This window comes from Clarias gariepinus, chromosome 23 (genome assembly GCF_024256425.1).
Source record: "Clarias gariepinus isolate MV-2021 ecotype Netherlands chromosome 23, CGAR_prim_01v2, whole genome shotgun sequence".
Classification (NCBI taxonomy): Eukaryota; Metazoa; Chordata; class Actinopteri; order Siluriformes; family Clariidae; genus Clarias; species Clarias gariepinus.
This window is the reverse complement of record NC_071122.1, coordinates 14,067,021-14,211,199: the sequence shown is the minus strand read 5'-3', so window position 1 is coordinate 14,211,199 and position 144,179 is coordinate 14,067,021. Positions and strand designations below refer to the sequence as shown.

Genomic DNA, 144,179 nt, shown 5'->3' with positions numbered 1-144,179 from the left:
TCATAGGTGCTTTCAGTTGACTGGACAACTACAGCTAAGGTGATCAGGGAGACAGGTAGGAGGGTACTTGGTGTATTATGAGGACAGGGAAAAGTGGACAAGGAGACTTGGTGGTGGAACGAGTAAGTCCAGGAGTGTATACAGGAAAAAAGGCTAGCTAAGAAGAAGTGGGACACTGAGGGGACTAAAGGGAATAGACAGGAGTACAGGGAGATGCAGCGTAAGGTGAAGGTAGAGGTGGCAAAGGCCAAACAAAGAGCTTATGAGGACTTGTATGCTAGGCTAGACAGTAAGGAGGGAGAGGGGGATCTGTACAGGTTGGCGAGGCAGGGAAACAGTACAGCATGTTCGAGTGATTAAAGATAGAGATGGAAATGTACTGACAGTTGCCATGAGGGTGATGGGAAGATGAAAGGAGTACTTTGAAGGGTTAATGAATGACGAAAATGAAAGAGAACAAAGTGTAGAAGACATGATTGTTGTGAAGCAGGAAGTAGTAAAAAACAGTAAGAGTGAGGTGAGAAGGGCATTAAAGAGGATAAAGAGTGGAAAGGCAGTTGGTCCAGATGACATACCTATGGAGGAATGGAAGTGCTTAGAAGAGGTTGCAGTAGAGTTTCTGACTAGTCTGTTTAACAAGATTTTGGAGAGTGAGAAAATCCCAGAGGAATGGAGGAGAAGTGTATTGGTGCCAAACTTTAAGAACAAGGGGGATGTGCAGAGCTGTGGCAACTACAGAGGAATAAAAATAATAAGCCATACAATGAAGCTTTGGAAAAAAGTAGTGGAAGCTAGGTTAAGGGCAAAGGTGCGGATTTGTGAGCAGCAATATGGTTTTATGCCTAGAAAGAGCACAACGGATGCAGTAGAGTGGAACCTTGGATTACGAACATAATTCATTCCGAAAGGGGGTTTGTATTCCAAAACACTTGAAAACCAAATTTAATTTTCCTATAAGAAACAATGGAAATTTAAATTATTCTTTCTACAGCCCCCAAAAAATAAATACATAAAAATAATTAATAGAAAATATAAAGTAAAAATAAAACAAATTAATCTGCACTTTACCTTAAAAAAAGTAAAAATAAATCCTGACAGATAAGTGTTAACGTTTGTGCACGCAGGCGCTGTGTGTGTGTGTGAGTGTGTGTGTAGAATAGAATAGAATCTTTATTGTCATTGTAGCAATGAGACATTGTACAACGAAATTAAAGTGCAATTTTCCAGTGCAAAAATAAAAAACAGTCACTCTGATTAAAAAAAGATATAGGTAAAAATATAAACGTAAAATATGAGATAAAACACTAATTGTCATTCATTCATACATACAACATATTGCACTTGTCCCCTTAGCCAGTACTGGCATGAAACTGAAAAGCTGTAATGTAAACATAACACTGTGTTGTACTGTAAATATGAATATTAATGGTGCACAAGCTCAAATTGACCACTTAGCAGTGTTCAGCATAGTAACAACTGAAGTATAAAAACTGTTTTTTAGTCTGTTTGTTTTAGTTTTTATGGATCTGAAACGTCTGCCTGAGGGCAGGCGTTGAAACCGTACAAGTCCTGGGTGTGATGGGTCCTGAAGAATTTTCTTTGTATTCCTGAGACAACTGGAGCTGTGGAGTTCTTCAAGTGGGGGGAGAGGACAGCCAACTATCCTCTGAGCAACCTTAATAACCCTGTGGAGCTCTTTTCTTTGTGCCACTGTGCAGCTGGAGAACCATGCACAGAGACAGTATACCATGACACTCTCTACTGTGCAGCGGTAGGAGGACACCAGCAGTTTCTCTGGTATGTAGTTCTACCTGAGAACCCTCAGGAAGTAGAGTCTCTTTAGGTAGAGGTAGTTAGGTAGAGGCCTACCTAACTACCTCTGCAGTATGTGTCCCCCAGTTCGGGTTCTCGCTGATGGTGACTCCCAGAAAACGGAAGTCTGTGACCCTCTCCACACAGTCCCCATTGATGATAAGTGGCTGGATGTTGTCTGCCTTTTTCCTAAAGTCCACACTGAGCTCCTTAGTCTTTGCTGTGTTGAGAAGCAAGTTGTTATTCCTACACCATGCTGTCAGTTTTTCCACCTCATCCCTGTAAGCAGACTCATCTCCCCCCGAGATAAGCCCTACGACAGTGGTATCGCCAGCAAACTTGACTATGTTGTTACTGTGGTGAACAGGAATGCAATCGTGGGTGTAGAGTAGTAGAGTATAGAGCAGGGGGCTCAGCACACAGCCCTGTGGAGAGCCAGTGCTCAGACTGATGGGTGTGGAGTAGTAGGAGCCCACTCTAACCCTCTGAGTGCGGTCACTCAGGAAGTCCTTCATCCAACAACAGGTGGAGTGTGGAAGTCCTATGTCTGACAGTTTGGTCACCAGTGTGCTGGGGAGGATAGTATTGAATGCAGAGCTGAAGTCTATAAAGAGCAGCCATGCATAGTTTTCCTGCTGCTCCAGGTGGGACAAAACAGTATGGAGAACAGTGGTCAATGACATGCGAGAACATTCTCCATTCTACCATTGGGGAGAAGATCTGAATCTGGTTCCAGAGGTTAATCAAAGGTTGTGGTGTGTGTGTGTGATGTGCGTGCACACAGACACACATTAACAAAGAGACTGTTCGCTAGTCACACTCGCGTGAGCGCATACTAACGAGATCACTGCTGTAAAGTGAAAAAAACAAAAACAAATGAACCGGCACTTTACCTTTGAAAAGAATTGTGACAGAGTGGAGTTTCTGTGTAAGGCAGAGAATGTGCGTCTGTATGTGTGTGGGAAGCCGAGAGGAGGAGAGGGTGGGAGGGGGTATGTAAAGGCGAGATTGTGTGTGTGTGTTGATGTGAGTGCAGGAGCACGGTGTCAAATTACTCGCACGCACACACACACACACACACACACACTCTTGCCTTTACAACCCCCTACCCCCCCTCCTCCTCTCGGCTTACCACACACACACACACACAAACATACACACACACACACACACACACACACACTCTCTGCCTTACACAGAAACTCTGCTCTGTCACGATTCTTTTTTAAAGGTAAAGTGAAACATGATGGGCTGATACAGAAAGGTAAAGAAAAAATGGATCTTTACCCTCTAATGAGACTTGCTTTTGCTTTATGTGCACACACATGCTCGCTGTACAAACATGCTTACAAACACAAAATAAAATATGTTAAACACACACATGTGGTCACAGTGTTATATTAAACAGTACATGCATGCATGTACTGTTTAACACTCGTAAACCACGTTACTTGTAATCCGAGGTTCCACTGTATTTGCTTTCAGGATGTTGATGGAGAAGTACAGAGAAGATAACAGGAAGTTGCATTGTGTCTTTGTAGATTTAGAGAAAGCGTATGACAGGGTGCCTAGAGAGGAGTTGTGGTATTGTATGAGGAAATCTGGAAAGGCAGAGAAGTATGTTAGAGTGGTGTAGGACATGTATGAGAGCTATGGTGCAGGACTTTAGGTACTTAGGGTCAACAGTCCAGAGTAACAAAGAGTGTGGAAAGGAGGTAAAGAGGCGGGTACTGGCAGGTTGGAACAGGTGGAGAAAAGTGTCAGGGGAGTTATGTGTCAAAAGAGTATCAGCGAGAGTGAAAGTAAAGGTGTTGAAGACAGTGGTGAGACCAGCGATGCTCTACGGCTTAGAGTCAGTGGCACTGAAGAAAAGACCGGAGGAAGAATTGGGGGTAGCAGAGATGAAGATGTTGAGGTTCTCTTTGGGAGTGACAAGAATAGATTGAATCAAGAATGACTTCATCAGAGGGACAACCCATGTTAGATCTTTTGGAGATTAAGTCAGAGAGGCCAGATTGAGGTGGTTTAGACATGTTCAGAGGAGAGATTGTGAGCATATTGGTAGATGGATGCTGAGGTTGGAACTGCCAGGCAGGAGGTTTAAAGGAAGACCAGAGAGGAGATTTATGGATGCAGTGAGAGAGGACATGAAGTTAGTTGGGATGAGAGAAGAGGAAGCAGAGGATAAGGCTAGGTGGAGGCAGATGATTCGCTGTGGCGACCCCTGAAAGGGATTAGCCAAAGAAGACTGTATACTGCTCTACAACCGCCAACCATAGCAAATGTACTAACACTGAAACTGGCTGCAAAATGCCTTTGAGTGTCCTACCACATGTGTTTCTAATGCATGCATGACAAAATCTTTTTACTGGTTCACAATAAAAAATAAATAAAATAAAAATAACGCCTGGTGATTAACAATCATAACTTTTACAGTCACAGACATCTAATTTCTTTTTTATCCTTAGCTGGATTATTCTGGTATTTCTGTCTGGTTGTGTTTTGACTACAGAGCTTTTAGTCCTACCACTACTTTTCCACATCCATGTTACACGTAAGACTCTGTGAAAATCTCCCCCGCAGTTTGTGTGTATTACACATACAGTATTTGGTCAATGTATCATAATAATGTCATAATAATTTGGGCAACCTGTGTTTGAACTGTGGGAAAATTTTGCTCATGGAGTTTGGGGATGTATGAAATTACTCATATGGTGGGACTTGATGACTTTGCGCAGGAAATTATACTTCTGACTGCAGATTTATAGCTCATCTTATCTAGATGGTGAACTTTAGACCCAAAACCCAATGCAATAATTAAAAATAGACAGTTGCATATTTGCTTTGTTTGACCACTCATAGACATGCCAGCAGGGGGATTGGCTACACTAAATTGCCCTAAGTGTAAATGCTTAGGGATTTAATTCAGGGAGTGTCTTGTGTCCAGAGTTTGCACTATAGGCTCCAGATCTACTATGATTCTGCCAAGAAAAGGTGTTTACTAAAGATTATTAAATGCATGTCCATCTGATTTTATTAAAATAATTCATTACATATACTTTTTAGATTAACTGGTCAATCACATGATGTGCATTTCAAGTGTGTGAACTCACATGCTCCTCAAATGGGTTTATGTATGAGAGAAGGGGTGCGCATGTGAGCGTAAATGTGTGTTACAGTGTGTGTCGGAGTGCGTGAGTGGGGTTGATCAGGTGGCTTACAGGGTGAATGGAAAGGGCAAGGCAAACTGTCTCGATGCTTAGCACATGAGCAGTCACATGTGCGGCTAATGACTCTTTGAAATAAGTGTGTGTGTGTGTGTGTGTGTGAGTGTGTCTTAGTGTGTTTTAATCTCTTTTCCTAACATGCTATTTTTGTTTCATTGTATTGATTATAGGTTAGTTGCATTATTACGTGGTGATGAGCCAAATAATTATATAAAGGAATATGGTTATATATAAAGTACCATGAATACATTTTTGAAAATTTTTAAAATAGGGTTATTATGGAATATGTGCTTATGCCATGCATGCTATGCAAACTAATCACTTAAATAATAATTTACCAAAATCATTTATCTACTAATCCTGCTAAAGTCCAGAAATAACATTTTCCAAACTACAAGATGTCTACAAGATTATCGGAAAGCTTTGATTAAGATTAACCCTTCACCAAATTATGCTGGGCAGCACAGGTCTCCTGGGATAGGCCTCAGGTCCCTGCAATCCTGTATACTGGATAAAGTGGTATAGATCAGTAAGTAAGTGAATAAAGCGGGATAAGAATAAGCAGCCTTTACTGTAAAAATGTATACTGTTTTTTTACTTGGTGGGTTTCCTCTGGGTTCTCCGGTTTCCTCTCACAGTTTCTCCACAATTAGATTCAGCTAATTGGTGTTCCCAAATTCCTAGATGGATGGGAATATGCACAAACTTAATTCTTTTGATTGTGTAAAGCTGCTTTGTGACAATATACAGTAAATTGTTAAAAGCGCTATACAAATAAAACAAAATTGAATTGAATTGAATAAAGCCTGTATGAATAAGTTATATATTATCTTACCCATGTGAACAATGAACCTAACTTCATTCCACACAAAAATGACATAAATCTATTCCTACTTTGTACAGCTGTTCTTATTGTTCTATATTTCTTCATATATTCTATATACATTTTCTAGATTGTGTATTTTTGTTGTACAGTTATTTTATTTTAACTTTAATTTTATATTTAATTTTATTCTTTCCTAGTTAAATTTACCTTTCATTTTATCTTTCATATTTATTTCCTATTCATAGTCTTTTATTTTAAGGTCACGAGCAATTGTCTAAGCATTTCACTGCATATCATACTGTGTACTGTTGTAGGCTAACAGTATACTCGCTGGACCCTCTACAATTTGCATACATCTTTGTAGTCCTTTTGCACACGCGCAGGTGCGTTATAATAATAATAATAATAATAATAATAGAAAATAAATTCTGAGAACTACTACAACTAATAATAATAATTCTGAATGAAAATGAAGAATAAATACATATCAGTTTGAGCTTGACACGTTTATGAGCTCTGTCGCTTGCTGTCAATGGGCGCCTAAGAGACATAACATTTTTCGGTTTCAGTAGACACACAATACTTTAGACTAAATCACGACTGCCCCCTACAGGTAATGAAGGGCATTTTCACAGCTTGCCGTGCGAAGCCGCGGCAAGTCGTGGGATCCCTTTTCCGAAAACGTGCATTTTTAAAGGCCAGATCTGTATGTGACAAATAAAAATAAAATTTGAATTTTAATAACCAAACTGTGACCACTGTTGCATACAGTTTTACAGAATGTTTTTCTATAGTATAGCTTAAATAATTCCACTTTACTGAAAGCAATGGCCCCAAATCTGGGGGCCAAAATCTGTGACAACATGATGTATAAAGACATGGTTCACTGAGGTTGTAGGCGAAGAACTTCAGGAAGCGGAGGTGAAGAAGTGGCTTGCACATCTCTGTCCTCAACCTCACTAATCATCTTTGACATGAACTGAAACACTGATTACATTCAGTGCCCGATCTCTTGTGACTGAGAGTATAAAATCAAAATGACCATGCTTCATAGCCAGCAGAAAACCTTTCCAGAAGAGTGTATAACAAGAGACTATATCTAAAATGGGCTAAATCTATAATGAGATATTGAACAAGCACATATGGATGTGAATCTCAGGTGTCCACACACATTTGGCCATATAGTTTATGCAAGATATGATACAGAAATCTTAAAATTCAAACTGCTGTATTTTTCTAATATGATGATTATGTGAAATGTTAAAGGATATGAAAAATTAGGCACTATACCAAACGAAAAGAAATGTGATGCATGCACAAGACACAAACCAAAATGTGAAATGATGAAAGGAGATCATTCATGGACTTCCACATACTCTTATCCCGTGACCTGCATCTTTTCAAATCCTCAAGCGTTTTCCAGTATGCCTCCTCAAAGCAGCATGACTCAGAGATATTTTCCCACATTCCTCACTCTCCATAATTACTTTCTTCACTTGAAAACCACACAGACGCACGGAGTGATCAGCATCATAACTCCCCAACATTATTTACTCAATATTTAGTTTTATTAGTATGGACAGAATATATGAAATGAGGCATGTGTTACTGAACTTAATTCTTCTGAATACATTATAAAAGAACATCAGTGGTTAGTAATCAGTAGTCAGCTGTAGAGGCTTATTTTTAGGCTTATCTGAATAAAATCGAATGCCCAAACCCCAACCACTGGACACAGTGAGGGCTCAAGCCCATATCAGATGGAAGAGTTGCATCAAGAATGATATCCCGCGTAAAACTGTGCCAATTTGTGTGTGGATCAGATGGTTTATTGTGGTGAACCCTGGACGGGAGCAGCCGAAAGACTAACACATGGGTGTAGGTAGGCTGGTATGGTCCAAAACCAGTCATGACAGCACTTAACATATCTAATAATGTCATTCTAAACAATACTTTGTCACGTTAGTAATTGCTGCTAAGTCATTTTAAATTGCCCCTGAACTGTATGTGTTGTGTTTCGATCTTTTATTACTGCTAGTTAACATGAGCGTAAGAACTGTCCACCTCATCATTAAAATCTGGTAGGATAGTATTGAATTGTCAACTTCATTAAAGGAATGAGCTAGCTTCAAGGTACTTAATAAAAAAGGTGACATTAACCACTTAGGAATTACAGCCATTTTCATACACACACTCTATTAAAGGTGCTTAAAAATCCTGTGTTATGTCATAGGCATGCATGCTTGGCAATAAAACCAGGTCAATGGTGTTTATTAAAGATTTCACTCATGACTAAAGTAGCAGGACGAGTTCTGAAGTGTATATTGTGTGGCAAATGCTGCAAAACTGATAGGACATTGGCCATAAACAGTAAAACTAAAATTATTCCATATGCATAAGTTTAAGAAGAAGAGTAAATATTAAAGTGCATAAAGCATGGTACCTATCATGCATGGGATGGTACACTGGTTACCCTAATGTGACCAGGATTCATCCTTATAAATCTCCCTACTGAATATATTTGGGTTTTTATAGTGGTTTACAATAATTTTGATGACATGTCAATAAACTGTAAAAAACATTTTACTCATAGAGACTGTATGAAATCATGCATAGGAACGTCATGCATTGGGTACTTTCAGCTTCTTAACTGACATAGAGCAATAGTTTCCATGAAACAGTATTACATGAAGATCTATTTTAATAGTTTATGATTATGCATGGGTCCACTCATTCTTGAGTCAATATATATTTTTATATCTATTGTATATAAAATATAAAATACTCGTATATATTTAGCTTGCTATTACCACATATTGGTTTTACAGTTGCTGACAAGATTTTCTTTAAAAAAAAACACCCTCCTCACACATTTCACGGAACAAACTTATAGCACAAACTATTTGGTAATTATATGTTCAGCTATTACAATATCAATAAACATTTTAAAAGAAACTCTTTAATGATAACACCAGCCTGCCTGACTGCAACCCACTTACTGCTCCATTATCTTAGTGTACTGTAGCATTGATACAATACAGTACAGTGAAACCTTGAATTACGAGCATAATTCGTTACATAAGCGGGCTTGTATTAAAAAACACAAAGTCAAATGTAATTTTCCCATAAGAAATAATGGATACTCAAATTATTAGTTCCACAGCCCAAAAAAATAAATACATAAAAATAATTAACAAATTTTTTTTAGTAAAAAGAAAACAAATTAACCTGCACATTACCTTTAAAAAAAAAGGTAAAAATAAATCCAGACAGATAAGTGTTTCCGTTGATTTGCGCAGGCGCTGTGTGTGTGTGTATGTGTGTGCGCCCCTCCCCACTCCCCCTTATTATCCTACACAGTAAACTTTTCTCACAAACACACACACACACACATTGACGGAAAGACTGTTTTGTCGGAAAAAAATAGGCTAATGACACTCGTTTGAGTGCATATTAACGGAATCACTGCTGTAAAGTAAAACAAACAAACGAACCAGCACTTTACCTTTGAAAAGATTCGCAACAGAGCAGTGTTTCTGTGTAGGGCAGAGTGTGTGTTTGTGTGAAGCAGAGGGGGGGTGCTTCACACACACACACTAAAGATGAGAGAGAGAGAGAGAGTGTGTGTGTGAAGTGGCATGGTGTCGAATTACGTGCGCGCACACATAAGCTCACACAGGCTGAAACAGTGAGAGAGAAAATGGATCTTTAACCTCTGTAATGAGACTTTCTTTCTTTAAACGCGCACTGAACACACGTGTGTTATAAGGAACAGTACATGCGCACTGTACACACGTGCTTACAAACACAAAATAAATTTTTTTTTACATGCACACACATGGTCACAATGTTATAGTAAACACATGCACAGATGTTGATTATACCAGTAAGAGACGCGCACTTAGACTCAGCGGGGGAGACAATTACCCACAATTCCGAAGCGCAACAGAGAGAAAAAACATGAATGTGTATGAATCAAAATGATAAGATTGTTCCTGATAAGCAAGCCGAGGACGACGGTAACATTGGCAAGGAAAAACTCCCTGAGAACCCATCCTTGTTTAGGTGATAACAGATGGCCGAGAAGAGATTGTTGTGAAGTGATACTGTGTGTTGGGCAGCTGAAAGTTTAATATGTATTTTGATGTCTTTAGGTTAATATGGTGTTTATTTGTTATTGGCGGTTCAGGTAGAATGTAGGAAATTGCAGTTACAAGTTTTCAAAGAACAGCTGTCTGCAGGCCAGGACCGTCTTTATGGTAAAGTGGAAATGTCAACAAACCTGAGTGACCAATGAGAGTGGGGAAGATAGCTTCTAAACATACCAGTTCACCATAATACTCTACATCCATGAGTCCCCCAGATCAAGGGCAAATCAGTTTACAAAAATGCTTGGCTAAATAAATAGGTTTTTAGCCTAGACTTAGACACTGAGTCTGAATCCCGAACACTATTTGGAAGACTATTCCATAACTTTGGGGCTTTGTAAGAAAAAGCTCTGCCTCCAGCTGTAGTTTTCATAATACATGGTACTGACAAGCAGCCTGCATCCTTTGATCGAAGTAGGTGTGACAGATCGTAAGACACTAGCAGTTCACTCAAATACTGCGGCGCAAAACCATTTAATGATTTATAAGTCAATAGTAGTATTTTAAAATTGATGCGAAATTTCACAGGAAGCCAATACAATGTGGATAAGATAGGGGTGATGTGGTCGTATCTTCTAGTTCGAGTGAGGACTCTCGCTGCTGCATTCTGGACTAACTGAAGCTTGTTTATGCACCTTGTTGAACAACCAGTATATTCACTTTAAATGTTCACACACTATGTCTTTTGACAAACTTTGAAATATGTACCCTATCTACCTCCAAAGGCTTGTACAGTGTCCACTATGACTGATGTTATGTTTGATTGTTTCATGCGCTTCCCTTCATACACTGACACACCCATCGCTCAAGAATAGGGTCATTCTGAACTCATCAGACCACATGATCTTTGTCTTTTGCTCCAAGACCAATCTTTATACTCTATAGCAAACTGAAGCCTTTTTTCTGATTAGCCTCACTAACAAGTGGCAGTTTAGTCTGTTTCATGCCAATACTGTGAGTTCTCATCACATTGTGCATGTGGAAATACTCATACTTTCACTATTGAAAACAACTGTGATTTTTACAGTCATGTGTAAAGTTAGTGCCCCCTATGTTATAAAAAAAATTGTGTAAAAAACATAAAAATCATCTGATCATAGCAATTTTTAGTATAAGGGAAATACAACCTCAGACATACAACAAATAGTTTTTTTTTTACCGTGCTATTATTTATTTTACAAAAATGAAGGCAAAAAAATAATAAATCATGTGGGCAATACTAAGTACATCCCATTATTCAGTAGCTTGTTGATTCGCCTTTAGCAGCAATAACTTTTTGGTCCATTCTTCTTTTTGCTTAAGTCCATTGAGACATTCACTTATGCACAGCTCTGTTAAAGTCCTGCCACAGGATTTCATCTCTGTTCAGGTCTGGTGTAAATGTAACTTTTACACAGTAAGTGATTTCCTATAACAGTTATTCATAATTCTTTTGTGACCACATTTATTTTGCTACTGTAAGTTGACAGTTCACCAATATCCCATGATATTTCCAACAATTTCACCAATCTCCTTTGTTGTTTTCTTTGCCTTTTGCCTTTGCAACTTCTAAAATGGTAGAGTATGAATAAAGTGTATTTATTTATCGGAAGATGAAATATGTTTGCAAAGTTATTATTGGCAATTATTGGCAAAAATTATCCATTTGAGGCATCTAAGGTAAAAAAAACGACGTGCTTTTTTTTGTAGCAGTTTATATATTTTTTTTTTTTTTAAATCATTCATACATTTTCAATGCAGGAGCTTGGCTAGGCCATGAAGGGCCTTCTTGGGTGATTTTAGTTGTATTTTTTTTATAGTATTTTTTTTCTTAAAATGTATGTATCTTCTTCCCTGATTCACTTTTTTGGCCAAAAAAACTAAAGTCTTCTTCCAATATGTGCCATCTTTCTTCATGACATGCTAAATTATATATTTTTGTCTAAAAAGAGCATACAATTTTAAAATAGTACTTTTAGACATGTTTTGACAGCGATATATATATTTGCTATGACTTTATGTTTTTTATGTACAGTGGATGCTTTTATGCAATTTAAGTGTTTTATATGTACAACTTAATTATTTTAATATTGTGCCTAAAGACTTTTTCCTATACATTGTTTTTAAACATATGTTTACGTATGCATATTTTTGTTTATAGTTTTTCTTATTTTAGTTAAAAGTCAAAACATATTATGTAATATTTGTATTCAAATTAAGATAGTTTAATAGTAGTATTATGTATATTATGTAATATAAGTAAGTGGATACATATATGCCCCACAATTATATAAAAAAAACATCCAAAAAGGAGCTAAATACTTATTTCCATCAGGCCAGGCAGCCAAATTACACTATTCCTGCTAGATCCTTTCATTCTTATTTTTACTGCCTATTTAATTCCTTGGTCAAACTTGATCCAATCCGGTCTTAACACCTCCTGCTATTGATTTAGAGGCTTTTCTGATATCAAATTTGCGATTAGCTGGATCCTACCACAATTAGTGCTTGGGCCTTGGGAGGAGCCTCCTTTTATAATGCAGGGCATGATGTCAGAGTCAGGAGTTTGGACTGATTAAAAAGGCTCAGGCTCATTTAAAAAAGGTTTGGCACTCCTTAAAGTTCTTGACTTGGGCTAAGTTTCAGGAACCGTTAAGAACTGAACCTGTTTGGTGGGGGAAGATGAGAACAGCTTTTATAGTCCTGGGTTTGACCCTCTCTTTGGCTGCAATTACAAGTAAGTATCCAAATTTATATACAATTTATTTGTTATTTTGAGGTGATTAAATCTCTATTTTTATATTATGGAACTGCATGTAAACAAATAAACAGATTAGGCAATTGACAAGAGCTACAACAATGACCAAAATATGTGAAATAACATTTCAGTCTTTTTATAATATTTCTTATTAATCCAAACATCTGCTAATCAGCTATTATATGCAGCATTTAAACAAAGTCTCAAGACAATGACATTAACAATTACCTTAATTATTTAATATTTATTTTTTGTCAGTTGCAGTACTATAAACTTCTGCACTAACATAGATAGATAGATAGATAGATAGATAGATAGATAGATAGATAGATAGATAGAGGATAGTGATTATATAAAACTGCAGCAGAATTTAGTAAAACAACAGTTTCTTGTCCTGCAAGGTACACACACACACACACAACATATTTCAGCTTTAAGGCTTTTCCATATTCCTAAAGTTAGGATTATGAAAATAATCCCTCAGCTGAGAATCACATGAGAAGGATGGAAAAGGATTGGACAAGACTTGTGACTCTCACTGCCTGGAACACAGTGTTACCCCTTTAGCTACTGCAGCTCTTTCATCCCTCTCTCACTTTTCAACTCTTTACTGTCTGAATAATCTCCTTTTCTCATAAGAATGCTTTATTTCTGCGACAACGAATATGCGCTCATGTACAGTATTTTTAAGCAAATTACTTGAGATCCAGATTTTTTAATACTAAAAATAAAGGTGAGTAAAAGTTAGCAAAAAATATAGACATTAAAAACCACATTCATCTTTCATCCACTTCCTTAGATAATCAGGTACAACATATAATTTCTTTAAATCAATCTGTCATGCTTGCATTTGAAAAAAAGTGGTTCTGGAACCAAAGAAATATGCAGCGGCTACATTTATCATTGATTTAAAATCATATGCATTAAACAAGTTAATAAATATTATTTATTATGTTTTTTTTATAGATAATAGATATTTACTATTCATTTATAATCATTAATGATGCCCCCCCCCTCCCCAATAGCTGGGTAGAGCTTATTTGCACTGATCAGCCATAACATAATTACCATTAAAATTAAAACCTCCTAGGTTTTGGGTTTCCCTTCTGCCACGGGGGCAGCTTTGGCCTCTGAGAGCTGCCTTCTCTGGGAGTGCGTTGTGGTGTCTGGCACCAGAATATTGAATATAGTATATACAAAGTGTATCCTTTGTGTGATGTGAGTTGCAGGATGGGGCTTCGATGGATTAGATTTGTTTGTCCAGCAGTCTGGGGTCTTTGCCCCAATCGTGGTGTGCTGTGGTGTACTGGGTTCTCTCACTGGGTTCTCTAGTGCTTTTATATACAGTAGTGGCTTTTCTTTGGAATTTGAACCGGATGTGCCAACCTTTTGGTCTGCACCGGCATGGATAAGCCTTGGGTATTCATGTTCCTACCAGCAGTTGTTAGTGTTGAAGTTATGGCTGAATGGTGTATGCTCACTCCAAGCATGTGGAACTATACTGCAGCATCGTCTGCATCAACTACCGCAACTGAATTTTACTGAATGAGATATTACAACTGCCTTTTCCTGTATGCATTCATGATTTACTAGTGTCAATCTAATTAACAGGGGAAGAAAAAACTAAATTATTTTTTAAACAGGCAAAAGGAGCACTTAATTAGGCTCTAGACCCCCAAGATTGGATGGATTTGAAAAGGTGATGATGAAAACACAATAAAAAAATGGACAGGGACATTTTTGTTTCACCCCATCTTACATTTCCATAGCTCTATTCAAAAGTAGTAATGTAAAGCATGAATATGTACCAATTTTGTCTTTTTTATAACCATAAACAAATCTGCAGTGATTAAGGTAGCTATGGTCACTATTCAAGCATAAATACCTTACCTGGATGTTTGTTAATGTAAGCACTATGCTATAAAAACTTATATACACAAATAACACATTCTAGCATTGGATTAAAATGCATTTTAAGGATAAAATCTCATCCCAATTTTGCTGCAACAAAATGTCACATTATTATTTTTCCTTCAGGGGCCAGAAGCCATTTTATCCAATACCGTTCATGGAATTCACGAATGTACCCAAAGTGGAGGGATGGAGACCCCAGATTCAGGGACTGCTGGAAAGGTACAGGATCCAACACATTATATTTATTGTATATGATATATTAGAATAATACTCCATAATTCTTTTTTTTCTATTTTATAAAACGTTCTGCAAATTCATATTTAAATATACACATACAGTATGTTCTCATAGATATAATCTATATTTGGTTGCAAATACAAAATATAGATCAGATCATTGAGAACATTTGCAACGTACTGCTGGTGATATCTTGATTTGTCACACATACAGAATCTACGCTATATATATATATATATATATATATATATATATATATATATATATATATATATATACACAATATATATATATGTGTATATATACACGTATATATATATACACACTACCGTTCAAAAGTTTTAGTTAGTTTAAGTTAAGCCAAAAATAATCACACAAATATTTCTTACAGGTGGACAGGTAACATTTGACATCAAGAATGATGGCCCAACCCTAAATGGAGCAAAAATAACATTTAATGTTAACGTTCTTCCACCCGGGAATCAGACGGTGCTGCCAAACGGGACAGTGGTGTGGAGCCAGAACTGCACTGTTAATGGTTAGCATTCACAACAAATACAGTCTTTTTCTAATCCATTTTAATAAATGATTTCTTTTTTATGTGTTTCTATTATTTTAGGCATTCCATTCAAATCTCCATTCAGATACTTGCCACTCAACTGACAAACAGCATTCTACGTTGCTGAATTTGATCCCAAACTGAAACAATATTAAAATCCTAGAAGATTTAGGAAGTTAGGAAGTTTCCCAGAGTTTAATATGACTTATGGTGTTCACATTGTAGCAATTTTTAAGTTATTTCAAGGCAAACTGTAGCCATATATAGGTGGTTTAAAGACTTTTATATATTATTTTTGCCTCTATGTACTGGGACATAGAGACCGAATACTGTATGTGACTCTTTGTTTAGTGTTGAGGACAGCTGTCACTATTAGGGTGCTGATAAAAAAAATATAAAAATAAATAAACCTCTCTCACATAGCGTGGAGCAAATATACCAGCAAGGCCTGGGTTCAATTCTCACCCACCACAGGGGATGCAGTGCCGACCCCAAGCCCGGATAACATGGGATGGCCTGCTGTGGCAACCCCTCGATGAAAGCAGCCGAAAGACCAACAACATTTAATTCAATATAAAATATATTGTTTAGGGAAATTGTATTCATAGTACAGTACACAGTTACTGTATGCAAATTAATCCATTTATATCACCAGAAAGATATTATTGCAATATCTTTCCTGCTTCAGTGACTAAAATATTAACCTCAAGATATAGCCATAACAATCTCTATTACCCTATTACATCTGCTTTCAGGAACCCAGTACACAAAGGGTGAACATGTTTACCCAGAATTCAACACTTCCCAGCAATGGACAGGGTTTTTTCCTGATGGTACACCATTCACTACAACATCGGCTAGAAAACCTCGCTTCATCTTTGTGTGGAAGACTTGGGGTAAGACGAGCATAATTCAGTTGATTTTTAAATATTTTATATTTATGAAATTAAATGATTTGTTCTATCAGTTTATATAGTTTAATCATAAAACTTGCATGATTAAAATGCAGGATTATATTAAACAAACTGTGCTTTCGAAAGGTCGATATTGGCAAGTGGCTGGTGGTCCTTCCTCTGCACTCATTATTGGAACAGACAATGTAAAATTGGGGTCTTATACCATGGAGGTGGTTATTTATCATTGTCGGGGAAAGAACAGGTTCATTCCTCTTGGATATGCATCCTCACAGTTCTCTATCACAGGTGTGTGAGTATACGTGTTTGTGTGATAAAATAAACAACCATTTTTTACAAATATATTTAGGCAATTTAAAATCTAAGCTTTCTATTGTTTTATTCTTTAGATCAGATTCCATTCACAGTGACTCTGTCCCAGACTGGTGATGTCAACCAGGAAGACCAGAGCCTTATCCAGAACCGACCTGTAACCTTCACTGTTGATGTCCATGACCCCAGCCAGTACCTTAGTGGGTCTGACATCACCTTTACTTGGGACTTCGGGGACAACACTGGGACACTTATCTCCCGTCAGCCTTCAGTTACACATACTTACCTTTCAATCGGCTCATTTAGACCACAGCTTATACTGATGGCTGCCATCCCAATTGTCTGTGTTCCAAATCCAACCGCTGGTGTGCCCGTAACTACTGGTAAGTTTTATAAAGCAATACTGGTATTGTTGCAGGACGAGTGGCCTTATTGCCCGAAGGCTTGACATACTGTAAGGCTTGTATTGTTAAAACATAACAGTAAAATTCACTTTCTAGTTAAAAAAGAGATCTCAAAATGGCACCATTCATACTAATACTTACCATATGCTGTAAGTAGTTAAAGTAGGAACACTTTTTTGTTTCACACCTTGGACGTATGGGTGCAAAGTGTAGGCTATCTAGCTTGTTGCTTGTAGAGACTTTATTTCTTTCATGTGGACAATCTAAATGCATATTTGCAAATTAAGCCCATCAACTTTTTTTTCTCAAATATGTAAGGAAATTATGACAAAGAACTTATGACTAATATTACACATTAATATTAAAACCTTTTCCACAGACCAAGCAGTGATAATAGCATCAGATGCTCCAGCTGCACAAAACACCAATATGGCCGCCTCTCCTCAGCCTGTACTCGAACAAGAAAGCGTAGCTTCTGCTGTTCCGGCAGCAATTAATGACTTAGCAGCAGATACGACTGATGATCAAGAGGACATAATTGCTGCTGAAAATGAAGTTTCTGATATTTCAGCCACTGATGAAACAGTTACAGATGGTGTTGTAGAGACAGAGGACATTACAGTTGGTGATGGTGCAGCATCTGTTACCCCACTTGAAGAGGGTGGAATCACCGATGCCACAGATCTGGAAGCTGCAGTTGCTGCCGATGGAGAGACACAGACCGTAGCACCTGCTGGTGATGTAATTGTTACTATTGTGGCCACAGATGCTACAGTTGCTCAGCCAGTGCCATCTATATTACCAGTTGCTGAGGGTGAGATTGTGGAAACTGTAAATGAAGCTGCTGTCTCTGTGACTGACTCTGCTACAGGTGAGGATGTCTTATTGATTGTTCTTTAAAGGAATATGTCAAGACTTTGCTATTTATTTGCCTGTGCTGTTATACCCACCACATCTCCAGTAACCCAGAATGAGATAGTTTCCGAAGGAACAGAACAAACACCAGCTGCTCTGATTATTGCAAAAAGACAAGCTCCAGAAATCCCAGCGGACGGAAACTGTATGATTTACCGCCTCGGCTCTTTCTCCTCCACTTTGGATATTGTCCGTAAGTATAAACGTTTGCATGTACAGGGTACCAATAAAATTACAACATTTTGCCAATATGCAAAAATATCATATGCTATGTTATCTAAGTGTTATCTGTGTTAAGTTTGACATGTTCTGCTATTTGTTATTTTTTGTCTTGACCAAGGATAGAAATGCTACTGATGCTAAATTAAAAAAGAAAAATAAATTTAATGAATGTAATTGTAAGCACTGTACCAGCAAAGCACAATGACTATATTATTCATTTTTCTTCACAGATAATATGTGTTACTCTTACATAGTTTAAGTCCTAGGAATTATTTAATCTTTTAGGCAATTCTGAGTTCTGTCAAATGATTCTAAGAAAATAATTAACATATTGTACTATCTTACATATTGTACAATGTAATAAATATGTGTTTGTCTTTCCACAGAGGGAATTGAGAGTGTGGAGATTGTGGAGATGAGTAATGTTGAAGTTTTGGCGACCAACATTGAGCAGAATGCCGTGGATCTCACCGTCACCTGCCAAGGAAGGTCAGGAAGAAATTTTATGTGTACTGCAGTATTGGCTCATATGTTAAGACAACATATTATAATTCTCCCTGTGCACAAAACAGGTCTTTTCACTAATTAGTTCTCGCCTATCTGGCTGAAGAGTTGTGCTTTAGAATTAGCCGGCTCAGCCAATGGATGGAACAAGTATCTAAAAGTTAGTAACCCTTCTTTTAATTCTATATTGTTTTTTTGTAAGTTTTAGGATTAGGCAGAGACAACCTCAGAATAACTTTTTTTTCACTGTAAAGCCAAAATAATAATAAAAAAAAACATGTGGATAATAATTATTGCTACCACAGGATTTAAAGGGGGTAATTTGCAGCTAGATGCTGCTAATCATAAGCCCTTGATTAACTCATCAGCAGCAGGTGTTCAGACCTCTATAAAAGCAGATAGTTTGGCACGTGTTCTGGAGCATTTAGGTGTGTGTTAACACAATGGCAAAAAGAAAAGCCATAAGCAATGGTCTTAGACCATTCTTTTTCTTCTTAGAGAAGAATTTTTTTCTGCACATTAATCTGGAAATGGTTATAAACCCATTTCTAAACAATTTGGAGCTTAGTGTTCTACAGTGAAAAAGGTTACTCATAAACTAATGGCCAAAAGCCTCAATAGGCTGGAGCTATTGTAAGGCCAAATGGTCCGAAACCATGTGAAAGACTGATAAAGCCTTACGGGAAATGATTTCCGATTTTTCTTTTTGGCTTCATTTTTGTTAAATAAATAATACTGATAAGGGTATACAGTATGTTGCCATTCATTTAAGGTTGTACAGTATTCGTCTAATACTAAAATCCGCTAAGATCAGATGGCTTATGATTTTACACAAAAAACATTTTTAAATAAAAAGATGGGGTACTAACTTTAAAACGTGACTATGTGACAAGGCTTTTATTTTTCTAAACCAAAGGTGTGCACTTCGGCAGAAAAATCACAAAAACGAGGGAGTTCTTAGGTTAATTGAAAACTTCTGTAGTAAATTCTGTGACTGTACATCATCTTTTTGACTATATGCCAAGTTGGATTCAGCAGGTTTTGAAGAATGAATTTGACTTCAGACTAAATACTGATTGTTGTATAACAATTCCATTACATAAAATAACAAATTATACTTATCTTTATTGTCATTATTTAAACATTTGAGTGTCATTAAAACAGTAAATTTCACTTTTTTTCTCAATACATTTGTCCTATATCCTTTCACCAAAAATTTTCAATTTGTACAACAAAACCAGAGCATTTATTTTAACCACCCAGTGGCTAGTGGGAGAGGAAATAAAACTGTGAGGGAATGAGAAGCTATTAGTTCAGTATAAACTTTTGCGAACTTTAGGACAAGAATGTTTAATTAATAAAATTTACAAAAAAGCCAAATCTAAACCTAGGAACTTTGACTGCAAACCTCAGGATGATCAGCCTAGTAAAACCTAAAAAAAAAAAAATGTATTAACTTCACCAAACAGCTTTAAAAAAATTAAAGCTTTTTTTTTTTTTTATTAGGCTTAAGGCATGAATTTGAGGGCCAAGAATAATTATCCAGGATCTTCAGGCTAGAAATTTTCTCTAGCTTTTTAGTTGCTACTTTTTAAACACAGTATACATTTTTCGGCATTTGTTATTAGAAAGAAACAAATTTATCAGAATGACAAAATTTACAGCCTAAAATTGATAAAAGCATTTAAAAACAAGCTGAACAACCTTATATTTCTTTGAAAATTGTCTGACAATGAGAAATATTCAATAAAAATGACCTACAGTCAGCATACTTTTACTGATTAATTTCACTTCCTAGTTAAGGTTTTGTGTAAGCCCTGTGGAAGGAGACCAGAAACCCAGAATTTAATTATAGTGTGCTAAATGTTTGTGTCCTGTGTGGTTTCAGCTTGCCAAGTGAAGTTTGTACCATGGTGATGGACTCAGACTGCATCAATCCTGTGCAGACAGAGTGTAACACTGTGACCCCGACTGAGTGCCAGATGGTCCTCCGTCGTTTCTTTAATGATTCTGGAACCTTCTGCATTAACGTGTCTCTGACTAATGATGTCAGTTTTGCTGTAGCCAGTGCAAGGCTCAGTCTCACTGTGGGTAAGGATCAGTAAAATATACTGTACATCATCTTTTAACTAAACATGTACTGGATGTATTTATTGCATTTTGTGAAAAAAAAGTTAGACATCAGATAAAGGTATAGGACACTTTCTTTGTCATAAAACCTTTCCTGTACAGTTTGTAACTCCATAAGACAAAATTGCATCTCCACGAATGATTTTCATTCGTAGTGTTTTTTTATTTTTTATTAAAAGTACATTTGACCTTCCATAACACATACAATAAATTTGTTTTGTACGAGTTTAGTTAGGCCCCAAGCACTATGGGGTGCGCAGGACCCTCTTGTTTTCCTAAGGATTTTTTTCCCACCCTTTTGGACTTTTTAGGGGTCTTAACATGCTCAAAAACTCATGAAAATTGGACCTCTCAACAGGAGGCCGGTTATTTTGGGTTGTTCGCAAAAACACACCCGATAGATTTTTATATACTCCTCCTAGGGAATTACGGTCGTCACCAAACCAGGCTGATGTTATCAAAAAACATTAAGGATGCAAAATTGCAGGGGAATTTTTAATATCTCAAACAGGTCAGCCGTGATAATGTCTTAAACTTGCACTGAAAAATCATTAAGAACTTTCTGTGTGGCATTATATTGCTTGCCATTATATTTAGTGACATCACATTAAGTGACATCACATTGATTAACATCATAGTGTAATGCTTTTCTTTCAGCATCTGCAGCTTATTCTACACACATACACATCACAAATGTTAACACACACAAACAAGTCACATGTCTCACAAACACATACTAACACACACATCACAAATGTTAACACATGGACATACACCACAACACACAAACATGCACGAACACATTAACTCGTCACACACACACAAATATGACAGCATTTTTCGAGGTTTTAACACACTCAAATAAGACAGGTTGTGGAGTGCCCCGGGGTGGCGATGGCGCAGGGTACTTGGGCCCATCATCATTGCCTGCAACTATATTTTAAAAAGATTTAGCTAACTTCTTGTAATAAATCTGGCAATAAATATCAATATTGTTCTCAACATTTATAAATGTAGGTTCAGGCTCCTCCACAGCAGGTGCTGCCACTGCGGTTCTCGGCGTTCTTGTGCTCGTCTGTGTTTTAGGCACCATCGCTTTAACTTACAAGTGAGTAACCACTTCACAAAAAGCTAGAACTGATTATTATTTTAAAACACTATCAAAATGTTTATAAAGGAGCTATGTAAAATAATTTTGCATTTTTTTTTTGTAAAATGCAATTTATTTCAAAAAGTTATTAAATAATCTCCAGTTCTTTATTTTTAGTTCTCCTGGTATTCATTCAAACTTTTAATAATAACACACTTCCACAGGCGACTGAAGGCGTACAGTCCACTCAAAGACAACTCAACAGATGGCGTCATGTTTATTTCTGGTTTTAAGTCTGTTCCGATGTTAGTGTGGAACCTTCTGACCCGACAGAGCACTGCAGAGAGGCGTCCTTTGCTGCAAGGGGGAGTGGTGTGAACACACACACACACACACACACACTTCATAATTCAGTTAGTGGCTAAAGATGTTTTGGTTGAATATGGTGTTATAATATCAGGATTTTAGGTTAATACTGCTAAGCCAGGTTTTTCCAAAGTGAAAAAGATGTCTTTCTTCTTCATTACACTGACCTTATTGTTATATTCACAACTGCTAAAAGAAAAATTCTGCCTACTTTAAAATGTAATGCAAGGGAAATTTTAAAGCATACCCAATAAAAATAACATTGTGTGGTCTTTTTTTTTTTTTTTTATATAATTGTTATGGCTTACCTGATTATCACTGCATGACTAATACACACACGTGCATACCACCACACATTATGTTAAAATTGTGTTCTCAAGAAAATGGAAGAATAATGACTAGACTTTTATGTACCATTATTCTGGATCACAACACATTGTTAATACACATTCTTAATTTAGAGGTAGGTTAGATGCATTTGTTTAAATTAATATATTAATATTGACTTGAAATGAACAAAGAAATGATAATGTTCAGTATCTTGATCAATGTTAATTAAAGATGACTAATGCAGTAACTGTTTGGCTTTATGGTTTTGCTAAATATCTGATATAGATCATTTCTGAGAAACACAAATCCTAGCTGATAATACAGTAATAATGTTTAAGGTGCTATGCTTTTCTTTATTCCTGAAGCCCTGTTACCCTGCAATAAAGACATTTTGGTGCTCTACACTTTTTCCAGTCATTCCTTTGCAATTTTATCTACTTTGGTCCCAGACATTAAAATACAAATTGATATCATAATTGAAGTTCTGCTTAAGATTATTTGTGAAAGAGGAAAATGAAATGTACATTCCTTTCACCATAATGTACTCCATCAGCCAGTGTAGCATGTCTGGATCGGTCACTCACACACACAAGGACCACGCAACCTCGCAGCGATAACGCACACACATACATATTCTCCGCGCACATACACCTATGAGATTCTCAGTGTAACCGGAAGGCATTTCAGTTTAAAAGGAAATCATTTCAGTGTAGACGGACTTTTCGCTTCATTCTCCCTGAATGGTAGTACTGGTACAGCCTGCTGTTGGACAGTTTAGAAGACGGAGTAGGACAGTATAATGATGATCACTGCTCACTAACATGGCGTATTCAGAACTCTGAATATTGCAGTGGCAGAAAACGCAGGTGATGATTTGCAAAAAGAAAACTAAAGCACGGAATCTGTGGCTAATATGTCGGATCCTACAACAGAAGCAATTACTGTTTTGTGAAATGTGTTTCCTCGCCCTCGCTAATATGAACAATAACTAACTCAAGGGAATCCCACGGGACTCTGAATCGGAAATCCAAACATTGTTCTGACCCTCCATATCACCCACTTTTGTAGTGATAAATAAATCACTTGTTGTCTTCTAAACTGTCCTTTAACAGTCTATTTAAGAAACTCTACTAATCAGGGAGAAAGAAGTTGATGTACATCGAAATTACTACACCCTACACCCTACTCCCTGCGCAGGAAATGTCTGATAAGGGAACTTCACTCTACAAAATTCCACCATTCAGAACACTGTGCAACGTCACTTTCCTCCTTGCGTTACATTTCATATGTAGTTGTTTGAGCAGTTAGTAGTATATATGTATGTGTGAGTGTTTCATATATGTGTATGCATGAGTGAAGTTTGATTTAAACCCTATACGGCGCCTCATAGTGGGTCAAACAGGTGACAGCTTCTCCCTCTCTGGCACACACAGTCATTTTTCCAATACTATAAAGGAAAAAAAAACATCATACAAATGAATATTGCTTTCATTACATATCAAAATTAAACATTCAATACCTTAGCATCCTACCCTAGGTAAGCTGCACCACGTGCGTCATGCACAACCTGATTCATTAAATCGATTTCCTTCTCATGTAGCACTCTACGTATAATACACATTCATTAACAATCAACTAAAACTAATTTTTGTAAGCAGGATTAAGCAATCAATATATACGGTGGTCCTAAAGTGCAAAACAAATTAACAAAACTGAAAACAAAATAAAACCCAAAACAAAATAAATTCAAAACCAAATTAACAAATCCGAAAACAAAATAACAAAAACAAAACAACAAAACTCTGTTTTTCACAAATAAAAAAATTCCGGTTTTGTTATTTGGTTTTTAATTTGTTTTCCGTTTTGTTAATTTGTATTGCACTTCTCGGCCAGTCAGATATTGGTTATTTTGTTTTCAATTAAGTCGAATAACCATATTAAATGATTCATTTCTATCATGAACAACACAATTAAATGCCAGTATAAGGTAGTCACGTTCATTCACTAACAAATATGCATTTTAGGCAAGAAACATTATCATTATATATGTCATTATAAACGTTCATCATAAGTAAGCCAGTAGCCTGCTAGAACACTGCAGTATTGCACTTATTGCAGTGATGGACAAAGTTCAGACATCCCAGAAAAAAATATTACTCAAGTAAAAGTCCTCCCTTTACATTTCTACTTGAGAAAAAGTACAACAAAAGTACTCATCTTAACATACCTTAAGTATGAAATGTACTGAGTTTGTATTAACTCGTTATTTACACACTCTGATCTGGAAGGGCAGATGTTTCAGGAGAAATGGAAAGAGAAGTCAGGAAGCAGGAGTTAAAAGCATTATGTGTACGTGTGTATGCTTGCGTATGTCAAACCTCAGCTAGATTTTTATTTGTTAAAGGAAAGTTCTCATTTGTAGTGTATAGGTAATCTTCATATCCAAAGTAAATGATTTTCTTTTCATTTGCATTAACCAAGTATTTATTTTTGTACAGTGGAACCTCGGATTACGAGCATAATTTGTTCCAGAAGCGGGCTCATATTCCAAAACACTCATAAATCAAAGGACATTTTCCCATAAGAAATAATGGAAATTAAAATTATTCGTTCCACAGCCCAAAAAAATAAATACATAAAAATAATTAACACAATATAAAGTAAAAAATAAAACAAATTAACCTGCATGTTACCTTAAAAAAAAGTTTTTTAAAAATCCCGACCAATAAGTGTTTCCATTTTTGCGCACAGGCGCTGTGTGTGTGTTTTTCTCCCTCCTGCGCTGCTGAGTGTGTGTGTGCGAGCTTAATTTGACACCGTGCGGGTTGTGTGTGAGTGAAGCACCCCCTCTGTTAAATTACGCGCGCGCACACAACACACACGCTCAAAAACTGACACACTAACGACGAGAGAATATGTGCGAACCTGCGTGGTGTCAAATAACGCGCACACACACACACACACACACACACATAACACACACACTCAAACACTTACACACAGTAAAGATGAGAGAGAGAGCCAGTGTTTGCGTTGCGTTATACATGATACTCGGAGCTCGTAAACCACAACAACGCTCGTTTTTTAAGTCAAAATTTATTACAAATCTGTGCTCGTCTTCCAGAACACTCGTAAACCGCGTTACTCGTAATCCGAGGTTTTACTGTATATGATTTTTTCTTAACTATTGAGTTGTTAAAGACAGTTTTTTTAATTGTGTAGTGTTTTTCTAGTTTGTAAATTATATTGTAGCCTATAGCTTCATATTTAATGTAACTATCTATACACAGAGTCTGCATTTTTTATTTCTTATTTTATCATTACTAAAAAGTATCTGACAAGTAATAATCATGTTCAAAGGAAAGGATTTTGCTTGCCATTACTTGGCATTGTTTTTCCCCCAAAAAGGAATAAGAGTGTTTAACAGCTGATCCTTAATGCAGACTCACCTCTCAGACAGCACATCTCACCACTGTCTTACAGCTCTCATAAATTTCCTGCACCACTCCAACATACTTCTTTGCCACTCCAAACTTCCTCGTACAGTACCACAGCTCCTCTCTCGGCACCCTGTTATACGCTTTCTCTAAATCCCTGTTACCTTCTTTGTACTTCTCTGTGAGCATCCTCAAAGCAAATACTGCATCCGTTGTACTCTTTCTAGGCATGAAACCATATTGCTGCTCACAAATGCAACCATCTCTGCAGCAATCCACCGATCAGGCCTATATAGTAGAGTGGACAGAAAGTCTCATCAGACCTGAGAACTTTGTTGCTCATGGTCTGAGATTCCTTCAGGTGCCTTTTGGCAAACTTCAGACAGGCTGCCATGTGCCTTTTACTAAGGAGTGGCTTCCGTATGGCCACTCTACCATATAGGACTGATTGGTGGATTGAGGGGGCGGGCTCAGCAGAGATCATAAGCATTTAAAGGAGCATGTACTGAAACAGGTTGTTTAGAACAGAGCTACTTTTTACCAGGTAAAAGTAGTGTTTTTTTTACACAACCATTGAGAATTTTTAATTAAAGTATATTACAAACTTTTCTTTAGGACCCTAAAGAATCATATTAACATTTAATGAAAAATGGGGCTGGAGGATCCCTTTAAGGGCTTTAGTTTCACGCTCCCCCAGCAGCTAGTCTGCTTGGGGAAGCTTCTTCCTTCTGTTATTGTTTACTTGAAAAACAAATAAACAAACAAAATGGCCGAAGTTGGGGAACTAAAAATCCAGCAAAATAATAACCAATATAAAAAGGAGTATGTTAAGGAAAATACAGTTATAGTGGTAACAACAACAATAGTCACTGAATTGCTTAAAGCAATTTTAGAAACAGTAGGTCATGGGAAATTGCTAGCACTGAGACCACGACAAAATGGAGAATTTGAGCTCACCCTAATGGACAGAAAATCAACAGACGAGATTTTTAATGGACTAATGATTAATGGGCAAACATGTGAAGCAAGACCGTTGCTAAACAGTGACCTGGTAGTATCTTTTAGCACCTACCAGCATACCTAAAGGATGAGGTGATCATTGAAAAACTGAACCTGTGGGGAGTCATACCTCTACAAGCATAAAGGAGACGGTACTATCCAGGTACGGATATCGCGGACGTAACAAGATATGTAAAAGTCAGATTTCCCAAAGATGTAGTGTCACTGCCATACAGAACTAAATTTGAAACAGAGGAAGGTCCACAGTATTTTAGGGTCATACACAGTCGGCAGGTGAAGACTTGCCGTCTGTGTATGGACACATTCTTAAAGACTGCCCGAAGTTCATCTGCAGAGAGTGCTGTGAACAGGGACACTACTCAAAGGACTGCACCGCGGCCAGATGTACAGACTGCCAAAGAGCCCTGATAAGCTGTGAATGCCAGGATGATGGAGGACAGGAACATCATGAGGCAGGAACAACCGGGATAGAGCCCACCACCCAAGCTTACGCAGTGGAGGGACGAGACATAGCGGACACGGTGTGTAGCATCAGAGACACTTTACAATGTATGTAAGAAACAAAACAAAAGGGGTACTTAATCAGCCTAGATTTAGAAAAGGCCTTCGATAGAGTTGAACATCAGTATATGTATGATGTCATTGAAAGATTTGTTTTTGGGAAGAATTTTATAAAATGGATAAAAATATTTTATGAATATGTTTTAACTGTTGTCAAATGCATTAAATTTCTGACAAAGTGCTTTGAGCCCGCAAGGTACATTAGGCAAGGATGTCCACTGTCCGCTTTGTTGTACACTCTAGTCGCAGAACCACTGGGTCTAGCGATAAGAGCGGACAGGGAGATCAAAGGAATAAGAATTGCAAGCTGTATAAAGTGTGAACCAGTATATCAATATGCAGATGATACCACATTAATATCAGGGGCAAAGATAAATTTGGAAAAAAGTTCCTGCATGAAGATAGGGGAAGCAGAACCCTTACCAAAACATATTACTCTCCAAAAAGAAGACATGAAAGTTTTGGGAATACAGATGGGACAAGATTCAAAACAAACAAATAAACTCATCTGGGAAGAAACTATTAGAGGAATGAAAAAAGACTGAGGTTCTGGGAGAGTAGGAACTTAACACTAAAAGGGAAAGTATTGGTGATGAACGTCCTAATGCTATCCAAAATGTGGTATGTGTTAACGGCCCTTGAAAGTGTACAAAAAAGTCAAACAAATTGTATTACATTTTTTTATGGGGAAAAGGGAGGCTGTTGGTGACGTAGCTTCCTGTTTTTGTATCGTTACCGCGAAATTTTCGCGTTTGTATCAGCGTTTAAATTACATAGCTTTTTCATTTATACAATAATATTAATAGCAACTAGTTTTTACATCTTCATACTATTTGGCTTCGCCTTTTTCTGCGCTTTTTGAAGAATGCGCGAGTTTCTTGGTCTTAAAACAACAAACGGAATTCAGCTCCAAACAACTAAACTCCGACTCAGGTACGATATAATGTCTAATATTTAGCTTGTTCAGTGTGTAGAGTGCGGGATGTTTAGACATTCTTCCTCCGTCGTTAGTGGTTATTTTATTTGTGATAGGTGTGTGTTAGTGAGCACTCTGACGGAGAAGATAGTAGCATTAGAGGAGCGCATCCAGACTTTAGGGAGGGTTAGAGAGTGTGAGAGCAGCGTTTTTCCCGTAGCGGATAGTCTGGGTGCCGCAAGCGGAGATAACCAGCCCCCGACCCCGGCATTAGAGCCCTCACAGCGGGGCGAGTGAGTAACGACTCGGCGGCATACTCGTTCAGCCAAAGCTAACGCTAAGGCTAGCCCACCAGAGAACACCTCTTCTGCGCTTCACGTGTCCAACAGGTTTGCTCTTCTCAGTGATGCACCCACTGAGTAATGGTAATATTGTACGCACAGCGCAGCGCTACCGTATGAAACGTACATTCACATCAACTACCAAACAGAGTTTTATCAGTAATCTCCCAGAGTTCCCAAGTTCGATTAGATCACCGTCTGACCCCACAGAACTCGATCAGGCGACTGAATATTTAGAGTCGACAATTCGCTATACCTTAGATAATGTAGAAAATGTAGCTCCAGTTAAAAGAAAATTATTAGAGATAAGAAACTTGCTCCCTGGTATAACGATTACACGCGCACTTTAAAACAGACCGCTCGGAAATTAGAACGTAAATGGCGTGAAACTAAATTGTTAGTATTTCAAATAGCATGGAAGGAGAGCATCCTGAACTATAGAAAAGCTCTTAGTGTAGCTAGATCAACATATCTCTCCACTCTTATAGAAAATAACAAAAATAATACTAGATTTTTATTTAATGCTGTAGCCAAATTAACCAGAAATAAGACCACTGCAGAAATCTCCACAACATCATCATGCAATAGTGAGGACTTTATGAACTTTTTTAATAATAAAATTGTAAATATTAGGCATAAAATTGAGGTTTTAAAACCGAACAATGTAATTGATGCAGATGTTAATCTAGCCATGTCAGATCAGAACCTAGAATACTTTACTCCCTTTGATGAGAATGAACTAATTTCACTCATCTCTTCTGCAAAGTCATCAACCTGTATATTAGATCCTGTACCGACACATTTTCTTAAACAGATAGTACCAGCAATAACAGAACCCCTGTTGAGAATAATTAATTCTTCACTCAGCATTGGTTATGTTCCAAAATCGAATTGAATTGAATCGAATCTTTTAAATTAGCAGTTATCAAACCAATAATTAAGAAACCTGACCTTGACCCCTGTCAGCTGTCCAATTACAGGCCATATCAAACCTGCCTTTTATCTCTAAGATTCTGGAAAAGATAGCAACGGAGCAGCTATGCTCATATCTACATAGAAATGGCATACATGAACTGTATCAGTCAGGATTTAGGCCTCATCACAGCACAGAGACAGCACTCGTTAAAGTAGTAACTGACATCCTATTGGCCTTTGATCATAGTTATGCTTGTATTACTCGACCTCAGTGCAGCTTTTGACACCATTGATCACGCTATTCTTCTTTACAGATTAGAAAATGTAGTAGGAATTAAGGGTACAGCCCTCTCCTGGCTCAGATCCTATCTGACCCATCGTAATCAGTATGTAGACTTAAGTGGTGATTATTCTGCATGTTCTCTAGTGGAGTTTGGCATTCCGCAGGGTTCAGTTTTAGGTCCACTGCTTTTTTCCCTTTATATGCTTCCTCTGGGCAACATAATCCGTAAGCATGATATTAGTTTTCATTGTTATGCCGACGACACACAGTTATATGTCTCAGCAAAACCTGATGAGAAAAAACAGCTTACTAAAGTTGAGCAATCACCCCTATCTTATCTTCACTGCATTGGCTCCCTGTGAAATTTCGCATTGATTTTAAAATACTACTCGACATATAAAGCATTTAATGGTCTCGCGCCGCAGTACCTGAGTGAACTGCTAGTGTCTTACAAACCGCCACGCTTACTTCGATCAAAGGATGCAGGCTGCTTGTCAGTACCGCGTATTATGAAAAATACAGCTGGGGCAGAGCTTTTTCTTACAAAGCCCCAAAATTATGGAATAGTCTTCCAAATAGTGTTCGGGACTCAAACACAGTTTCAGTGTTTAAGTCCAGGCTAAAAACCTATTTATTTAGCCAAGCATTTTTATAAATAGATTTGCCATAGGTAAAGGAGCAGATCTGGGGGACTCATGGACGTAGAGTATTATGGTGAACTGGTATGTTTGGATGCTGTCTTCCTCACCCTCATTGATCACTCAGGTTTGCTGACGGTGAGGTGATTGTTTGCTTTACATCTCAGGAAGCCCTCATGTTTCACATTTCATACAAACTTAAATAATTCTTTTGATTGTGTAAAGCTGCTTTGCGGCAATGAAAATTGCTAAAAGCGGTATACAAATAAAATTGAATTATATTGAAGGAAGAGCAAAAATTGCATACGATACTTTAATTAGAGAAACAGATCAAGGGGGATTAGGATTGCTAGATCCACTTTTAAAAATGAAATATTTAAGGAAGAAAATGGTGAAGAGATTCTTGGATAAAGAAAACACAGCTTTATGGAAGGAAGTAATGAAATTTTACATAATGAAGTGTGGGGATTTTAATATGGGATGCAATATATTATGGATGAAAACAAAAAACTATATGACTCATGGAATACCTGAATTCTACAAAGAAGTACTGGAAACATGGGGGGAATTTTTAAGTAATGTTAATACAGTACCCAAAGGAAGAAAGCAGCTATTGGATCAACCACTGTTTTAAAATAATAACGTTATTAAGGACAATAAAGTTATCTATTTTAAAAGCTGGTGGGAGGGAGGCCTAAGACAAGTGAAGGACAGTTTATATGAAGTAAAAGAAGGATTTTTATCGGTACAAGTAGTGATAGATGCAATTAATGAAATTCAGGAAGAGGTTAAAAAAAGAAACACTGAGAAACCAATTCGAACAGGTAAAAGGCACAATACCAAAAAATGGATAAACAGAATAGAAGGAGAAGAACAGGAACCGGATGGAAGCGAATGATGGTAAAACCAAAGAATTTTATGTTTTTTTTTAAGAGATAGTGTCTTCATTATACCGGTTGCAAATAAATATTAAAAAGAAAGATACAAAATGATAGATGAAAAGATTATATGGAAAAATGTGAGAATTAAATATGTTGATCCAACCCTAGAAAACTTTAACTTTTTACAAAGGCACAACTGTATTTTAACAGAAATGAGACCATTGAAAATAGGAATGGAAACAACTGCATTATGCAGTGTGTGTAATCAAAATGATGAAGGCTTACTACATCTATTTTTTTATTGTGACAAATTAAAAGATTTTATGGACAAAATGAAAAAGGTTGCAAAAAAATTATGAAGGAGAGTTACAAGGAAAACATGACACAAAAAGAATGGGAGATTTTATTTCTTTTTGGACCTAACAATGGAAAAAACAACAACTAATCTTTGAACTTGGTGTTGACAGTGGCAAAATACTCGATCTGGACGAGAAGGAATGTTCCGAAATACAAAAAGGTGGAAGCAGAACTGTGGACAATCTTTCGGAAAAAAACTAGAGCTATCAATAAACATATTGTACCATTATTTCTTAATGAATGATAAAATTGAAATGTTAAAATTGATTGTCAAAAATAATCCATTTGTAAAATACACTGTAGATGGTTTTGAAATGAATTAAATTTTTTTTTTTTTTAAAGAGCGCCCGATCTCGTCTGATCTCGGAAGCTAAGCAGTCTCGGGCCTGATTAGTACTTGGATGGGAGAGCGCCTGGGAATACCAGGTGCTGTAAGCTTTTCACTTTTATTTCTCTTGAAGGTTTTTTTTTTTTTATTATTATTATTTTTGAAGTGTTTGTTTATAGTTTAAATAGGCCTTCCTTCAGACAAGCTTTCGCTTAGGGCCATACCAGTCTGAGAGCGCCCGATCTCGTCTGATCTCGGAAGCTAAGCAGGCTCGGGCCTGGTTAGTACTTGGATGGGAGACCGCCTGGGAATACCAGGTGCTGTAAGCTTTTCACTTTTATTCCTTTAAAAAAAAAAAAAAAAAAAATTAAGTGTTTGTTTATAGTTTAAATAGGCCTCCCTTCAGACAAGCTTTCGCTTACGGCCATACCAGTCTGATAGCGCCAGTGAGCTACTGGTATACAGGAAGTGTTTGGCTACAGTAGGTGAGGAAGGCTCACCATTGTTTTTGGTTTCACTGTTTAGTTGATTTGTTAGAATATCACTTTTTTTTTGGTGTTTGTCTGTCAGCCTTTTTTTTGCCCTTCCTCCCAGCAGGGGGGGGGTTTATTTTTTTCGTTTTTGTTTTGCGTTATGGCTGACACAGAAATGGCGGATGACACATGGCGTGAGAATGAAAATGGACTGGCTCAGCGACAACGTGGTGGGAAAGAAAAGCAAAAAGAAGTAAGGAAGGAGAGTGGAAACAGAGTGTACTCAAAGGAAGCAACTGTAACTGCGGACGTGTGACATGCAAAGGAAGCAAGAGCTGTGGATATCAAAGCAGTGGTGGAGCGGATCGGCAAAGGAAGGATTTTAGCGGTGAGACCCAAACAAACGAATGTGTATGAAATAACCTTTGAAAACGAAAACGACATAGAACTTTTAACTGACGGATTGATGGTAAAAGGAGAAAACTGCGAAATAAAAAGACTACAAAGCAAAGATTACGTTGTCTCCTTCATGCATCTGCCCGCTTACACTGCTGATGAGGAAATTTTAAACAAACTGGAAGGTAGGGGAATTTTTCCAAAATCTAAAATTAAAAGAAGGGTCTATCCGGGCACCAGCATTTACGACGGGACAAGGTTTGTAAGAGCGCGGTTTCCAAAAGAAGTTACGTCCCTTCCATACAGCACAAAAACTGAAACGGCAGAAGGTCCGCAGTATTTCCGGGTGATGCACAGTAATCAGGTGAAAATCTGTCGGCTGTGCATGAGTCCGGATCACATGGTTAAAGACTGTCCTAATTTCAAGTGCTTCAAAATGTGAAGGGAGAGGGCACTTCGCAAGAGACTTCAATGCAGTAAAGTGCCCGGATTGTAACTTGGTTTTAAACAAATGTGAATGTGAAATAAGGAGAGAGGAGGAGGAAGAGCAGCGGGTAGACGGGCAGATAAATGAATGAAACAGCGAACAGCAAGCGGATTTGGTCACAGCGGGACAAGGTGGTCAAACCAGAGATGAACTGAGCAAAAGGACAAGGAGACTCCGACACAAAAGGTTTTGACTGAATGCAGTGAAAATGCCTTGGACAAAGTCAGACCTAAAGATCAAAGGAACAAAGAGCAAGTTACAGTAGAGGAAAATGGAGAGAGAAAAGAAAAGGAACAGACAAAGGAGGGAGACACTCAAGAGACAGAAATGGAAACATCGGATAGATAACTGACAATGTGGGAAAAGATAAACAAGAAATAAAAGATCAAAGCGAGGATATGGACATAGAAGAAAAGACTGCAGCAGACAACATGGGAAAAGACAAAGGGGAATGAGAACAAATAAGAAGAAGAACCTTAAAGGTAAAACCGAATTTACAACATGCAAGAAAAATAAATCAATGACAAGTATTGGGATGGAAAATGTAAATAGGTATGAGGGGAAGAGAGGACTGGAGGAAGAAGAAAAAGAGTAATGGCTTTAAGGTATCTAATTTTCTTTCTTTTTATGGTTTTAAATTGTGTCACTTTCAATGCAAGAGGCTTGATGAACATAGAAAAATTTGTGAAAGAGAAATGTAAAGAGGAAGACATCATTGCTTTGCAGGAAACAAACTGGAGAAAAAGTGCCATGGAAAATTATAAAAGAGAATGGGAAGGAGATATCCTATATAACAATGGGGATGAAAGCCTTGGAAATAAAAAGACTTTTCTTATTATTTTTATAAGAAAAAATATTTTTAACACAAGCAAAATGGTATATAAAGACAAGATGGGGAAATGTATAGTAATAGAAGCGAACTATGAAGGACGTGAAATAACTTTAGTAAATATACACGCACAAACAGAAGAAAAAGAAAAAAAGAACTTCTTTAATATCTTGAGGAATATTATAGGGAAATATAAAGAAATAATAATGATGGGAGACTTTTGCTGTGTTCTGTAGCTTCGGTAGATCACGGTTTACTTTACTGTATCCTTTAGCTCACAGTATCACGGTCAAAAGCTTGTGTTCTCCACACCTTTCTGTATCCTTCTGTGTCTTAACAACAACAAATCACAAGAATGAAATATGGCCCTTACATTTCCAGCCCCTAATTGACAGGCAGGGAGACTCAACGACGACTCAAGACGCATCTGTTTCTCCAGTACTTGAATTAACCCCCCCCCTCCAAAAAAAAAAACCCCTCTTCTTGTGTTGGACTATTGGCACTTAGTTATTAACCTAGTTAACCCAGTGTAAGTATGTATCCAATGATGCAAACTTTAAAGCACTTTTTTGTAAGTCGCTCTGGCCAAATGCCTAAATGTAAATGAAACTGACAATTACACACATTTTTTTTTTTTTTTTGTAACAATAGGGCCACAAAATTAGACTTTTGTTTACGGTTTAACTTAAGGTATTCATATCGCTGCGTACCAAATGAAAGGAACATGACTACTTTATAAGGTAATTAACAGTCCATTTCACATATGAGGCACAGCTTATTGATGGGTCTTTCCAGTGTACTGGTTTTAGTTTTGACTAGCACACATCTCACAAGTCCTTTTTTATCAGGGAGCACTTAAGTGATCCGTCCGACGACCCATGAATTTCTTGGAGAAAACTCATCAATTATTATAACCATGTCTCCATTTGAAAGGTTTTTTCTCACTTGAGACCACTTTTGGCGCTCCTGAAGCAAGGGCAAGTATTCACGCACCTATCGCTTCCAGAATAAGTCGGCAAGGTATTGAATTTGCTTCGACTTGCTACGTGCGTAAATGTCCTCTTTTTTGAAAAGTCCAGGAGTCAAGTTTGGCTGTTTTTTCAACAGCAGCAGGTGGTTGGGTGTCAGGGGCTCCAGGTCTGTGGGGTCATTTGTAGCAGTGGTAAGGGGACGGTCGTTCATTATTGCTTCCACCACACACAGGAATGTATGTTCTCTCATTTAGTGTTTGTTCTTTTAGTACGGACCTCAAGATATTTCTGACTGATCTTATCTGCCTTTCCCATATTCCACCGAAATGAGACCCAGCAGGAGGGTTGAATATCAATTGTATCCCCTTTTGCATGAGGACGCCTTCAATTTTTGACTGATTCCACTGTTGTATAGCTTTACGCAATTCAATCTCAGCACCTATAAAGTTTGTTTCATTATCACTTCTCATGACTGACACCTGGCCTCTTCTGCACATAAAGCGTTGAATAGCATTTAAGCAGGAGTCTGTATCTAATAACTGCGCAACTTCAATGTGCACGGCTCTTGTTGTCAGACAAGTAATCAATACGCCATATCTTTTAACATTACTTCTACCTCGTCTTTGAATTTTTGGTTTTAAACGAACTTAACTTCGTTTTCTGCTCTTGTTAAGTCCTTAATTGTTAGAGACTTATGGTTTTCTGTTATTGAGTTATTTGCCTGTCCCTTAATCCTTTTTGTTCTCTGTTTAAGCATGTTCTTAACGCAAAGAATCCAGGCAACAGATTTTTTCAGCTTGTACCAGTCAGAGTGATAGTTAATCAATTTACTCACGGCATCTGTGCTCTCTGTAGTCTTTAATCTCAATGTCATCCTCTTTCATTGACGGGTCATAAATGTTCCGAGGCCATTTACTCTCTGGTTCTTTGAGAAAGGAGGGACCATGGATCCAATTGTTGTTTTTCATAAAATTTTCACAGGAAACTCCCCTGGATGCGCGTCAGCTTGGTTTTTTGAAGTGTTGACATACCTCCACTGCTGTGGCCTGGTTGATTCTCGTATAATGGCAATTCTGTAAGCGACGAAGGTTTTAAAATGAAGTTTTTCATTGTCAACGTATCTCAAGACGGTTGTACTGTCGGTCCAAAACATAGAGTCTAGCAATTCTATTTCCAGTTGACCTTTCAACATTTTATCATTGTTCACAGAAACCACTGCCGCTGTCAATTCCATTCGGGGGGTAGTGGTTTGTTTCAGGGGCGCTACGCGAGAATTCCCCATCATAAATGCACAGTGTGTGAGTCCGTCAGAATTTACTAACTTAATGTATGAGACGACTCCATATCCCATCTCACTTGCATCTGAGAAGTGGTGAAGTTGTGCTGTAGTCGTAACTTCAAAGTCAACTGGTTTTACGCATCTTGCTACACTAAACTCTGACAATTGATGCAACTCTTGTAGCCAGGCCTTCCATCTTTTTATAAATTGTTCGGGAATGTCATCATCCCAAGCGAGTTTTTCTTTACAGAACTGCTGCATTAAGATCTTAGCTGGCAGTATGAATGGTGTGAGGAAGCCTAAGGGGTCATAAATTGAACTAGTGACTGACAAAATTGCTCTTCTAGTCACAGGCCGCTCTTTTAAGCTAATCTTGAACTTGAGTGTGTCTGAATTGATACACTACAGCACCCCTAGAACTCTCTCAACAGGGAAGTGCGTCTTTACTCAAGTCCAAGTCCCTCATGTCTTTGATTCTTTCACTCTCAGGAATGGAAGTTAGTAATGTACGACTATTACTTGACCACTTGGTGAGGTGAAACCCTCCACTTGCGCAAAGGTTGGTGGGATTGTTATACAATGCAACTGCTTGATTATGACTAGAGACGGACTTCAAGCAGTCGTCTGCGTAGAAGTTTTTAAGTACTGTGATGACTGCCTCGGCAGATGCATTACTGCAGTTTTCTTCTGCCGTTTTCCTAAGGGCGAAGTTAGCTACACTTGGAGATGATTTTGCACCAAACAAATGAACGACCATTTTATACTCGACCAAGTCCTGACTCACATCTCCATTCGGCCACCATAGGAAACGCAACAAATCTGTGTCCTTTTTCGGAACTCTAACCTGATAGTACATGGCTTCCACATCTGCCATCATGGCGACTTCCTCTTGTCTAATGCGTGTAAGCACTCCAATGAGTGAGTTTGTCAGGTCGGGTCCCTGTAGGAGCTTGCTATTTAATGATACTCCCTTATACAGTAGCTACCAGCACAGTCAAAGACTACCCTTAGCTTTTTCTTTTGAGGATGTTATACACCATGGTGAGGTATATACCACACTTGCCTGTCTTGTTGACTTAGGTGAGGTGTAGGGACCTTGACTGCATGACCCTTTTCAAAACATGTCGTTCATGAAGTTTGAATACTCTTCATGAAAGGAGCGGTTATTCTTAAACTTTCTTTTGAGGTTCAGTGCGCGCTGCATGGCTGCACTTCGGTTGTTGGGCATTTGAATAGCTGCTTTCTTAAATGGGAGGCCGATGTAGAAGTGATTGTCGGTAAACTGCAGGGAGTTAGTTACAGAGTCTAGAAACTGATAGTCCTCTCGTGACAACTCAGCTTTGTCATCACAATTCCGTTCAGGAAAATCATGGTTGTGCTGTTGTATCAGCATTTGTTCTACACTTTCGATGGAAACTCTGTTGACTGCAACGCTCGCTTGCTCATTGTCACACGTGCCTTCCTCGACCGACTCTCGAAGAGGTCCGTTTATGGTCCTTCCAAGAGCGGTCTTTACTGCATATGGCCCATTGTGCCTGCTGTTAATTACTCGCCATGGTTCTAGGAGCCTATGCTCTTTGTTACCACATAACTTTCTACTTGTTTCCTCGCGTTTATTGTGCTTAAAATGATGTAAATTTTTTTACCTTGTTCGTTTAATCACCTTGCTAATGACTCTGTGCAAAATGACTCACTGCATTTCGTTGCCTTGTAACTATGTGCAATGACAATAAAGTTGAATCTAATAGGTAGCAGAACTACCTGGGTCCATAAAGGCATACACTTCTACTGTCTTATTACCATTCTTGGACTTTATTTTAACAGGTACAATAGAGAGAATACAATCATCTTTAGCCCCAGTGCAGGCACTTGTTTCATGACACACTGTAACAGGCAGTGTTCGGTTAACTGTTTCGGTTTCATCAACTTTTACCATCGCCTGAGCTGTATCTTGTGCGTCAAGGTGTAGCATGCGAGGATGTTTCTTTAAGGACGACTTACATGTGATTCTTCTTGTGCAGTCTTTGCTCAAGTGTCCTTTTACTAAACATCCAAAGCAAAATCCATTCTTTCTCAAAAAGTCCAATTCTTGCTTCTTGCTCTACGAATTCTATCAACTGCACAAACTTGGCTCTTTTCTGGGTGTGCCTTCCGTGCATGTATGCATGGTTCCTCCATTTTTCACGCAATTTGTAGGGCAGTTTTGAGACAATAGTCCTCAAGTTGGTAGCGTTATCTAGCTCATCCATGTAGTCGGTGCTTGACATGGTGTTGTAACAGTTTACCAGGAACAGGGAGAAAGTTGTCAGTGACTTTCCGTCCTCTGACTTTATTTTCGGCCAGTTGAGTGCCTTTTGCATCAGCGTTGTAGCGATTATTTGTTTATTTCCAAACTTATCATGTAACAGTCTCATAGCTTCTGCATAACCAAGATGATATGGCATGAGCTGGCAGCTTTTCACAAGATCCCTAGGCCGTTCTTTAGTATACTGCCAGAGATAGTAGCCTATCCGCATCGCTATCAGTTTTGGTTTCAATGACATGTTTAAAGGCTCTCACAAAGGACGTGAACTCAACAGGGTCACCATCGAACGAAGAAACGTCAAGCGGAGGTAAGGAAGATTGCCTTTCACTCTTCGCAAACATTTCTGTAATATCTGCCAGAAGTGGTATCCTACCCTGAGACTCTACTGTATTAGTATTGTGAAGTGAGTGTTCGTTACCTTGGGTAGACCGTTCCATTAAGGTGCTTGACATTATGGGTTTGGCACTTACGGGCATGCTTAAGTGGGTTGCTCGGAGGTGTGATGGCAGTTCGAGGTATTCCTTTGCCAAACTGTGGTCGTGGTGTTCATTGTATTCCGGTTCGGGGGCCATTGCAAGTGCCGTTTCCATTTCCAGCCTTTCTTTTTGTGCCCTTAATTGCGCTTGTTTAGCCTTTATTTGTGCTTTCAATTGCTCTTCCTCAGCCTTTAATCGTGCTTTCGATTGCTCTTCCTCAGCCTTTAATCGTGCTTTCGATTGCTCTTCCTCAGCCTTTAATTGTGCTTCCTTCAGTTCTAGCGCCTGCCAATCTCCTAAGGTTGCTGCTTTAGCTAGCAAAGCTGCTTTGTTAGCTTCTGCCTTTTTTAGTCGAGCTGAGGATGCTGTAGATGTTGTCGTTTGGCGAAACTCCATCGTCAACTGTTTGGGACAACTTAAAGCGATTACTAGTTTCCGCAATCCACGACTTCACTCATGAATTCTGTGCAGCGCGTCAATTTAGGCTGATACCAGTCGTGCTGATCGGTTTCATGCTTTTCATCCTTTACGCACAATCGCACTTCTCCATTGCTTCCAATAAAGTCATTTAGCAGCCTTTTGTATTTGCGGCGCTTAGTTTTAACGTCATTCAAATTACAAGCATTGTCCATAAGCACCTCTAGTTCGTTGTATAATACAGTCAACTGACTCCACTTGCCTTCTCTGGCGTTCTTCAGTTTGTGAAGCTTGTCTGCAGAATCGTTTTCGTCGAGCACCATCACACGCTCAGATTCGACAATAGCGGCGTTGTCCTCGCCATCTGACATGGTGAAATTTAAAGCGGGCAAGTCCTCTTATCGCTTTCGGTTACTTGTTGACAGTCGATGCGCGTTTTTGAGATCGCACGTGCGCTCTTCACTCCACGCTTTTGACTTTACATGTACGTGCATGTTATTCACGCGTATCTTTCTTGTTACACAGTGTTACTCATGACTCCAGATGTGCGCTGATTTCTTTTACTCTTGTTTTATTTTCAACATCAAAGTACAACGGTTGTTATGGTTTCTTGCATAAATCCACTGTAGTCACGACAAGTTGTTTGCTGTGTTCTGTAGCTTCGGTAGATCACAGTTACAACAACTTACTTTACTGTATCCTTTAGCTCACAGTATCACGGTCAAAAGCTTGTGTTCTCCACACCTTTCGGTATCCTTCCGTGTCTTAACAACAACAAATCACAAGAATGAAATATGGCCCTTACACAATGAATAAAGCGAAGGAAGAGTACGGGCAACAAGAAATAACAAACAAGTATCTTCTTCTTTGTCTTTCGGCTGTTCCCTTTCAGGGGTCGCCACAGCGAATCATCTGCCTCCATCTAACCCTATCCTCTGCATCCTCTTCTCTCACACCAACTAACTTCATGTCCTCTCTCACTGCATCCATAAATCTCCTCTTTGGTCTTCCTCTAGACCTCCTGCCTGGCAGTTCCAACCTCAGCATCCTTCTACCGATATATTCACCATCTCTCCTCTGAACATGTCCAAACCACCTCAATCTGGCCTCTCTGACTTTATCTCCAAAGCATCTAACGTGGGTTGTCCCTCTGATAAACTCATTCTTAATCCTATCCATCCTTGTCACTCCCAAAGAGAACCTCAACATCTTCAGCTCTGCTACCTCCAACTCTGCCTCCTGTCTTTCCTTCAGTGCCACTGTCTCTAAGCCGTAGAGCATCGCTGGTCTCACCACTGTCCTGTACACCTTTCCTTTCATTCTCGCTGATACTCTTTTATCGCACAACACACCTGACACTTTTCTCCACCCATTCCAACCTGCCTGTACCCGCCTCTTCACCTGCTTTCCACACTCTCCGTTGCTCTGGACCGTTGACCCCAAGTACTTAAATCCTGCACCTTCTTTACCTCTGCTCCCTGTAGCCTCACCGATCCTCCTCTTGCTGCGGCTAACCTTCATTCCTCTGCTTTCCAGAGCATACCTCCACCTGTTCCCTGCTCTCGCTACAAAGCACAATGTCATCTGCAAACATCATAGTCCATGGGGACTCCTGTCTTACCTCATCTGTCAACCTGTCCATCACCAGAGCAAACAAAAAGGGGCTTAGAGCCGATCCTTGATGCAGACCCACCTCCACTCTGAACTCTTCTGTCACACCTACAGCACATCTTACCACTGTCTTACAGCTCTCATACATGTCCTGCACCACTCTCCGCCAGCATCCTCAAAGCAAATACTGCATCTGATGTACTCTTTCTAGGCATAAAACCATATTGCTGCTCACAAATGCTCACCTCTGCCCTTAACCTAGCTTCCACTACTCTTTCCCACAGCTTCATTGTCTGGCTCATTAGCTTTATACCTCTATAATTGCCACAGCTTTGCACATCTCCCTTGTTCTTAAAAATTGGCACCAATACACTTCTCCTCCATTCCTCTGGAATCCTCTCACTCTCCAAGATCTTGTTAAACAAACTTGTCAAAAACTCTACTGCCACCTCTCCTAAGCACTTCCATACCTCCACAGGTATGTCATCAGGACCAACAGCCTTTCCACTCTTCATCCTCTTCAACGCCCTTCTCACCTTACTTCTACCAATATTTGCTACTTCCTGTTCCACAACAGTCACCTCTTCTACTCTTTGTTCTCTTTCGTTTTCCTCATTCATCAACTCCTTAAAGTACTCCTTCCATCTTCCCATCACCCTCCTGGCATCTGTCAGTACATTTCCATCTCTATCTTTAATCACTCTAACCTGCTGCACATCCACAGCAACAAGTATGAAATTGTAAAAAATGCAATACCTAAAGACTGGATAAAAAGAATAGAGAAAATGGAAGAAAGACAGGCAGAAGAAAAGATTTATGTGGAAATGGGAGAAAAACTGTGTGACTTAATAGAATGTACTCTAAAAATGTTTTACTGTTGTTTTAGAGATGATGTTTTTAAAGAGCCAATGTCAATGATTACTCGGTAAGGAAATTTAAGAAAAAAAAAAAAAAAAAAAAAGAAGGTATATGGAGAAATATTCTCCTTGACTGGGGAGTGGGATAAAAATGAATTAAAATGGAACAGAGTGGTGATGTTAGGTTGGGATAAAAAGTGCAAAAACAAATAATTCATAAATCTGTGCATAATGCAAATAAAGAGTGCCATATGGAAAAGAAGAATTGAGGCTAAGAAAGAAAAAGTTGTCTTAGATGTTTGGAATATTTTTAAAAGGAAAATAGAAATGTATATAAGAAGGCTGTATGTGTACTTCAAAAACATACTGCACATTTTCTATGACGTTTTTATCCCACATGTGTATGAAGTCTTAGAAACTCTCATGCAACTACCAGAGAGTGAAGAACCTCTGTAAAATATAATAAGGAGAATGATGCAAAGAGCAACTGCAATCTTATCGTTTTTATCTGCACTATGTATGCATCTTAAAATTCAATTAAAAAAATTAAAATAAAAAAAAGCACCAGATCTCGTCTGATCTCGGAAGCTGAGCAGGGTCGGGCCTGGTTAGTACTTGGATAGAAGACCGCCTGGGAATACCAGGTGCTGTAAGCTTTTCACTTTTATTCCTCTTATAGTTTTTTTATTGTTTATTTGTTCATTTATTTTAAGTCCTTAAAGTTTATTTTTTTTTGTTTAAAATAGTACACACGCATTTATTGTTTTATATTTTGTTACGTTAACTCCCCTGCAGCTTACCTGCTAGGAGACTTTTTTCACTTACACAAATGTTTTTTTCATTTCTTTAAATGTTCTTCGGAGCACAGTGGAGGACAACGAAAACAAAAACTATGGAAGGGAAGAATTCAGGATTTAAACCAAAGACCGGACATAAGGATATGGAGACTGGATTTGCGGATGAATGGACTAGAGACACAAAGAATAAAAATGAAACAAGTACAAAGTCAATGAATAGGCAAAAGGAATAGACAATAAATGAGGAAGACGATGGAAAACAAGGAAAAAATGGATGGCAAACTAGGCAAGGGAAAATAAGTCAAAATGGAAAAAAAGGAGAGAGAGAGAGAGAATGTATAAAAGGGAAGCAACTGTAAGATATGACTTGAGCCGAAACAAAACCATTAAAGCGGAAGATATAATAAAATCAATTAATGAAACAATCGGCAGAGGGAAACTAATGACAGTTCGCCCAACACAGACTTCTGAATATGAGGTCACATTAACAGACAAAACAGAAGCCGAATGCCTGCTCGAAGGCATAGAAATTAAAGGAGAAATATATTCCATTAAGGAACTGGTGAATAATGAAATATTGGTGTCATTCCTACACCTACCCGTTTACATCGAGGATCAGGAAATTTTTAATAAGCTGATGAACTGGGAAGTGACACAGATATTACCTATTAAAAGAAGGTTTTATCCAGGAACTGAAATGGCGGACGGAACAAGGTACCTATAAGTAAAATTTCTGACGACAGTGGCATCCCTCCCCTACAGCATAAAGTTTAACACCGTGACAGGACAGCAGTACTTCAGGGTCCTGCCGATAAGCAGATAAAGATCTGCCGATTGTGTATGGACCCTGGACACATGATGAAAGACTGTCCATCATTTCTGTGCCGAAAATGCAACAAACACGGACACTTTGCGAAAGAGTGCAGCGTTGAAGGATGCCGAAGCTTTCAATGCAAATGCCAACAAATGGAAGATGTAGAACAAACAAACAGGACTGGAGAAAACAATGAAATACAAGTGAAACAAGAGCGTCAGGAAGAAAATGATACGCAAAACAAAATGGAAAGTAAAGATTCGAAAATAGACAAGGAGACTCTCCGGGGGACGGAGTGGAAGCGATAAGAGATGGAGAGGAACATGTACAAGAGGAGACAAGGTGGACGAAGGAAGGAGATAGAGAAAAAAGAGAGCAAACGACAAAAAGGATTTAAATAAGCACAAAGAGGAGATGGAGTCCTTGTTTATAGTTCAAATAGGCCTCCCTTCATACCAGCTTTTGCTTATGGCCATACCAGTCTGAGAGCGCCCCCTGGGGACATAAAGGATTGTTTGTGGCTGCACAAGGGAGAGAGAGGCTCTCCCATTTAACTTTAAGTTATCAAATTGTTGGGGATATCTATTTAATTTAATATTATAGTTAAAGACTTTAGTTTACGCTCCCCCAGCAGCAAGTCTGCCTGGGGAAGCTACTTCCCTCTGTTTTTGTTTTCCTGGAAAACAAATAAACAAACAAAATGGCTGAAATTGGAGAACCTAAAATTCAGCAAAATAAGAACCAAAAATGAAAAGGAGTATGTAAAGGAAAATACAATTATCGTGGAAACAACAACAAAAATCACTGAATTGCTCAAAGCCATCATTAAAACAGTTGGACACGGGAAATTGCTTGCACTGAGACTACGACAGAAGAGAGAATTTGAGCTCGGACGAGAACGGACGAGATTCTGAATGGACTATGGATTAATGGGCAGATGTGCGAAGCAAGACCGTTGATAAACGACCTGGTAGTATCTTTTATGTACCTACCAGCATACTTAAAGGATGAGGTGATAAAGAAACTGAACCTGTGGGGAGTTATACCCCTACAGGCCATAAGAAGACGGTATTATCCAGGTATGGATATCGCTGACGGACCAAGGTATTTGAAAGAAGAACCACAATTCACTAGAACAGAACATCCAAGACCAGAAAAAGAGGTCGAGAATAATGACACTAACAGCAGTGGAGAAGACCCCAAAGAGGAAAGGGAATCAACAGGAGTGGAGGAGACAACGATCCACCAGAAGGAGGCTGAAGGTGAAGCAATGAATGAAATGGAGCAGGACAACGCGAAAATGAATGTAAACACAGCGGATGAAGGACTAGAAGAGGCAAGACAGACAGAGAGAGCGACGAGGTGAGTGATTTAGGAAGACCACAGGAAGAGGAGATAGAAGATAAAAAAAAAAGTATTCAGTTAATGAGAAAAGAGACCAGAAGGAACAGAACTATAATAAAACCGATCATCAAGAAAGCCACAGAAAGACATAAAGAAAGAAAAGAAATGCTCAAAAATATAACGAGTAATATAAAATCAGGAGACCTGGAAAAAACAACAAGAGCTATTCGAACAAGGAATGAACACATGTAAATAAAATGTTGCAATTAGGAGAATTAACACTATACTTCATTGCAATAATGACACTTAGTATAGTTTCAATTAATGCAAGAGGTACAGTGTATACAAATTTCAAATACTAATAGAAAATTCAGAAGGAGCTGAAATACTATGTATACAAGAAACATATTGGGACAATGAATGTGTCAAATATAAAAATGTATGGGATGGAAATATATATTTTAGCAATGGGAAAGAGAAAAAAGGGGTGGGAATTTTAATCAAAAGAGGAGTTAGTGAAAAGGAAAGGATGATGTTTAAAGACGAAGTGGGGAAAAGCATAGCAGTAGAACTTGTTAAAGGCGGTAAGAAGATAACTTTGTGTAATGTACATGCACCAAATGATGGAAAAGAAAAAAATATGTTTTTGAGAGGTTTGGAGGCAAAAATGAAAAACTGGGAAAATGTCATTCTGCTGTGGGATTTTAATGTTGCTTTGACAAAATTGGATATTGTAAATAAAGGTATTCAAAGCAGACAGAGGGAGGAATGATAAATGGAAAATCTCAACTTTAGACATATGGAGAGAAAGAAATCAAAATAGAAGAGAATATTCCAGAAGGCAAACGGTAATTGGGGATATAAAACAAGGCAGAATCGATTTGCTTTTACCCACAAGACAAATAGAAATAATGGTGAAAAATATATTTTATAAAGAAACCAGCTTTAGTGACCATAAGTTTTTATGTACGGAGCTAGAGATCACTGAAAATAAGTGAAGACCAGGGATATGGATTTTAAATGCTAGCATTTTAAACAACAAAGTTTACTGTCAAAGGATACAAGACTTAATAAGGTGAAACATGAAAAATGAATTATATAAGAAGAATAAAAGGATTTGGCGGGATAATGTAAAATGCGAAATAAAAGAACTCACAATAGAACATAGTAAACAATTACAAAAAATGGAAAGACGAGAGGAAAAGAGTGTAAGAGAGGACCCGGAGTTAGAACTCAGGAATTTTAATGATAGGCCTAATGGTAAAAGGAAAAAAATTAACGAGACTAGAAGACAAACTGAAGCAAATAGAAGAGAAAAGGTGTAGAGGACAAATTATAAAAAGCGAGATGAAATATGCGGTAGAGGGAGACACAAAAATTATTTTTCGACCTTGAGAAAAGCAGACAAAAAGCAGATGAAATCAAAGAAGTGCTGACCCAAAAAGGTGTGGTAAAAAAAAAAAAAAAAAAAAAAAGTCTTTAAAAGGGTTACAGGAGTTTTACACAGAAATTTTTTACAAGCAAAGGTATCAACAATACAGATAAAGAAGCCCTATTGGAACACAAACACAAGAGAAACAGAAGTGAACAAAAAGATGTGCGATAAAGAAATAAAACAGGATGAAATAGAAAATGTAATTAAGCAGCTAAATGCAGGAAAGAGTCCCGGAATAGATGAAATAACAAATGAATTTTACAAAAAAATTTAAACACAGCTAATACCAGTTTTAAAAGAGATTTCTGAAGAAATTTTTACAGATGGAGAACTCAAGAAGAAGAAAAAAGGAAATAAAGCGGATCTTAAAAACTTTAGGCCAATCACAATGTTAAATACAAATTTTAAAATCCTAGCAAAAGTTTTAGCAAACCTGCTGAAAAGCGTGTTACCTGAATTAATAACCGCAACACAAGCATATGGAGTAGAAGAAAGAGATATAGCGGATACGGTAAGCAGTATAAGGGACACCATAGAACACATGAAGGAGAAAAAAGGATATTTAATTAATATAGACTTTGAAAAAGCATTCGACAGGGTCGAACACCAATATATGTATGATGTTCTAAAGAAATTTGGATTCAGAGAAAGTTTTAGAAAGTGGATAAAAATATTTTATACCTGAGATTTTAATATGTATTAAGTGTAATGGATTTTTTTAACTGAATGTTTTACACCCACCAGATCCATTAGACAGGGATGCCCACTGTCGGCTCTGCTTGGTGATACTAGATATGTACTGTAATAGATCAGATGCACAAGTTAATTACACAAAGAGCACATACATATTATACCTTCAGCCACCGCCCGCAATCTTGGGGTAACCGCGGACAATCATTTGTCATTTTCCCCACACATCGCTAACCTTACTCACTCTTGTCAATTTCTTCTTTACAATATCAGAAGAATTCGCCCATTTCTTTCTTCACAGGCTACTCAGGTGCTTGTTCAGTCCCTTGTTATTTCAAGACTGGACTACTGAAATTCACTCCTGACAAGTCTGCCTCTGTCCACGATTCGTCCTCTGCAACTGATCCAGAATGCAGCAGCACGTCTTGTTTTTAACCTTCCCAAGTTCTCCCACACCACCCCACTCCTCCGCTCCCTGCACTGGCTTCCTGTAGCTGCCCGCATCAAATTCAAAACACTGATGCTTGCCTACAAAGCTAAAAATGGCCCAGCACCCACTTACCTCTCTGCGCTAATTACACCACGCACTGCACCACGTTCCCTCTGATCCTCCAGCACTGCTCGCCTCATCCCACCATCTCTCAGGGATCGAGGGCAGCATTCATCCAGGCTCTTTTCTGTTCTGGCACCTAGGTGGTGGAATGAACTTCCTCTAGATGTCCGTACATCAGAGACTTTGACTATCTTTAAACGATGACTCAAGCCTCATCCATTTCTCCAGTACTTAGACTAACCCCCCCCCCGGAAAAAAAAAAAAAAAAAAACTCTTCTTAGTTGTGTTGGACTAATGGCACTAAGTTATTAACCTAGTTAACCCAGTGTAAGTATGTATCCAATTATGTAAACATTAAAGCACTTTTTGTAAGTCGCTCTGGATAAGAGCATCTGCAAAATGGCTAAATGTAACTCATTACAAATCAATAGGGGAAATCGAGTCTCTACCAGAGCAAATGGGGTTTAAAAAAAAGGAAATAGAGAACATAAAAATCTTAGGAATACAAAATCGGAACCAACTTAAACAAAGCAAACGAGATCACCTGGGAAAACACACTTGGGGGAATAGAAAAAAAAAAGATTACAATTCTGGGGGAAAAGAAACCTAACAATTAAAGGGAAAATACTGGTAACAAACGTGCTAATGTTATCTAAACTGTGGTACGTACTATCAGTAACACCAATGCCCTTATGGATATACAAGAGAATAAAGCAAATGATACTACATTTTCTGTGGCATATGACAAATGACGGCATATAAGAGCGGAGGGAGGGATGGGACTGCTAGACCCATTTCTAAGAAAGAAAAGTCTGAGGGTTAAGGTGGTACAGAAATTTTTAAACAACAAAAACAGCAATGTGGAAAAAAAAAAATGGAGTTTTATGTAATGAAAGCAGGGAATTTGAACATGCAATGTGATATTTTACGGAAGAAAACTAAAAATTATATGTTAAACGACCAATCTGCATTTTATAAAGTAGTGTTGGAAGCATGGGGGGATTTTTTAACTAACATAAAGATAGAACCTAGAGAGAGAAAACAGTTATTAAATCAACCCCTATTCCTGAATCGAAACATCACAATATACTTAAAAACATTGTGGGATAGCGAAATCAGACAAATTAAAGACATTTTATATGAAATTAAAGAAGGGTTCCTACTTTAACAGGTAATCATAGATGCTGTTAGCGAAACAGGTGAAACATTTAACAACTCAAAACTTCAAGAACAGTACAAGCAATTAAGACACACTGTGCCACTTCAGTGGATTGAAAGAATAGAGGACAACGAACAGGTAGAGCAAGGAAACAAATATTCAGACATATACTTAATCCAGAAGAATGGTGAAAACACAAAGTTAAAAGAATGCAACATCAAAGAGATCCATGGTGTTTTTGGAGATGAGACATTTGATAACTGTTCCTTTTTGCAGGACAGTAACTCAATTACCTCAATTACCTTTTTTTGGTGTTATTTGTAACGAGGAAAAGAGAAACACAATTTCGATTCTCTATATGTATGCACTGTACATGTCACAGAATTCACAATAAGGTTGAAAAGACAACTAGTAATACATACGCGTACAACTTTTTTTATGGTCGTGGCAAAATATGCCATATGGAAAAGGAGGAACGTAGCTAAACAAAAAAAAAAGTAGGAGCATTTTCTTTCATTTTTAAAGAAAAACTGAAAGCAAAATTTATTGTATAGGTACTTTGCAGAAAATTGGGATCTTTGAAAAACTGCTTTTAGAAAATAGCCTTTGTAGTAAAATCGATGGTGCATATTTAATATGTAGTCATACCATTTATATCTACTGTATACATGTATTCATAATGCACACACACACACACACACTTGATCCTTCCATATATGACTTTCTATTTCAGGGTTTTCGAATGTAATTGGGTGCATTGATGGCACCCACATTCCTTCAATAAATGAGGGAGACTATGTTAATAGGAAATCTATTCATAGTAGCAATGTACAGGTAACAACTTAATTTTGTGTGCTTAATTTGTTCCCTTGTTAAAATTATTAAACTCATTACTTTTTTTTAATATGTGAGGCAACTTACATCATTATACAATATTAGTATTGTACACTTGAATCATTACAGGACAGTACAATGGTTACTTGCTGGGGGACAGAGGATACCCTTGTCTGCCCTATTTAATGACACCCTACCCTGAACCTGATCCTGGATCACAGACATGCTTTAACCTGGCTCACAGCTGAATACGGGCCAAGGTGGAGATGACCATAGGGGTCCTCAAGTCTAGGTTTCAGTGTCTGCGTGGGCTCTGGGCCAGTCCACAACATTGCCACTATAATAGGAGAGAGCCACCTTTATTCTACAGATTTTTGCACACAACAGAGATGGAAGACAGGATTTGTCAAAATTACTTCTGTTAAATTGTTTGCACTGGTCTGCTGCGCAGTTAATTTTTTTGTTTTCTGAAAAACAATAAAAGTAAAATGAAAAATGTGTTTTTTAAATTGCGTTGCTTTATATACACAACACTTTTACCATGCAACAGATTAATATATGCACAAGTTCTCACCTAAAGGCGACGCTTCAGTAATTCAATTTCTAGTGTTGCTTTTTTAATGGATAGCCTTTTCTCTTCCATTTAAGGTCCATCTCCATGTCCCTTTTTCTCATTTGTTTTTGAAGATGGACCTTATACAGCTCCTTTGCTGGCAACTAGGAATAAAACTAGGATTTATTATTAAAAATAATTAAATAAATAAGATTCTGTCAGACAATAAAATTCAAATATGGACAACTGCACACTAATTTATACTATTATAATAGTATGCATCCTACCTCAGTGGATCTACCAGCATTGTTCACTTCTCAAGAGCAGATCTGGTCTCTACATCTTCATCCTTCAGTGAAAATATGCAAGTATACGTTACCTGGCAAAAAAATAAATAAATAAATAAAAGCAACTAAAGGTACTAAAGGTCCATCATTGTTCCTGTCCTGAAGAAACCTCATCCTGCTTCCCTCAACGATTATTGCCCTGTAGCCCTCACCTCAGTAGTGATTAAGTGCTTTGAACGCCTGGTCAGAGACTTTAATTTCTTCCCTACCGGACACACTTGACCCACTACAGTTTGCATACCGTCCAAACCGTTCCACGGACGATGCAATCTCACATCTCCTCCATACATCTCTCACTCACCTGGACACTCGGAGGGGGAAATTATGTGAAAATGCTCTTCATTGACTACAGCTCTGCATTTAATACCATAATTCCATCCACACTCACCACCAAGCTGAAGCACCTGGGACTCAGCTCATCTATGTGTCAGTGGATCTCTAACTTCCTAACTGGCAGACCACAGGCAGTAAGGATGGGCGGTCATGTCTGAGCCTCCCTTACTCTCAGCACTGGAGCCCCCCAGGGTTGTGTTCTGAGCCCCCTGCTGTACTCTTTGTACACATTTGACTGCGTGGCCACTACCAACTCCACGGCCACCATCAAGTTTGCTGACGACACTGTTGTGGTGGGCCTGATCACGAACAACGATGAGTCGGCCTACCTAGAGGAGATTGAAAATCTGGAGAAATGGTGCCAGAGGAACAATCTCCTCCTGAATGTCAGCAAGACAAAGGAGCTGATTGTGGAATTTTGTACAAAGCAGAAGAGGAACTACCAGACCCCCATCATCAACAGGAGCCCAGTGAAGAGAGTAGACAGCTTTCGATACCTAGGTGTTCACATCACGCAGGACCTGTCATGGTCCTGTCACATCAACACCGTGGTGAAAAAGGCCCAGCAGCGTCTCTACCACCTCAGACGCTTGAGAGACTTTAGACTGCCCTCCAAAGTGCTCAGGAATTTCTACTCCTGCACCATAGAGAGCGTCCTCACGGGAAACATCTCAACCTTGTTCGGGAACAGCACCATGCAGGACAGACGAGCTCTACACAGGGTGGTGCGTTCAGCTGAACAAATCATCCGCACCGAGCTCCCTGACCTGCACTCGATCTACAGCAAACGGTGCTGGACTAAGGCCAGGAAGATGGTGAAGGACCTCAGCCATCCCAACAATGTACTGTTCTCTCTGTTGAGGTCTGGGAAGCGATTCCGCTCCCTGAAGACCAATACTGAGAGATTGAGGAGGAGCTTCTTCCCGCAGACCATAAGGTCTCTCAATCACAACACAACACAGGACTAATATCATCTCTTTTTTACATCCAACACTGACTGGGCATTCATGGCCACTATGGACACATTCATGCACACTTTTGCACTATATACTTATACTTTCATTTATGGACCACTGCACAAATCACTTTAATAATAAGACATTCTAAGAAGTCACTTTATGCATATTTGCATACCTCAGTCATTTCTTCATTTCTGTTGTACAGTATTTTTTATTTTATTTTACTTTGCACAGTATATTTTACTAGTTAATTTCATTTTTACTATTTTTCTTTTATTGCAATATAACTTTATACTTGTACAGTATATTTTACCAGTAACTTTACATGTTAACTATTCATATTTATTTCTATCCGTGCCCTTGTTTTCGAGTGGGCATTGTTAAATTGCCTTTCTGCCTCAGTAAGGGGTTAGGAGGTATGGCATGCAGGCATAACCCCTGTCCCCAAGCAGGACTCCATTAAACTCCCCTGCAAAAGAAGGTATCAATTACATATGCTGTGACACTCCTACAGTTTAAGACCCCTCTCCCATATATATATATATATATATATATATATATATATATATATATATATATATATATATGTATATGAAGACTTATAAAGTTATGTGTGCCTACTGACTGTTACAACTATTTCTCTTTTAAAGTTATGATCACTAGTTTCCATGAAAAATGCTTGTGAAGTAAAAACCCTTGCTTGAAATGTTCTCTTGCCTTCTGCAAACCTCTGTGCCAGTGAGGATGCTCGAAAGATCCTGGAGTCATGGACAGAGCCTGGCCATTTTGCCTCAACATTAGTAATTAGGAAGTTGCTGTCACAGATCATCTGAACACAGAGAGTGGGTTTAGTGATATAGCATATTTTGTCTGGCAGAGCATTAATTTAAGATTGCTCAATATATGAATTGATGAACAATGTCAAATTCAGACCTAAATCCCTCTACTGGCAATGTATGGAGTTATTGCAAATCTACATACCTGTACATTGAGGCTATGGAAAGATTTCCTGTTCACATAGTCCGCCTCAGTTGTTCCAGCTGGGGCCTGTATTCTGATATGGGTGCCGTCCACAGCACCCAAGACATTGGGAAAACCTGAGAAACAAATTTAGCCCAATACAGGCATATACATTTTTAAGTCTACTTTAACTGTCACATACCTGCTATTGCATAAAAGTTCTCCTTAATCCTCTGTGTTGGTAGATGGCCAGGAAAGGTGATATAAATATTTAAATATTGCCTCAGAGCAAGGTAGACCATCCTTATTTCACGGCATACAGTTGCTTTAGCCAAAATCACCAACACTGTAGAGGAATGTCCCACTGGTGAAGAAACGCGGTGCAATACAGACAGATTGCACTGTGGTCAGGCATTGACTTCGCCGTGTGGGTTTGCTGAGGATCTCCATGCAGGTGTTGGTCTCACTCAGTGCTGCTTAAATAGGCCTGACATTCATTAGACAATTAAGCTGACATCTCATTATTTTTACATTATTATTATTATTATTATTATTATTTTGATAAATGTAATAAGGCTTTTTGTGTAACTGTTCATATGAATTTATGATTATATGAATTTCTGATTTTCTGTTTTCAGTCATTGCATTTCATGTTTGACCTTTTTTAATATGCTTACGATTTTATTTGAATTATTTTGGGGATGATTCAAATGCTGAAACACGACATGATTAGTGAGAGCGCGGAAATTAAACTGACGGAACGATCTTTAGGGAATATGTTCCCACACGCCGGAGATTCTTTGAGACACTGTTTAAATAAGCGAGATAGTTAACCTGGTCCCGATCAGACTTGTTCGAAGGTGTAAGTTACCATGGCAACTCAGCGGACATTTATTTAAGACACGTTGATGGAACGGAACTCTTACTTAAATAAGACAGGCTTATCGAAATAAGACAGACTTTCCCTTAATCCTGCTTCGTGGAATACCCCCCAGGTTCGATTCCTCATTCCTGTCGTAAAAATGCGCATAAAAACAGTGGTAGCCATTGCCCTCCACATTCCCCGGTTAAATTACAGAGGTTCCTAAATGAATAGATATGACGTGTGGACTAGGCCTTAATAAAAATAAAATGATATTTAACCTATTTAATTTAGGGTCTTCAAAAATAGGGGTAGCTAGTACAGATTGTAAGGTTCCAGGTTCAAACCCCGGCCCTTGAGCAAGACCCTTAACCCTCAGCCGCTCAGATGTATAATGAGATAAAAATGTAAGTCGCTCTGGATAAGGGCGTCTGCTAAATTCTGTAAACACTGGTAACAAACCACATGAAAAAAAAAACAAATCATCCGCTGGGTGGCGATATGCATCCTTAATTCCTTCTTTAGCGCGAAAGGAAGAAGAACAGCGGGCTCAGCAACGAACGGCTTTGTTTGACGGGCGGGTTTTTATCTCTACTCTCAAACCGTTTAGTATCCCCTCTATAAGCGCACTTCCTAGTGTGTTACACAATAGCCCATCACCGCCTACCAAGTGCACTAGGTCTTTGAGACTGAGGGGTTGTGGATAGAGCAGAGGTGAACGCGGGAATTGGCGGGTATTGGTATTAAACATTCTCTCAGTAACTGAGGTTGGGTGTCGATTAGCTCATTTTTAACACATCATTCTCTTCCTCATGCTTAGATTTCACTCTCAGAGCCAACATACAGACATTTTGTGTGTTTAGGTGTGAAGTTTTTAGGGTCTGCTCTCCCTTCCTTGGCTGAGGAGGGGTTTGATCTGGATGTCTGACATGGATTCCTTTCAGAAAGTGGAGAAGATCGGAGAGGGGACATATGGAGTGGTTTATAAGGCTAAAAACAAGATCACGGGTGAAACCGTGGCGTTGAAGAAAATAAGACTGGACACGTGAGTGGGGAAAAAAGCTAACAGTGTTAATAACATATGTGTTGAGTGCATGTTGTAAGATGATCAATGTAATTAACTTTGAGTGTGATTTACTTTAGTCTTCATTAATTGGTGAGCCTATAACTTATACAGTACCTGTAACTGCACTAACTTTAGTTGTACAGTAGAATTCCTTTTGTGAACTTCTGCTTATCTCAGCACCCCAGCCTGGATCATAACCCAAATGAAAGCTTGTGTGTGCAGACATTATCTTCCTCCTAACTCCAACACTAATCAACACTTTGCTTTAATTCCCTTAAATTCATTAAACTAAGGTTTTGTCACAGAGCAGCGAAATTTTGAAATGACCTTGGTGAGATGAGCTTGAGAGAAACCTGGCTTTTTAGCTGTCTGTAGTCTGTTTATACTGGGATTAGTAACATTACTCCTGTGTGCTGTAAGGTTAAACAATAAGCATTAGAAATGGGAATCACCAGTCACCTCCCGATACGATATTATCACAATAACCAGGTGTCGATTCGATTCAAATTGCGATTCTATAAGTATCACGATTTTATAAATATCCTGATCCAATATTACATACTTCCCCCGATTTTGTTAAATCTGTAAACATTATAAAAACGTATTACGATTAATTAAATGTAGCCCATTACTTATAACATTAGTTTTCTCACATAAAAACCAAGCGCAGTATTTAAACAATTCAAACTAACTTCAAATACAAGAGTTTAACATTTAACTGAGCAGCACGTGTCTCTGTCATCCTTCATAATTATTATATATAAACATGGCAAATAATTCACTCCGACTACACGGGATGATGTGTAAAAAGAGTGCGACACCTGTAGGATTATAAAGAAATGGCGACGTTGTACCGCCACAGACGCCTCCAATGTCTCAAAACTCAACATGACCGTGAGCATGGGGGTTGAGTGGCTGCAAGTACGCAGGCAGGGCTTCTAATGCAAGATTTTCATCGAATTAGTGCTTGCTGTGTTTTGAGACTTGTGTAAGAGGGGTAACAAGTGGGTTTGAGACCAATTCTCTCACAGAGTTTTGAGAATAAGGAGGTCGGATGGTTTTAACATGCGCGGTTTTTGATAATGTAATGGTATAAAAATGCGTTCCTGTTGCGTCACTTAAAGCTTCTGCTTTCGGTACAGAACTGTTTTTTTGAGACCGAACAGCCGATCATCATTCATGGCCAATCAAACTAAAAACCAGCCAATTCTGGTCACTGGGTCATCGAGTGGTTCAAATTCAAATTGTATTTGTCACATACACAGTCATACACAGTACGATATGCAGTGAAATGCTTAGACGACCGCCTGTGACCTTAAAAAATAAAAGACTATATATAGGAAATAAATATGAAAAGAAAATAGAGGTAAATTTAACTAAAATGAATAAAATAACTGTACAGTACAATATAGAAAATAAGAAAAACATATGAACCATATAGAAAAATAAGAAAAACAGCCGTACAATATAGAAATATAGAATTTGTGGAATTATTTTTTTTGTGTAGGAATGATGTTGAATAAAAATATAAATTACCAGGGGGTGTGCAAATGTGCTTGAAAGTGTCATGATTTACATATTTAATATTTAAAGTGACTACGTTCATCTCTGTTTTAAACATAGTCAGTGTGGCGATACATGAGCTGCGATTTGTAAATTAATCTTGTGCTGAGCAGTTTAAAGCACCATCTGCAGGTTTACAGAGGAACTGCAACATTTTACTACTCTAAATTTCAGCATATATAAATATAAAGACTTTTAAAAATATATTTCTGCATCGATGTGGTGATAGAAGAATAGCCACACAAAGGAATCGTAATACATAACTAAATTTATTTATTTTTATATAATCTCTAGTGATTAGATGATGCAAATTAAGATAAGGAGCACAGAACAGTTGTTATAATTACAGCGGTTGTTCTTAATGTCTTGTTCCTTTGTTTGTTTGTTTTGCAGGGAGACTGAAGGTGTGCCGAGTACCGCCATCCGAGAAATCTCCTTGCTGAAGGAACTTAATCACCCCAACATTGTCAAGTATGATCACATTGCAACAAAGAAATACATTCAGCCCGAACAGTTATTCCTTTTCGCTTCTCTCTTTTTTATGTGAGGAAGGTCGACCCGGAGTTCTCTATCTCCAGACAAGATTTTAGATCCCAGACATTCCCAAGTCAACTGAGAAATATAATTTCCAGAATGATTACGCTGTGGGTCGAATTGCAGTAAAACATATTTGATAGTGCTCTTTCAGGGGCTGACCGAGCGGAATGATCATATAATGCATAAAAACTCCTTAATTCAAAAGAATTACAGATTGATACTGAGGCCCACCCTTAACCTTTACACATTATCACAGAGATCACTTCCCGAAACCCTGGATAGGAAACACATTTCTATTGCATGTACCCCTGACATTCTCCACAGCTCCTGCTTAACCACCTATAGAATGCATGACACTGCGACTGCTGATGTAAAATTATATTTATTTATTTTTCCACTTTTGTTGTAGCACTAAGTTACTTATTTGAAGATGTGTAGATGTAAATACAGTACATCTCAAAGGATTTCTTAATAAGCATGTGATGGCACTGATTTTCTTCTGAAAATGCTCTTATGGGGAAATGTAGTAATGGCTAATATTGCCTGAATATAGCTGTTGCCTCTTTAAACTTTATAGATATTATCCATTCCAATATAAAAACAAATCTTTGGTAAAAAATGTTTATTATTGCTCCCTTATATTACATTTAAAATAATATTAATGCTGCATTAATAATATATATTTTTTATGAATAAATCTATTGTAAGATATGTTTCTGCCTTTGTTTCAGGCTTCTGGATGTCATCCACACAGAGAATAAGCTTTATCTCGTGTTTGAATTCCTTCATCAAGACCTTAAGAAATTTATGGACTCGTCCTCAGTTACCGGCATCGCACTTCCCCTGGTCAAGGTAAGTGGGACAAGTCTTTTTTTTTTTTATTTAAATTTTTAGTCGCGCACTTGTTTGATTTTTATACCCCTGCAACAATGATAATAATAGAAAAATAGAAAAGAATTAAAAAAATCAATGAAATTCCTGGAGTAGTATCTGGCCGGCTAGTATTGTCCCTCCTCTGGCCTCTGATTGGCTGGTATTGTCCCTCCTCTGGCCTCTGATTGGCTGGTATTGTCCCTCCTCTGGCCTCTGATTGGCTGGGGGGGTATTTTCTTATAATTATTTTGTTTTACTGTTCTTCAAAATACTAATTAAGGTTAAAAACAATCAATTATTAATTAATAATTAACAATAAGACATTTTCTCTCAGTTTAATGTTAATTGAACCAATTTTAGTGGTATAACACCAACTTATTACTGAGGACAAATTAATGAAGTTTAAGCAACCACCATAACGCCTGCAAGTGCGCCCACTTGTGGTGCACAAGTTAAAAGTTGTGTGAGGTGTAGTATGCACTACAAACTTTTTTTTCTAGTATTGTCCCTCCTCTGGCCGGGTAGTATTGTCCCTCCTCTGGCTGGCTAGTATTGTCCCTCCTCTGGCTGGCTAGTATTGTCCCTCCTCTGGCTGGCTAGTATTGTCCCTCCTCTGGCTGGCTAGTATTGTCCCTCCTCTGGCTGGCTAGTATTGTCCCTCCTCTGGCCGGCTAGTATTGTCCCTCCTCTGGCCTCTGATTGGCTAGTATTGTCCCTCCTCTGGTTCCTCCTCTGGCCTCTGGCCCTCCTCTGGCCTCTGCCAATTTCCTGTTAATAATCTGTACCCAGGTGTGCTGTGATTTGTAGGTAATGAATTTTAAAACATGTATTCAAAAAATTATTATTATTATGAGGCCTCCGAGTGGCGCAGTGGTAAAGCGCTCGCCCTATCATCCGGAGATCGCTCGTTTGAACCCCGGGTGATGCTGTTTTCTTCTCACAGCTGGAGGCAGCTAATCTACAGCCAATCAGGGGCGTTTGTAAGCTCGCGCACACGGAAGGAGCTGCTAGCGCTGCTACTGTAGTGTTCCTCCGCCCCTAATGGTGCGTGAGCAAGCAGTTTGAAAAGATGCAGTCGGCTGACGTCACGCGGTAGTCTTCGTCCTCCGGACTAAGTGGTAGTAGTAGCCTTAATGTGGGAGCCCCCTAGCAACGGGGAGGAATTGGCTACGACTAATATTGGGGAAAAAAATTAGAAAAAACCCCAAAAATAATAAATAATAATAATTATTATTATTTAGAGCGTCTCACAAAATCTCAGGCAGGATTCGTAGTTACGTTTTATTGGTATTGCCTCATATCAGCAATTGATTTCCTTTTTTTTATTCCAGTACAGTCAGTGTGCTTAGTATTATGTAATTACTGTGAATTATTGATGATTGCGATGTATGTATTTTCAGAGCTACCTGTTCCAGCTGCTCCAGGGTTTGTCATTCTGTCACTCTCACCGGGTTTTACACAGAGACCTGAAACCTCAGAACCTGCTCATCAACGCGCAAGGGGAAATTAAACTGGCCGACTTTGGTTTGGCCAGGGCTTTCGGTGTGCCAGTACGCACCTACACACACGAGGTAAACTGCTTCGGTGTGTGTATATAGATTTGCAAATAAACACGTGCATTGTCTCAAATGTGCATTGTTTTCACATGATATGCCGTTATGTTTCTCAGTAAAATCTGTTCTCGATTTGTAGGTTGTGACTTTGTGGTACAGGGCACCCGAAATTCTACTGGGCTGTAAATATTACTCCACAGCTGTCGACATCTGGAGTTTGGGCTGCATTTTTGCCGAAATGGTAAGAGGTTTAAAATGTTGATGGATTAGGGCGTTTTAACTATAATGAGTGTACGTTAGTGATTTTAAACCTGTAGCCCTATGAGAGTTAGTTTTGGGAAATAGTGGGGTTAATAAGCGAAGTGCACAACAGTATAGAGCCTGCTGTTTGCTACCTTTGACAAAATCCAATCTGCATTCTTGCAAAACATGAAGCGTGAGCAGTGCCACTGTGGTGGTGTACGGTTGACCTCTAAAATTTTGCAGGGGCCTATTTTTATGGTCTAGTAACCCTAGTAACCTATATAGTGCTATGTCGCACATCCTGTTACAATGTAAAATACAGATGTTACCCCTAAATGTACTCAACTGTGTACTTTGGAATACGCTATCGTTTTCTTAGATATAAGTACTGTGCGGTAAATACACCAATAATTCACCATCCCAAGCCGTGTTTTTCTCTACGGTTGCTTTGTGTTCTCTCTACTGTATAAAAAAATTTATACAGTATTTTATTTTATATGGAAATTTAGCTGAATGTACGTCAACATTTATGTTACAAAATTAGTAAATTATATTGTTCTTTATAGTTTAGCAATAAAATGCATGAAAAATTATATTTTGCTATTTAAAAATAAATTGCTTAGGATATTTGCAGTGAAAATTTGGAGATTTCCACAAACAATAATTTGTAAGGTTTTTAGGAAAAAATCTGCAAATGTTTGAGGCTGCGACCACTGAACATGTGACTTTGCGGGGCTCGACTGTATACTAGTTATAAATATAAACTAGATAAATTTAATATTTGCACATAAGAGTATTTGCAGTGCATGCGAATGATGTGTAAATAGCAATCAGGACAAATACACTCAATGAAATGACTTTACAATAAAAAGCTGTACTTTTAACACATTCTTAAATACGCCTTAAAATTTTGCTACCCATGGACTGTTCTAGACGTATTGAAAATAATGCCTTACAGGTGTTATCCTGTGTAACATGGACCTGTGGCATGTCTGTTATTGTCAGATCACTCGAAGGGCGCTGTTTCCTGGAGATTCAGAAATTGATCAGCTCTTCCGGATTTTCCGAACCCTCGGGACTCCCGATGAGTCTGTGTGGCCCGGAGTGACCTCGATGCCTGACTACAAGCCTTCTTTTCCCAAGTGGGCACTGCAGGACTTGTCTAAAGTCGTTCCCCCTCTGGATGACGACGGCAGAGACTTGCTCGCGGTAAGACACATTTCCGAGCGGCTTTGTGTGGGGTTACCCTAAACTCTTTCCTGTTCAACAACTTTCCTGTTCCACTTCTGTATAATTGCAGTATTTTCTTTGTATGATAAGCATGCCCTTAGTACGAGGTTGAGTCAAAAATTATCTGCACTCCAGTTATATTCAAACTTCTGTTAGCTGCACTGTCTTCTCAGCGCTTTCAGTTCAAAGCTACTGTCACACTGGTCACAGCTGTGCAGGTGTAAATGTGTTATCAGTTCATTTGTAACTGCGATGCGAGCAAAAATTGGATACTTCACTTGTAATTTGTGCGAAAAAAGAGCAGTGTGCAGTGAATTATTATTATTATTTTTTTGTACCTGGTGCTTAAACACCTCCTAGAACAGCATAAACAGGAACGTTTTGGTATCTGCAAACAAAATTTGAACCGATACTCTTTGGAAGGTGAAAGTCTCTTAAAGAGAATCATTACTGTTGACAAGACATGGATTCATTCTTGCTCCAACGGACTTTCGCCCATTTGGTCCCATGTAAGCAGCCCTGCTGTACGATTATAAAGATTCTTCTGATAAAGAGGGAATACAAAAGCTTGATGACAAATGGACAAAGTGTAACAAAAAAACAAGTAGATTATGTTGAAAAGTGATGTCTGTAAATTTCTACAGCCGGAGTGTGGATAATTTTTTAATCACCCTTGTAGATAATATAAGCACGGCCTGAGACACATTTAAACATTATGACTGATACATTCCAGTAGCTGTTTTTTTTTTATTATATTTTGTAATGTTTTACGCTAACACCAGGAGGTTTGCTTACATAAAACTCTACTGATATGTTTAATTTTTCACCTATACTGTATAATTGGTTCATATCAGTCGTTCAGTACACTATTTAGTGACATACTTGTTTTGCACACAGGGAGAACTGTAATACATGGCATATGTTGTCTTAATATTTTTTTTAGTATCATCTGTCCTTTTGAATTCTTAATTTTGAAAACTAAAACATGTTTGCAGTCATTGTTCGTAACTTTTTTCCTCTTCCTTTTTTACCCCTCTAACAGCAAATGCTGAGATACGACCCCAACAAAAGAATCTCAGCCAAGAACGCCCTGGTCCACCGATTCTTCCGTGATGTTACCATGCCCACACCTACCTTGCGGTTTTGAAAAGACTGGTTTAAACTGTAGAGGGAACGCAATCCCAATCGTCATCTCTTCTTCCTGAGGACTTTCTTCCTCTGACCCAGAGACTGTCACCTAGTATCTGTCGATTCTTTGGTGCCTTTTCTAAACCAGAGTTGAACTAAAGTTAAATTGTTCTGAGGAGGGTTGTAGTTTATAAGCACATTGCACTAGGGCTTGTGTATTTTACAGTTTGTTCTTTCTGGAAGGTGACATTTCTTGAATTTCTTGTTCAGAAAATGGTTGACCCATATATACATATATATATATATAAAAAAAAATCTCTTCATTAAGAGTCCTACGGTGCACCAACCTTAAAATATTTATTTTGGCTTGCCAAAAATTTTCACTTTTGATAGTTCTGAATATTTTTTGTAATTGGTGATTTTATGCCTTTTTAGGCAAATTTTTATTCCTCTTTGAATTATACATAAACTAGTTAAAATGTAAAAAAAAAAAAAAAAATACTGAAGTGCTTGTTTTATTTTGTCTTTAACATATAGACGAGTATTATCACAAACAAACAAAAATCTCAGTAATGGAAAATATCTTTATAATATTTTATATTCTATAAATTAATTTTATATTTAATTGGTAATATTTAGCCAGTTTGCATAAGATACCTTTGTTCATTTCAAGCTTTTAAATCTTTTTACCGCATTACAGGTAACTTTTCTTATTCTTACACGTTTGTATAAACAAGTAGAGGAAAGGCACAGGTTGACTGCAAAAAAGAATAAAATGTGAGGTTACCAGGAACTTGTTAGCCTTTGATGCCATCATAATTCAGAACTGCAGACCAAGTGGTCAGAGACTTAGCCCTGATAATAAAGGCTGAATCATGACTACTGCTGAACAAGACTCATGAGATGAAGTATCTCGACTGGGCCAAGAGATACCTTTTTGAGAAATATTTTATAAACAGATGAATTTCTATGAATGATTCTAGATAAAACAGCCGACTGGCTCTGTGGGTTCATTAATGTGCACGAAGTACCAACTGTAGCGAGGAACCAGCAAGGTGAAGGAGGGTTCTTTTGTAAACAATTATCATTATTGATTCAACCTTTTCCATAAATCAACTCCCAAACTACTGGCAGTTTCTAGAAGACATTTTTGGGCAAAAATCTAATTCAAATCAAATTCAAATTTTATTTGTCACATACACAGTCATACACAGTACGAAATGTAGTGAAATGCTTACACGACCGCCAGTGACCTCAAAAAGAGAATTAAAACTTATAAGTAATAAATATCAATAGAAGAAATATGATAGAAAATTTAAATAAAAATTTAACTAGAAAAAATAGAACCTGAAAATACTGTACACATAGAACTATAATGGTGTGCAAGTATGCATAGAAAAAGTGACTTTGTGCAATGGTTATTAAAGTGACTTTGTGCAATGGTCCAGAATGTAAACGTTAACATGTAGTGTAGGCAGTGGTCAGGAAGGAGTCTGGAACACTTAAGAAGGCAGAGGACAATGCAAACCCAATGCATTTACTTTCAGAATCTCACTCGTTCTTCTGAAAAGTTTATTACTTTATTGGTTAGTGAGATTAAACTTTCCTTTAGTACACATTGTACCTATATCCTAGTTCTATTCATCCTTTTAGAAACTGTGGAGGCCATTTTATGTCCATGGTAGGAGCTCCAGTCAACATTCACACGCTCATTTACACACCACAGGCAATTTGGGAACGCCAACTAACCTAATCTGTATCTCTTTGGACTATGGGATGAAACCCACCAAGCACAGGGAGAACATGCAAACTCCACACGCACAGGCCTTGGAGCTGCAAGGCAACTGTGCTAACCGGTAAGCCACCGTGCAGCATATATCCCAGTAGATCTAAGATCTACAGAACTATACTGCTTTCTATTTAAAAAAAACAATAATAAATAGAAGGATTTAGGAAACCATTTGAACTATACACACATACGAGCGTTATAAAAGCGTTTCCCTAGCGTTTCCCTAGTATTTTGGAATCACTTCTAAACAATCTCCTAAGCCTTGGTAGGGGGCGATATCGGTTTTGCGTTCAACTAGAGAAGAAGAAAGACGGCGAGGAAATCCCAGACGGAAGAGGAAACACTTGGGAAGCTCCGAAAATGGCTGAAGTGATCGAACTCCAAAAGCTAAAGGTAGTTAATAAACACTTGTTAGTTGTAGTGGCTGCTAAGTTAGGAATGTTATGTTTTAAAACCTAATGCGACAATAATGCGAGCGTTAGTTCATTAAATATTAATTAAATAAACTTGTAGTCACTGTGTGTGAAGTTGCTAGTTTGGATTCACTAAGTTAGCGTCAATAACATGTCTAATCTCTCTCTCTCTCGCTAAATAACTATTGATTTGAAAACCATCCTTTTTTATTACTATTATAATGACAAATTAAATGTTTTCAAATAAATTTAAAACATGTAAAAGGAATCTTAACGACGTGAGGATTGCCAGCTAAAGCGTGCTAGCCGAGTAACCTAGCTTAGCATAGCTAGTATATCCACTTCTACTGTTGCGAGTTAGTTTAAGCGGACCATAGATAAAATACTTTGTTTTGCTCGTTTTTAAACGTAATTGAGATTTAAAATAAGCAAGCTGTAAATAATATACGCCAATATTTTTGCGCATGCGCGGAGTACGTCCTGACATACATAGGCTACATAGACAAAAGTATTTGGCCGAATCTGTTAGTCATTAAATTCAGGTGTTTCGTTCAGGTCGCCTAACCCCAGTGAGGGGTTGATCTTAACGCTTCATCATACCAGGGTATCTTGGCCAATGCTTTGTTTTCAATTTGGTGGCAAAAAAAAAATAAATGTAAACTCGCTTCACTGACACAAACAGGTTTTAAATAACTCCCGGACACACACGCCACCAGAAGTACTCCTGACCAACCCAGTTGCTCATATGCTGAATATGCTTTGCCTGCTGAGGCAGATTTCTTGCAAAATTGTAGTTCTCAAGGTGACTGTATTTGTATGCCATGGTACTACTGTATATGTAATTGGATACGATATCATTGCAAGTTTGGCCAAATACTTTTATCCATATAGTGTATGTACTTACATATAGGCATTACTAATATCTTAAAACTTCTCAGCAAAATCTTAGATACCCCCCCACCCTGGAGATACTGTATATTCATAATTTCTGTAGCAGTTACTTATAGGGTCGGGTTGCCAGCTGGACAACCAATTATAACTAAGGACTTGGAGAGAAGACCTTGTTCAAAGATCCAACAGTTGCTGCTCTGTAAAGTTAGGACTCGAACTTGGTACCTCCCGATCAGCAGTCCAACACCTTATCCTACCCCCCCAACCCCCCCCCCCCTTTGTTAAAGGAAAGGCTTTTATGAGCATTATTTTTAAAACTAATTCTACTGCATTGAACTCTTAGTCATCGACCTCTTCAGAGTTATTTCTAAACCATGATATTAATATGAATAACAACTTAATGTATTTAATATCTCTGTGCTTGATTGCTTGTTGCTGTTTGTAGTTAGCTGAGTTGAAGCAGGAGTGTGTGCTCCGCGGGCTCGAGGTTAAGGGCAACAAAGGGGATCTGATTGCACGGCTGCAGGCGTACATTGATGAACACGGTATGTACCACTTGTGATGTGGGATTGCTCTTACAATTTACACTAATACCACCAGCGATGAAGCTGGTACTACTAATTCCACCAAGGTAATTCCAGAGCTAGTTCGAAGGTGGTCCCTAATTTTGAACAAAAATTGGCCCTCAGACAGAAAAATCCGTTTCATGACCATACCAATACTTTGCTGGGCTAGAACAAAGAACCTCTTATGTGTGGGTCTGGGTGCGGGATTATAATACTGAATTATATTATTATAATGGACTTAATATATAACAGGCAGCTTAAATGCTTTCCAATAATGATTAAGCCAGGAGGACCACTTGCAAAGCCATGTTGTGCTTGCCAGAAGCTCTTTTTTAAATTTTCCCCGTAACCATGCTGCTAGCATTGCTAAGAAAGCATACATGGACATATACAATGATGTAATAATGACTCTCTTTCCCATGGCAAAGCAAAGCCAGTTTTTAGGAGGTTCACTATTGAACCAGCTCCAGCACCAGACATGAACTTAGCACCTGGTTCAATTTGGTGGCAAAGAGCAATAAATCAGTTTTGAGCGTGAGGATTGTGTTCTTTTCCATTTTCCTTTAGAGCAACTCCAGTTCCCTTTTTTCTTTACCAAAGTACTATGTTCAAACACCATCTGGTACTTTTTTATAACTCAAACCCTTAACAGAAGAAAGTGCTTTAATTATCCGGGGTTGAATTTTATAGTGCCTGTAAAATCCAAATCTTAAAAGAAAGAAATCTACATGTGTTGTGTGCTTCTTATTTTAATTTTGCTCAGCATACGTTTAAATAGGATTCTGTAATGTTAAAGTTAAAAGCTGACATGTTGTAACTGTCTGCTTTAAAAATGCCCTAGACTTTTGAAGCAGATTTGTGCAATTTATTTTGTGTAACTAATGAGATTCATTTGATCTTATACAGCAGTATTACACAATAATCTGACGGACCAATCCAGAATTCTGTGCACACAGTGCTGCCTTACTGAGAGCTGTGTTCAAGTGGAACTTTTTTTATTGTGCAAAATAGCAGAACACAGTTATGAGAGTAAAAATGATCTTTATTTCCTTGTATAATATCCTGCTACCCTGCTACAGCAGTCACTGCTGCTTGGATACCATTAAGGTAGAAAGTTTTCTCATTATGCCGGAGCCGCGAAGGGCCTGTCTCCTTCATCCCATTGTTATTCCTAAAACGCTGGCCTCCCAGGAACCACTTGCACATTACAGGAACTCTATAACTAGAGTTTCTGTCAGGTCTATGTCTTCACTCCAAGCCATTTCCATGTGAATCAGGCAGTCTGATAATGGCTCTGATGTGGCCTGCAGAATATGAAACCCACATGCAGTAGTTTTCAAAACTGCAAATATTTTATATACAAATGCTGTTGATAGATTGTAGATTTCTACCTTATCGTAAGAAATGGGGGAAAAAGACGAGCACCATCTCTCATTTATAGGCTATAGCTAAACCTCCTACCACTACATATTTCTTAAAAAAAAAGACTAATACATGACCTGATTTTTAGATCGTTTCTGTATAGTGTGGAATTAAAGAGAGGATAATCGTGTAAGATATACAAGCACAAAGATGTAACTCAAATCAAGTTTGTCTGTATGACATAACGGGCAAGGAAAAAACTCCCTGAGATGGCAATAGGAAGAGACCTGGAGAGGAACCCAACTCAACAGCGAACCCATTCTCCTAGCCTGTCTATTATGAAAACAAAATAAGTGGTTCAATTTAAGATGGATTTATAAATGTTTTTTTAATGTATTTATGTTATATACATGTATGCAACTTGTATAAGACGTTTCTTGCTGCCTCTTGATGTTACCATTTTATGAATTAATGATAGGGTTTGTTTTTTATAATCTATCTAATAAATGTTACATTTTCAGAAGATGACGTCAATGAGGAAGAAGTTTTAGAAGAGTTTACAGAGGTAAGCATGCAGTCTTGCTTGCTTCCGCTCCTCACGCTGCTCCAATGTTTCAGCAGCCCCTTCTCCTCCCTCTACAAACACAGCTCGGCCATCCATACAAACAAACAGAATTTCAGTTTTTTTATACAGATAGATAAACTGATTGACTACGAGCTTAAGAATCTAGATCAGTTCTAGATGATCTCACAACTCGGTTCATGAAAGCGAAGTCATAAGTGCTTTAAATATTTTCATGCAATGTCACCTCTATTGGAACGCCCTTGTTAAGTGATTGCAGAACCACAGTTACATCCAATGGTGTCTAACATCTTAATACAAAAATCATCTTTATTTGATACCATATTTAATGGAAACAATCCTTTAAAGTCTAATCCTTGTGTGTTGCCTATGATAGAAAAATCCTACATTACTATAATACTTGTGTAGAGAGCTTGTACATGTATCTGAAAACTAATGATTAAAACATTTAAAAAGGTTTAATTATTCTCTAGTGTATACTGTCAGAATTTAATTATTTATATGGTAATAGTATTTAGAAGAAGAGTTAAGTGTTTTGTGTTTCGTGGAAAACTTGAAAGGATCTGAAAACTCTGAGTGAGGGGGGCCTTCTAGAGAATTCACATTTACAAAAGGTAAAAAAGAATTACCTTGGGAGTTATATAATTTATAATATTTTTTTATAGTGAAGCTTGCTAAAGAAGAATTACATTTCTTTCAGGAGGCAGCAGCACCTGAGCCAGAAGCTCCGGAGGAGTCGCCAGAACCTGATGTGTATGTATACATTACAGATATTATCAAGAACAGAACATTGGTTTGTAATTCTTTTTTTATATTTATGCAGAGATATACTATCTATCTAACCTGCCTAGCAGATGGAGCATTTTCATGAAGGCCTGTTAGAGCAGGTGTTTGTGCTTTCTAATGAGAGCATGTATGAATTTACATATTTTATTAATGTTCTTAAATGGAGAAGATGGATATATAGGTGTGTGTGTGTCTGTATCTACCTATCTCCATTTTAAACTACAGTTAATCTTGTACATATGAACATTTGAGTTACAAACTTTTGAAGATTCGAGCAGGCGTTCGTGCATGTTATTTATTTTTTTATTTTATTTTTTTGTTAGTTTATTTCACAGAGACATAAAAATGTGACATTGACCAGTCCAATCGCGAAAATTAGATCAGAAAGCTATATGCACCCCAGGGTGTCTGAAGGCAAGCGTAAAAGCAACAGCGATGTCTTTCCAAGCAATAGCGATGGGGGCAAAAGTGAAAATAATTGTGTGAATGGAGCTAGGTGAAAAGATGGCAGACGTTGCTCGTTCCTTAAACACGAATTTTTCAACCACCGGCACAATTCTCAAGCACATTGTACTGTTATATACTGTGTCTAGGCCATTGTGTTAGTATCCTAGTATTTGGACAATGTTTGTTGGACTTACAAACAAACTGAACCTTCGAACAAGCTCTGGGAACAAAACTCGTTTGTAGGTAGGGGACTTACTTATATTCGATTTTATTTGTATATCAACAGTAAGCATTGTCACAAAGCAGCTTTACAGAATCAAAAGAAAATTATGAAAATCTGTATGAAATGTGGAAAATGTGAATGAATCAAAAATAGTGTCCCTGATGAGCACGTATAGGGCGAAGGTGGCTAGGAAAAAGCTCCCTGAGATGGCAATAGGAAGAACACTTGAGAGGTACCAGACTCAACAGGGAACCCATCCTTGTTTGGGTGATAACAGATGGCCGAGAAGAGATTGTTGTGAAGTGATACTGTGTGTTGGGCAGCTGAAAGTTTAATATGTATTTTGATGTCTTTAGGTTAATATGGAGTTTATTCGTTATTGGAGGTTTAGGTAGAATGTAGGAAATTGCAGTCACAAGTTTTCAAAGGACAGCTGTCTGCAGGCCAGGACTGTCTTTATGGTAAAGTGGAAATGTCAACAAACCGAGTGACCAATGAGAGTGGGGAAGATAGCTTCTAAACATACCAGTTTACCATAATACTCTAAAGCCATGAGTCCCCCAGATCTGCTTCTTTACCTAAGGCACATCTCTCGAATACTGCGGCACGAGGCCATTTAGTGCTTTATACGTCAAAAGTAATATTTTTGAATCGATACAAAATTTCACGGGGAGCCAGTGCAGTGTGGATAAGACAGGGGTGATGTGGTTGTATCTTCTGGTTTTAGTGAGGAGACTCGCTGCTGCGTTCTGGACTAACTGAAGCTTGTTTAGCACCTAGATGAATAACCAGAGAATAAGGCGTTATAATAGTCCAACCTAGAGGTGATGAAATCATGAACAAATATTTTGCATTGTTTAGTGATCATGTATTCCTTATCTTGGCATTTCTTTTTAAGATGAAAGAATGCTATGCTAGAAATATTATTATAGGCATGAGCTTTGAATGACAAATTGGAATCTATAATTACATTAAGGTGTACTTGATGGAACTTGGTTACTGTGTGATTAAAAAGCTCACTTCCAACTGCATGTGGTCCTAGTACCAGAACTTCTGTCTTGTCAGGATTAAGCAGAAGTTAATTAACATCAAGTCTTATAAGTCATTTACACATTTCTCAACTTTATTAGGCTGACTTTTATATAAAATGGATGTATGATAATATACAGTATCTCACAAAAGTGAGTTGTGTTTTGTTTGTGTTTGACTAACACATTCAGTCAGTATAATACATTGGCCGAACCAGCTTTTTGCTGATGAGATTAAAGACCCTTTACGCTACACAATACATGTACAGGCTGACATCAGTGATTTTTCTAACTTTTCAGTACTTGTATATTTACGTTTAATCCCAGACCTTAACTGCAGTTTTACACATTTATTAATTTTTATGTTTATTTCTTTGTGCAGGGAGCCAGCAAAAAAAGTTGTGAAAATCACCTTTGATGAACCAACTGATGAGGTATTTTTTTTTTTTTAACCACACAGTGCAAACATTTTATACACTTAAACTTGCTTACAGGTCCCATATCCAGTGCGGCAAAAAGGTATTTAGTCAGCCACCAATTGTGCAAGTTCTTCCACTTAAAAAGATGATAGAGGCCTGTCATTTCATCATAGGTATACCTCAACCATGAGAGACGAAATAAGAAAAAAAAAGATCATGAACAACACATAGTAGGATTTTAAAAGAATTTATTTGCAAATTATGGGGGACAATAAGTATTTGGTCGATAATAAAATTTCATTTTATATAACAAAGTATTACCCCTTATTGGCGAGGACCGATGTCAAACGATTTCTCCAAGTCTTCACAAGGTTTTCACACACTGTTGCTGGTATTTTGGCCCATTCCTCCATGCAGATCTCCTCTAGAGCAGTGATGTTTTGGGGCTGTCGCTGGGCAAGAAGGACTTTCAACTCCCTCCAAAGATTTTCTATGGGGTTGAGATCTGGAGACTGACTAGACCACTCCAGGACCTTGAAATGCTTCTTATAAAGCCACTCTTAGTTTTCCAAGTGGTGTGTTTGGAATCATTGTCATGCTGAAAGACCCAGCCACGTTTCATCTTCAATGCCCTTGATGATGGAAGGAGGTTTTCATTCAAAATCTCACGATACATGACCCCATTTCTTTTTTTCCTTTACACGGATCAGTCGTCCTGGTCGCTTTGCAGGAAAACAGCCCAAAGCATGATGTTTCCACCATCATGTAGGCATGGTGTTCTTTGGATGCAACTCAGCAACAACAAAAAAAAAAGTTTAGTTTTTATCAAGAAGTTCTATTTTGGTTTTTTTCTGACCGTATGACATTCTCCCAATCCTCTTCCGGATCATCCAAATGCAATCCAACTTCAGACGGGCCTGGACATGTACTGGCTTAAACAGGGGGACATGTCTGGCACTGCAGAATTTAAGTATACCTGGCGGCACAGTGTGTTAGTGATGGTAGCCTTTGTTATTTTGGTCCCAGCTCTTTGCAGGTCACTCCCTGCAGGTGTCTTTTATATTGATAATGAGTTTGAAGAAGATGCCATTAATACAGGTAACAAGTGGATGACAGAGGAACCTCTTAAAGAAGTTACAGGTCTGTGACAGCCAGAAATCTTGCTTGTTTGCAGGTGACCAAATACTTATTTTACAGAGGAATTTACCAGTTAATTCTTTAAAAATCATACAATGTGATTTCTTTTTTATTATTTTGTTTCTCATAGTTGAGGTATACCTATGATGAAAATTACAGGCTTCCATTATCTTTTTTAAGTGGCAGAACTTGCACAGTTGGTGGCTGACTAAATACTTATCTGCCCCCCTGTATTATAAGAAGTTAACAGCTCTAAGGGCTCCCCCAAAGTGTGTTAATGTTTTAGCTGAAATACCTCTGAGTACATTATTCATGTCTTAAGCACCTTTTATTTCACTCCTCCAAATGCATTAGTTTAGTGACTGTAAATGAAATACTCTTGTGAAATGCTTGATACAAAAATGAATAAAGAAAAAAAAGCAGGGATTTTTTTCCCCTTTTCTTTCTTTTTTTTTTTTTGTACACACATGTTGGAGATGTATCCAAATGTCTAAACATGAATAAAAAGCGACCAAGTAAAACTGGTAAATGATTGTAGAAAGAGCTAAAGCTTGGTCACAAAACAGATTAAAGAATTAACCTAATTTGCTAATAGTGCAGAGTCATAATTGTGAAAAAGTATAAATTAGTACTAAAGCCTTAAAAGCTGTGTGGCAGGAACCAGCCAAGTGATAGTAGTCATGTAGTCATTTGTATGCTACTGTGTCATCCTTAGTCAAGTATTAAAACCTTATGAAGCTTCTATTTTATTTCTTTATAATAAGATTATCAAATCAGACCATTGAACCCCCCCCCTCTTGCTTTGCCCTCTAAACCCCAAGAAAAAAAACTATGTAGAAAATTTATTTAAAAACATTTCAGATATAAAACAAAATATAATCCAATAATCTATAATTTTGAAATGATTTTCTGCAGTCATGTGTTTAAATTCCATGTCATATGTTTAAATTCCATTGTATACCTTTATCTATGTTTACAAATACATCAACACATGATGAAGGTATGCGATTTTGACATTTAACTGTTTTACAATTTCAGAAATTACAGAAAAGAGCAGAACGCTTTAATCTTCCTCCAACCTCAGACAGCAAGAAGGCTGCACGTGCTGCAAGGTGAGGACCCAATAAAAGAGTATTTTAAATGGATTGGAAGTGGAGAATCTGTTTTGCAGAGTTTTTAAGACTTTTGTAACCAATCACATTCAACAAATTATCCCTGTAGGGACTCTGAGTTTTTTTTTTTCTTTTTTCAGACAGGCTTCTCTTTTTTCTTTACCTTAGGGTAATTAGACATTTCGGCTACACTTATTCTATAACATGCTCCAACAATCTTTATAGGTCAGACCTAGTAACGTTTACGGCTCACTTTCAAAATGGAACAAGTCTCAGTGGCATGCTATAACATTTACGAATAGCCAAACACAAGATTTCATTGTGCTAATGTAGAATGCACATATAGGGTAGCAGACCTACAATAATGATAGTCTAGAAAAGAACAATTTAAAATGCTGATTTTTTTTTTTTTAGCCTATTGCTCTATTTTGTTCGTCACAGAATGGAAAATTGTTTTTTATACAATAAAATTATTTATAAAATTATTTATGATTATAAAAATTGGGTTTATTTGAAATGCTGCAATGTCAAAATTATTGTTAATTTGAATGGTCCTTAAAACCCCTGCAAAGCCCACTGTGTACCCGGTGTTAAAACTTAGCCATAGCCACTTAGAGCAAAACCGGAAAACAATGCCATAATGTTTATGATGAAGTAATTAACTGTAACCTTTTGGAAATTTAATTGCCAGTGAGGCACACTAGTTTGATCTCTTAACATGCATGACTGTCCGTTTGTATTTTTATTATATTAGTATGTATTTATATTTATAAAATATAAATGTACTTTGCTATCTCCAAGATTTGGACTGCCAGCAACATCGGCACCCTCCGGAGGTAAGATCACACATCTGATGTACACATTTTAGTACAAAAAAAAGATTAAAAAAATAATCCTGCTCTGATTGCCGCTGTTCTGTTTTACAGAAATCTCTGCTCTTTCAAAATCTAATGTAAGTATACCTAATTCATCTATCCAAAGACTTAAGAGAAAATAAGAATGTAATGTGATATTGACATGTGAAATGGACCTGCTTAGAAAAAAAGGAGGAAAAAAAACTTGTGTAGTTTTAAGAGGCACTGTTTTTTTTTTTTTTTTTTTTTTTTAAATAAAGGAGCTAAATGAATTAAGTAGCAAAACAGTAAAGCCTGGAACTTGTTCAGTTTCCTTCCATTTTACCACTGGTGGTGATGTATAACATCTGGATACCACCTTGTGCGTATGCCCAAACGTCACGGCCTAATCATCCAACACGGTCATTTAAGTGAGGCATGGTGCAGTGATAAATACCACCATCATGTCATCAGTCATTGACTTTTTCCTTTGTTATCGAGTGTTACCTTCCCTTATGAGGATTGAACTCTTGCATTTAGCTACTCATTTGCCATCCTTTTCCAGATGTCCTGTACGAGGCTTGGGGAGTTTCTTGAAATCTGGGATTTTTACCAAAGGTCATATTGCATAAATTTGTGAATCCATCTGTTGACCTTGTACTCGTAAGCATTCCGTGCTATACATGCCCGATAAGGTTATTTGGACCAGATGGTAGCCATTTAAACTTCTGACTTGAGTTCAGTATGCTGTTTTAGGGATGTTGGGTATAAGTAAGCTGGACTCCCATGCCACTTAACAATGTAGCATCTCCCCATCATGGACTTTTATTAGAGCTGTGCCACTACCTGAGATGCATTTTGTCTGGGTTATTCAAGGTTTGCATGACTTGTCTCTGGCTATATTGGTATGTGTTATCTAGGTGTTCTGTAAGGTTTGGGAGGGGTAAAAAAAAAAAGGGGGCTCTATGTTCCTCTGCATAACCACCAGGGCTTCCTTGTTATTCAGCATAATTGTACACAAGATTTTGATGTTGTACTCTAGGTTAGCACTACCACCCAAAACGATTGCAGCATCCATTGAATACACAATCCACACTTCTAGTGTGCCAACTTTTTTTTTCCCTTCTATATTTTTTTATATACCGTCATTGGTGTGCTGGTAACTTTTGCTTCTATAGCTTGTGTGTATTCCAAGGCCACCTTAGAATTACGTCCTTGGGCCATGTACTACTTGACAATGGTTTTGTTTAGCACTAATGCTTTTAATTGTATAAATATCTTTCGAAAAACTATTTTAAATCTGTTTATTGCTTATGATAGTCATTGGAACTGTACCATACTGTTATAGTCAAATGTACTATGCCATATTTACAACCCCTGGTTAGAAGGTTAATCAAAGATCATAGTTTGCTTGAAAAGTTACTGTATATTCAGTTTCTCAGTATGCATACTCAGCTAACTGATTGTATATTTTATAAATACTAATAAAAAAACATTGCCTGTCCTTAGGTCGATGTTGAGGTCTTGAAGAAGAGAGCAGAGCGTTTTGGCATGAACGTCTCTTCTGTGTCTAAGAAGGTAAGTCAAAATTTTTAAGTGGAAAGGCATGACACATGACACCACTTGACCCAGGGGACAAAACATGGCACAAAGAAAAACAGACAAACAAGGTTTCTTCTTTTAAGGAAAGGTTGAGCGAGTTGATGAATGTTTAAATCCTTAAGCATTATAATGTTTTTTCTTTTTTATATGACTCTCATATAAACCCGCCCTTTTACCTTCCGTCCTGTCAGACCGATGCACATAAAAATCTTTCATGGGTAATGAACAAAATGTCTGAGTTCTTGTTGAAATGCCTTTCATTGAAGTGTCATTAAGACGTAATTGCCCAGTCCTAGCAAAAATCATTTAAAAAATGATTTTAATACCATTTATAAATTGTTTCTAGTAACTTTTTAAATACTAGTGTTTTTTTTTTTTTTTTTTGCTGTTTTAAACAATCTTGCGTATAGTAAAACACTAGGTGGCGCTGATGCCTTGACTTTGTCTTTGATGGACCATTATGTTCAGTGATTTGGTTAAGGTTCGGTAATAAGGTAAATTGGTTAATTGAAACTACTGCTGTGGTTTTCATCCTTAAAATTATCCAGTTATTAGCACTTGAAGCACCTAAACATTGGCAAAAAAATGTTAGGCAAAAAAAGAAAAATCCATCATGCAAACTGATGGATTTAATAAAACATTATAATATTCAATCCATCAGTTTACCTCTAGATGTTTTAGCTGACTAGCAAACTTTAGTTATAGGTTAATAATACACTAGTAAATATGCTGACTGCTATCCAAAACCTCACAAGGAACTAGAAATTATGGTTGCCAAATTGTAAATTGCTAAACAGAGACAAGAAGTTATTTTTGACTTCTTGTGATTGCTTGCTTTTGCTTTTATTTACTTACTAACTTTGTGTTTAAGTTATATAGTTGGCCAGGTCACACATGTTGATTTAAACGTTACTGTAGGGATGTAATGATTTTAAATTGGATTGTTAGGTAACAGGATGAACGTGAATCTTTTGTCCGGTTTATTTTGAAGACTGGTTGAGAGATGTGAGGCAGAGGGGTTTTGAGGATCGCGGGTGAGCGAGTTGATCAATGTAAAAACGTTGGCATTTTGATAGAGGTAATTTTCTCGTGACAGAGCCAGGCTCTCCCATGAATCAAAATGCATCTCGAGTGTGTGCGAGATGGAGGGCCGCCCATTGTGGGTCCTGACACCCGCATGAGCGTGCAGAGCTGCACAGGGTCAAGTGTGACACATCATTATAACAATGTTGATTTAGTGGGGCCGCAGCGCAACACACCTCCTCCCAGGGGGCGAAGAGGGGGGATGGACAGGGAACCTAGTGGACAAGAGATGGGGCCCACTCTTCTTCGCCATCAGCGTAATCATTCGACAGATTGTAAATCACTCCCCAACACCCAGAAACCCCCTAAAAAAAGAGAATCCTTAGAAAAGCTGGTTGAGGTAAAATAGAATAAAAGACTTTTAAATACTTTTTGTTTTGAGAGACCTGCCATGTGCCATGCATTTTTAAGTACTATGGAAAACTGGTTGAATTGATGAATGTCTTTTACCCCCTACCCCCCTTTCCCTTCTTCTATAACTCTCAAGCCCCTGCTAGTCAGAGTGTCCCTGGCCTTTAACCTTATTTCACCTGTAATGTCAAAATAAGCCTTGACAATGTGCAGTTGTACAGGTTCAAATGAATGTGCTCTATGAATGTGCTCTGTGGTAGAGATGGTCAATCTGCTGCCTGTAGAAACTTCAATACAATTGTAGTATTACATTCTTATACTTGTATTGACTGATTTAATGTGAATACTTGTATATCTAAAGTAAACAAAGTAAAGTCCTGTTTTGTGCAGCCATTTTTTTTTTTTTTTTTTTTTTGCTTTTTGTACATGGAGGAATCTGAAGTTCAGACCATCTGAAGTCTCCAAGTGGATAATTTGAGGCCAGGAATTATGAGTTCGACCACTAGTTGAATGCAGCACTATTTCCAGCTACTGTGCAGGGATTGGTTTGTAGTTCTTGCCACTGATGCTAGCTAGGTTGTGATTTAGAAAGAAAGAAAGAAAAAGTACCAGCATTTGTCTGCATTTATGATGTTGATATGAACAATTTGTTGAATGTCCAGTTGGACTGGAGGCCATTTACATTAGGCTTGACAGGTTTTTGTTGGCAAAATTTAAACATCTGGTAGTTCTTGATTTTGATGTAAAAAATATACATATAGGCTCAATCCAAATATCAGCCGTCTCAGAAACATTAAAATTCCTTGCCTCCTCTTAAAGTTTTTACACTTAGACTGTAAGATAATTAACAGCTTTCTGATATTAAATAAATAATAGCTGCACCAAATATTTACACGTTATGTGTTTATTTAATGTACAAGTCTGCTAGCTAAAAATGTTTGGAAACCTGCCATTTAAAACTTGTAATAGCCAGGTTATTTTTCTTCTTTTCTTGGCCTATTTAAGACTAAATCATTGGTAATTTTTGTTTATTTGGTAAATGTTTTTAAATCATTACCTGGAGTTTTAAGGTGTTGTAACATACACTGCAAATAATATTTAATTGGCCTTTAGTTTTGACTGTGGTATGTTTTCGCCATGGCATTGCATCAATAACCTGGTGCAACCTCTTAACATTTATTTTTGTCTGGAACTCCAGTGAAGTTTTCTACAGCACATCACAAAAACTTAAGCCAGAATTGAAAATGATAAAAAGGATTCATGCTTCCAGACCCACTCTTTTACAATTTGAGTCCTCAAATGCCTGTACCATCAGAGAAGTAGAAATGCTTACATGACCTGAATGACTGGGTTATCCCATCATCTGACTTTATTTTATTGCCACATAAATGTTCTCAATCTACACCTGACCACCTAAAGTATGTCCAGGTCATAAAACTGCCTTCAGGGTCTTGTACAGCGGCCACCATGCATCGTTCCATCACCTCATGCGCTAACTTTTTATTTTTTGCTCTGGAATATGGTAAATCTTTATCCCCGGACCACATGAACTCTTCCATTGTTCCAATCTTTATGCTCCAGAGCAAATTCAAGCCTTATCAACAAGTGGTTTTCTTATGGCCACACACTCATTACATTGTGCAAGTAGAAATGTACTTACGGTCAATATTAAGTGTAAATGTGATTTTCCAAGTATTTAAGTGATCTCTACATTTCTTTAGTTTTCTTTGTTTGACACGTTTAAGAAATAAAGAGTTAAAAGAATTTTTGCCAGCTGAAATGTCTTAAATATTTGAGTGCTTGATTTGGATAATTACTGCAGTAATTGATTATTTAAATCAAAACGATTACTTTTTTGTTCTTTTTTGCACAGACAAAAATAGACACCTACTGGCTGGAATTTTCCTGTAGTTGTACCAGCCAGATCTCAAATCAACATTACAGCCTACACCTTGTTAGTTTTAATTGCTGTTCTTATTTGGCACCAAAGTTTTATAGAAGCTTGAGTTAAATAAATGAATTTCTTTGTATATAATGACATGCATTTACTCACTTTGTCCTGTGCCTTTGAACCTGAGCCCCATAATGCGCATTATCAGCTGGCAGAATAGCCTCTTGTCCTGCCGTCATTATGCACGCACACGCACGCTTTCACACACCATATGCCCTGCTTTTTGCACAATGCAAGTCATGATGTCACATAATTACAAGACTGGCCAATTAAACAGTGGGGGATGAATCATTTTGATGAAGTAAAGAAAGAATGTAAAGAAAGTTATTTTATGCAGCATATGTAGATTTGACAAACCCATTTTCTGTAAGCTTACGTAAGCTCATCAGGTTGAATTTGACCTCTTTTGTAATCAGCACTTCTACAGCTGAACCCATTTTGCACAGGGGAGAGTGTATTTAACATGCAGGAAAATGTCATCTCTAGTTGCGAGCCTCGGTGGGTTTTTACTCATTGGTATGAAAAACGTTTTCAATCTAAAACTTCTTCAAACTGTTTCAGCCACTAATTCAATCTGTTCTCGAAAGGCTTTTTGAATAGACAGAGCCAAGGCCTTGGACAACATGGAGAGGCCCTGCGATCGTCCCAATATTGTTTGGGAATGCAAAAAGAAAACACGATGAGAGAAAAGAAAGGCTGGGGGGTGTGCTACAAAATGAACTTGATGATCTCAGGAGATGGAAATGAGATTGGCTGCACTGTATGAACGCTGGGAGAGTTGAGGCCACGCTGTGCCCGCTGCTTTGGCCTCGACAACTATGGAGACCCACAGAGCTATTCAGCCAAATCCTGGCTTAAAGAAACGCTGCCCATTTCAGAAGTCACGCTAAAAAGTAACTTGTTTCCAAAAAAGCTGTGGCAGAACATTTCCGTTGAGAAAAGGCCTTCTCCCTTTCGCTTTCAGTTTAAGTTATGCTGGTTATAAATAAAAGGACTATAATAATACAAGATGGACTATAATTGATTTCGGATTTACTATGCTTTATTCAATCATTATAAAATGATTAAATGTGGAATTGAGGTCTTATTTTTGAGTCGTACATGTTGATAAAGTTCACTATTTGAAAACAGTTGACATTTGATTCAGTTTTCAGCTTGTTTTTTGTAATCCTCATAAATACAAATCTGTTTAAATGTTTGTCCTTAACTTGACTGACCATTTGACCACCTAATAAGTGAAGGTTATTTTTGTGACCTTTTAGCATATTTATTTTTTGCTTTTTATTTATTTATTTTTTTTATCCAATACAATTCACATGCAAGGCAGAATCTAATCCACACAAAGCTGCTAATCATTAAATGCATACCTAGGGTTGCATGTAACCTGTGACCTTCTCCCCTCCCCCACAGTTTGGTCCTCACCCAGGAGTAATTCATTAGCCATTTGGTATTTAAACAATTTTCCAAAACCAATATCCCGATTTTATATACTATATAAAAAAAAAACTTTTTTTTTTTTTTATGCATCTTAGTGTCTATAAATCGAGGTATAAAGTAGTTCTAGAGCGCATTCTCTATTATATAATTAGTTTTAGGAATTAAGTTGCCATAAACAGTTTTATACCCGATCCTCCATCAGTAAAAGTGGACTTACTGTAAATTTTAACATCGTTCCTGTTATGTAATTAAACGTTTAACCTTATAGCACATAGCAGGGATTGATTTATGATCATATTATCTGGTATTACCCAAATAAGGATGGGTTCCCCTTTGAGCCTGGTTCCTATCAAGGTTTCGTTCTCTTGTCTGAGTTTTTCCTTTCCATCCCCAGCTTGCTCATCAGGGACGAACTGATTTATCCTTATTTGTATTGTTTGTTTGTTTTGTAAATGTGTTTTAATGAAATTAATTTCAATCAGTTTTATTTGTCAGTTTACCTGTTTAGTAATTCAAATAAAAATTGTTTTATTTGTACAGTAAATTATCATAGAGGTCAACAGACATGTACATATATATATATATATATATATATATATATATATATATATATATATATATATATATATATACACACACACACACACACACACACACACACACACACACACACACACCCCTACTTGCCACTTTATTACAAGCCACCATACTAATACTAGGTAGGATCCCCCCCCCTTTCCCTCAGAGTATCCTCACTACATACATGGTGGTGGAATCATTCAAGTTCACATGCATCGCATATGATCAAAAGAATGTAGACTTCTCACCATATCACCCATGTTTATGAATTCTCCCAACATGTGCCACAAATCTGGAAAGGCGCAATTGTATAGACTGTCTCTCCTGTGCCATTTATTTATTTATCCCCCCCATCAATGCTCAGCATCAGTGCATAGCTATGGTTCATAATCTAGTGGAAAACCATTCCAGAATAGTGGAAGCTTGTTTATTGTAGCAATGGGAAGTCAGTGTTATAATTGTCATTATTATGGCTTTATAATGGGATGTCCAATACTTACAAGTGCATGTACTTTTGACCATATAGTACAATTGCTGCAGACTTGTCCACTGAACGTTCATGCTGCGTAACTGTATCACATCTGTCCTATCACATTCCAAGAGTGCTCAGAGAGTTCAGATTTGCTGACTGGGAAAGGCATGTTCAGTTTAAGATTTGTGCTTTTTGACATGGCACATTATCATGCTGTTTGGGTTCATGGTTTCATGCTGTTTGGCACCAGATCCTAATTCAACCATCTGAATGCCACAGCAGAAATCAAGCTTTCTCATACCATGTGACATTTTGTATTTTTTATTTTAACTGCCCAGTTTTGGGGAGCCCAGTTTATAAAACATACAAACCAGTTGGTCTGGCATCGAGTCAGGAGAGATTATTTATTTTTACAAACATATTTTTGTAGTTTGAGCATTGAGCTGTTAAAATTTTGTTGAGATAAAACATAAAGACCATACAGTTTAAATAAAGTGTGAAAGCAAGGTTTTGTCAAATGTTAAAATGTTGTATGTATAACCTTATCAAGAAATATAACATTCAGTGTTGAAAGGTACAGTGACCAAGTCAAGCCTTCGGTTGTTCTTGTGCATAAATGGAGCACTCAGTGATGGCAAGAGTTTCCCAAGCATCTGAGTAGGAGGTGCAGGACAGTGGTCGAGGGAACAGAGCAAACGGAACTGGTCTTTGAGAAAGTTCTATTACTTAAACCATGTTTATAGGTTTTAAATATTCAAATTAATGTTGCACATTGAAGCGTCATTTGTTCTTTCTGCAGGTTGAAGAGGATGAAAAGATGAAAAAGAGAAAGGAGAGATTTGGAATCGTCACAGGCGCAGCCTCAGTTGGACCCGATGATTCGGAGGTACAACGCTTGAGCTTTCATTACTTTAGAATAAGAATATAAAAGTTGTTTTATAACTAAGATAAGGTTTACCCCAAGTTTATATTCTGTTATTTTAGCTTTAGGTTTTATGTTACATGGTTTTGCGCCCTTTTTTCCCCCCTCTTAGGCGAAGAAGCGAAAACGAGCAGAGCGGTTTGGAAACGTGTGACTGACATAAGCATTTTTTTTTTTACTTTTTTGTATTTTTTTTTTTTTCTTATCTTTCTAGCATGGAACGTTATGCTACTTTAGTCATTTATTATGTTGCAAGTTCTGTACAATAAACATCTGCCAAATTTGTGTCGATTTCAGTCTGTTTCTAAATCTGTAGCACAATATTATTTTTGCTTACAATCAACCAAGAAATACAGTTGAACAACGTGAATATATTTTTAAAACCCATATTGAACAGCTGACTTCAAATCACTTCTAGGCACTTGCCACTGACCTCTATCACTGTCCCATTCACAAGCTTTTAGGAACTTGTTGGCAGCCAGTCATCAGAATACCAAGGGCTTGAATAAATTTGTGAACAGGTTTAATTGTTCCTGATCATAGAGAGGTGCTATGTAAAACTTTAAAGGCTACTGCTGTTATATATATATATATATATATTTTTTTTTTTAACCTAATGTAGGTTAATTGTAAGGCCAGTGGAAATGAATTAATTGCTTTTCTAATAGTATTGTGCTTCCATTAAAACTCAGACGTCCCCTACTGGCAGTGATTGCAAACATTGTGTCAGTTCCTGGGCCAAAGGTGGGAGGCCTAGCTTTATTTGCATCCATAAGAGGCTCATTTGTTCTTTAAATCCCCTAAATTAGTTTGATGAGAGGCGCTGCTATCAGGTGACGCTAATTGGGTCATGCTGCACTTCATACGTAGGCAAACAAAGCACGTCCACGGCTGGATTCCCTCATCAGCCTTCTGTTTCCACTTTGCGTATTTAACCCAGAGTATTAACCCTTAGGTAGTAGGTCAAAATGTTTTATCATAAAAACTGTAATTTCTTTTCTTTCCAAAGCTAAAATTTGTATTGTATGTTAACATTTTTGTGCATGATGAATAGCAGGACTGCATGCCAAGTACCACTACTTGATATGGCTTCTGTTTGCTTTGTGTGACAACGTGATGCCATCCAGCAGTAGTGATCCTCTGGTGATGGAAATCCAATAGTAAAATCACGTAACACTTGGTTTGGCTAAATAAATGATTTATTGTAGAAAAAACAAACAAAAAAAGAAAAAAAAGTATTCATTTGCACAAACTTCAACCTACAAATGTATAATTCATTCATCTACACAACATCAAAAAAAAAAAGTGGATGAGACAGCAAAAAAGACACAGGATTCTTTAAAGCGGAGAACCTGCTCAGAGAAACGATGCAAGCTGCTGAAATGCCAAATGCTTATTTACATTATGAGAGCATCCTTGCTTGTTTAATTACGCATTAAATGGAACAAAGTTTTCCAGTCCTTTTCTCCACTGATTTGGCTTGGTGTCCAATGTCCATTTAATGTCCATGCTGGCTTGAATGCAAGAAGTGCCCATACTTTATGTAAAGATAATGTGAGTAATTTAATCTATTCATTTATCATAATACTAACCCTGCAGTTGTAATCCCATGTGTCTTGCCTTTACATATTTAATGTAATTGATCAGCCTATGCACGTTTAATCTCTGAAGTTTGTTTCTTTAGTTATCCACTGGAGGCTTATTTAGCTAACAAGTAAGCATGTCTAAAGTATGTGTTATTACACACTCGCCTTAAAAGACATTGATTGCATTTCTGCCTGAATATGAGCAGAGACCATCACACTTTATTACAAGCAGAAGATACAAATACATAATGTAAGGTACGGGTCATGTCTCAATCACAATCTCATCTTATAATTTCTAATTACATCTGCTAGCACAAAGTAGCAACATCATTTAGCTCTGTTTAAGGTTCTGCAATAACCTTTATCAGTTATAGGTAACTTATATGGTCTTCAGCCACTTGAACAAGTCTGTTTAAGGTACTAAATGATCTGTGGTGTTCTGATTTAAGAGAATGCCAAGCCAGCAGTTAGAAGTTTACCTAACGTGTTAGCTCACATTAGCCAATGCATGCAAAATTTAAGCCATATAGCATTTCGACTACACTTCTTTTAACAAATTGTGATGTTTCACTTTTACAAATGAAACACTGAACTGAACTTCCTGTAAATTATATATAAATTAACAACCATGCATTTAATTTGCCCTACTTCTCTTAACATTTTTACAATGAGTGTATACTGCCACCTGCTGCCACCAACCACACCACATTAAATTTTATTTGTACCTTACATTTTAAATCCATATTTGCTCTAGTCGAAAGTTTTGGTTCAAGCATAGAGCTGAACAGTGCACTAAGAGTATTTCTCACTGTCAGTCAATGGGATTCAAACTCTTAGCCTTCTGTGCGCAGATTCAATACCACCAAGATTGACGTATTGGATGATTTCCTTTATATAATTATAAATTAAAAAAACTATTTTGAAAGTATGGACACTTCTTTTAACAATGCAAATGATCAGGAACAAAAGTTTAATATATCTCCCTCTATATATATAGACTGCATTTCATGCTGTGCTCATACATGCAAGTGATGCTGTCCAAGCAGGATAAATGTACATTTGTTCAGGTATGTCAATTTTGTGGAAGGGAAATGATGACAGGTCTCCGCTTTAGAAGACAGGGGGGAAAAAAAAAACCTCAAGAAAGTGTAAAGATGAGGAAAATATAATGGACAGTCACTGTACATCCACTTCATAAACTCAAGACTTTTTCTCTTTTTTTTCCTTTTTTTTTTCTTTTTTTTTATTGTTACAGTCCATGTACAAGCTCTTGTGCTTGAAAAGGTATAATACAAATACAGAGAACATGACTTCTCTTGCCATTCCCATAGTGCAAAATTTATAGTTGGTAAGGTAGAGTGCCCAGAAAGGTTCTTTTGTACCCCTTTAAAAAAAAAAAATTATATACATATATTATTTATATATAACGTCAGAAGGCGTCTCCTTTATCCAACAGCATAGTGCTTTAGTTTCCAACAGAGCGATATTCATCTTTGCTTAGACATCTAGTGAGGACGAGACTTCCTAATCTTTTTTTCCTTTTAAGCACTTAAGTTCATTATACCATTAAGGATTAGTAAGGAGTAATAATGGAGTGATATGTCATTAACAAAATAGAGAAAAAAAAAACAACAAATGAGATTTTTTTTTCTTGAAACGTACAGTTTGCCACATGCTGAATTTTAATTAAACGTAACCCAGCAACTGTGTGTGTGTGTGTGTGTGTGTGTGGTGGGACAGCCTAGTGCATCTATCAGATCAGATGTGCTGATAATATGTTATGATAAATATCACATACAACAGGATATAGCACACTACCTCAGTGTCAGGCAGTTATTGTCACATAAATATAGCATACCAGCACATGCCTACATCTGATATGTGAATATTTTGAGCATCAGCTGAAGGCCTTGTTACTCACATTGGATGAATTTATACTTACTCTTTTGTCTGCACGAAATGTTTTGTTTTAAAGCAGTCAAATCCCACAATATGGATGGAAATCTATATAATAAAGTCTGTTATTAAAGCATTATTATTAAATAATATCAATCTCCTTGCAACCTAATACTTAGGGACCAGCTGTGGTTGACCAGGTGCTGGAGCCGATGCGCTAAAGGTCAGGCTTTGTGTTTGTGTCAGTGCTGTGGTCGTAATTTCGATTGCCTGGTCAAACCCCTTTTCCTGTCCTTATTGAAAAGTCTTGAAAAAAACCTTTCTCTTCTTGTTTCTTTTTGTCTTTTACAAGATGATGAGTAAAAAGGAGATCAAAGTGGCCATGAAAAGGCGGCGGGATTCTTGGGAATGTCGCACTGGGGTGCTAGCTGCATTTGCAGTGTGTGGTGGGGGGTCTGGTTTAGCATGTTTACCTACAGTAGGTCTCTTGGCATGTTTTTGCTTCTCTAACATATTAATGCTTTTGGATGAAATAAAGTATAGATGGGGACAAAATTCACTAATAAAATATATGCTTAAGAATATCTAAGAGATGCCATTTTTTGGGACAGTGAAATCAATATTTTTTCTGCTTAAGGTTTAATATATGATACAGTTAAAAAAAAATCCCTTTCTATTTTACTTTACTTGTGTTGTTGTAATAATTAAATTACCTAGTTAGTAACATGTACATGCCAGCAATTATGCCCTGGAGATTAAATCTGATCCATTAAGAAGCAGCATAAGGAGACCTGTCTTTTTTGTTTAGGACAAACTGGAAAAAAACATTGTAAGCATCCTTCTATGCTAGGCCAATTCTGTAACATCTGAATTAAACAAGCAAGTTAATTGCTTTTAGAAAAGGTTAGATGTCTATAATATTACAGTTTAATATGAGAAGATGTTTAAACTGTGTGTGAGTGAGTTAAAAAAAAAAGTATCTGATTCTTTTAGATGTGTAAATTAAACTCATATAAAAGAGCTATAAATATTCTTGGTTCTCGAGGCATCTTGCATCTGACAGCTGGAAATAGCATCAATTTCACTGTCACAGTATACAGAGGGCATTGCATTAATTTATTTTAGTATTCAGTATTTAGTTTTTGCCCTTCCAGTAGGACAGAATGAACAGGCTTAAAAAAAACTGGCTTGATCACTTTGGAGCCAATTCAAAAAAATATCCATCTTACAGCTATTAAACAGTTAAAATCAAACACTTAAAGTCAAAACCAGGAGCAACAAACACATAAAAAAAACTAACATTGAAAAGAAATAAATAAATGTCTCACTCTTCTCTCACTATTAGCCTGTCTTCAAACTTTAAATTGTTCTTAGAAATCTCTGCCCTTCAGCTTCAGTTCTTACCACTTTTACCATGAATTATTCTGTTATTAGCTGACTATAGTAACAAGCTAAATTTGGCCTCCTTGATCTTTGTGTCACTCTTCAGGGACGTGAGAGGAAAGCAAAACAGGACAATTGAACAGTCACCAGCAGACCAAACGAGCCATCTTTTGTGTCTAAGAGCAGCCGCAGCGATCCACCACCATGCCGGGAATCTTTCCATGGATGATCTGCTGCTTGTCATTAAAATAGAGCATATTTATGGGTGACATTTTGGTGGGCGTACAGCAAGGGCCGGCCGAGCCTCGAGGGTTAGCGTGCTGCACCAAATGGGTGTGTGGGTACTTCTGCATGAACATGTACTCACACTGGCCTGAACAGTAGTTGGCCTTGTAGCGCTTAGGAGCAATGATCCAATCCCATCCAAATGCCTCAAAGTCCACTGTGAGTGGGTAGCGGCAGCAGCGGGATTCAGTCGAGTGCTCGTCGCAGTCCAGGCCAAGATTTCGACGCGTACGCTTGGTCGTCTCAAGAACCTTCACCTCCAGGAACGGCTGCTAGAAATCAGGGGGTGGGAGGTGAGAGGGAAAAATAAAGGAAGAGAGGCGTGAAAGGGTGAGAGACAGAAATTAGTTGAAATTTCAGAGTTCATTTAAGAAACCCTAAAGAAATATCTTGCAAAACTCATGTTTCTCTTCATTATAGCCCCTGATATACTTTATGATATGGATCTAACTATGATAGCCACTAAGATTTAACTTTAATTTTTACCTTAATAAATTGATCACAGATACAAGTAAAAGGGATTAAAAATTTATGATTCTGTATGTAATTAACAGTCCTTATGATTTAAATCAAGAACCAGGTAAAAATGTATGTGGGTGGACCATAAAAAGCCCCAAATGGGTGGCTAGATGTTAGTTTATATGAAATGACACACATTAATCCCACGCTCTACTTTATCCATTGCTGACTTGTTGTGTCGGTTGGTTTCTGTAAAATCTGATGTGTCAGTAGTTGTCAGACCTTGATAAACTGAAAACTGCAGGCTATATGTGACCTTTGGCTTTTTGTTTTTGTGCTAACTTTGACCTGTCCGCACCTAGTGATTCTCAAGAGATTGGGAACCTGGTGTCTTTACAATTTCATTGTTCTCGATAAAGCAATGATCTCATCTTGCGGCCAAGCAGCTGGACACACGCAAAGGTTTAGCAAGAAGGGGAACAAACCACAAGGCCACTGAGGTCAAACCCTGTCAGCTTGCACTCTGCTTTCTTTGTTATATAAAGAGAAAGGAGAGGTCCAAGGGGAGTTTCATTCTGTTTTTTTTTATGTTGTTTGTGTAGTCTTGCTAAGGAGTCTCTGATCTTTTTTTTTTTCCTCACTCTTAAAACAGATTTCTCTCCAAAAGATTGGGTTGATTTGCCCTTTTGAGGACCAACAATGGGCATGCCTGTTTTACCTAGTGTTACGCTTTTATTTCAACTGCTACAAAGCTTAGAAATAACAAATGTAAAATGTCCTTGAACAACATTAAAAAACATTAATGATGCATTGATGGATACCACAACAGGTCTAAGGGTCCTTACCAGCCCTTCCTCTCCAGGTCTTAGTGAGGTCACAGCCAGGTCATTGCCACTTTCATCAAAGGCATTTATGTCAATGCCCCAATTTGTGTGTGGCTGCTTGAACCAGTTCTGCAGGACATGCTTAAAGTCAATGCTCTGCCAGTAGCCTGATCGTGAGTTGAGCTCGATCTTGAGGGAGCGGATGCGGATGTGGCGGCTTCCCTGGTCAGTTACAGGTTTGAGACGCAGGATCTGCAGGTAAACAGTAGAAGTTTGTTGCAGTGGTCGTAGATAAACCCAGAGCTGGGCTTTCAGCACTTTAGTGAACATCAACTTGGGACTGAACTTGAAGAAACAGCAGCTTGGTTTTCCATCCACCTGAACTATTGGTTCCGCTGTGTAAAGAGAAAAACAACAGGGCTTTTCAATAAGAGCTTAGTCAACATTTCCTTCAGCCTCATAACTAGCTTCAAACTGCAAAAAAAAAATAAAAAATGTTTAAATGTATTTCAATAGAACCAGCTATTTATGATTTGGTCTGAGTCTTTTCAGCACCTTGGACAGTGGCTTTTAAAATGACATGCTTCTTAGTTTTGGGCAGTGGCTTTTAAATTATGTGCTCCTTTGACTCACAGTGCAAACATTTATGCTTCTCTAAAAGGTCTCCTACTATCATTTCTAAACATTGACAAAAGTTAGGCAACTTTCACTTAAAAGAGGTCTTTTGCCTGCAGATGACAACCACATACATGTACCTGTGTCCCTTTGTTGAAAATGCAAGGGTACCCCCAGTGTCTTAAGACACTTACCAGTGTCTTAAAATAAACATTTCAGAACTTTTCTCCAAACTATTAGCCAATTTAGTAGGATTCCACAAGATGTTGTCTTATGTACCTAGAAATAGGCTGCAGCAATATCCCATTCTATCACATCCAGCAAGTGATCCACTGGGTTTAGATCATGACACTGTGAAGACCACTAAATTACAATGAACTCATTGCCATACTCATGGAACCAGATGCTTTGTAACATGGGCCAATTTATTATAAGATGGTAAAGAGGTGGCCCTAAAGTAATGGAGCATCTTTAGCATAATTTATTCAATGCTTTATTGGTATTAAGGGGCCCAGAGTATGCAGGAAAAATATTCTAACCAATATTGACACTTTAACCATCAGCGATTGTGGTGCAGTAGCAATTGTGCCATTGGCACAAGGCAAATATGCTTAATACAGTCATGTCGTTGTTGCCAAACCTGATCTTGCCAAATATTTTTAATGCAGCAAAAATTAAGTTTGATTACGAAGGCAAGATTTTTCCATTCTGTTATGGTGAGCGTGTGCCTTTTATAGCCCCGGATTCCTGTTCTTGGCCAACCAGAGTTAAACCAGATGTGGTCCTCTGCTGCTATATCCCCTTTCAGGATTTAATGTTTCATCTTCTGAGATTTATTTTTTCTCTGACCACAGTTGTAAAAGTAGTTTACCGTTATCAGAAAAAAAAAATCAAAGACCTCAATCTCTAAATTCCTAAAGATTACAGTCAGAGAAGTCAAATTTAAAAATTGCATTGTTGTGGAGGCTCTGCTATGCTGTGGGAGGCTTTATGGTTTAAGTCAACTTGTCCTCTTAATCAAATTATTTTGTTCTTCTAAAACATCACCTTTATTCCAGATGATGGAACCTTTCTGTCTCTATCAGGAGGACCACCTTGCCATGAGAATCAGGATGAAAATGCGAACAATATGTTACGGCCTTCACAGTCACCAGAACTCAACCTAATTAAACACCTATGATAGATTTTGGACTGATATTTTGACAGCACACTCATTACCATCAGCAAAGCAATAATTGAGGAAATTATTGTTTTGAAGAATGGTATTCATATGTCCACCTTTCAGAAAATCTAGGTTAAACACAGTCAAGCTGTTCTGAGTTTTTTTTTTTTTTAATATAATTATGACTTATATTGTGGTTTCTTATGATCTACATTAATCTCTTCACTTATCTTCAATAAATGTTTTATCATGATTAGGATCAGAGTAAATTTAAACAACATCGCAGGAAAATAGAGCATAAGGTGGAAACATTCACACATACACACTTATTCACAACTTAGTATCCCAATACAAGCTTGTTTTATATGAGGAATCAAAAAACACAAGAAAAAAACTTTTAGACATGAAAAGGCTAATAAAAATTATACAGGCATGTTACATTATATTATTTGTTGCAGTTTTTTTTTTAACCTGAATAAATTTTTCTCCTAAACATGAGCACTGAAATTTCATGAATAAACTACGGGGCCCTGAGAACATTTGTTGTTAAGATATGAAATGAAATAGAACTGCATGGATTAAATATCTGTGGGATTTGAACATTAACCTTAACATGAAGTTTACAATATTTTTCTTATTTCTCACTGATAAAAACTCTCTGATTTTTAATCACACCTTAAATGTTCAAAGTAGTAGCAAAAATAGTAACTAAATAGTTTTAAGAAAAATAATTAGAAAATAATGCTGTGTTTCATGGGGTGATTTCATTGCAGTGAAAAGAAATTTTGACAAAATTGTAAGCAATACAGCATGAACTAAAAGTACAAGTATAAATGGTTTTTAGATTCAAAGCAAGCTAATCCTCCGTAGCCATATGTTTTCATTTCCTGCATTGTTCCCTACAGGGAAAAGTGTGCCTCCACCATTTTGCATAAAATAAGGGGAGCTGTCAATCAAGCCCCAATCCACGGTTGCTTTGGCAACCCGCGAGGGCTTCCTGTGTCAGAAGGTCACTCAGAGACCTTGGTCCAGTTAAGAAATGGGATTAAAGGTCAGCACTGGGAGCCTTTAACATCCCCAGTGGTGCAGGGAGGGGTCGTGCGTAATAGTCAAATTGAGTTTGAAGGTCAAGGTCAGCCCTATGACAATGAATGGTAGTATCTTTTTCATTGTTTACTTGGTTTTAAAGTACACAGTTTAAAAAAATCTTAAATCCACAGTTAGATAGTGGTACTGTAGGTCTGTAATTAAATTACATGGCTTTTATTTGGTGACATAATACTACAATGGCCACTATGCTTGTGAGTTGAAAGTTGACAAGAAGCCAAACATGTTTGAGCAAGAAGATCATCGTTGCAGGTCTGCTCATTTGCGAGTGTAAATTTTGACAATATGACAGTGTTCCTCTCTTGAGATTTGGCACTATTATGTCAATTAGCATTGGCGTTACTGCACTGTTTACTTGAAATAAGAGAACAAGTGACCCAGGATTTGGCCAGGATGTATTGTAATTGTTAGTGTCAAAATTTCTAGATAGGTAAAGCACATCTACGAAACTGTATATGAGGTGTCGAAGTAAATACAAAGTCTGAATTATATATTTACAAGTGGTTAAAAATACTTTTGACCCAAAACTTATTCAGCATTTTGTCCATGTCTACACTCTGCACACAAGAACTAAATTGGGGACTGCAAGCCTCCATTACTTGCTAGCTAGGTTAGCTTGAGGAATTTCAGCCCAATACTACAGAAGCAAGCGTTAGACCCCAGCTGTATCTAAAAATATGTCCAGATTGGCAATGAAGGAAAAAGTTCATTTTTTATGTAATCAAAGGTGGCAACAAGGCTTATGTTAAGGCAGTACCAGAGGAGCACGATGCTACCCCTCCGATCAGCCCCTGCATGACACATGCCCTGATGCCCTGAACAAGCATTGTTTCAGCTGGACCAAAGGCAAATGGATCAGCACAACCCCCAAAACAACTTACTGTTACCCCAAAGTGGTGAGTACCCTAGCACTGACAGCTCTACCTAAAAGCTATGATAGCCTCTCCTAAAGCAACATGTAAAGAACATCCAAGCCCTATGAAGGAGATCTCCTGTGTCCAGCCTGGCATAATGCCTGACTTAGGTGCCATCACCTAATGCCCACGGAACGTTCACCCCATTTTTCTGTATTTTTAACCCTGGTGCCACTCGGCCCAGCTGAAAACATCATTATCGCCCTGCCCGGTTAAGAACCCTCTACTTATAATGCTTTAGCAGCACTATTGAAATGCTAGACTACATCTTCAGCCCATGAATTTCACTTGGTCCTGTTCATGTTTGCACCCGAGTCCAAGTTTGTAGTTTATAGTCCATAGTCTATGTTTCTAGTTCCTGTTGTTGTTTGGTTTCCATTGGAAGTGGCGCATTAGCGGGCGCAGACTGAATGTAAAAATAGCAGTAATTTTGTAATATTTAGGGTGTTAGCTGTAGTCCTACCTCTTAGCAAACAGAGATAATTACCTTTTGGGGTTGAATTACCCGTTCCAAATCTGTGTCGTAATGGCCAACATGTCATCTGTTTCTTGTATATGGGCTTCTTCATAGGCAGAAAGGAGCATGATACTATATCACCGACAATAGCAATACCTGGAATATTGCCCAGATGGCTTCTAAAAATCTCTGAATTTAATTCTGCTTCAGAACCTTCTCTTCCTACCTGAACAAAACCAATACTTATTTTTAACTTTATGATTTAAAACATGTTACATAAAGTTACTTAATTGTGGTTAATTACTGAGGTGGCTTCAGGTATCAAACTGGGTTTTCGGATATGTCATGTAGAACTAAAGTTATCATTACTTTTAAAAAGTGTAAATTTATCACTACTGTAATATAGAAATGACACTGCAAAAGATTTTAACTCACCAAATGTGCATATTGTTATTTTATTGTCATAGAAACAACCAAAAACAGCCAAAAAACATGTCATGTTTGGATAGTTAGTTATAGTTGGTTATTCATTCAGTATATTATAATGCCTAGGTTGAGCTGAAAAGGATATGTCACTCTAAATAGCACTATCCTAACCTTTAAAAATATTTATTAAAACATATATGGATACAAATTTTTTGGATTTTAAGGGCTACGGAAGCTGAAAAATGTACAAAATATACTATTCGCATTGGCTCCATTTTGTCTATTATATATTACTCTTATATAACACGGATTGGTCTAGTCATAACAATATTTGGATAAAAGAAGACAAATTCTAAAGTTTTTAACAATATATCTTGTTTTTACATCAGCCACTTATTTAATTCTTAATTCAAATAGTCAGTTTTTAAATAAATGAATTAGATATTGACGGGATTAGGCTTGTGTGACTAACTGTTCATCAAACACAAACACAGTTGCTGGTCTATTTCGATACACTTTTGTTACATATTTTAGATCTTCAATCTTCAAAGTCTGGCTCGGTTAAATTGTCTAATTTTCTCCCTAAGTAGTCTTATAAAGGCTCATAAAGTACTGAACTTGAAATTTCAGTGAAAGGCCTGTGTTGAGATTTAACAGCAAAGAGGGAGTATTTGAAATAATCAAATTCAGTTCTCAGGGGAAAAATATCAAATGGACTATGGGGGCAAACGGATTACAGAGTGGGGGTGGGGGATTAGGAAAAAAATCTGTGCTTTTTTTTTTTAAATATGACTTTATGATATTCCATTCTTTCGGGACCTTAAACATCAGTTGCTCCAACTGAAACTTGTTATAGAGATGCTTATTAGTGAAATATGTAGTAAACCCAAATCACTATTGGCCTGTGGATCTGTGTTTAATTGGATTTTAAGTTTTCTTTACACTCTGTATTTTTAGATGTAGCATAAATATATAGTAATTCACACTATAACTAATAATTGTCTTCTATAAGTGTAGTAGCTACAGCCATATTAATATTTTATTACCTTTTTATTTAATAGACTCTATAGTCCCAATTCTATACATTTAACAAATTGAGTCATAAGGTTTTGACATTCTATATCATATGAACAGATATAAAATTTTAATTAAAAAAATATATTTTTGTCATTTTTGTCTGTCACAATATTTTGTTGTAAATTGATGATTGTGATTATGATGGTGTAAGCATGTCCCATGCACATGCTTGGCCTAAACTGAAGATTTGTATCTCGCCGTATGGCAAAAAAAAAAAAAATCCCTAAAGGATTTTCCTTTAAAAAGAAAATGGTCATCTGTTGGGGAGAAAAAGACAGAAGCCTATAATGCACTCCTCCCCTCTCAAAAAGGGGGCGGGATTCTATTTGCATATATATATCTATATTTTCTTAATGGGAAATGCAAATGTGGTATTTTGAGGGAAGTGTGTGCTAAAAAGAATGAATGTGACTCTAGGGGATTTCTATGCACCTCTGGAAATTAATCATTCTGACACGTTAACGACTCCTCTAATAAGACAGGGGCCCAGCAGCACTCACACAGGCCCTGCACAGTCTTTGTTCGGCCCTCGGTCCCAGGAGTAACGGACAGGGGGGGGGCGAAGTGGGGGAGGAGGACAGAGGAGAAGGAGGTTGGGGGATTCTCCTTCTCTAACATGAGGGACCTCTCTATTTCTGAAGGGGGAGATGGACACACACATTACATCCACATGTGCCAAATGACATGGCAAATCAGCTGTATGATGATAGTAAAAGAGTATTACAGTTTGGCTACATTATAAAAAAAAAAGTTAACAATTAGTACATACTGGATTTTAACGTCCAATCAATTTTGCATGACCAAGCACATTAGCTGACTGATATGAGCACAATGTCATCACACCACAACTTTCGATGTTGAAAAGCCGTACAATGCTGTCATTGCATCTCACATTTAAACAGTAATATTGTATGACGCACTGAAGCACTGCAGGAGTGCAAAGACATGTTTTTCATGAGTTTCATCCTAATTTATACTGAGTTTATGTAAAGAAATTTTTGAAATAAAAAAAAAAGATAGGCTGTGATCTTTTCTTTTTTGGTTCAGAGTTTCAAAACACACAAAAATATGGCTGATGTTAGCTGATGTTGTCAAAATCATAACGCATACGTGATTTTTTTTGCTCCAATCCAAGAAAACATTTAGGTAAAACTTAAGCATTGATTAGGTCAACTTTTGTATATTGATTCATTAGGTCAACTTATGTATATGTATAAGCTTATGTATTTTGTATTAGGTCTATGTAGGAACACTCCACACTTCACTTCATTATGTCATTATGTATACTATTTCATTAGTGGTAGAACTGTTGTGTTATACAAATTACAAATTTATTGTAACCTATAAGTCTACCATAAACATACTGGGCTTCGTTTATCACACTGGATATATATATATATATATATATATATATATATATATATATATATATATATATATATATATGTGCGATAAAACGTTTCAATAATGCAGCTCGGCCACTGCAGCTAATTAATTATGTTAGATGCACTCTCTAGACACATTTTCTAAATATAATGTAATTATATATATATATATATATATATATATAATGTATATTTATATATACATATATATATATATATATATAATGTAACCCTTGATATGCTTCAGTTTCCCTAGAAAATGTGTCTAGAGAGTGCATCTAACATAATTAATTAGCTGCAGTGGCCGAGCTGCATTATTGAAACGTTTTATCGCACATCGCATTTTATCATGCAAACTTTTGTTTGTAATTTAGTTTGGACTACAAAAACTTTCCATACAGCTATAATAAAGACTTAGAATGCAGTACAGGCATGCATGTGGACATACTTATCCACTTTAATATGGGATTAAACACAGTGGGTTTCCACCAGATTCTGAAAACGAAGTTCTCATACAGTGTATATGTATTAATTACATTGTGTTCAAATTGTCAGTGATGTGATGAACTTTATGAAACATGATTAAGTCTTTTAGGAGGAACGCAATTATGTGTGCAGATTTGGTCGAAGCATAAAAAGAAGTAGCTGCATGTGGCAGGAAAGTATATAAACAAATTAGCATATCATGTTCTAATATTAAAATGCATTAAAGCGCCAACTTTTTGACATGAAAAATCTCAGTAATTGTTTTTTCCAATATATGTTAGTTACATTTTTATTAATAAGTCAATATAAATTCTTATACTATTCCAAAAATGGTAGTTTAACTTTTAAGAATCTGTGAAATCATTTCATCAGTTTTCTCTAATCTTCAGTCAGTCGCTCATTTTGACCAGTGCTGGGAATATTGTAGTAGTAATCTAGGTCCATTAAAATAATGAATTCCATGAATTCATCTTAATGGATGTTAGTGTGCGGTGCCCAGCAATATGCCCTACAAAAACTGTGTGTCTCCCTGCCTCACACCCATTGTTCCTGGGACAGGCTGCTGATCCAAATTTGAGCCCCTGATTACAATAAACCGGTTACTAATGATGAATCAAATAATAAATGATTAATTTTTTAAATTGAAAATATGAAATGCCTAACGCGGTGTGAGGTGACGCATGCTGTCCTGACCTTTCTGCTCTCTTGTCTTCCTGTATGTACATTTAAAAATAATTACAATTTATTTTTTACATAATTTTTTTTGACAGAGCTTCACAGTCTGAGCTTATGCATAGTCTTCTTGTTTTTATACTTTTTATACTTTGTACTGTAAATCCACTACTTTTCTATGATTCTTACTATGCTTTTGTGTGCGCATGTGTTAATATAGAAATTCAAGGACATCCCTGTGCAGTTGAAGGTTAAAGGCCTTGCTTAAGGACCTAATTTTTGTTAGGTTCTGGCTCTCTGGCAGTTCTGGGGTTTGAACTCACAACCTTTTCCTTAGTAGCACAGAAGCTGAGCACTGAGATTCCATTGCCCCTAATAACTACTAAAGCTTTAGAAGCAGCACACTCTTTTCTCAATATATTCTCAAGCTGTTCCGTTGTTTTTAACAGCAGTGGCCTTGGATTTCATCCAAATGTGCTTTTGGCAATGAACGACTCGGCACTGCTAATGAACTCCATGGCCAACATTAAATGGAAAAGGAAGTACGTGTGTGTGTGTGTGTGTGTGTGCGCGCGCGGGTGTGTGTGTGTGTATGTTAGCCGCTCATCCTCTTTGTAAAAAGCTACCCTCTGAACACTTAAGATTCTTATTAATTTTTCATACACATGATTCTGAAGTCCTTTCCGGATTGTCAGTGCTCTTAATGGCCAGAATGATTCAGCTGTTCTTCTCACGATCATCGTTTTTTAAAGAATGCATGAATGGCAGCAACGAGCCTGTCGATTATTATTGGTTTCCTCCCTCCATCCCGCCCTCATTTCGACAAAGTACTTAATTAGTGGAGAGCGCTGAGTAATTATTTCCTTTATTAGTGAGCACAGACATCTGTTTTGGCTCTTTAACTCGGCCCTATAAAAGCAGCCCCCGATAAAAACGTCCATGTTCTTAGTCCCTTTAGGACAGAAACGCTTGTTGCTCCACATGGCATTACAGAGCTGAGCTGCTCCTTTCACACATTCCGATAGCTGTAACTACAATCCCCCACTGCTCCAGCAAGGGTGTCCTAATTGAGATTAATAAAGGTTTTATTTTCTGACGAATTGCTTGAAATGGTCTCTTCTATTTTAATCATGTAATTGTACAGCTCACAGGCACACATCAGGTAAACAGTCTTATCATCCGAATATATTGACTAGAATAATGGAGCGATGATCTGCTACACTACGTTAGATATGATCCGTGCGTTGGCAAAAAGGGCGAAATTATAGCTAAAAACCAATATTTTTAAATACAAAATTTTTAAACAAATATATTATCCAATAGCAATTGAAATACTGTAATAAAAAGAAGGAAATAAGTCTGAATAAGAAATTATAAATTTCTATAAATTTTTAATGAAACCATAACCATACACTGTGTATATATATATATATATATATATATATATATATATATATATATATATATATATATATATATATATATATGAGCTACAGTGTATGGTTATGGTTTCATTTAAAGCGACAAAAGAGTGAGATAATACTCTCAAAGATGTAACCATAGCAACTACTGTATAATGATAGCATATTGGTACTGTATGTGGGCAGTAAGTTTGCTTTTTGCATATCACTTAGTTATAAGGAACTGAACATTGAACACCCATTAAAACCTCACAGTATTAAAAAAAAATCAATAAATAGCTCAATGTAAGCTCATGGTGGCTTTATGTGCACCACAACTGCCATAACTTACATATTATATAGTGTCATTTATTATATAAGAGTTATCGGATGGTAACAATGAGCATTGTATATTATATTTATATTAGTTCTATATGCAATACATGCCTCCTTCTATGGCCAATAACCTAACCCGGTCAAAACGACTTAAACAAATCTCGAACTGCTTTTTCTCCCTATTTCTATTCGCCTATTAGGATACAGATTACCCTCATGTTCATTTATATAGATTTGTCTCTATTAGAAATAAAGGGGTCTATGTCAGTGTGCGTGTGAGATAGGAGTATTTCTGACTTATGTTTAATTATAAGGCGTGTGGCTCTGTGCATTTTGAGTGACGTTTGTTAGGGGTTAAAAGCAGAAACTTCAGAGCCCAGCGTGGGAAGAAGAGCGAGAGGGAGGAGAGGGCGAGATTCCTGAGAGGCCTGGCGAAATTTTGCCTCGGGTATTAATGGACTTTGGGCTCTTTGAAAGTTTATTAGCCATAAAATTGACAGCGTGTTGTGCTAGCTCTACAGCCCCACTGTCCTCACTCTTTATTCCTGCTCAAACAAAACAGGCAGATGACACAAAAGCCTCCGCACACGTTTGCTCGAAACCCCCCCCCCCCCCTTTCTTTCCAATATACGGGAATCGTCGAAAACGATCTCAGACGCAGGTGTTACTATTCGGCGTGTATGTAGGTTTAGTCACTAACTCCTCACACGCTCTGACCACCGACTTAAAGGACAGTCGGACGCCCGGGTTGTCTTTTTTGCGCTCGACCTCTTAACATTTATGGTTCCTGCACCTTCAGGAAATGACCCTTTTATAGGGTCAACACTATAAAAGACTTGTGGCTCTTGTTTTTTAAGGTGGGAGTGGTTGGTGGGTGGATGTTGGAAACGAGTATGTGTGTGAGTATGTGTGTGTGTTTGACGTCTTAAGTGTTCGTTCTTTCATGGAGGGGGGTTGTCGTGTTGTTTAATCTACTACCAGCTCTCTTTTCGTGGCCAAAGAAAAAGACCTGAAGAGGTTAATTGGCTCCTCGTCCGATATATCACATTGCTGTGAACTCTGTGACCCCTCTTGTCAATAGGGGGCTTTTTCTCCACTGACTCAGTGAATGTATTAGTTCTTCTTTCTCTGTGTGTGTGTGTGTGCGCGTGTGCATGTGTGCATGTGTATCTTTGTCCCAATTTCACCATTTGGACAATGGTGGCTGAATTGTTTGAGCTAAAAAATATGTTAGAATAATCTGCATTTGAATTTCTTTGTTTTGTTTCGTTTTGCATATAGAACAGAGGTAGAATCAATATTTTTACAAAGGTTCATGGTAATTAGAAATCTGCACATAGAATCTGATATTTTCTTCAGTATCTAACAACTGTTGTATATGTTTTTTTGCTGTCACCTTTGAAAACTCCACAAAAGCTAGATACCATTAAATCCTTTCCTGTTGCAGTTGTCATATGATTTTTAACATTCATTTTAAATACACATAAAGCAAAAAATTATAATACAAAACCCTGAAAGGCCAGGGATTTATACATCTAAGTTGAAATAAGAGGAACTGATTTTTTTAACACTCCACGGAGGAGAAGGAGGGTCGACAAATTACCAACAAACACTCTCGAAAAAGCTGGCGGTTGTTAGAGAGGGACACTGATGAGAGAGGAAGGCCTGGTTTAAATATGTAGACAGGTGACAAATGAGGGCTCCAAGGGGTCAGCAACCCTGGCCTCACACATACACTGAACCACATGCATGCAGCATAAAAACGCTCTCTCTCTCTCTCCCTCTCTCTTTCTTTCTCTCTTCCTCTCTCTCTCTCTCTCTCACACACACACACACCCACAGGAACTGAAATGACACCCAGTGATGGGTTTGAGATCTACGCCTGAGATGCACAAGTGGCGTAAAGCAGGTGCATGCTAACCTCTTTTGTCGTATCGCTCTATGTAGTATTAGCTGTACTTAATGCACTTGGGCATCGCACAGCCCTAATCAATCAGACTCAAGGGCTATATAGTGTAGGTCAACTTGATTTTGACACATATGACCTGTTTTGTGTTACAGAACAAGAGTCCAGAGTGTTTAAAAGTAAAGAAAGGTTCGCACCTTTCTAAAAAATGCAAGAAGAAAGACATTAAATGATGCTGCAATAATGTTATCACAATGAACCGCCGCTATTCTGAGATGATTCTAGGTACTGTCAGGAAACCAGCTCTATTAGTACTTTACAACCTTTTTAAATCAAAATCTCTATAATCATCTTTTGATTAAAGCATCAAAAGCATTTGATTAAAGTGCAAAAAGGCAAAACATAAATCCTTACAGAATTTTTTTTCTTTTGCAGAAATATGAATTAAATTATATTACATGCATTAAAGGCTTCTATTTTGGGATAAGTACCTAGCTAATTATATGAGTAACCATGCAGCTGAAAATGTTATATTACACACTTTGAACACTAATGAAACTTATATATTTATATGTATTATATGCATAATACGCAGAGTGTGTGTTAAAAGAAAAAAAGTACACTTAAAACAAGACCCTTTCACTGGCAAGTTCAGTACTCAAGCTGTTGAAAATTGCCATTTCGTTGGCTAACAAATCATTATTCATGTGAACCTACTGTGTATTGTGACAGTATCGTAAAATCTATGTATAATCAGTAAATCATCTTTTCTAATACATGACAGTCTGAATAAGAAATTATATGTGAAAGAAGCCAATATTAAAGCTTTACTCTCATATGCAAAAAAACATAAAATAAAGCACATGAATTTACACTAACCAAAAAAAAATGATATATATCTTCTTCTATGGCCAATATATTTGTGTGTGTGTGCAGTAAATAAGTGCCTAATTTGTATACATGTGTGCGTGTATATGTGTTACATGACTGGGGAACATAAACCTATAAATAACTCAATCTGTTTTGGAGTGTTAATGCCACCGAGAAGAAAATCTCTAGCGAGGATGGATCAGAATTTGAAGTTCTCTCTCTCTCTCTCTCTCTCTTGCTTTATCTGCAAAAGAGAGAGGCGTTTCGGTCCTCCTTTGGGATGCGCTCATGACGCCAGAGGCGAGAACGTTGCGCTCCTTTGTGCAGCACGCGGAAATAAAGGGGGGAATGACAGAGCGAGAGGGAGAGGAGGGAGAGCTGGGAGAGGAGAAGAGATGAAGGAATGGAGAAGAGATTAAAGAATGAAAGAGCATGGGAGAGAGAGAGAGAGAGAGAGAGAGAGAGATCAGGACATGTCGAGTGACGATATGAAAGAGAAGGCAGGTGGCAGAAACGATACAGGATGGAAACGGTAGTGTGAACAGGAGAGAAAGGTTTAAACGCGATAGAATGAGCCGAAGTTAATTGCATAATCCTGTGAGTAAATGTCAGCATCAAATGTGCCAACTCTCGTAACTGCTGAAGTTGCAAACCTCTCAAAACAGAGAGAGCTTTAAACACTACTCTGCCCACTCCGTGCAGATTCCCTTCCCGTTGGTGTGATGGATTTATTTATAGAGAGTTCACTGGGTTTATATTTACCACAAGCACATTGATGAAATGCTTAACTGAGCAATTCATACAGAAAAGCAATGCATATGTTCAAATGATAACAAATAGCACTATGCACATTTATTTCCTCTCCTAGAGTAGTGTGTGTTTTCAGTTTTCTTAATAAACTAGTCCCCAATTTCTTTCCGATTTGACTTTCACCCACCAAACAAATCCCCTATATCATATGATAGCTACCAGCTGGGGAAATGAAGGCTCATATGTGCTTTCTCCTTGACACATTAAGCCTGAATCTTTTCTGAACTGCTGTTAATACTGCATCACAGGACAGCATAACACAGTTTAAGCAAAGCGCTATGGGTGCTTATCTGCATACAGAAGCACACAGATGGTTGACTAGTGTTGCTGTGATTGACAGGGGAGAGAGAGAGAGAGAGAGAGAGTAATGCCTTCCCTCCCACACATGGGCAATATTACTCCCTTGGCTCCCAGTTATAGGCTAAACGCTACAACAAATGTTGCTTTAATTTTGCCTTAAATCACAGAGCTGATGGTTACATTGGCCAGATTGGCTAGATTACTTTTCTCTCCTTACATGCACCACATAAACGGCTAATTTAAATACAATATTAATAAATGAAGTTTATGCTGATTGTAGTTTTTTAACAAAGAATAATCAATAAATGTTGATATTTTTCATGATATTTATCATCTTTTATGGAAGGAGTCTCCAGTGTAAGCCTTTTGTAAAAGTCAGATATTTTCTGCCATGTGAAAGTCTTTAAGACTTTGAATTTCGCAGCATCTTGGTAGGAAGCTGAATTTCTTTAGGTTTGCTTACTTCATACTATATATATATGTTTTTTGCATTTGATGTGATACAATCCTGCAATCCAATGCATTTCCTCTATAATCCTACAGGTGGTGCGCTATAAATAATTCACACATTGGCAGGCCACACATCAACCTGTATGGTAAGAGTAAATTATTTGCCACGTTTGTTATATATAAACAAACATAATATTTTGGAGGAATATAATAATAATATTATACAATTATAAAAGATAATGATATGATACAGAATTGCAATTGAAATCAAATCAACACTTAGGTATCATAATATCGTATTAGATTGTCCCATGCTGATTCCACCTGGAAGCTAAATGTGCATGGATGTTACCAAATACTCAAGATGGCTTTTGACGAATAAACAGTACGTCTTTTTTTTGTAAATAAAAAGTTGTAATTACTGTAGTATAAGATAAATCAAATCAAACACTGATTGAATAGGTATATTTTCCATATACAATTATATAAAATATCTTTGCATGCTGTAACATTTCATTTTCACTTAACTTGAACTAAACGAGCCAAACCTGTTGTATCATGACAATGAACTCCATGAAGACATGGTTTGCTAAGACCTGCGCAGAGCCTTGACCTCAACCCTCATGAACACCTTTGGTATGAACAGGAAAACTGACTGTACCGCAGACCTCTTCAACCTGTATCAGTGCCTGACCTCACTAAAGCTCCTGTGACTGAATAATCACTAATCCTCCCAGCCACGATTCAAAATATATGGAAAGCCTTCTCAAAAGAGTGGAGGTTATTAGTTCTCGTTGGACGTAATTAGACACAGGTGTGATGATCAGCTGACCACAACGTTTGGGCTATATATGTGTTTCAATCAGACAACCATAACATGCACTTATTTAATGCAGTAATGCATTAGAAGGTAGAAGTCAGGGCCCAAATCAAAAACCATTAAGTAATATATAATGCAACAATAAATTATAATAATAGAACTTTTATTCTATTTTTTTTTTTTTTACTTTTTATTCTAGTTTAAGGACTATATTTGAGACATATGCACACCCACTACTAACCATTGCAAAAGAAGGATAATTAGTAAAAGTCACAAAAACACTAAATTTCAGTGGTGCTAGTTAAAACTTTTATGTAGATCTTGTCAAGGCATGCTGACAGAACATTGATTTTGTTGTAAAATCTGACCACACACTGAGCATAAATAGATTCTGCCACACAACAACACTGCATCCCAAATAATGAACGTATCAGAGCTCTGAATTAACTTTGCATCTTGTATCTCAATGTGAATGCAAACTAAGCAACCTAATACAACTTTAATCCACTGTACTGTCAGTAGTGCCTAGCACCAACATCTTTGTTTTTATTATTTTATCTTTCAGTTCCTTTTCCGCATTATTTATATTTGGGAGTTTCAAACCTTAAGCTTTTGGAAATATTTGCCTCCCAAATTGCAAGACTTTTGTGTTTACTTTATCGTAGTCAGTTTAATGCTGCAAATCAAGATCAATGAAGTTGCCATGTATGGTTCTTTGCCCATCTAGGATAATAATTTTTCCTGAAAAGTGTATACATGAAATATACACTGCAAAAAAAATAGCATCTTACCAAGTGAAATATTCTTGAATCTAAGCAAACCTATCTAAAATTTCTTTAAATAAGATATGCATCGTATTTTCTTCTATAAAAATGTTGTCAATGTAGGCATTCTGTACATGCAATATCCAACTTATGCTCATGGTGTTATATATAGCTTTATATGCAGTACACTTTCTTTCTGGCATGTGCACTACTTTGTGTAGGAAACATCAAGTTTACAAGGTGGTAACGCATTACCGATACCATATGTGCTCATTTTTTTTCTTTAACATGTGCATCATTAGTAGGCACACAGCAAAATTCCCCAGTGTTGAATTAACACCTACAGGGTTTTCAGACTGTGAAAGTGACTTTGTGGATATGAAGCCGATAAACTTAATTTGAGAAATTGAAGTCATTACTTTGCAGCTGTTAATATATATATATATATATATATATATATATATATATATATATATATATATATAGTTTATGTGAAATCACAAGCTGCGTTTAAACTGCTGTTCATTATTCTGAGACGTGAACTGAGTGGCAATCAAGCGAGAGTTTAGTGAGGGGGGACACACAAACCCCAGCTTTGTTCACATCTCGTCCTCCCCAAAAAAGAATGAAAGAAAGAAAGAAAGGAAAAAAAACGGGATTATTTGCTCGGCTTTTTCGTCCGCCTTGTGCAGAATACATTACGTGTGTAAATGTTGTTGAACCCCCGGCGTTTCTTGGCGGAAAGGTCACACACTCCCCCTCGACCCTGATTCTGTTCCCTCAGGGCTTTGTGTGTGTGTGTGTATGTGTGTGTGTGTGTGTGTGTGTGTCCACACCCCCTTCTCTCCAAGCTGCGCCTATAAAGTTCGCATTTAAAAGGCGAGTGCGCTGCTGAGGGACGAACAATAGCATCTTTCTGGACACACTTTTTCTCACTGCCTGGGTTGCCAGATTGCCACTCAGTTGCAACATGTTTTATCACAATGGTTGGAAAAGTATATCCTTGAGCTAGATATGATGTAGTGGATTGTATATGATTAGTTATGTTGCATCTGTTTTAAGTAGTGCAAGGTTGAGAGTTTAAATCCTATCATTGCTAAAAAGGTTCAAACTTTTTTTAAGTTTGAAATGGACAATGAGATAGTTGGGGAGCAACAAAAAGAATTGCCAAACATATGAATGTAAATCAAGAACAGTCTCAAACCATAAATGAGAGAACTTGCAAACTGTAAGGTATCAGTTTAGTGGTCTGTTTGTTAGAGCTCTATGAGTTTAATGTTTGTTATTTATCTGGCATCAATTAAGCTATTACAAAACAAACAAAAATGCACAAGAAAATAATTTAAAACAGAACATTCTTTTGATATCAGATTTGACCAGTGGCTGGGGTTGCAGGCAGATTGGGTTTACTTTGTGTGCATCTGCCTGTCATGTTTTAAATTACATTATCATTATTGATTTATCACACACCCCCACAAAAAAAAAAAGATGCACAAGCTGTGATTGCAAACATAAATTTTAAAGTATACAGCAACCGAGCATGCTATTGCAGTTTGTGGTGAATTTTTGATAGCCAACGATATGGCCAAGGACATCACGCAGAGCCCTAGGCCTGCCATATGTTCACTCATAAGTATGCGTTTAAAAAAAAAACAGCTGAGAGAGTTCAGTGGTAAACTGACCTCTCTGTGCAAGTAATGGATAAGAACGAAAACTCAGTCATATAAAAGCATCTCTAATCATAATCTCATTATAAGGTTTTTCTATATTTATTAATTCAGATTCAACACATTACCTACTTTCTAATGGCTTTTAATTCTCTTAAATGAGGAACGTGCAATTCTCGCCTAGAGGCAACGTTAAAAAAAGACAAAGTGCTCCTAAGTCATGACAGATTACCTTTTTCTTCTCAACACTCATAGATACTGTTGTTATAAATAATGATGAAGTCTTAGCTGAATATAGTATTCAAAATGTTCTCAGCGTGATCCCTAAGAATGAGCCTTTTAACTGCTTTAATATTTACAACCCTTTCCTGAAACCAAGGTCTAACTGGATTGACCTGATTAAATCCACATGCATAATGCAGGCAAACATAGTAATGCTATGAAATGCTAACATCCACTAACATGAATGGCCAAAAGAAAGATTTGTACATTGTATTGTATGAGCATTGTATATTATTAGTAGTATTAGTATTAGTATTATATATTATGTATCTCAATAGAGTACTTATAAAGAAACTTATAAGACTCTCTCATTGGCCAGATTTGATTAAACAGTCCAATATTTTATCATTTTGTTTTTTCTCAATTCTATTCACCCGATTAAAGGTCTATTTAAGTTGAGAATGGATACATAAGGAAAAGTCAGGAGCATTGGAACGTTCTGAATGATTTAAGTTAATGATTACTTGTGAGATTTTCAGTCAGAATGAAAAGTCAGAGCACCAACTCTACACCTAACCACACACTTGAAAACTTCATAACTACTGAACATACAAGTTGTGTGAATTAGAAGTAGCATAGCTTCCAACATCTAGTTTTGCTGAGGTCTTTAAATAAAATACCTGTCTCTCTAATATGTGGGAATTGAAAACCCAAAAAGATTATCATGGAACATGAGTAAAAGTAAAAGGAACATGAACAAATCAAGATGTGGCTGGATTTTCTTCATATGAAAATAAGAAGGGAAGTTTTTAATGCTAACTCTGCTCTAATATTTGGAGCTTACTATACAAATGGATTTTGTTTCTAGTTTAAAGTAGTATTAAACTAATACTAGTAGTATTATAGACGCTACTCTCAGAAAAAAAGGTTGTGACGTCATATATCGCTATCCATATTAGGTCATCTGCCCAACCTTTAACACAGTGCTGAATTCCGCCTATATAACATTGACTTGGCACCTACTGTACTATTAAGCCATTAAGTGTTGATTTATTTATCACTTTAGCGTGTTCACGTGTTAGTCACGGCACCTCTGGAGGTTTGTGTGCATGCGCTGGAACTTTCTGAATAAGTTTTCGCAATTCACATAAGTACACTCTTTGGTGGCACTCACGCTCTGAGGCCATCGCGATCACCGACTCGGTGGTGGCGTGATACTCATCCGCCTCGGTGAACTCGTCCAGCTCTCGTGCCGCTCCTATTCCCGCCGCGTCTCCCTGGAAGTCGTGCTGGTCCAGGAGGCGCTGCAGCGGCGGCGCGCGCGGAAGCAGCTGCTCGGCCACGGCGCGGCTGATGTTGGGCGCGTGCTTGAGCCGCAGCTTGCTCAGGATCTGCGACTTGATGGTCTCGAGGCGCAGCGCGCGGCTCTGCTCCCGCCACGCGCACGCCGAGCACTGGCGCGCGCCGGCTGCCTCCTCCTCCTCCACCTCCTCCTCCTCCTCCGCCGGCACTTCCTCCTCGTGCATCAGCTCGAGCAGGGAAACGGCCGAGGGCATCACGGCCATCACGGGCACTTCGGAGGGCGCCGGCGCGCGCGAGAGCAACTCCGGCTCGTCGCTGCCGCACAGCTCGAGCGCCACGAGCACCGTTAAGAACAGCCAAAAGTTAGCGCGCGCCATACCAAGCGTGCCTTATCCTTCTCTCTGTCTTTTCCGACGTGGTGCAAAGTTTGTCAACTGCAAAGTGCAAAAATCCTCCAGCTGGTTAAAATCAAATGTCCATCTGCCGGAGTTTCAGTTCCATAACAACAACAACAAAAGATACAAAAACAGCCTTAATGCATCCCAAGAAAGACAGATCTGATTTGCTCCCCATACAATGATTAAAAAAAAAGATAGAAGGAAGGATGTTTTTTCCGCTCCGGTATATTGTAGGTTTAAACTGCCTGTTTGAAGGATGCTGCTGAGCGTGGAGGCGCCTTTATAGAACCTCAGCTTGTGTCGTAATCCGCCTCGATTGGCTAAGAGGGCAAACAAAGGGCTTTCAGGATGGACACTGAGAGAGAGAGAGAGAGAGAGAGAGGGAGAGAGAGAGAGAGAGAGTTACTTAGTGCTCCCAATATAGAGATATGTAACATTAATTTATCACATCTGCATCTCACATGTAAAGACAATTTATAAAGATGTAATATTTAAAGTTTTCACTTATGATGACTTGTAGTTATAATGGACCACTTTAGGTGAAATGCATCATCAGTTGTGGTTGTACTGTTGTGGATCAGCTGTGCAGTACACTGGACCATTAAATATTTTGTGTCTGTTGTAGTGTAATGTCTCAGTCTTATTTGGTAATTTAATAATTTGGTCGATCCACATGCCATTCAGCACATCAGGAGATATATCCATCTTTTCTGTGGCACTTACTCAAGGGATCGAGTTGCCAGCTTGACACCTGATTGTCATTTACACATTATAGGCAATTTGTAAACGCCAATTACCCTAATCTGCATGTCTTTGTTACTTTTAGGAAAAAAACTGAGTGCCCTGGGGAAACCCACCAAGATCATAAACTGATCGAGCACCCATTGGACGCACCAGACAAACAAATCTGATCCACAGAGGCCCCACCTCATATCCCATAGCACCCAAAGGATCCGCTGCAAACACACCCTCAGAGGCCCTGCAGAGCCACACCCCAAGGGGCCAGAGAAGCCCTGATATGATTACATACATACTGTGGTTGTGGACATTACTTGAAAGTGACAAAAGTAATAGTGAATAGTAATTTTATGAAAATCGACTAATCAGACATTGCTGTTGAATTGTGATTCAACATAATAATTAAAAAAAGAATATTAATAAAACTGGACTTGGACAAAAATGATGGGATGCGTAACCAAATATTTTGTTGCACAGCCTTTTGAGGCACTCACTGCAATCAAGCAATCTCTGTAGCCGAGGCTTCTGCACCTGTCAACAGGTAGTTTGGCCCACTAATCATGAACAAACTGTCCAGCTGTCCCAGGATGTTTTCTCCAGATTGCATGATTCAGCTTTTTCCACAGTTGATTTAGATCAGGGCTCATAGAAATCCACTTCAGAATAGTCCAATGTTTTATTCTTAGCCATTCTTGAATGTTTTAGCTATATGTTTTGGGTCACTATCCAGTTTCCATGACATGTTCTTGAGAATGAGCTTTCTGGGCATTGGCAGTATGTTTTACTTCAGAATGCCTTAATATTCTGGACATTTCATTGTACCCTGCACAGATTCAAGACACCCTGTGCCAGACGCAGCAAAGCAGCTCCAGAACAGTGTTCTTTTCTTCGAACGGTTCTTTTTTGCCTCTGTGAACAAACAGTTGATTTGCCAAAAAGCTTGAAATTTGTCTCATCTGTCTGGAGAACAATTTTCCAAAAACATTATAGCTTGTCAATATGCATCTTTATTATTTCATATTTTATACTGCTTATCCTATATAGGGTTGCAGAAAGCCCCAGAGCCTATCCCAGGAAACTTCAGGCATAAGGCAGTTTTCACTCTGAACAGGGAACCAATCCATCACAGGGCACACATGCACACACACCACACTTACACACTCATTCACACACTATTGCCAATTTGGGAATGCCAATTAGCCTAATCTGCATGTCTTTGGAATGTGGGAGGATACTAAAACACCTGGAGAAAGGCCACCAAGCATGGGGAGAAAAACTCCACACACAGACCGAGGCGGGAATCGAACCTTTGACCCTGGAGGTGCGAGATGTTAATAGTTGTAACCATTACACTGCCTTTGTTAATATACAGTCTGGCTTTTTATGATTTGCTTTTAACAGTGAAAGCCTCCTGGAGCATCTTCCATTAGGTCCACTTTTGGTCAAACAGCCAGCGACGTATGATGCTATCAGACACAGATGTAACGTGACCTTGCTGTTCGCCTTGAATTTCTTTTGGAGTTTTCCTTGCTCTTTTGGATACCACCCATATTATCCTTCATAAATTTTACCTTGAGTCCACATCCAGGAAGGTTGGCTACAGGCCTATGGGCAAGAACGTGCCACAAGGGAAACCCAAAACCTGGGTTGTTTTAATGTTAATGGTTTTAATGTAATGGTTTTATGTATACAGAGTCAGCTAAAAAAATTTATACACATTTCAGGTAAGGGAAAAATTGTATAAATATTTTTATTTTTTATATATTTTTATACCCTGCAGATTTTCTAAGTTTGCCCGCTTACAAAGAAATGAAGGGTTTATAATTTTTATCATAGGGTAATGGTACAGGATAGAGACAGAATATCAAGCAAAAATCCAGAAAAAGCACATGATACAAATGTTATAAATCGATTTGCATTTCAGTGAGGGAAATAAGTATTTGATCCCCAAGCAACCAACAATAATTGGCTCCCACAGACTGGTTATGTGCTCATATGGTACACATTAATTTAAGAAGGAGCTCCTAACAACAACGCGTAATGTGTATAAAAGCCACCTGACCACAGAATCTCTATCTTCCATTCAAATCTTATCACTATCAGCAAGACCAAACAGGTGTCAAAGGAAGTCAGGGACAAGACTGTAGATCTGCCCAAGGCTGGAATGGGCTACAAGACCATGAGCTAGAAGCTTGGTGAAAAGGAGACAGCTGTTGGAGTGATTATTTGCAAATGGAAGAAATACAAATTAACTATCAATCGCCCTCAGTCTGGAGCTCCATGTAAGATTTCACCTAATAGAGTAAGAATAATCATGAGAAAAATTAGAAATCAGTGCAGGACTACAAGGGAGGAGCTTGTGAATGATCTCAAGGCAGTTGGGACCACAGTCACCAAACAAAACATTGGTAACATGATATGCCGCCAAGGATTCAAATCAGTGCAACAAGGTCTCCCTACTCAAGAATGCACATGTACAGGTCCATCTAAAGTTTGCCAATGAACAGAAGTGAGACCAAAATTGAGCTCTTTGGCATCAACTTGACACTCTGTTTTTGAAGGGAAAAAATGCTGACTATGTCCCCAAAACACCATCCCTACAATCAAGCACATGCTTTAGGGCTGGTTTCATGCTAAATGTACAGACTGACTTTGCTGCATTGAGGGGTTAATTTATTTTAACGTTAATGTATTGTAACTTTGGACGAGAACCTCCTGAAGATGGGTCATGGATGGGCCTTCCAGCATGACAATGACCCAAAACATACTGCCAAGGCAACACAGGAGTGGCTCAAGAAGAATCACATTAAGGTCATAGAGTGGCCTAGCCAGTCGACCATAATCCTATGGAAAATTTAGGGAGAAAGACGAAACTTTGAGTTGGCAAGTGGCAGGCAAAAAATATGAAAAAGTAAGAGAAAATCTGTAAAGAATAGTGGATCAAACTGCGTCCTGAGATGTGTGCAAACCTGGTAACCAACTACAAGAAAAGTCTTACCTCTGTGCTTGCAAACAAGTGTTTCTCCAGCATGTACTAAGTCATGTTTCACTTGAGGATCAAATACTTATTTCCCTCACTGAAATGCAAATCAATTTATAACATTTGTATTATGTGCTTTTTCTGGATTTTTGATTGATATTTGGTCTCTATCCTGTACCATAAACCTATGATAAAAATTTTAAACCCTTCATTTCTTTGTAAGTGGGCAAACTTAGAAAATCTGCAGGGGATCAAATATTTTTTCCCCCACTGTGTGTGTGTGTATATATATATATATATATATATATATATATATATATATATATATATATATATATAAAATGAGACTAATATGATAATATTATTAATATAATATACATCATTCATCAGCAGTGATCCACCACAAACTACACCAGTATCTGAAGAGCAATAATTATTCATCTTCGTATATCAATACTATTATAATAAACACTTATTGCTCTCTAGTTGAAACCAGAATTAAAAATGTATCAACTTTTGCATCTAATAAGAAAATGCTGTGTCATTGTGTCAGACTTCATTAATTGTGATTGTACTCCATCAGCTGTAGTTGTACTGATCAGTCGGTCAACCTTTGGATTAGTGCGATTTTACTGGATCAGATGCTCAATATATCAAGATTCCTTAATTGGAGTGGATCATTTGTAATAGATCACATAAATTGTTTACATCAGTTGTATTTGTAGTAAATCATTTTTAGTATAATTTTGCAGTTATAGAGTTACAGAGTGCTGTGCTTGATCTGCTGTCTTATAACTTCCTTGTAGTTGCTCATTTGTTGTAGTTGTTTCAGTTCAACCTACTTGCACTGAATCTGAAGTAGTTGTTGTGGTGGTTGTATTAGATCACTTGTAGTTGAACTAGTTGTCATGTGCTGGACCAGTTGTAGTTTGCTGGATGAATTAATAATGTACTGAGGTATTTTGTATCTTTTGTATTTTTACTGGATCAGTTGGATCATTTGCATTTGTACTGGATCAGTTGTAGTTATATCTGTTTAAGTTTGGAGGACACATTGTAGTTTTACTAGTAATTCAATTTTTTAATTGTGATTAATTGTTAGATGCACTGGAATAGTTGAGGTATACCACATGAGTTGTAGCTGTACTGGATCAGTTCTAGAATTGTGGACCAGTTTTTGATGTTCAGGATCTCTTGATTATCTGCATTGTAGTTAATTATTTATATTGTACTCGATCATTTGTAGGTGTTCCATGTGAGTTGTATTTGGGTGGAGTATATTTTATTTGGATTAGATATATATAACCCTAACCCAATATAACCCTAACATTTATTTCTGCACATAACTATTGATTACTATTGATAAATAACAGTTGAAGTGGGTCAGTGCTGGTCTTTTAACACTTTTATCTTTCATAGTTATTCAAACTATGACTAAACCATTGCATTAGAGCTGACATAAATGATGTGGTGAAAAAAAAAATCTGGGCAGATCAGAAACTTCAACCACTCGTCCATCAGTTAGACATCACCAGAGGTGGAAAGAGTAAAAAAATTTTGTACTCAAGTAAAAGTACTGTTACTTCAGTGAATTTTTACTGAAGTACAAAGAATGTTACCCTTATAAAAATCTACTCAAGTAAAAGTAAAAAGTAGCTCATTAAAAATTTATTTAGAGTAAAAGTTACTGAGTTCCTTTTTTTTTTTAACAGCAGGAGTGGGATGGGGGATGAAACACCCGTGCATAATAAATCTGTTCCATTTGTTGTGCTTGAAATCAAAGTGGTTGCTTAAATATGACCAGGGGTTTGCTTCATAAGAATTTGTTGGCATTTCACTTTCAGCTGTGTCTGCATCACTGGCATCTGTTTTGTCCTTCTCCATCATTCTTGTGAATTTAGTGTGTTTATTCTCCATCAATTAATCAGTGCAGTGGTTTCCGGGGTGCAATTTTTTTCCTTCCACGTTTTATTATTTGTATTATTTTTTATTAATTTATTTTTTACTCAGTAGCGAATAAGATTTCAAATGTAGTGAAGTACAATACTTTAAACAAAACATACTTAAGTAAAAGTAAAATTACAGATTTTAAAAACTACTTTAAAAAGTAGAAGTACACAAAAAATCTACTCAATTACAGTAACGCGAGGAAATGTAATTCATTACTTTCCACCTCTGGAATTCACAGAGTAATAGGTGGATTGCAAGTTATGGAAAAAATAGCTCAGATACTGACACATTTAATATGAGAATATAAACTGATCTGATATTATCTAGTTTGGGTTAAACTCTAATGCAATCAAGCACATATATTACAGTCCTCTTTAAAAGTTATGTTAGACACACTGATATACTGTATATAACTGATATAACTGATTTAGCTTATCTAGGACAAATTAATTCAATCATGATTTAATTTCTAAACTAAAGTTTATTGTCCCTTGGTGCAATTTCAATCTGGTATCATCGTGTCATCAAGAATTTGATTCCCTTCTCGGGTGCATGTAGTTTGCATGTTGCATGGATTCTAATGCGTACTCTGATTTCGCCCCACAGTCCAATGACATGCAGAGTAAAATAATTGCCATTCCCTAATTACCTATAGTGTATGTATTAGTGCGTGCGTGCCTGCCTTGTGCCCAAACGGCTCCTGGGATAGGCTCCAGGCATCTTGTGACCAAGTACAGGCTAAAGCTAATAGAAAATGAGTGAGTAAATGTCACATCGTCAGTGCTTTCACTTAATATTTAGCTTTCCTTTTTCTTGTGTCAATTTTCCTTATTTAAATGCATTAAAAAAGTTTAGTAGGAGTAATGGAGGAGCAAAAAATTAGAACATACCTGACTAAGAATTTTTAATTAGAATATTTCACCAAGACTTAAGTTTAAAATAATAATTAAATAAGGATGCAAATCATGCAGGGAAGCAGGGTCACTGAAGGCACTGAGTTTATTCCCTAGTGAAGGGCATAGCTGAAGGGGTAGGTCCAAATAGTGACATCCGTTAGAAATAAAATGACATCTATAAAAAAGAAAGTAAAAAACTCACATTGTTTTTACCTAGTCAAGATCTCGCAAAAGACAGTCTGAAATGAAAAGATGAGAAATCTTTAGAATCAGGACTTTCTAATACATAATGTCCTCAGAACAGCCTTACTCTGATCATCCAGGACTGATCATCCAGAACTGAAAAAGGATCCAAGTGAACCCAAATACAGACAGCAGCTTTTAATAACGTAAGACTCAAGACACAAAACAAACACGGGAAATAACGGAACTGGCAAAGTGAGGACTATCTGGGGACTGTTAATCAGAGAACGTCGTACAGAACCAGATATAAATCTGAAAAACAGACAACACAATCAATTACCAGGGATATTGGGAGGATGGAGTGCTAAGCAACAAAAGTTAGGGGAAACTGTTTGTGCACTATGCTTTGACCAGTAATGAATGAATTACTTAAATACAAGGCCGGAGCGTGCAGGAGAATTGGTTGCAGATGTGAGTTAGTGATCAGGGCAGCTGTGAGTTGGTCTGTGTCATGTCCATGTTAGTTTGCCATGCTGTATTCTGAACAATGGAGTTTGACACCAATTCTGGCATGTGTCTAACAAGATACAGATGATTAATGTTATGTATATATGTTGGCTCTGTTTTGTAGTCAAATGTCATAATGTATAGGCATTGTGCGTTTTATATGAAAAGAGTTATGGCAAGCATTGTTGGCAAGTATCGGATTGACGTGACCAGAGCTTACTGTTACTGTGGAGGAAAGCACCTTGTCTTGTTTATCGTATTTACCAGATGTAGAGGATACAACCACAGATTGTATCACTGGTCACCTGCTGAATTTTGTACATAAATGTGGTCTAAATTATGTTTTTATTAAGGAATGTCTGGCAGGATTGTGCCAAGATGGATCCTTAATAATGGTAGGGAAATAAAAGAGTGTAGTCATAACTAAAAAGTAAGTTCTTTTTACTTATTGTGGCATTGTCTAACCATACAATGGAGTTGTCTGTACCAGATGCAGTCAAGAATTAGATCAACTATTTTTCAGCTTTCATTGACAGGTTTGTCTGTATTGTTCATATAATCAATAATCCAAGAACTTAATAGATTTTTAATGATGTAGGTGTATGTTTGACAGCAAACGAATGAATCTCATCTGCTGTTTGGATGATGTATGCTGCATTGTACAATTAGTTTGCAGCTATAAATGCAAGCAAAAGTAACAGCAAAGTTGAGTTCAATTGCCGTCAGTAAAAAACCTTAGGCTGATGTTAAACACATTTCATGAACTTTTTATGACCTATCTGAGGCTCTGCCATGCAGAGACAGTACAATGTCTCAATTAATCAATCTGATAAAAGGCAGCAAGTTGATTTTCAATACCAAGAGCAGGAAGAGACAGACAGTGGTAGACAGTGGGTCTACACAACTGCAGGTGAGGCTGCACAGCAAGGTGCATTAAATGCCATAAGACTATAAAGTGACGACAGGCAGAAGGTAATAGATACTACAATATAATATGAAGCACTATGCAAAAGAATGGTCACATGTGAAGATCAGTATGCTGGAAATCACATAGCCATGCTCTCTACCATTAATCCATAGAAAATATGGTGGAAATAGATCTTTTGAAAATAGGATTCTCTGGTGTTAAACAGAGTAATAGGAATTTTAAGAAGAATGCCAGTGTATCAATGCACAAGGCCCTTGTACAACATGAGCACATAGTGGATACCATTGATGTGGGTATGAAAAAGATTTTTCAGTAATGAATGCCGCACACTCAAGCTGATTTTATATTTTTCTAGTTTTATTCTCATTAAAAAAGTTGGACATTATCTTATCTCTTGGGACCACATAAAATATGTCAGGATGTGGGTAGCTACTAAAAGATCTGCAGACCATTTAGTGTGTAGACAAAGAGGCACTATCACTCAAGCTTCCCCATATCTGTCCATCTGGGATTTGATCAAATAAATGGTCCAACTGATACTTTTACAGTAAGATGCTGTACACAAAAAAAGAAAAAGTCATAAAATTTGATTGTTTTTCTTTGATAATTTAATGTTATACAGTGGCTATAGAAATTAACCCATCATTTTTTTTTTAAAGGCACACTTGTGTGGAATGTTTGATATTGTTGTCATATGCACACAATGATCGCTGCTTATGATAAATTTTTGCAACTGCTTCAGAGTTGCTGTAGGCCTTTTGGTAGCCTTTCTGACCAATTTTCTGTCCCTGTTTGTAGCCGGGATGGTCTGTGGTATACCAAATCCCTTCCACTTCTTAATAATAGACTTCACTGTGCTTCTAGGTGGTGATAAAGCTTTTGAATTTTTTTTATATTCATCTTCTGTTGCGGGCTGCACAGTAGTTAGCACTGTCACCTTGTACCTCCAGGATCTGGGTTTGATTCCCGCCTTAGGTTTGTGTTCATGGAGTTTGCATGTTCTTCCCACCATTGGGGGGTTTCCTCTGAGAAAAGATAAATAATCTGACCATATAAATAATTTACACATCTCTACAAAAGATGTGTAGAGATCTGTATTTAAGTAATTCATTAATCACCGGTCAAAGCATAGTGCACAAACTGTTTTCCCTAACTGTTGCAATATATGCATTGCCTCTTGGCATCTTGCCTCTCAAAGACATGTTGGCAGATGAACAGCTTACAACAGTCATTTACTCTATGAGTATGGCCAGGTACATGTATGTCACTTACCTGGGAGGGAAAGAAGGCAGTAGGAGTGTGAAGGAAGAAAAGGAAACTTTGGGTCCTGGCATTTGTGTGGATCTTACTTTGACATGTTTTAGCTACCTAAACATTGTTGCAGACCAGGTACATCCCTTCATGTCAATGGTATTCCCTAATGGCAGTTGTTGATTATGTGCCCAGACACACTATAAAAATGGTTAAAGATAATATATATATATATATATATATATATATATATATATATATATATATATATATATATATATATATATATGTGTGTGTGTGTGTGTGTGTTTGTGTGTGTGTTTGGGTATTTTAAGTTTTGTTTTATTTTATAAACTACTGTCAACATTTAAAATTCAAATTCCCAAATTCCAAACAAAAATTATTTAGAGCATTTATTTAAAAAAAAATGGCAAGACATCTAAATATCCAAAAAGATGCAACGTTTGCAAATGTTGAATAATGCAAAAAAAAAAAAAATTTATTAAAAAATAAACCATAGACTACTACTGTTTTAAGGATCATCCAGAAAACGTATTGGGTCCATGGCCAGAAGTATTTGGTGGAATAACCTCTATTTGCATCACAGCTTTTGTGTGTCTTGGCATGCTCCACATCAGTCTTTCACATTACTGTTGGGTAACTTTATGCCACTCATAGTGCAAAGATTCTTGTGACCATGCGTTCACATTGCAGACGTTTTCAATGGGTTTCCGATCTGGAGACTGGACCTGGGTCTTGATCTAGTAGTCCTCCATCCAGACCTTGATTGACCTGCTTGTTTAGCATGTAGCATTGTCCTGTTGGAAAAAGAAAACAATCTTCAGAGATGGGGAACCTATGTAGTCACAGCAGGATTCAGAGCAAAAGCTTTTCCAGGACAACCTTTTACGTGGCTTTGTTCAGGCATCCTACAGGCAAAGACAGGCAAAGACAAATCTGCAGGATTCTAGCATTGCTTAAGCAGCCCAGGTCATCAACGATCCTCCGCTACATTTCCCAGTTGGTGAGAGACACTGTGGCTTGTAGGTCTCTTCGGGTCTATGTTTAACCAGAAGATGACCAGGTGTTAGATAAAGCTGAAAATTGGAAGATGACCTTAGTTCATGGGAGGTCTCTATGGTCCAATTACTGTTGTTTTTTGCAAAACTTAGAATAGGCTGAGTTGGTAACTTTTTTCATTGTTGTTGCTTTTTTCTGGCTTTGCATAACTTTAGCCTGCCTCTAGTAGACTGTTTCAAACTGTCCTCACTGTGCACTTCACCCCAGTAGTAGTTTGCCTATCTGTTTGAAAGTCACTTAATGTCAGCCTGTAGTTGTTGAGTGACTTTCAAATTATCCCCGTCAGTATAAATTCGTTTTCACCCTCTGCCAGTCCGTAGCTTTGTTGCCTCCAGTGTTCGCTGCTTGACCATGTTCTTGTGTACTGCCTTTTATAAAATTAAAAAAATGCAAGCAATCTCATGCTCACTGTATGCCTGTGCCAATAAAGCCAGGATTGAACCATTCTTTTTCCCAATCAAAAGTTTTCTTTTTAATTTTTTTGGTATGGTCAATTTATATGCTTGTGTGGGAATTCAGCAGACACTAGAATTCGGGTAGCTGATTTAAGAGATGGATGGATGGATGGATGGATGGATGGATGGATGGATAGATAGATAGATAGATAGATAGATAGATAGATAGATAGATAGATATTTTCAGCTCTTTTTACAATCACACTGTAAATATTTAGACATCTCATTGTAACTGCAGAATTATTGTTGTAAAACACCTAAGAATTTTGATAAAGCCTTTGATAGAGCAATAATGGTCCAGTGGTGTGATTGCCTGGATGCTGAAACAGGATCCCCTGTGCTGTGGCTCCACCTAGTGTAAATAGTGCTTGCTGGTTTACTGCAGTTTACAAACTACAAAATCTACATCTCGTCTGCATGTAATTGTCCTGGACTCAAGTGACAAACTTGCACACTTTTAGAGACCCCGAACCTTTCACTTCCTTCTTTAATTGCCAGTCCATCCATTTATCATTTAATGTAATTAAAGTAAGTGTTGCTGTTATTTAGCGGCAATCTGAGGTGGAAAACCATGATTTGGGGAATAAACTAAAATAAGCATGCCTGATGTGGGACATCTCTATTTTACTTTCAGTTCCCCGTTCATGTTTCCTTTCACTGAGTGGTATGTAAGTATATGTGTAAGTATGGGTAAAAGGACCAGGACAGGACATCGGTGAGGTACACACTGAGAAACCTACTCTTAACTTTTTCCATAGCAACCTCACTGATGTATGAGGGGACATGGCAGTCCTACTGCAGCCTCACTGGATGATCATCTCCTTAGTTTTGCTGATATTGAGGTCATTGCACCACTCTGATAACACTCTGGCGTCATCTCTGTAGGCTGTCTCATCTCTGTCAGTGATGAAGCCTATGATGTGAATGTGGTCAGAAAATGGTCTTTGAGCTGTGCTGGGTGACACAGAGGAGAGTGAGGGGGTCCAGTGAGTTGGGGAAGCAGCTCCTTAGCATTAGTGCTAAAGAAATAAAAAATAAAGACAATACTGTAATTAATTCCCATCATAAATACAATGTTCTATATCTAACAGTCACAAACTCCACCAGTGGTGATGAACTACAGTAAACTAGTTTCTGCAGCCCTCAATGCACACACACTTAAATACACAGCTATATATATATTATTATTATAATTTTTTTTTTTCAGCATGAAATGACTTTGGGTTCTGTACTAAATTCCTGCTTGAGTTCTGCACAGGATCATAAACGTTTCTTAGCACTGCACTGTTCTGGACAGAAAGCTCTTATGTTGTACTTGACCCATATTAAATCCACTCTCCCAGCTTGGCCCTGGGTTCACCTACACTACCACCACTGGGACCATTTTTCCCTTCACTTTTCACATTCTCCCCAGTTCCTCTTTTAAGCTTTGGTACTTTCCTACTTTGCATACTCTTTCTTCAAATGTTGCTGTTACTTGCTGCCTCTTGTTACCTATGTCTAGCCTGTTTGTCTGGATCTGGAAGACCTCAGGATCTTTGACCTGTTATCGGCCATAATCATCTAAATTCATCATCTAAATTTGAAAGGATCTTTTACACACTCGATCGGTGCAGATGTTCCTGTACACAATGCCAGCTACTTATTTATTTTATATATGTGTGTGTGTGTGTGTGTGTGTGTGTGTGTGTGTAACTCCAATGTGAAAGTTTCTCAAATGATCCCCTCCAAAAGTGAGTCAATCTCCCATAGACCTCCATGTCACTTACTCATTTACTCTAAATGATGGCAGCCCATTCTTGCTCAATCAATGCTTGAAGTTTTTCAGAATTTGTGGGCTTTTGTTTGTCCACCTGCCTCTTGAGGATTGACTACACGTTCTCAATGGGATTTGGGTCTGGGGAATTTCCTGGCCATGGACCCAAACATTCTATGTTTTGTTCCCCGAGCCACTTTCACTTTCCCCATGTGATCATTTCTGCCTTATGGCAAGGCGCTCCAGCATAATGGAAAAGGCAACGTTCATCACCAAATTATTCTTGGATGTTGGCAGAAGTTTCTTTCAGGGGATGTTTTTGTACCATTCTTTTTTCATGGCTGTGTTCTTAGGCAAAGTTGTGAGTCCACTCCCTTGCTGTAAAGGACCTGCACACATGAATGGTCTCAGGATGCTTTACTGTTGATATGGCACAGGACTGATGGTAGCGCTCAACTTTTCTTCTCCGGACAAGCTGTTTTCCAGACGGCCCAAACAATTGTAAAGTGGATTCATCATGGAACACAGCAATCGAATCCCTGTAGCTTTTGCAGAATATCAGTCTGTCCCTGATGTTTTTCCTGGAGAGAAAAAGATTCTTTGCTGCCCTTCTTGAAATGTATAGTGTAAACTGAGCGCTAACATCAGTCCTGTGTCATTCCACAACTGTATGTTCTCTTTTAGAGCATTCACATTGGGCCTGTACTTACTTTAGAAAGTATCACAGTAAAACTGAAAAAAGAAGAATATGGGTTGGTTGCTATTTAAAACCACTGCTATAGTTTGCCCGTCCCTTTTGGGACTCTAAAAACATATTACTCACTCGTCTGAGTGACTCAACTGTAAAAACACACAAACACACATTGCTAAGTGGTGTGAAGCCAGCTCAAGGACTCTGCCAGGTCCACACAGGAAATAGATCACATGTTGACACCCAGAGCAAACACACAGGCACACACACACACACACGCTCTCTGAAGCAGCTTGAAATTTATAAAGGGAACGTTTCAGGCAGAAGTGTTTGCTGGACTGGACATCACATTGCAAAAACTGTTCAGTGAATTTTCTCCAGTTAACATGGGACATTTTGTTATTTAGCTATTTTGTTTAATAGTTATATTATGCTGGATGTTTGTGTATAGATTATCCGAACCTAAACCTACAGGCGGCATTTCTAACCACTTGGCTTACTCATTGGCTATTTATTAAGTTATTGAGCCATCACTATGGTGATCATGTAAGGTGGCTGAATGTAATCTTTTAGCAGTGGACACACACTTAGTGTTTTACTGTTTGAGAAGAGGTTACTGTATCCGTGATTATAACTGTGATTATAAAAGTCCCCTAACATTTACATTTAGGCATTTGGCAGACGCTCTCATCCACAGCAACTTCATTCCTTCATTACAAATTTCTTTGTTACAAAATTACAAAAGTTTCCTTTATTAAATAGATCCTTATACTGGGTTACTAGGTTACTAACTACCATTAGTCATACTGTTGGGGAAGATGTTTTCTTTTTCTAGGCGTGGATTTGAGTGTAAATGCCACCAGTAACTTAGTTATTGGCCAAAACACAGTGCTGGTGCTGATTATATTTTTTATGTTATCCATATAATACAGAAAATGTGTGTGCCGAAGAAGTTTATGCAAGTTTATGCAACATGGAAGTGACCGATCTTGCTTCCCTAAAGTTGCTAACTTTAGCCTTTTTGGAGAGATTTTACATGTGCTCCCAAAATTCTCACTTCAAACAATAATAATTTAAAATGCACATTATTCATATTTCTTTATGGGAATTGTTATTAAGATGTAACAATTTTGTAACCTTCTAGAAGCATATGAGCTATAAAAAATGTTGCTTAAATAGTTTTTTTGGTAAAAATTTAAAGCAAAAAAATCTGTAGTGTCCGTAACCATGTCAAATTCATGTTGCAATATCTTAATAATTTAGCATTTAAAAAAAAATACACTTTTTCAAGTTTACATCATTTTATGTGAAATCTAAATTGGCCAATTTTCATCTAAATAACAGTTAATATCATTAAACTCATCATTAAAGCATGAAATTGTGTTTAGCAAATGTGTCTCTTTTTATCTGATAAAAATATAAATGTGTATGCATATTTACAAAAAAGAAGCATGGATCGAGAGACAGGAAGCATTAAGTACTATATGAAACATGGTGTTTATATGAAAATTCACTTTTCCACTTATGTGAGACAATTTTTAGCATCAATACCATGTTTTGGCCATTATGTTTAAAATGCTTACCAATAAGAAAAGCTGGATGGATTTTGTTTTGTAGCATTTTTATTTATAGTGATATTAACATCAGCACATCCTTCGTCTTGGATTATTAATGACCAGCATAGAACAACAATATGTTGAGGTGAAGACAGCAGGCACAGAAGAGACGATACAATTTAATCACTCATTTGACAATGGAACTTAAGATTACTGGAAAGTTAATGCAGCATATTCTTATGACCCTTAAAAGTTTAAAGTTTAATTCTGGCTTTAATTCTGATCTATTCACATGCACTTACATGAGGAACGAGTGCTGGCGAAGCTCAGTGGTTGAGTCTTTGTGCTAATGGCTATAAGGTTGTGACTTCATATCCAAGCATTCTGGAAAAGGTGAACCAGAAAACATTCTGGTTGGAGCTCAGATAGCACGTTGCATCCACCCTCTGTTCAAACACACTAATCAAAGGAAGTGCTGGTCACAGCTAAGCGTGTACTAATCATTACTGATTACATGTTAGATCCTCCTATTGTTCTGAAAGACTGACTGTTTGGTTCATACGCCGTTCTGACCAAGAAAAATAAGGCCTTAAGGGAGAACCTGTGTCTGCCCTCGGCTGCTTAGTTCTACCATTAGATTCTGTCTCACAAACATATTTGGCAATGATGTAAATACAAATGTAACAGTTCAAAAAAAAATATTAAGACATCAACATGGCCAGTATTTCCATGCACAGTTTATAACCTGATGCTCTTTAAGCAAACCTTATTATCATCGATGTCTGTGTTTACAAAAAGCAGCTTTTCTCTGTAAATAAATCTTAACAGCGTCCCCCTGATTCTGACAAGGAGAACAATTTTTAAATATATGCAATATTTTTCAAATGTGTACTTTTAAAATAACTAATCATCTAAATGTGACGTCTGTATTGATATGCAACTTTACAGTATTTATCGTTTTCCTATATTCTTGCAATTACCTTTAACATACAGCGGAAATTAACATGCAACATGTCATGAAGCTAAGTAAAATCAGTGCTGCTTCTTGTGTCACGTTTACAAAAATAACTAAAGACAACTAAAGACAATATAACCTGTAATACAAGGGCTTACACTTTTGCGAAAATAATGCAAAAGTGGACATAACCTGTTTATTAACTGGCACTGGTTGTTGTACATGTTGGTACAACGGTTTCGTCTATACAAAGGTACTACTCGACATAGTCTTCATCACATGGCATGCATTTGCACCATCGAAAAGATAATTCTTTTAGAAAATATAATTTGCCGCAGTTGATGGTTTCGTCTTCTTTGACATTCTTTAACCATCTGTGCACAGTATTTTTGTCGATGGTGTCAAGAGGATTTGAGAGCAGGGTTCAATGCTGGCGGAAATGCACCACTTGTGATGGGAAAGACCTGTCAGTTAATAAAAAAGTTATGCCCACTTTTGCATTACTTTCAGTTAAGCTTTATTATATAATCATTGTAGATAACGATTGATTTAGACACCACTGATATACACACATGCTAGCATTGAGAGATAAATTGATATAAGCTGATGAGTGCATGCTAGCGGTTTCATCTGACATCAAGGAATTGATCTTGCCTGGGATATTAGCTTTCTGACAATCAGTGTCTAAATTCACCCTGAGAAAATACAAAATGCTTTTCTGGAATTGCATGAAGTACAGTAAGGGCAGTATGAGGCAGGAAAATGAACCACTTTCATTCATAGTCTTACTTTCTATACTATAAAATTGAATCCATTAACAGTTTAGCCAGCAGCAAATAATGTACATGCCAAAAACAGCTATTTTGTAATAGTAAACATACAGCATTATTATTGTGTGAATTAAAAAAAAGGTCACTATATCTGCTCTCCATTCAAAATGAATTTGCAGGTGGAAATTTTCTTTAGTTTCCAGCCACAGGCCCATAAATTTATAATTGTGACACCTTTCTATGGCCATAAAATATGAGCAGAGAGACCAAAAAAGAATTAAATCAAATGAAGATATTAAACTATTTCCAGCATCACAACTTATTAATTCAAGTAGCTTGATAAGCTGTTTTTTTTCATAACCTGATTTTTTTTTCTCAACAAGATATACAGTGCTGGGCAAAAGTCACTTCTTTACATTTTACTTGCAGACTTTGTTGTATTTAAAATGTAGCCTTCAGGAATATTTTTTTTTCAGGTTTCCTAAAAGTATTTTTTTTACTCTAATTTTTAACAAGTCTCACATTCAGTCCAGTCTCTGTATCTGACCAGTTTAGATGGATGTTTTTGTTTGCTAAGCCGTAAAGTGACCTATTCTTATGTAAAAAAAAAAAAATAATCTAACTTAAGGTATGATCCAGTGAGAAACAGGTGCAGATGATGAAAAGCGATCAGGCCGGTGATTAGTATACTGGTGATGCTAAGAGCTGAGTGGTTGGACCAGACGAGCGAGGAAATGAGGTTGCAGCTGAGGATGTTACATAACAACTATATTTAATTCTTTAGGCACTTTGCAGACAGTAAACCTTTATTTCTTGTTTCTTTTATTTAATCTACAAAATTTTATTTAATGGATATGATATATAAAATTATTTCATATTTTATTTTTGATGTGGCTCAAGGCTTTTGCACAGTACTATATATTTTTATTCCACCAGGTTACCAAGAGTTGGGGTTGGCTAGTAATTTAAACATAGCCAAGATGATCACAAAGTTGTTTTTTATGCTTTATATATTTTTTGCTGCCATGATTAAACATCAGCTTTCCTGCAATCCTTTGCTCTAAGGCTGTGTTTCATGTCCCTGACATTTTGATGCAGCATTTAAACTCCTGAGATTACAGTAAGTATGTCTCATTAAGAAGGCAGTTTAAAGACAGCTGTGTCTTTTTCTTTTTTATAAAAGACTGATCATCTTAATGTTGCAAGTCTGTAAGAATTTATAACCTTATATGATTGTGAACAGCCACAAATGTAAAGGGGAGGACTGAGTGGGATTTCGGTTTGCAGTCATAGCTTTTGTCATGACTATATTGTATAACTTCTGTAATATAATAACAAGTCAATCCTCATTCAAATACTTTGGAATGAGGATCTAGTGTTATTTCTGGTCTCCAGCACAAAAAGCTCTGATATGTACTTCCTGTGATTAAAAAACAAACCAAAAAAAACAGCCAGCCTTATACAGCAACACATGCCAGTAAAAAATATGGCATATACAAAGTACATATGAATATTAACAATTAAAGCTTTTACTAAAAGATCAGGAAAATGGCCTTTGGCCTGCTTTAAAAAAAAAAAAAAAAGTCGGTTATTCATATAAAATCATTTTAAGACAAACTCGACACTTTTGCAATTTAAGACAGAAAACAGCCCTCTGGATTTTTTACATTTCTGGCCTCATTGCTATTATTCAGTTCACTCTCTGAATCTTCTGGCAATGCTGCATCTGATTGCCCATCTGGAGTTGAAGAACCAGGTGAGAAATCTGTTGGCGCATCTTCATACCCACTGCTCTCGTCATACTCTTCACCATCATGAGGTTTTTGGATGCTTTCCTCCGGGGGAGCGTGTTCAGAACTAACCGCATGTGCCTTATTATCTCCTTGGTCCACCGAAGTTCCTTCTTGTTTGGATGAACTTGACTCATATCTTTTGTTCTTGAAAAGCAGATATGCTGCAGCTGCAAAAGTAGCAAAACTGGTTGTAGAGCCTGTAGGTTGGGGAGTCGCATCTACTGAGTTTACAAGTGTCTCTTTAGATACACATATATCCACTTCATCAGCAGGATCTTGTGTCATTTCAACAGCTTCTTTCTGGTCTTGTGTTGTACTTTCAGCTGGAACTGAAATTTTTTCCTGGTGACAGAAAATAATTTTTTTTATTAAAAACAAAACTAACACAGAACAAGCAATCTAATGTTAATTATATCTAGATTCTGGAGAAAAAAAAATATGTAAAGCAGAATTTCTACATTGTTCTGTAAATCATTAAAGGATAAAAGTGATAAGCCTATTGCTCCTTCTGTGTTCAAATTCTAGTAAATTAAGCATAAAATATGTGTTTACCAGACCAGCATGTTCTATCATGTTCGATAAAGATTAAACAAAAAAACATTACGAAAACACAACAAAATCATTAGAAAAGGAATGTTAGCGTAAAAAAAATCCATAAATGCATTATATAAATCATAACCACAAACCAAAAAATGTAAACTTGAAAATCATTTCATACATAAAAAACAGAAATTAAAAACTTAAAAACAACCAACTTGCAACCAAACATTGCACTGATTTATTTTATGCTTTTAATATCTGATTTTACGTTTATCTTTATTTTCCTCAGCCCTCAGCTTGTGTTTACGGTTCAAGTCTTTGCATTAACTAGGCTTAGTCTGTTTTTCCATGGGGTAATTGTCAATGTCGCAAAGCAGCTTTACAAAAACAAAAGAATTACAGAAGTTTGTATGGAATTTGTATGAATCAAAATGATAAGCAAGCCAAAGACGACAGCGACAATGGCAAGAAAAAAACTCACTGAGATGACAATAGGAAGACAGAGGAACCATACTCAACAAGAAACGCATCCTAACTGGGTCATAACGGATAGCAGGGATTGATCTGCAGTCATTCTGTGTGTTAGGAGGCTGGAGGTTCCGTATACCAGGAGATGTGTTTAAGTCAATATGGAGTCCAGTATGTTGTTGGAGGCTCAGGTAGACTTGCAGGAAATTCCAGTCCTGAACTATCGAGTGACTGCAGTCACGAATATTCAGAGAACATCTGTCAGCATCAGCCAAGGCCAGGAACCATCTTCGTGGTAAAGTGGAACCGTCCCCAGTCATCATTCACATCCCAGGAAGACCACACGGGGCATCCATGCAACAAGACCTCCAACCAGGAGTGGGACACCAGGACGAGTCAGACAGGTCCAGAGGGAAGAGGAGTCAGGATTACTGGAACTCAGGAGTGACTGTGTAGCTCAACAGAGAGGTCCAAGTGACAACAATTTAGACCAGTGTTGCGAAGAATTCAGTTTAACCCATTTGCTTTAAAATTAATTAACTGAGGAAACATATTATACTGTCACTCCGGGAATGTAGTACAGCAACACTAATACTGTAAACATGTTTAATTAACTTCACTATTCAACAAAATTCATTTGATGAATAAAGAAGATCCACTCTGCAGAAGATCCATTCAAATCATTCAAGCTGTCTTACTGTTCTTTGAGTCTGAAAAAAGGAACATGCTATCGCAGAGACAAAAAGCCCCCGAATTTCATCTCATTGCTTCTTTTACAAAAAAAGATATTGGCAGAGAGTAATTATAATTTGTTTACTCAAGAGTCCCTAACAATTGAGCCAGCCCTTGAGGAATGACATACGTGGTTGGATGGGGCCTTCCATCAATTTGTTGCTTACATCAGGAGGGTTTAACACCTCATAAATCAACATAGCATCAAATTCTCTACATGCTCCCACTTTACTAACTCGTTTAGACCCGGATTCAAGTGGGCTTAGGCTGAGAGTGTTTTCCAAGTTTACAACTCGGCACCAGTAAACAGTAACAGCTGCCGTTCATCATTGAGTCCACCTACAGGACTGTAGTTTCACCCCGGACTGAAAGACAGACTCCCTGACAAACTCCAGAAATTCTACTTGTTTAGTGTATCAAAAGGATAACTTTTGCGCCTGTTGTAAATAGGTTTGTCTTAGGTAAAGATGCAGATATGGGGGACTCATGGATGTAGAGTACTATGGTGAACTGGTATGTTGGATGCTGTCTTCGCGCTCTCGCATTGATCACTCAGGTTTGTTGCTGGTGGTGTGACTGGGAGAGAGCTGACACCAGGGAGCCTTCATGTCAGTGTGTCCTTCTGGCTCTCACTTTTAGTTATGCTAAAAATACTTTAAAATAAAAAATGTAAAAAAACATGTTCCATATAAAATATGTCAGTGTGACCATACCTAACTTTTCTCTCTCTCTCTCTCTCTCTCCCCCTTTCTCTTTTTATCTAGCTACTATACATGTCGCTCCTGAGCTGCCAGTGATTCAAACCCCTCTGGCCTCTGGACCTGTCGAACTTATCCTGTTGCCGCGCTTCTGGTTGGAGATCTCGGCACATGGAGACCCGGTATGGTCTGCTTGGGATGCATGTGGTGACTGGGGCCAGTAACACACAGAATGATTAATCCCTGCTAGCCACTCGTAACACACAGAATGATTAATCCCTGCTAGCCACTCGTAACACACAGAATGATTAATCCCTGCTAGCCATTGTCACCAAAATGAGGATGGGTTCCCTGTTGAGTATGGTTCAAGGCTCTTAAGGTTTCTTCCCATTGCCATTGCAGGGAGTTTTTCCTTGCCACCATCGCAGGGACAATCTGATAATTAGGATTTTTACATATTGCCTCACACTTTTCTAACTCATTTTCATATTTCTTTTTTATTCTTTAAAGCTGCTTTAACGACAATGACCACTGTTAAACGCATTATAAAACTGAACAGGATTGAACAGGATTGAACAGTGTGCACTCATTTCAGACCCCACAGAAGCAGGAGGCAACAATTCCATACTAGTCCTGGTAGGATCACTCTTACTGGATGTTATTTGATCCCGCTGATTCCCATGTTTACCCACAACCTACAAGACTGGGCAGGTGGAAAGACTGAAAGACCAAAATGTTTAGGCAGGGTTTCCATAGCTACTACTGTTGCGACCATTAACATGATTGGTGGGGGCCATCCATCAATTGTGCATAACTGTTTTGTCTTTTATCAGATCACACATGACAGAAACTTCTGTAGTGTCAGCTTACCTAGTTAGAATAGTGTTTATTCTAACAAAAAAAAAATGTTAAAACATGTTTGTTTTGGCCAGGTATTTGCATCTTGTTAAACTAAACTTTTTTTATATTCCTAACTTTTAAAAACATCAAAAGTGCAAATAATTTTTATTAGGGAGGTGATAGAGTTGAAATTCTAACCAAAAAAAACTTACAGCATGCTGTCTGAGACATAAAACAATAGTGAGATAGTGGTTTACCAGATCTATATTTATCACAGGAAATTGTGTAACGCTGTACATCATCATTTGATTATAGCTCCCAGAGTGGGCTGTGCAGCTCAACTGAAGTTCTGATTGCAGTTTCACTGACATATTAAAGCTACGGCATCTGAATGTTTGCTAAATTCCTCTGTGGGCATCCGAATGAATTTATAGAAAAAAAACATTTAAACACAAAAGCCCAAATAAAGAGCCCTTTACTATGAAGCTACACTGCAGAAAACCTCAAATGTGTTTTGCCTCCACTAGAATCTCTAAATGCAGCTATAAAAGGAGAAGTGTTCTGCAATATGAGACACCTCCTTGTCGTGATTGAGTGGATGCTGTAAAAAAAAAAAAATCTTCAGTTTGGAGCATCATTAGCCTTCTCCTCTATCAGTTTTATTTTCACTTCAGTACATGATGACACCTTCTAATCGCAGTACAGGTATGTGGAGTTTAACCAACTGCTTTCCACACATATCGAGTGTATGTCACACTGTATCTCTTGTACATAAATCACTTGTGCATATTTTTATGCTACAGTATCCCAGATAGTTTTGATTATAAGTGTATAACATGGTATTCACACAACATTCAATTCATATAATGTCCTATTTCACAGGATATAAAAGAGTGTTAATGTGCTTTTCTTGGCTTTAACATTCTTCAAAAACCCCTTGAACACATTCAAATCACTCACCAAATCAGGAAAATTAGAAGCTTAACACGCGGGCCCTTCACACACCATGACAACATAGGGCTGATGTCATAGTGCTTGGGCCCTAATGACCTATTAAGTTCATAACTAAACTAATATAGCAGTTTTTAAATTACAGTACATGTTTTGTTATAGATAACCTTGTGTGTTAAAGAATAATAAGAGTAAAAATCTAAAATGGCATTTATTGCATTCTGCTGACAAACTGTTCATATATATATAATGTTTGGAACGTAGCATGGAATATGTAACAGCACTTACTAAAACTATTGTACTCATTTTCATACTGTTATTACAATAACTTATTCACAGAGCCACTAGATAAATATTAGTTCAGTTATGTAACACTGTGGCTATTCTGGAGCTTAAAGTAAAGTCTAATTTTGTTTGCCCCATAGTGTTACATAAGCAGGCAGGCTCGCAGACTGATGTATATCATTTGCAAACATAGCCTTTACTCACCTCTTTTAACCGCTCCAGCTCCTGCGTCAGCAGTGCAACAGTTTCCTCCACCTTCCTCCTCTTCTCCCTCTCTCGCTCCAGCTCCTGCAGGCCGAAGGAAAACAAAGAATGAAAGAGAATAGGAGAGAGACAAACAGTGATAGAGAGAGACGGAGGGCTAACATGAACAACAGTGTTTTAGTTATTGAAAATAAATACATATTTATTTCTGTTTTAATAGTTACAGTTGTACCAAATGAAATATGTGTGTCCTTTGACGTAAACTTTATTTTTTTGCTAAATAAATTTCATTTAGAATTCAGCTCTTTTTATTTCACTATATTTTCTAGCCATAATCCTCCATTTTGTTCTCTTTCCTGTTAATTTATTTCACCCATACTCAAGCCACCTCAAGTCAAAATTCACACTCCTCCTCAACTCAACAAAGGAAAATATACATTACTCATCACAGTTATCTAGTATTGCTAACAAAGGACAAACGTGGTGTTTCCCACTTGTAGCTTGAATGCAGAGAGATAAAAAAAAAGAAAGAAATATATATATATATATATAACCTCAAGGTCTGTTGTCCCACTAATCTAATGCAAAACATACAGTTCAGCTTGTATCGCAGTTTTAAATCATGAATCAGATCATTTTTTGTATCATTAAAAAATAGATATCATTTTGCATTACATTTACTATTTAATACTTAAATCAGAGAAATTTTGAGATAGTGGACTGATGCTGACAGGGGATACAGAAGATGTCTCGGTTAACCACTAAGTGCTTCATGAAAGAACATGGAGTTCTTTGGTTTTTCAATGAAAATCAACTCCAGCCACAATGTTGGATAGTTGCAGATAATGCACCAGACAGTAAACAGCGTGATATATAGGAAAGGAAAACCACTCAAACAAATTCAATTCAATTTAATTAAATTACATTTTATTTGTTTAGTGCTTTTAACCACGGCATGGACAAGCAGAGGATAACCAATGCTTAGTCATGCACCTACTGGCTGGTAGACTTTAAGTGCTGTGTAAAACTCTCAGGCAGTAAGATCAAGAGGAACCTGACATATTTAGGAAAAATGGAAATCCAACTCAGGAGTGAATAGTATCTAAGTGAAAAACACTCAAGAATGCCAATCTCATACAGTTACAGACACACTGGTTCATTAAGAGGAATCCCCATTGAGCAAATGTCATACACACAACCTTCTCTAGATTTTATACAGAATTATGCAAAAAACAAAATAAACAACAAAAACAACAAAAAAATTTGTGCAAAAAGAAAGAGATCAGGGGAGAGTAAGCAGACTGGTTTGAGTTGACAGGATCTCAATAATGATTTAAATAAGCACTATTTGCAAGCATGGTGAGCAGAAAAGCATCCTAGACCACTACGGATCTTTGTTGCTCCAGTATAGGAGAAAAAAAAAAAGAGAAAATCAAAAAGATAAAAGACACAAGAAAAGAGAAAAGCTATGTTGAACAGAAAAAATAATTTATGTTGAAAAGAAAATGTGTTGATGAGAAAAGAAATAAAAAAGAGGATTTATGTTATAAAAAATAGAAAAGGGATAGGAAGAAAAGAAAAGGGAAGAAAAGATAGATAAAAAATAGATTTTTTTTATTTTTTTTTTGTTAGCGAAGGCCATCTGCTCGAGGCAGCTTAACTTCTTAAACAGGAAGAGTCTTCCCGAAAGTGTGCATAGTCACTCCTGCAGTCTGTTGCCACACCACTTCCCCCCTAAGCCCTGCATACACTGGACATCGCAAGCCACTCATACAGTACATAACAAATGAGTACACTATCTGAAACATTTAGCATTTTTGCATTGCACTGTTGCTTCATGATGGCTGATTAGATAACTACATGCATGCGCATGTTACTGTACATGTTCCTAATAAGTGTCTAAAGAGAATGAGAAGTGAGTGCCACTTCTTGGAGCTACAAGCAACTCTACAAAAGTGTCCTGCTGTCAGAATTGAATATAATTTGTGTTGATACATGTAGTGAAATGAACAAATTATTAAAATCGTAAAATGTATCAATATGTCACTCAAGGAGAAACCCAGTGTCCTTATTCTTATTATAAGTGTCCATGTTCTCATCCCAATGTTTCCTGCCACTTGTGGCTCATATCCACAAAAATATACCCAGGTGATTCTGGGTGACCAGGACGTATACTTGTGCAGTTAAAACAACATGTTGGTGTGTATGTACCATGCTGAACTGATGAGCCTCTCTCTTGGTCTCAGTGAGCATCTCCTCAGCTCCCTCAAGGGCATCCTGGAGACAGTCTACCTGGAAAAGCAACACCTCCTGCCGCAGCTCGACACTCTGCAGCTCTGCTAAACACATCTCATAGTTCTGCTGTAGCTCCATCTGCAGAAAATAAATGAGCTGCAATTTGCTGTCTGATTTGTGAAGTGCGACGTGATTATATGTTTAGTTGGTATTTTCCAAATTGATGTAACATGATATATCAGAGTTAAATACCCCAATAACGACAACAGCACCTGATAAATGTTTTTATTAATATACAGTAAGTCATTTGTACGAAGTTTTACAGTGTTTGTTAATTCAAAAGCTAGAAATATCACTATAGAGCAATTTGCTTTTTTGGCTTGTTCAGAATCTGTTCTTAGCGGCTGTTTAAATGCTAAAGGATTTTGTTAACTTGTGTTAAATCTGATTGCAGATTGTTTCCTTCCTTTGTAGCCAACATATGATACCGACATCACTATTCAACTGACCTCTTTTTTTGTTATAGGAAAGGGAGTATTTCTAACAAAATATGTACTGTTTGCAATAATTCGGGTCATTTTAGGTCAGGCATTGGCTTGTTGTAACATCAGAGAGCTTTGCTAATCAACTAACATTTTAAGCAGTTTTTGGTAAAAATGTAAGGTCTCCTGACAATTAATCTTGTTTTAGAAATATAAAGTACACCTGAAAAATGTAAACCATTCCAGTTATTCTCTGCATGTCTAAACTATAATCAATTCATAGCATTAGTCGTGCAAACACTGTATTGAAGAAATAAATATTAATATGCCTATTGTAAAACCCTGAGTCTTAAATGATGTAATTCACGCCAATAAAACATCTTCCAAAACCAGAAACTGCATCACACTTCTTCAAAACGTCAATAAAAAGCATCAATAAAGCAAAAACAAAACACCAATCGACCATAACATTAAAACCACCAAAACAACATTCCATGGATGTTTAATCAGATTGAGATCTGGGGAATTTGAAGGCTTAAACTCTTTGCAGGCTAAGTCCTATACACAGAAAGCCGTGATGCACTGAGTGTTCCGTTTGGATACTTTTCTATCATAGCTGGAGTTAACTTTTTTCCGCAATTTGTGCGTCCTTAGCTTCTCGTGAGACCAAACCAGAAATGTGGCCTTTGCCTTTTAATTCATCATGTGGTGTTAATGTTATAACTAATCTCTGTAAAATATACTACATCCTCAATAGAAATTAGACTCAAAACTGACAATTATTATTCGAGCATATTTAAAGCATTATTAAATCAAGTATCATTAGAATTGACCTCAGACTCCTGATTAACTAGTGGTTGGCTACTCAATGTATGGACCCGAATGCAGTCGATCATTTCTCTCCCGCATTTAGGAATCTGTCCTTCAGTGACTGTTGCTCAGCTACATAGGAATTGACAAATGAATAGCCTGGACACCCAGGGCTAGCAAACCTACTCCTAGAGAAATAACTGTATGGTAGATGACCTTAATATGTAGATGATAGTTAGATAATGGGATATTTTGTTTGGCTTTTTCTTTATATATATATATATATAAAGCAAAAATCAAAAAGAAACACAGTTAAGTAAATTTAAAGCTGAAAACCATAGTTTCCATTTGTCTCACGTATGGGTAAATTGTATCACTGTTATCACTCCTGCTTAGAGCTACAGCTTAAAGACTACCTAAATAAGAATTTACAAGTCATGGGTATAAACAAAATCAGTATTTTATGCTAAATAGTATGCCTTCTAATAGTAATGTGACCAGCCATATGAACATGTTTATAACTGTCTGTGTCAGTTTAACTTAAGCTACTTCCTTGTTGTCTTGAGAAATTTCTGACACGTTATTACGTGCCTGTAAGATTTTTAAAAAAAACATGACTAATCACATGCTACACACACACAGAACAGCCTGATGTCTTTCATTTTCCTGACTAAGAGAAATACAAGAAGTGCAAACCAAGTGCTAGCTTAAAGTGCAGACGCCTCAAGTCTTTCAGTCACACGTTTTCTGAAATTCAGTCACATTCTAAAAGTACTTTTTTCACCTCCAGTATTTTTGGTTGGACTTTTTTTTTAACTCATTTTATAGATGTACGCTTTTCTCACCATGTTTCTACACTACTGAACACTCGCTGTAGTCTGTATTATAAAATGTAGTGTAACTAGTCACACACTGATACATTTCAATCATCATTGCATTTAAGGCTGTTTATATTGAAGCATGCAGGCTGTTATGTAGTACTTAATGAATTATTCAGGTTAAGTAGAAGTCCATTGTAAATACCATGGATGTGTGTTCTGCTGGCTCGTCTTCACTCTGATGCAAAAAAACAAAACAAAAACAAAAACACTTTACAATTCAAGAATTATTTGCAAAGAAAATATGGATATTTAACAAGACACATTATTACAGAAAAACAACATACAGTGTTGAGCTATAATTATGTTTAAGAAATCATGCCACTTTATTTTTATAATTATCTAATTACCTTCCATTACAACAACTTTTGCTCCCAAAATTTACAGTGGTAAACTGGTTTTTAATGGGGGAGAGGTTCATGAATGACTTATGTTGGGCTGTTCATCTGTTTCCTGTTTCACATTGTCCACTTTTAATGTATTTTTTATTATTATTAGATAATGACATTTAAAAAGCAGTCAACTATTTAAACATTACTCTTTGATTTTATGCACTTCCCTGCTAACATATGACTGGGCAGATTATTGGATTATTACAGGATTGAGGAGTTTTTGTAGAAAATGGCATCAGCAACTTCGATAGTATACTTTGGCATAAAATATACACAGAAATTGTTATTATTTCCATCCTTAAGAGCCCTTTTGTATCTGGTAGAGCAGGGCTTCAGTCCATGATTATCAATAGTCATTCCCTATGTACAACCTTTTTATTACAAAAAAAAAACCTATGGTGTCAATAAAACCTGTTTTAGGAATAAGATAGTAATGTATGCTTACTGATCAATCAAGTTGCAAGTAATTATCAATCTAGTAATTAGCAATAAGTGTCTGACTTCTTGGTAATACACTTCTCAAATATTTGATCTTCCAGTGTTTGTTAAAAATACTGATATTTTAGCACACTTTGGCCTACAAGCAGCATTTTTTCCAATGTTGCAATGCAAAAAGGCCAAGTGAGAAACACAGCCTACTTCCCACTGTGTACCAACTTGGCTCGAGTAAGGGACACTGGACGCGTCAGGAACTGCTCTAAATTGGACAGGAAGAATGTTGTGTTCATAGAAATACACATTTCTATGCCCAGAACCGCCATTCTGAGTCTGTGTTTTCAAAAAGATTCAAATTGAAATCCAACCAGCATAGAGTATATCTGATATTTAGAAAACATTATATGTATCATTGAAGGAAATGAATTTGGACATATCAATTGTTAACAAAAAGGACTGAATCACAGCCTTGATAAACTTTTTAGGTGTTGGCAAACTTGATGTTGCCAAATGAAAAAAAATCTACCATCATTCATTCTGGTATTCTGTAATTTTCTGCATATTACATGCTTTGTATTAACATTTGAAGCTGATCCTGAGCCTTATACAAAGATCATGTTTTAAAAGACTGAATAAATTATGTCAAATTATCTAACATAAAGAAAGTCACTGAATTAATCTACAATCATTTTAGCACTTCCTAATTCACATTTCAATAAGTCACATTTAAATGTGTGAAAAGGTTTCTCAGGCTGTCACAAATATAGTTTGACTGGATTGAAGTGAATTAGTGTATTAGAGGGAAGACTATATATTATTAAACTGTCCTGTGTTAACCAATCTGGTAAATTTGCAATCAAAATAGCATGATCTAGTATCTCTTCATTTTGTTCTCATGACAATTTAGCAAAAACATGTACAAGCACATTATTGCCCAACAGCAATAAAATTGTCAACACCCAATCATGTCACATACTGAACAACTCATGGGATATATGCCTGATAGCACCTTGTATTTTTAGTACAAATTTCTTTCTCTATTTATTTTTTCATTTTATGACTTTATTATTGAGGCCATACAAAAACATTTCAGATTATCAGTATTCTATCACGAAATTTGCATGCAAAAAAGAAGCAGGTGCAACAGTCAAAGTCCTCAGAAACACTGGAGGATGTTTTGCAGGATGCTCAATAAAATTTAGTTAATAATTGCCTAATAAAACTGCACAAATTATACCTGAAAACATCCTCAAAACGCTATCTCACCAAATACTGTACTGACTTTGTTTCATTAATTACTCTTAATTAAATTACAATTTTTTTAATACATGCGTACTTTAGAACATTTATTATGCATGTGCTTAGGAATTTTGCACAGTGCTATAGATGCATAAAATTTGGTAATTTAGCCACAATTCAGCACTAATATTTAGATTTTTTTTACCTGACTTCCTCTTGTGTCTCCCCTCCTGAGAGATCCATATCTGCTGTCTCTGCGAGTTAGCCGCTTGGGTGATTCTTCCGCCTGACATACAAACAGCCAACACAGAAATATACAGCACATAAGACCACAGTGCTAACCACTAAGCCACCAGGTCACACTTTGCATCACTTTTTTACAGTCACAGTAACAGTATATATGCATATATACTGAAATATACTGACTAGACTTTCGGAAGATTTACATCATATACATCCTAAACTTTACGATAAAGACAGTGTTTCTGCTCATCCAGGTTACTCGCAATCCAAGCTTGCACTTTATAGTCCTTTGTATGTATGTATTAGTACAGCAAGGCAACCAAATTTTTTTTTTTTTTGCTATACAGTCAAGAGATTTGGGTTTGAGATTAAAAGATGAATGTAATATGTACATTTCAGGATTTCAGCTTTCTTTCTCTAATGTTGAGAAACAACTGTTTTCCAAGTGATCAAAAAAATAGTATGTGGCTGCAAGGTCTTTCAAGTTATGTAGTTGTACCCTGTTAGGCTGATTGTTTAAAAACTGCTTAAAATGTCCGCTCTTTGTTTGAGCTCTGTAAAAACTGCATTTGGTGCTTCAAAGTATAAAACAACATGTAGACTAGAGAGGTGTCTATGGGAGCAAAGCACGCCATTGTGCAAGCTGAGAAATTAGCCACTTTATAAGCACTGGGCGAAGCCAGAAGAAGTCAGAAAACAAACAAACAAATAAACCCATGGTACACTAATAACAACACGCAGGACTGGTTGACCATTTGATAACAAAAATATTGTCAGAGGTGGTCTCTATGGTCGTCGTCTCGGGTCTATGTGCATGAGTAAACAGATGGAAGGATTTTTCTAATTGTTCCCAAATTGTCTGTATGTGTGTTTGTGTGCATTGAACTGGCACTCTAGTGGTTTTGTGACATGGCATTTAATTGAACTGCAAATATGATTGGCTAAATAACAAATACATTATTAAATAGATGCACATTTAGTATAGTAATAATTGCTCCTTGATGTAGTTTCTTTGTAAATATGTAAATGAGTAAAAACCCTTTGTTCGTGCATCACTTTGATTAATGAGATAAAAGGCTGCAAGAGGTGATGAGCTCACTTTTGTCCGAAACGCTAACGAGCTGCCTACGTCATGACGTCATCGTGCGTCACCTAGAAACGCCTGAAACACGCCGGAGCAACTTTTCATCTCCCTGCAAAATCCCTGCCAACTAATCGCGCCGAGTTTATTTGACAGATTTTATTGGATAAATTATTGTTGTTGTTTTATTTGTATGAATAAAATCTTACATGGAGATAGCTGTAGTGAAGTACAGTCGCTGGAAAATACAGGACAAAAAACTGGGCGTATTCTATTGTAGCACTAATATTTAACGCAGAAGTAACGCTGGCTTCGGAATCTGTTAGTTTGTTAAATAACAACAAAAAAACTTTAATGCATGCGACTTTAAACACAGGTGTATTTTGTAAAAAACGTTTTGTTTTTTTTTTGCTTTGTCTTAAACAGAGAACAATCACACACCGCCACACAAAAAAGATTTCACAACCACCTAAACACGCTCATTAATTATCCAAAGCTTTGGACCAGTTTGAGAACTCTAGTCTAAAAGTCTAAAAACTGTTTACGGACTTAAGGACTGATCTTAAATATAAACCAAGTGAATATATTTGTATGTATAATAAATGAAGCTCACCTCTATTATGTGTCGAAGAGATTCTTCCTCGCTCATCGCGCGCGAGACGATCCGTTTTCTGGGTGAAGCGGATTTCTCCCCTGTGTCCGCGTGCATCCTGAGATCACTACTTACACTCACAGCGCGCGATAAAACCCGATATTCAGTGTGTATGGACAGTGAAAATGTTCTCCCGTATGTTTCGTGTGTGTGTTTGACTTGACAGTAGGGAGGCGGCTTTACACTCAACTCCTGTAAAAGGAGGGGCTCGAGCCAGCACAGTGAGGGCCGCGTCTCAATTCAACCCGCCATGTTCTCCACTCCGCCCTTCTCCCCTAGATACTGTATAGAGCTACTAGCTATTAGCGATACGATATTATTACGGTACCGCGATTCAAATTGTGATTCTATAAGTATCACCATTTTTTAAATCCCCATTTTATTTTTTTCAGATTTTTGTTACAATTTGAAACCTGTAGCCATTAAAGCCCAGCGCATTTTTGCCATTAATTGTTTCGCTTTTAAAATAAACATACAGTATTCGCCAAAATATATGATGAAGATGAATTAATGAAATAGCACATAAGACTATAAGATAATTAAGTAACAACAACAGTCATTTGTTATTTTAAGACACAAAGTTCTGCTGTTCTGAAAGTTTTTGCAAGAACAGTATTGTTCAACCGCATTTGTAAAACCCATGAAGCACCATGATGAAACTGGCTCTCATGAAGACCATCCCAGCAACGCAAGACCAAGACTTACCTAGGGTTTAGAGAAGTTCATTAAGACTTACCAGTTTAAAAATCAATTTACAGCACCTCAGATTAGAGATGTTATAAAGACTTTAAAGAGTATAAGTAGCAGATATCAACTGTTCAGATAAATTTATTGCATATTTTGAAAGCCTTTAGCAATATTTTACAATGAAGAAAGAAATAAAAATCTGAAATGATCATGACATAAAGCGTGTCCAAACTTTTGACTGGTAGTGTATATGCAGAGTGTGCATATTCTCCCTGTACTTTTTGGATTTCCTTTGGGTATGTTGATTTCCTTGCCACTGTCCAATGACATGCGTTGTAGGCCCACTGGTTTGAGATTTTGCCCGTAATGTAAGAGGGACTGTGTGGGTTTGTGCCTGTTTTGGCACCCTTATCCCTCTGCCACTGGCTTTTGCCCTGACTTTCCAGTAGTAGGCTCCAGGCCCCGCAACCCTATAGAAATGAATGAATGAATGCTCAGACGGCATTTCCTAGGGATAGTGTTAGAGATGGTTTGTGATATACCAAAACCTTGTCTATGTTGCATCATGTCCCAAGGTGACACTCAGGTAAAACTCAAATTTCTTATGTACTGTAGATAGACAAAGTATTACCTTGAAAAATGACATGTGGCTTTTGTCAATATTGTCACTATTATCTTAAAACCTGAAGGGAATGCCAGTTCATCACAGAACACACGCATATTTATGCACTGAGAGCTAGAGTTGTGTATCGTTTGGGTTTTTTCTATACCGGTGCCAAATCGATACTTTTAATATGGTACCGGTGCCAAAACGGTGCCTAAACCGATACTTTACAGAAGCCACAAAATGATGGTGAATGACTCAGGAATACATTTTTATTAAACAAATAAATAAATAAAAATTCTCAGAGCAAGTGTAACGTTAGTTGCTGCATTCACGTGCATCTCGGATGGTCTCATTTCCTGATGATTTGTGCTTTTAATTTTTTTATCTAATCCAACAAACTTTTAATCTACAAAAATAAAATGAATAGTAACATTACTGCAACAATGTTTTGGATTTGTATTATCAAAGCTTTCCGAAGTTCTCAAGATTTTTTTAATTTAGGAAATAATAAATTTTTCTGATCATTTCTGACACCCCATGAATGCAGTATTTAAATTTTACTAGTGGTTGATGAATCTGATGCTTATTACGAATGCGTCATTCAATCGACAGAATGAGGCACCGAAATAAAAAAACACCGAATATAGGTACTGGTGCCATATTGGCATCGGTTTTCAGTACCCAACCCTCCTTTAGGCTTGAGGCATTAAGTATATTTTCCATCCATTTCCATTTTTAACATTGTCATTACTGTTTTCTATGAGTTTCTCATTAACCCATGCTGATCTCTGTTTCTTGGCCTTAAAACAAGCTTTGTAGCAGTGTTACATGAGACACTGCCAGATTTTCTGACAGTGGTGATAAACTAGTAGCCAGGGACCTCATTATATTACAAGCTATTCTATGACTATCATACTCAACTCACAATAAAGAAATAAAGATTTTTGCCAGTGCCAAATTTGTACATTGTACATTGCATAATATACAACTTGGCCAAAATTAAAAGATCATTCCAACTTAACAATTTATCATTCTGTAATAACACCACATATGTAAGCAAACAGTAGTCATTAATATACTCTATATTTAAAATTACATACTATTAACAACTTTGTTATAATAACATTAGGATCTTAATATGTATATAGTGGTATTAATAGTGCATTGGTTAGCACTGTGGACTCACACCTTCAGGGTAAAGGGGTTCCTGTCCAGATCTGAGTGCGTGGAGTTTGCATGTTCTCCCCAGGCTTGGTGGGTTTCCTCCAGGTACTTTGATTAACTCCCACAGTCCAAAGACATACAGATTAGGCTTTCCAAATTGCCTGTAGTGTGTGTGTATATGCATGTAAGTGTGTGTGCCTGTGTTTATGTGTGTTCTGTGATGGATTGGCACCCCGTTCAGGGTGTACCCCATGTGCCCAAAGTCTCCAGGAATAGGTGGTCTCCTAATAAGCCTCCATGTAAGTGGCATAGAAGATGAATGAATGAAGACTGATCAGCCATAATATCATCACCTGAAAAAGATTAATTACCAACTATACACCAGCAAATAGGTGACAGGATTATGGGCACCCAAAGGATCCATTGACAATATGACACCTCCAGAGGTCCTGAGGAGCCATACCCCAGTCAGAACCATGATGTTATGGCTAATATTGGATCTTTAGTTTTGCACTGGAACTACAATAAAAATGTAGCCAATGAAGAACATAGAGTTCCTGATCTGATGGCAGTGATTGATCCTGGCAGACATCTACTGCTGTGGCTCTTTTTGTCCTCCGGATCTGCTTGACACCCCTCATGCTGTAGTTCTGTGCTTAAAATTACTTAATGTAAAATTTTTTGAATGTCTCTATAAATTGTTCTGAATATAATACAAATCTGTTTGATTCAACAGTAAAATAAAATAAAAATCAAGGTAAGCTTAAAAATATGGGTTAGGGTTAAAGTGATCAGTGTGGCAAAAAGCAATTTAAATTAGCAAGCCTAAGAGTGCATGTTGTGAGAGCTCTCTACACAGTTTATTTAATAACTGCAGCATGTCACTAAAGTCAAATGAATCATACATCACACCCAAAAGCATTAAGTCTTTTATTCAGTACAAACAAAATGAGCACAGCTTTAACAAAGCAGCATTCAAGTTACTGAGTAACCAACATCAGCCTTCCTTGTAAATCAGTAAAAAAAAAATTAAACTAAAGATTGTTTTGTGTTGCCTGAGCTCAGATTTCCATGCAAATATTAATCACAGGGGGCATTGTACATATTTGGTTTCGGTTTTGCAAGCCAAATAGTAATCGTAGTTGTAGTCATAGCTCTGTAGTTTTGTAGCTTTGTAGTAACATTGTATTCCAGATGTTAGTCCCATCTTAATCTGCTGTAATATGAGAAAAGTGAGTTCTATGGTAGAGTAATGCTAGAGTAGGTATATGTAGAGCAGTTTCACTTGAAGGTTTACTAATGACGGCAGAGGATCCTACTGATCCATGGAAGCCATCAATTCTGTATCGTGACAAGGAAAATCTTCATGAGATGACAATAGGAAGAAACCTTGAAAGGAATCAGACTCAACAGGGAACCCATCCTCATTTGGGTGATAATAGTTGGCAGGCATTGATCTGAAGACATATTGTGTTTTAGGCAGCTGGAAGTTTAGTATAACAGGAGATGTGTTTAAGTTAATATGGAGTCCACTTTCATTATTGGAGGCTCAGATACAAAACTGTTTGTAGGAATTTCAGTCCTGAACTATTGAGTGACTGCCGTCACAAGCCATCAGAGAACAACTGTCTGCATCACTCAAGTCCAAGACATTCTTCATGGTCAGGTGAAACTGTCCCCAGTCACTGCATTCATCCCAAGCTGTCCACACAGGTATCAATCAGATTCACCCCCAAGATCTCCAATCAGTAGTGGAGCACCAGGATAAGTTAGACAGATCCTCAGGGCATAGGGGACCTGGATCATTGACAGCTCAAGATCACCATTTGTAGTTCTCATTGTTG

The 144,179-nt window shown here is 37.4% G+C and overlaps 5 protein-coding genes and 1 non-coding gene across 8 annotated transcripts; 4 read left to right on the top strand and 2 right to left on the bottom strand.

Moving 5' to 3' along the window:
- The first annotated feature begins 12,627 nt into the window (after positions 1–12,627).
- Positions 12,628–23,051, top strand: pmela (premelanosome protein a). Its single transcript, XM_053484207.1, has 12 exons — positions 12,628–12,729; positions 14,788–14,883; positions 15,293–15,439; positions 16,216–16,356; positions 16,501–16,662; positions 16,764–17,069; positions 17,470–17,961; positions 18,052–18,198; positions 18,614–18,716; positions 20,620–20,822; positions 21,879–21,969; positions 22,176–23,051. Exons 1-12 carry the CDS (start codon positions 12,675–12,677, stop codon positions 22,327–22,329), a joined length of 2,097 nt encoding a protein of 698 aa, XP_053340182.1. The 5' UTR covers positions 12,628–12,674; the 3' UTR covers positions 22,330–23,051.
- Positions 23,052–32,534: 9,483 nt separating this feature from the next.
- LOC128511727 (5S ribosomal RNA) lies at positions 32,535–32,653 on the top strand. Its single transcript, XR_008356193.1, has one exon. It is a non-coding gene; the product is annotated as a 5S ribosomal RNA (ribosomal RNA).
- Positions 32,654–54,665: 22,012 nt separating this feature from the next.
- cdk2 (cyclin-dependent kinase 2) lies at positions 54,666–62,508 on the top strand. 2 transcript variants are annotated; one of them, XM_053484522.1, is made up of 8 exons: positions 54,666–54,799; positions 54,929–55,110; positions 57,088–57,165; positions 57,963–58,083; positions 59,505–59,675; positions 59,797–59,898; positions 60,906–61,109; positions 62,173–62,508. In XM_053484522.1, the coding sequence occupies exons 2-8, from the start codon at positions 54,986–54,988 to the stop codon at positions 62,275–62,277; spliced, it is 906 nt and encodes a 301-aa protein (XP_053340497.1). In that variant the 5' UTR covers positions 54,666–54,799; positions 54,929–54,985; the 3' UTR covers positions 62,278–62,508. The 2 variants fall into 2 exon arrangements, with proteins under 2 accessions (XP_053340497.1, XP_053340498.1); XM_053484523.1 differs by lacking the exon at positions 54,666–54,799 and adding an exon at positions 54,818–54,832.
- A 1,825-nt stretch (positions 62,509–64,333) lies between these two features.
- On the top strand, positions 64,334–82,535 carry sarnp (SAP domain containing ribonucleoprotein). Of its 2 annotated transcripts, XM_053483736.1 has the most exons (12): positions 64,334–64,440; positions 65,797–65,896; positions 67,801–67,844; positions 68,423–68,476; positions 68,563–68,615; positions 70,729–70,780; positions 72,941–73,014; positions 73,816–73,850; positions 73,941–73,966; positions 75,357–75,425; positions 82,122–82,208; positions 82,357–82,535. In XM_053483736.1, exons 1-12 carry the CDS (start codon positions 64,408–64,410, stop codon positions 82,396–82,398), a joined length of 669 nt encoding a protein of 222 aa, XP_053339711.1. In that variant the 5' UTR covers positions 64,334–64,407; the 3' UTR covers positions 82,399–82,535. The 2 variants fall into 2 exon arrangements, with proteins under 2 accessions (XP_053339711.1, XP_053339713.1); XM_053483738.1 differs by lacking the exon at positions 68,423–68,476 and having other exon boundaries at positions 64,335–64,440.
- Positions 82,536–84,770: 2,235 nt separating this feature from the next.
- On the bottom strand, positions 84,771–108,446 carry gdf11 (growth differentiation factor 11). The gene is made up of 3 exons (XM_053483735.1): positions 107,698–108,446; positions 88,699–89,072; positions 84,771–87,666 (listed from the first exon to the last, which is right to left on the bottom strand). The coding sequence occupies exons 1-3, from the start codon at positions 108,200–108,202 to the stop codon at positions 87,286–87,288; spliced, it is 1,260 nt and encodes a 419-aa protein (XP_053339710.1). The 5' UTR covers positions 108,203–108,446; the 3' UTR covers positions 84,771–87,285.
- A 16,677-nt stretch (positions 108,447–125,123) lies between these two features.
- Positions 125,124–140,066, bottom strand: si:ch1073-456m8.1 (leucine-rich repeat flightless-interacting protein 1). Its single transcript, XM_053484376.1, has 6 exons — positions 139,839–140,066; positions 138,107–138,187; positions 135,981–136,013; positions 133,642–133,803; positions 131,431–131,514; positions 125,124–127,054 (listed from the first exon to the last, which is right to left on the bottom strand). The coding sequence occupies exons 1-6, from the start codon at positions 139,932–139,934 to the stop codon at positions 126,554–126,556; spliced, it is 957 nt and encodes a 318-aa protein (XP_053340351.1). The 5' UTR covers positions 139,935–140,066; the 3' UTR covers positions 125,124–126,553.
- Positions 140,067–144,179: the final 4,113 nt, after the last annotated feature.

Coding starts and splice junctions, on each gene's coding strand:
- pmela (XM_053484207.1), top strand. CDS start 12,675: ATGAGAACAGCTTTTATAGTCCTGGGTTTGACCCTCTCTTTGGCTGCA. Junction 16,663..16,763: donor CTCACAGTTCTCTATCACAG/GTGTGTGAGTAT, acceptor TTTATTCTTTAG/ATCAGATTCCATTCACAGTG. Junction 18,717..20,619: donor ACCGTCACCTGCCAAGGAAG/GTCAGGAAGAAA, acceptor GTGTGGTTTCAG/CTTGCCAAGTGAAGTTTGTA.
- cdk2 (XM_053484522.1), top strand. CDS start 54,986: ATGTCTGACATGGATTCCTTTCAGAAAGTGGAGAAGATCGGAGAGGGG. Junction 57,166..57,962: donor AATCACCCCAACATTGTCAA/GTATGATCACAT, acceptor CCTTTGTTTCAG/GCTTCTGGATGTCATCCACA. Junction 61,110..62,172: donor ACGGCAGAGACTTGCTCGCG/GTAAGACACATT, acceptor CCCCTCTAACAG/CAAATGCTGAGATACGACCC.
- sarnp (XM_053483736.1), top strand. CDS start 64,408: ATGGCTGAAGTGATCGAACTCCAAAAGCTAAAG. Junction 68,616..70,728: donor GAGTCGCCAGAACCTGATGT/GTATGTATACAT, acceptor TTCTTTGTGCAG/GGAGCCAGCAAAAAAAGTTG. Junction 73,851..73,940: donor AACATCGGCACCCTCCGGAG/GTAAGATCACAC, acceptor TCTGTTTTACAG/AAATCTCTGCTCTTTCAAAA.
- gdf11 (XM_053483735.1), bottom strand. CDS start 108,202: ATGGCGCGCGCTAACTTTTGGCTGTTCTTAACGGTGCTCGTGGCGCTC. Junction 89,073..107,697: donor GATCGCGATGGCCTCAGAGC/GTGAGTGCCACC, acceptor CTCTTTACACAG/CGGAACCAATAGTTCAGGTG. Junction 87,667..88,698: donor GACCTGGAGAGGAAGGGCTG/GTAAGGACCCTT, acceptor CCTGATTTCTAG/CAGCCGTTCCTGGAGGTGAA.
- si:ch1073-456m8.1 (XM_053484376.1), bottom strand. CDS start 139,934: ATGCACGCGGACACAGGGGAGAAATCCGCTTCACCCAGAAAACGGATC. Junction 138,188..139,838: donor CTCTTCGACACATAATAGAG/GTGAGCTTCATT, acceptor TTTGTATGTCAG/GCGGAAGAATCACCCAAGCG. Junction 133,804..135,980: donor CAGCAGAACACACATCCATG/GTATTTACAATG, acceptor TATTTTCTGCAG/ATGGAGCTACAGCAGAACTA.